Source organism: Pelodiscus sinensis, chromosome 7 (genome assembly GCF_049634645.1).
Source record: "Pelodiscus sinensis isolate JC-2024 chromosome 7, ASM4963464v1, whole genome shotgun sequence".
Taxonomy (NCBI): domain Eukaryota; kingdom Metazoa; phylum Chordata; order Testudines; family Trionychidae; genus Pelodiscus; species Pelodiscus sinensis.
Window position 1 is genome coordinate 61201988 of NC_134717.1, and position 110476 is coordinate 61312463.

At 48.5% G+C, this 110476-nt stretch overlaps 1 long non-coding RNA gene across 1 annotated transcript; it reads left to right on the top strand.

Moving 5' to 3' along the window:
- Positions 1–3255: 3255 nt before the first annotated feature.
- Positions 3256–97248, top strand: LOC112546470 (uncharacterized). Its single transcript, XR_003090166.2, has 3 exons — positions 3256–3552; positions 5640–5789; positions 95494–97248. It is a non-coding gene; the product is annotated as an uncharacterized LOC112546470 (long non-coding RNA).
- Positions 97249–110476: the final 13228 nt, after the last annotated feature.

Consider the following 110476-nt stretch of genomic DNA (forward strand, 5'->3'; position numbering starts at 1 on the left):
TTGAATTTGCGCAAGAACACTGACATTCTAATGTAAGAATTCAGGTGTGTAAGAATTCTTTGATGCTCCCACTCAGGGATAAGCCCTCTTGCGCAAGAATAGACAGGCACCTTAATTTTTTGTGCAAGAAAGCCCGATGGCTAAAATGGCCATCGGAGCTTTCTTGCGCAAAAGCGCATCTAGATTGGGCACGGATGCTTTTGCGCAAAAGCACTTTTTGTGCAAAAGCATCCGTGCCAATCTAGACGCTCTTTTGCAGAAATACTTTTCACAGAAAAGTTTTTCCGTTAAAAGTATTTCCGCAAAATCATGTCAGTCTAGACGCAGCCTAAGGGTGTGTCTAGACTACAGGGTTTTTTTCGAAAAAAGTGGCCTTTTTAAAAAAAAAACGTCCCCTGCATCTAGACTGCTGCCGCATTCTTTCGAAAGTAAATTGATAGAACGCGGCAGTTTTTTCGATCGTGGAAAACCTCATTTTACAAGGAATAACGCCTTTTTTTGAACGTGCTCTTTCAAAAACAGGCGCTATGTAACTGTGCTTTTTCAGAAGAGAGCATCCAGACCGCCTCTTTCGAAAAAGCACAGTTTGCATTACATAGTGCCTGTTTTCGAAAGAGCACTTTTGAAAAAAAGGCATTATTTCTCATAAAACAAGGTTTTCCGCAGTCGAAAAAACTGCCGCATTCTTTCAATTTACTTCCGAAAGTACTGGTTGCTTCTTTGGAAGTACTGGTTGTAGTCTAGATGCTCTTTTTCGAAAGAGGCTTGCAGTCTAGACGTAGCCTCAGAGTGAGGACCACCAAACCCGGTAAGCGGCTTCCTCTCATAACTTAAAGCACGGTCCGGAGTTGGTTGGGCCAGGAAAATAGGATGTGCCTGGAATGGGATTGTTTGTTCCTCATCAAACCATACAGAAAAGAGACAGGATCACCACGCAAATGAAAGAGGGTGGCTGGGGAGCGGGGGTCACCCCCCCCTCCGGCACTGCCCGAACCCTAAGACTCCCACTCCCCAGGTGCCCTTTAGGGAGGATGGAGGAAGCTGAAGCTGCCCCCCCCCCCCCGATTTGTACAGGGATGTTGCTGGTTGTTCCCCTTCATCAGGGAGCAGGAGGAAAGTGCCCAGTTTGCTGCATTCCTCACTCTGGCCTGGACCTGCCTGTGCCTGCTGGAGATACAGCAGCCATGGAGAGATGTTTCTTACCTGGCTCCATGCACCTGCGATGAGAGATAGCTGGGGTTGTCCTCTCACCTGGCAGCAGCCTACAGACCGCACCCCTCATCCCCAACGCCACCCCAGAGCAGTGGTTTAAATGAAGCCTGGACATTTTCATGTTAGTTTCCAAACAAACAAACCCAAATATGAATTAAGGACCTGAGTAATGCTGGGTAAATCTAGTCAAAAATAAATTCGAGGGACAACCAGCAGCTTCTCGGTCTTGGTCGCTGATCCAGGCACAGAATGCCACTCTGCAAAGAGAGCGGCTCTCCAGTTCTACATGGCTGCTAATGGGGCAGTGCTCCAGATCTCTTTGCCATGGCGAGGCTCCAAAAGGCAGTGTGTCGTCTGAACCAGCAGGGGTGGCTTTATCTCAATCCCGACATTCTTCCCATGCATAACCATCACAGAAAAATACGGAGCCAATTCACATGATGGCTGACTGTAGCTGAAATAAGTTACACTCTGGAGACGTCTTGGATGGACGGCCAACAGCTCTCAGAGGTTATGTCTATATTGTGCCCGTTTTGCGCAAGAAATATGCAAATGAGGCGAAGCATGGAATATCACCATGCCTCACTTGCATAATTAATGAGGCATGTTTTGGCGCAAGATGCTTTTGTGCAAAAGGAGCCGTCTACATGGCTTCTTTTTGCGCAAAACCCCCCGCTTGCACATAAGTTGTTCTTCCGCATTTTTTAAATTATGCAAATGAGGCATGGTGATAGTCCATGCTTTGCCTCATTTGCATATGTTTTTGTGCAAGAGGCTATAGTGTAGACGTAGTCTAAGGGTTTGCCTACGGGGGACAGCTGGGAAATTAACGAAAGGTATGAATTGGTGCATTCAGTCTTTGTGGGGATGCTGTTATTTAGAATTACAGCCACATTATTTTGGTTTCGTTTACTCACTTTGGAAGTGAATTAAGATAAAATGAATTCAAGTAACGATTAAGGGCAAGCTACCCTTGAAATGCTGATTGGAGAAGGAGAGCCATGGTAGTGCTTTAATGAAGACGCCCTGAGACTACAAAAGAGAGCTTCTCCTATTGTTTTAGTTAATCCACTCAGAGAGGCTGTGTACACCCCTGAGTGATGAAGTTATACCCAAACATTTTAGTAGTTTAGACCAGGGCTAATTTCGAATGTGGGTTGTTCACACAGAGATTGATTGCAGTTTAATGAATCCTCTTCAAATTCACATCTTCAGTTAATTTGGAGTAACTTCCTGGATGTCCCAATGTAAACAACCCTTAAAAAAGCCAATCGAATGGAACTTTAGCCCTACCCAGCACTGAAGGGAAACTATGTAGCTCGATGGCGCATCCTGTCAGTGTTGGTCCTTGAAGCAACAACCGGTTTGCATGCTCCTCATAGGAACCTTCTTCCTTCTGTGACAGATACTCTGTTCACAGTACATGTGACATAATAATTAATGTTCACTACAAAGATACATGTAACATCTCTCTGCCTTTATGTAACCGTCTCGGGTTCCCATGTGCAATACAACACAACAGTGCTTATATTCAGGTGCGTTGCATTCTGGCGACATAGATTGCTTTGTTGGGCTTTATGGATTTTGGAACTCTGGGTGCTATGGCTTTATGAGAATTGGTCCTTCTTGTTATCTACATTGCATTTCTTGGCAAGCTATTTGGTGCCTCGATATTACAGTGGTGGGCTCAAAAAAAATGGCTGTCAGCAAATATGTAGAGGACAACAAAATGTCAGACTAGCGTTCCCGTTACAATAGCAGCTGGAAGTTCCAACTAATATGAGAATTGCTGTGTTCTGGGCATTGTACAAACGCATGGAGGGGAACCCTCTCGTCCCTGGAACTGAAGAGGAAGTTTGCTTTGGCTTCCACAGGCCTGAGATTTCACCTGCAGTGTTTAGTCTAATCAAACAATGAGGAGAAACAGAGAAGTGACCCTCCCAGGAATCCAGAGCAAGTCAGTGCCAAAGCCAAGAATAGCCTTCCAGTCTTCTGAGTCATAGTCCTGTGCCCGGCTCATCCACTCGACCGTCTCACCTCTCACGCAGCTCCTTTTAAGTTACCAGCCTAGGCTGCCGGGGTATGGCTTGCCCTGTTCTGCGCCGCAGAGTGTTTGGGTTTTGAAACGTCCTCGGGGTCCATGTCAATATCTGCACGGAGGTGAATGTTCCGCATCTTCTCAAAGACACGTCGCGCAGTCAAGGAGTGAGGGAAAGGAAGTATGGACATTTAAAAACCAGTGGGCCAGCTGCACAGCTAAACCGGCCTCGCTCCGTTGATTATCGGCAGTGAATCTAACCCGTCCATCTCTGGGCCCGTTCCCAGGATGATCTTGATGAGGTAGGGGAATTGTTAGGCAGAACTTTGAGGAAAGTAACAGAGCTGGCATTGCAGGGCAGATCTCTAGGATTCAGGAACACACCAGTGATAGTTTACCGGATGAAATCTGTTGGGGGGGGGGATTTTTTTCCCCATATTGAGTTTGAATCTTATTTTTAATTGGTGTTTATTCCCAACTCTTTTTGTAGAGTGGTTAATAAAAAGCAGCCTCTCTCAAATAAATAAAATCAACGTAAAGTGATATCATCGCTGGCGAAGGAACATTTGAAGTTTTAAGAAAACAACATATGTAATTGCTTTTTGAATGGGAAGCGTGCTGGCATTTCCCTTGACCATGGATACAGTCAGGGGCAGATGGCCATTTTGCGGGGCCCCGGGCAGCATGCGCGGGAATTTCTGAAGCGCGGGGCCCGGGGCGGCCGCCCCATTCGCCCTGCCCTATATCCGCCCCTGGATGCAGTGTCCCTGGAGAATCACTGCAGCATTTTGAGGTTTGGGTGTATGGGTATTATTTTTAAAGCACTTTGGAGACTCCAGTTTTTAGGACCTTTGATAAAAGGATCAGAAGTGAGATTTCGGAGGTATTTATTTGTCCAGTTATGTTGCTTCAAAGAGTTCCTATCTGGGCTGATGTCCAAGAGGGCTTTTTGATATTTTTAATATCCATTGTTCCAGTCTTGGGCCTGGGACGTGGGAGTCTGCGGATAGCGGTGGGAGCAGCAGTCGGGCCTCGAGATTAAAACCGGAGTTGTCAGCCGAGATTCGGAGCCCACTGCCAGACGCAGGAATAAGAGCTCAGGGTCAGACCCGGATTGGCTGGAGTGAGGCCAGGTCTACAAGAAAGGAGCAAGTCGAATCAAGATACACAACTCCAGCGACATTAGTTACGTAGCTGGAGTCGACGTACCTTGATTCGAGTTTCCCCACTGTCCCCACACCGCGAGGCCCCACAGCGTACCAGCCACTGACGGGGGCACCCTTTGAGTTCGATTGAGCAGGTCTTTACTTTCCCTCCGTGGAGACGTTTGCCCTGACACAATACACAGGAATGAGAGGACTCCCTTGTACTGTGGTCCACTGGTTCTCCCGTGTCTATTTTTCTGTCATCAGATTATATGAGTTCTCATGGAATCTGCCTCTCAGAAGTAAGTTAAATCAGCTTGGATATGAGTATTGTCCTGTGTGCAGGGAGTTGGCCAAAGGCCTGTCATCCGAGGAGGACAATACGCGGTAAAACAGAGATTTGGGGCAGTCTCTAGTGATTTAGATCAGTGTTTCTCAACCTTTTTTATTAGGTACCCCTTTAAAAAAAAGTATAGGTACCCCCAGTACCCACAGTTTTCAGACACACACAATTTTTTTCCTACCGTTGCAACACATTTGTTTAAACAATTTAATCGTAGCCAGGCGGGCGATGAAATTTTGGGGTGTAAAAAGTACAAAAATAACCATCAGGGTGGTTATGCAACGGGGAGGGGGAGGAACAAGCCCTCTTCTTAATGATTCTTTGCAACATGCCTTCAGGCCTGAGCCCCTCCTTACCAGCGAGGTATTGACAAAGTAGAGGAATTCCAGAGAAAAGTAACAACAACGATTAGTGGGCTGGTGTGATTAAAGATTAAAAGTGATGCATGGATAGCGCAGCGAAGCCACACAGAGAAGAAGCTACAAGAGGTCAGGATTACAGGAGACACTAAACTGTAGTAATTCAGGCTCAGATTTTTAAAGATATTTAGGTACCTGATCTCCAATGGGAGGTAGGTCCGTAAATATCTTCAAAATTCTAGCTCTCGGTTCCTTCAGCCAAGGTTATATAACAGCAATAGAGGGACCTAGCATTAGGTTTTTCTTATTTCTTGGAATCAGGCCTCAATCATCTTTAGAGACACCAGGGCTGCATTCCTGTATTATTTTATTATTTCTATTACCATAGCATATACCTGATCGTGCAGGATTTGGCCCCCAGCGTGCTAAATGCTGTACAAATCCAGAAGGAAAAGTCCCTTTTACCCAAAGAGTAGCACATCCAGAATAGAATCTCATGCTGCAGAGGTATCATTCTTACGTGGATGTATTTCCTTCTGCAGGTCTCTTGACACGTGCATTTGAAATGGGTTGCTTTTATGGCGAACACAATGCCCAAGTGGAAAACAGCAAACAGCGCGTGAGAATTCAGGGCCTTATTCACAATCAGGAAGAAGATTTGGGAGCATCTACAAAGTTCTGGTATCCAAAAGGTATGTAAAGAGTATTTGTAGTTTCACGGATTCCTCATTATTCCTTCACTCCAGCGACATGGCTGAAGTTCTGATGAGTTGTGAAAGGGGGAAAATTATGGTTCCAACCGAATATGGTATCTTTGCTGGTAAATACAAATGCTAATAGAAAGCACATGAAAACCTATGGATTTATTGCTAACTTTGCCCTCCTCCGCAACAGAGTGCTCCCATGTGTGGCTTTATGAACCTCTTGGGAGCTATATTCACTTTCATTGAGTCCTGTTAAACTTGACCGTTTGGTCAAATGACTGAACTTTTCCTAACCTGTGTTTTTAATAGATACCACCTCTTTATGCAGCTGAGCAATTATTTCTCTAACCCGCCACCTTGCATGTGCAAAATATTTGGGCTCAGTTTTGAAATACAGATGCTCCACTCGTGTTTCCATGTATCACTGTGTCTTAGCTGTTACGGGGGGCAATAAGGAGGAACAGGGTCTATCGATCAGACACCAACTATAAACAATCTTTTCATATTTAACCAGGAAGTTCTATGGAGATATTTGTCATAGTTATAGGGAGTTCCAAGAGGGAATAACTAAGCAATCTGTATTTTGTTTTCCTACACAGATTTAATCTCTAGAAGGGCACATAAAACTGCAGGTTTGCTTTGCATTTCCTTAAATAGGCATGTGTAGTGCATAAAATTACTCCGTCATATTGGTTTGATCGCATTTACAGTGAGTTTCTTTGAAGACATACTAAGTGTCAGTAGCTTATTATCCAGTTAAACAGGCACATTTAACCATTTGATGTCAGGCTACAAAGAGAAGAATTCACAGTCTTAAAAACACAGAAGAATCACCAGCAAGGAGGAACCAAGAATTTGCTCCGAGTTTGCTGTGGGTCAGTATGGCCATGCTATTTTTTTTCATGGGTAAGCTCTTACTCATAGAAGACACTGAGCATCCGATCCTGATAAACCCCTTATGCCCATGCTTAATGTGGAGTTGCTTTGTCATCGTTTTACTTCAGGTCAAGCGCGTGTTTAAGGGCTCTGTCGGATCACAGCCAGAGTGTGAACGCTCTGAACTCTAACGATGCTACTTCGTGTGTGTTTTAAAAAAGGCAACAGAGTCTTTAATTAGTTACACACAGTCCCGTGAAAGGAGGAATGGAATAAAGCTTGCAAACAGCTGATTAAATAGACAAAGGTGCACAAGAAGCCAAAGTCTGTACTGAAATAATTCCACAGGCTCAAGAGCATTTGGCCTAATAACATCACGTTATACCCTTAAATTACACTCTCCATTAACATGCTCTGCTTCCCGTACTCCGCTACCTCATATCCCTGTAAAGTCCCCCAGATTGTGGTACTTTCAGTTGTCAAGCTGTTTGCATCCCCATTGAGAGTGGGCACAGAATGTCATATCGGAAAGGTCTCCATTTTTAAGGCACAGAATAATGCTGCTGCCTGATAGAAGGGATAAACATGTAGACCTTCTCACCTTTGTATCCCCACAGAACTGCTGGAGCTGGTTGAATTTTTTCTGTCAAAACTATTTTCCAACCAGAAAACCATTTTTTGACAAAAAAAATTTTCTTTCCTTGGAACAATGTGTTGTTTTGTTGAAAAACACCACATCCAAAAATGGAAATATTTGCTGGTGCCTCATAAGAGTTACTTCATGTCCCTCTTCCCGGATTTGTGGGGGGGACTTCCTAGCTCTCCCACATCTCCCATGATGCTCCACCTCCCTTCTCCGAGGGAATGGAGAAATGATCACCAGGAAGGTTCTAGGTCCTGTCAGGGGGCATCTACACTGCACCCATAGGTCGAAATAAGATACGCAATTTGAGCTACACAAATTGTGTATCTTATTTCAATCAAATTTCAAAATAGCTTATTTCAAAATAAATACTCAGCACTAAATTTAGAAATAAATTGCTATTCTGAAATGTACCTTAACCCTCATGGAAAGAGGGTTACAGGGATGTCGGAATAGTGAGCCTGTTATTTTGAAATAATGGGATGGTTCAAAGGATGCGGAATAGCTACCTTTGGTATCCGAAATAGCGCTGCAGTCTAGACGTACCTTTCACTGACCAGTCGTGTTGTGCTGGATGAGTCACTTTGCCTGTCTATCACCCTGTCTCTACAACGGGAACAGCGCTATGTACCCACTTGGGGGGGCTGTGAAAAAAAGGGTTGCCAAATCTCCAGGATGGTCCTGGAGTCTCCAGGAATTAAAGATTCCTCTTTAATTAAAGATGATGCCATGAAACCTCCGGGATGATGCCATGAAACCCTATGTGATAACCCTATGTGAAAATTAAGCCCTTTCTGTACAATGCTCGGAGCGCGGGATTGCTAAGTAGAACAGTTAGCACCCTGGGAGAAGACAGACCAAAGATGGAGGAACTGAGGTCCTGCTCCCAGTCTGCAGTGGTTCAGAGTGGGGAGCATGCAGAAGTCTAACTGGTGGAGTGCTTTCCTCCATGATAGGACAGTGACAGGAAACCTCTTGCCAACGATGTACAAAGAGACGGAGTTTGGCCCTTGGTCCCAGGTAGCTAAAAGGCGAGGATGTTGCATTTTTTTATCAGATGCTTTTTGCTAGGGGTGGACAGGTGATGGCCAACCCGTAATGAACAGCGCTGCAATGCAAACGGCCTGTTTACAGCTTCCAGGCCCGGTCTCCCTCTCCTCAGGTGGGTAGGTCCGAAGAACGGTGTGGACATGGGGCACTAGCCCTCTGCAGTAAGGCTTTCAAGAATAAGCTCTCGTACTGATCCAGAAGAAGCCTCAGCGAGGCTGGAAGGAAGTTCTACCTTCCTAAGCTAGGGTAGTGCTTGTGAGGAGACCCCGTGAAGGTGGGGTTATAGGCAGGGTAAGAGAAACATCACTGGCTGAGGACTATGAAATATGAAACCGGTGTCAACGGAAAATGTTCCAGATTCATTGCACTTGGGTTACATCTACATTACAGCGAAGATGGAAGCAGCCGATCTTCCAGGGTTCGAATGATTGGGTCTAGTGAAGACAGCGAGTGCAAACTGAGAGGGGCGCTGTGATCGATGCCGGCAGTCCTGCTTCCATGAGGAGGAAGGGAAGTGGAAGGGAGAATGTTCTCCCTTCGACCTGCCATGGGGACAGCGCCGAAAGCCGAGTTAAGCTACTTTGACTTCAGCTACACAATTACCGTCGCGGAAGTTGCGTAGCTTCATTCGACCTTGTCCCGAGGGGCAGGTGGACCCGAAGTGAGCTGCCATTATTTATGAGAGCATGGCTGAAATAGCAGGTGGAAAACAGCTTGGCCCCCTCTTTGGGCAGAATTCTTTTGAAATCTGTGACAAATATAAATGCTTTCTCTTCCTTATCAATTCGTTGTCATTCAGTGGGGCCCCAGTACAGAACAAGGCAGAGTTCACTTCAGCATGCTTTGAAAGACAGCATGTCAACCGGGTATCTTTTTTTGGCCGGGGGGGAGAGGGGGCAACCACTGTCATGTGCTAATAATGCCCTTGGACATATTACTTAACCTCCGGATGTCTGAGCGCCCCATTTCTAAAACAGGGATACGGCTGTTCCCTTGCTTCCACTTTTGGTCTGCCTTTTTCTGTCTAAGTTGCCAGATCTTCCCAGGTCAGGGAAGGTGCGTGTATGTACGCATACCCAGCCCTCGCCGCAAAGAGCCCTAATCACAACAGGGGATGGTAAAACAAATGGGAACTAAGAAGAGCAAAGCTCATGATGGCTTTAGATTTCAAAGCCAGTGGGGGGTTACAGCTAGGCATCCCGGTAGGCATGGCAGTGGGTGAAGGCCCAACTCGGGAAGGCAAGCCCCAACCCCGCCCCTTCCGCTTGAGGCTCCACCCGACCTCAGCCCAATCCTTCCTGGCTACCTGGAGGGCCTTTCCCTGCCGCTGGCTTCCCTTCCCTGCTGCCCATGCCTGTAGGCCATTCAAATTCACTCGCATGGCTCTCTCCACTATGCCCCACCGCCATGAATGTTTTTTTTTTATTACCCTCTCAGCAACAGCTCTGTAAAATGGGGAGCATGTGCCCCATTGTTCAAGTGGGAAAACGAAGAGTCCTGGTACTTTAAATGACTTCCCTTCTGTGAGTTGTGTGCCTGAGCCATCATCTGCCGAGTCCCAGGTCGCGGCTACGCTGTAGGCAGTCTAGGTGTCATAGCTCTACTGCTAGAGCACCACAACATAGACACTTTCCACTGCCACAGAAGGAGGGTTTCCATCAATACAGGAGGTCCACCTCCCCAAGTAGCTATGGTGAGCTAACTTTTATGGAGCCAGGCTGCAGTCCATCTCCCGGGCTAGACCACGGTGGGTTTGTCTCCAGGTTTGGATTCTAAAATCCCTTATCAGTGTGATACTCAGACCTGAGTTTTTGCTTTAGCTAGCAGGCAGAGAAAGGGATGTGTTAAAACATTCTTAGTGTCCTGCTTTTGGTACATACTGGCTACGTCTAGACTGGCATGATTTTCCAGAAATGCTTTTAACGGAAAAGTTTTCAGTTAAAAGCATTTTCAGAAAAGAGAATCTAGATTGGCATGGATGCTTTTCTGCAAAAGCACTTTTTGCAGAAAAGCGTCCGTGGCCAATCTAGATGCGCTTTTGTGCAAAAAAGCCCCGATCACCATTTTCGCAATTGGGGCTTTTTTGCACAAAACAAATCGGAGCTGTCTACACTGGCCCTTTTGCGCAAAAGTTTTGCGCAAAAGGGACTTTTGCCCGAACGGGAGCAGCATAGTATTTCCGCAAAAAGCACTGATTTCTTACAGTAGGAAGTCAGTGCTTTTGCGGAAATTCAAATGGCCAGTGTAGACAGCTGGAAAGCTTTTTCCAGAAAACGGCTGATTTTCCAGAAAAATTGGCCTGTCTAGACACAGCCACTCATTTTACTGCCCAGAGTTCAAGCCTGTTATAGGAAAGTCACTGAATCAAATTTCTTCCTCCCCCTCCTTTCATTTCCTTCAGTAGAGTTTTCTCTTCCCCGGGCTCAGGAAACTGGCAAAGGCAGCTCGTTGTCTTCTCACTCATGAACACTGTTAAGATGAATGGGGAGCAATACTGTGTTGAGACGAATTCCTTTCTCTCATTCTGTTCTCCATGTTCAATCTGTGCCCGCTCGGGTTGTTAACTGGCACTTGGGGTGGACTTTGGCCTCTCTCTTGGCCAGTGTATTCTTTGGCTGACACTGTCACCTGTAGACTGCGCCCTGTCCTGTTGACCTAACAGCTGAGGACAGTAAGTTCTGTTCCCAACCCCAGCAAGCTGCCAAAGTGAAACACTTTTCCAGTCCGGAAGTTAAAATTTAACCATGGGTGCCAGTCTGGAGAGGCCTCCAAGAAGCACTTTGGCAGCTCACCTGGTCACAGAGCAGCTGCTTGGATTTGTTTCCTCCTCCTCCTCCTCCTCCTCCTCCTCGTGCCCTTCTTCTTTTTCATGGAAAAGAAGCTGGGAGAGAAACTGGGGAAGGGCAGACTGTTTCACCTCCGGCTGTGCGGGAAGGAAGGTGGGAGGAGGGGTGTTTTTATAGCTATCGCGCTGCAGAAGGGGTGCTGAAATCCAAGCCTTTCTCCAAGCGAACCTCCAGCGGCCCAGGCGATCTGCTCTGACCCTCGCCTTGCCCATCCTCTCCACTGGTGTGGGTGTTTCTATGCTGGTCCAATCTGAATCTGATCCCCGCGGAGATGTACCGCCACGCTGAGCCACACAACGGGAATGGCACAAAGGGCTCACAGAGGATCTGAGAAATGGGGCCCTTTGTCTTTCACGTGTATTAATTAACCCCTGTTTAAAAACAGCCCGTAAAGGGGGGCAGGTGCCCATTATAGTCTGAACATATCCCAGAGCCTTCAGGTAAAGGCACAGACAGCTCTTATTTGGCACTCCTAGCTACACCAAGGCAACCCCACGCTGCCAGTTAGGACCTCTCTAAGATTAAAACATGCAGAGACCAAACTCCGGGGGAGTTGGGAAGGGGAAAGGGAACGTTCAGGTCTTCTCTACAAATCAAAAATGAGCAAGAAGGCAACCAAAACAGCCCACTTCCTCCACAGACTGCTGCCTTTCCCCTCCTCCCCCCTTTGAAAGCTACCTTTACATTCCCTCAGTGCAAAGCACATTTCCTCTGGTTCCGCAAAGGTCACTTTGCCGTATTTACGGAATTCTGTCTACCTTGGACTCACGCCAGAAAGCAGTTTAGAGGCTTGTGGTGATTTTAGGTCTGACTCTTTTTTCATGCTTTCTAGTGACTCATCTGTCTGATTCTTAACACTGCAGACACCCTTCCGACTTTCTGTACTCGCGGGCAGAGTTTTATTTTGACTGTTGTCATGCTGGTTTGTAAACCATACGGTCTCCATTCAGACTTCGGGCTTAGCTAGACTCATTCAGCATTTTTATTAAAAGAGTCTTTGGTTATCAATGGAAAAAAATTCAGAATGGGTGAGGAGTGGGAGGAGGGATTTCTCTTCTTCGCTGTGCCTCTGATTTTTAAGACTGGCCACACTGGCGGTCTAACTCCGCCTAGTGTAAATGATTCAATGTCAGTTGCACGTCCCACATCTGAAACTGGCCTGAAATGCAGGCAGTATGCAATTAGGTTTATAAATGGAACCCCTTGCGTGCAGAGCATGCTAAAGAGATTGCATTAACATAGGGCCTAGAAGAAGATCTCTTAAAGCCTGAGTCCTCGTACAGTTCAGCACTGTTAATGAAAGGCAAGTGGATGAATTGCATTTCGTCCTCCCTGCCCAGCTAGCTGCATGCCACTCTGAGTACCTGGGATGTTGCCTTTCACCTCTGGCTGGTGCAAATGCAAGAAATAAGGCCCATAATTTGCAGCATTGCTCCTTACCTGAGAATGCTGAGAGAGAAGCAGCCAAGAAGACTGTATAATAGATACGCTATTTGTCCTTGTAATATGTGTATCTCAGGGGTTCTTAGGCCAGGTCTACGCTACACCTGTAAGGTCAGGTTAAGGAACACAACTCTACGTAAAAAACACAGCTGGAGTTGGCTTACCTTAAGCCAAGGTAATGGAATGGGTTCCCTAGGGAGGGGGTGGAATCTCCATCCCTAGAGGTTTTTAAGTCTCAGCTTGACAAAGCCCTGGCTGGGTTGATTTAGTTGGGGTTGGTCCTGCTTTGGGCAGGGGGCTGGACTTGATGACTTCCTGAGGTCTCTTCCAGCTCTATGATTCTATGATTCTTAGGTGCCATTTTCACAGAGGGAGGCTGATGGGAGCAAACACTCCTGTCGGATTCTCTTACTCCTTGTGACTGCCAGGAATACTGGCTCCGGCTGGAGCCACCCTCCACATTCGATTTAGTGGGTCTTAACTAGACCCACTAAATCAAACACCAGAAGATTGATCTCCAGCGCAGTAAGTATAGACTTGGCCTCCGAGGGTTATCCATTGTGTTATGCCTGGTACAGACATGGAGTGAGAGGCAGCCTCTGCCCCTTAATGTTCGCGGTCTCTGTAGACATTCCAGGCATAGGAAAAGGGGGTGGACAGAGCATACAAGCAGAGGAAACAGGGCAATGGCAGGAAATGGCATGTGAGAGACCCGTTTTTTTGGGCGGGGTGTCGTTAGGAGGAGTTAACGGCGTGAAAAGACCTGTGAAAGGCGAGGAGACGTGGAAGGGAAAGGTGGAGGGGGGTAGGGCAGGGTGAGAGAGGCAAGGGAGGATGCAGGAGGGGTGGCGGGTGGAATGAGGCTGAGGGGAGCCAACAGAGGAAGGGAACGGAGCAAAGACCTCATCAGCACTGCGCACTCCGCCTTGCTCCGTGATCCCCACTCTCCCGTGCGACGTGGGGCAGCCCTTCATTGTCACTGCGACAGAGCGGGGGTGGAAAAGCGCATGGCCGCCAACGGTCTTGGGAGTGTCGTCCACCAGCGGCCTGCTGATTTGGCCCATCTCAGAACCAAGCAGGGGCAGCAGGGACAGCAATCAGCCCCAGCTACTCCCAAACCCAGGCCCCCTGCCAGCAGGGCTGGGGGACAAGCTGCAGTCAATGGCAGTGCTGTGCCATGGAGACAGCATTCGTGCTCCAGGCAGGGACGGTAATGTACCGACTCCACATGGTGCTTAGAGGGGGAGAAGGATGCTGATGGGTTCCCTGAGGGGCTTAGGACCCTCCACAACAAGGTGTACAAACCCCACACTAGCGAGGGGGACGATTGAGTCTGAGTTGGGGCCATGGTGCTGGCAAGGCCCAGAAGCACGGTCTCCTCTGAGTCCCCCGAGAAAACTGGCAGGGGTCCTGAGCGTTTGGGCTGGAGGGGTCATGCCCCACATGGAAGGAGAGTGTAAGCCGGAAGCAGGCAGGGTGGCAGACGAGGAGTTCTGCTGAACAGGACTCTGCCAGCGTGACTCCCCAGTAGGGCCATGGTTTGTGGGCTGAGAGCCGGCTTGGGACCCCCTACGATGCCTGGCTCAGAGCAAGGCCCTGAGGTGAAGCGAGACTTCCATGCCTTTGTCCTACTCCTAGATCAGGGACCAGGCATCCCTCCCCTCACTTTCCCTGGAAGATGAAAGCCAGGTGAGCTAACCACTATGTCTCCTAGCCCTCAAGGACTCCCCTCAAAAAAGATATTTTGGCCTTCGAAAGGGTTCAGAAAAGGGCAACTAAAATGATTAGGGGTTTGGAACAGGTCCCATATGAGGAGAGGTTAAAACGACTGGGGCTTTTCAGTTTAGAAAAGAGGATACTGAGGGGGGATATGATAGAGGTTTATAAAATCATGAGTGGCGTGGAGAGGGTGAATAAAGAAAAGTTATTTATTAGCTCCCATAATAGAAGAACTAGAGGACACCAAATGAAGTTAATGGGTAGCAGGTTTAAAACTAATAAAAGAAAGTTCTTCTTCACACAGCATGTAGTCAACCTGTGGAACTCCTTGCTAGAGGAGGCTGTGAAGGCTAGGACTATAACAGAGTTTAAAGAGAAGCTAGATAATTTTGTGGAGGTTAGGTCCGTAAAAGGCTATTAGCCAGGGGATAGAAATGGTGTCCCTAGCCTCTGTTTGTCAGAGGCTGGAGATGGATGGCAGGAGACAAATTGCTTGATCATTGTCTTCGGTCCACCCTCTCTGGGGCACCTGGTGCTGGCCACTGTCGATAGACAGGATACTGGGCTAGATGGACGTTTGGTCTGACCCAGTACGGCTGTTCTTATGTTCTTATTATACTTCCCTCCAAAAAAAATCAATGTTGAAGGATGCCCTGAGACACTGAAGACGGCTCTGGCTGTTCCGCTGGCCACCCCCCTCAGGCAGGAGGTAAATCGGCCGTGTCTGTTAAAGCTGGTGGTCACTATTTTTTACATCTTTCGGACCCCACAGCAATGTTACGAATCCACTTACCCAGTAAAACCGTCCCACCGAGCTAGTCATGCAGGTGACAATGGCCAGAGAGCAGACGGTGGTTTGGGGCCGATCCAGTACACAGACAACGCTTTGCAATGCCTGGCTAGGGCAGCCCGGTCGTCTGTTTCCCATTTCTGTGACTTAACCTGGCACGCTGGTGTATACAATGGGCATTTCTGTGCACAGGAGCACTGAAAGCAGGACTCTGGATGTAGTCTTAAGGCGGCGGTGTCTGAAAATTATGCAGTTTGAGCTCTGCAGAAATAACACAGCTGGCAAAAACAGCAAATGGGTTTTGCCCTTACCCACTGCTTATGGAGAGGAAAGTGGTTAAGGAGCCGGTCTGGAACGCAGGACTTAGTTCTTGGCCCTGCTACAGACTCCCTGTGAGCCTCAAGCACGCCAGTTAAGGTCTGATTTCAAAGTTGGTGCAATACCTTGCTGGGAGCCCAGTGGACTTTAAAACATGTCCTTAGTCTCTGTGGGTCTCTGCCCCCCACTCAGGTAATATCCCTTACCTCCCAGGAGCACTGTGGGAATGAATTCAGTCATACTGTGAGGAGATCAGAGTCTACAGTAATGAAGCCCCATAAATAGACAGCACACAGGAAAGTATGAGAGCAGCTGAGCAGTCAGTTAGAAAGCAGAAACCCCCAAGAGTGCCTTTCGGTTTTGGTTTGATGTGCTGCCTTTGGCCTCATCTATACTTAGGCAGAGATCAATCTTTCAGAGATCAATCTTCCAGGGTTTGATTTAGCGGGTCTAGTGAGGACCCTCTGAATCAACCACTGAAGGCACCCCGTTGATCCCAGTATTCCACGGGTGCTCCACAAGTTTCTCCCATCAACCTCCCACAGTGAGGACACCGTGGGAAGTTGAGCTTAGGAATATCGACTCCAACTAAGTCATTCACATAGCCGGAGTTGCATATCTTAGTTCGACTTTCTCCCCCAGCGTATACTTCCTAACTCAGAACTGAGGTCCCAGAGGTTGAGGTAATGGAGGGAAAGGGAATTCCACCCTAGAAGCCTTAAACAAAGCTATACAGAGGCTATTCATCCAAGGTGTAACTATATAGATTCCCGCTGAATTACAGCAGAATTGGGCCTCTTCAGTATCATTACCTCGGACACAGCTGGAGGAAAAGTGGTTCCTTGTACTGATGGATTCACAGGATTCCTTTGGGAGGGGATGGGAAGGGGGCTAATTTTATAAACAAATGGTTTGAGATAAATTACCACAGCAGCTTACACTGGCATTTCCCCCTCCTCCTGCTAAGCTGCATAATACATGTAAGCAGAAACAATTCACATGGTTACTAGGGGATACATGCCAAACACAGAGCATGACATAATTGGCTAAATGTGTGTTAAGTTGGCTATGGAGGGTCAGCATGGCGTTTTCTCGGTAGCTTTCTCTTCACAGTCATCTTTTCCCAGTAATTACAAGAAGCATTTATAAAAGATAAAAAGTTACCGAGCGTCAGGCCTCCACAATTCATATTCATGTTCTGTCTGGCAAAACAAAAAGTTTGTTTAATACGTTTAGTGTTGCCAGATACTTTCACAACATGTCAGGGAAAAAATGGGTTGCGCAAAAAACCCCCCAAAATAACAACAACAACAAACGGGGGCCAATACCGGACATCTGGCAACCCTAAATATGTTACAAAGGCAATGAACTATTTCTCCTTTTGTTATCAAATCTGAATACATTTCGATAGTAAATTGACTTCAAATGCCCGGTTCTTTTGTTAACAGGCGCTAAGGGCATGGCGAACCATATTCTTTACAGTAGGTTTCGTCTGCTCTGGTGTTCAACTAGTATCTGTTAGGCGAGTGCCTTAGTCATTCCTGTCTATCAACTTGTGCTTTAACAGGACTGTGGATAAGGGCAATCCAGCTGATAGAATGTACCTGGGTTATCAGAAAGCCTTTGGCAGGGTTCATCACCAAAAGCTCTTCAGGAACCTAAGCAGTCATGGGAAAACAGGGCCTGTCCTCTCATGGTTCCATAACTGGTTAAAAGACGGTAAACAAGGGATGGAATCATAGAATCTCAGAATTCTAGCACTGAAAGGGCCCTCGTCCAGTCCTGTCCCTTGCCCTCATGGCAGGACCCAACACTGTCTAGGTCCCACAACAGGCTGTAGGTCGAATAGAGAAAAGGGGAAGGACTTTTTACACAGCACTCATTTAACTGGTGGAACTCATTGCCACGGGATGGTCTGACGGCCACAATTTTACCTAGTTTAAAAAGGGAACTAGATAAATTCCAGCAATGGCAAGGTGCAAACCCATGCTTGTTGCACCCTAAACTGCGGACAGCCAGAAGCTGCACAGGGGACACCATGCTAAATTACTCCAGCTGCCCTATTCTGTACACTTTCCCTGAGGTTCATTCTGGCACAAGCCACGCCCAGAGAGAGAATACTGGGCTAGACAGACCATTGGTCTGACCCGGTGTGGGAGTGCTTACGTTCTTGCCCAAGGCCACAGCCTCAGTCAAATCAGCATAGTTCTATTGATTTCAACAGATCTGGGCTCACTTCTACCACGGCAAGATTGGTCCCGTTGTTCCACGACACGAATGGGGCAGATTTTTAAAAAAGACCAAAAATGTTAGGAGTTTCACCTTCACACCGACATCTTTACACACACACACACACACACACACACACACTCTCAGTTCGGCAAATATGTTTTGGATATTACATTTCTGCTTCACAAGTAGACACCATTTCCTGTTGAATCAGCCAGATCGATCATTGGATAATGATCCGAACGGCTGTGCTGTTTCTCTTTTGAGTGCCTCCGTGCATCCATGCCTGTCTTTGTAGACCAGGCCTGTCATTATGGGATTGCCATTCGCCTGTGACTCATTTTCTTTTCTGGCATGTAGCATGTCAAACAGTATTTCCATATCTTATCAGTCTGCATTGTAATTCATTTTCACAAAGCAGATGCGTCTCTGGGATGTCTTTTGACTTTCATCGTGGTATTAGCGAAATGCTCCCAAAGGGCTGAGGCTGTAAGTTTCCCATGAAATCTAACCTCCCATTGAGTTCCTTGGGAGTTTTACCTATATAAGGACTGTGTGGTGGATGCTGAGCGTCTGAGGCTGGGTTTCATTGGCTACACTGTCGGTTTGACGGCAGAGGTTTGCTAGACACTTCCAAGGTTTTCCAAACGACTGGGCATCACAATAATGCTTCGCACTGCCGAGCGCATGGAGACTTCAAAGTCCTTCACGCACATTGACCGACGACCCTTCAAAACGCTCTGGGGAGGTGAGTCAGGAAGGATCAAAGTCGTTATTTTGTGGATGAACACACTGAAGCAGGCCGTTCACGTCCCTGCGCGGCAACACATTTAAGCACAGGTGTTAGTCACATTGCTTAATGCGCTCCTGGAAGCAGAGCCACAAGCCTGTTTCGGATCCTAAATGTCAGGTGCCCTAGGGCTCAGGTTCTGTGGGGAGGAATCCCATAGGACACACTTAGGGGCGGAACTGCTTTGCTGAGTCTGGCCCTGAAGGACGTGTCTACAGCCACATGGGGTCAGACCCAAGAGCAGGACGCTGGAATTCTCGCTTGCTGGTTCCGCGATCAATCTAGACTGTGCTACATCTCCAGAGCACACCCCACCAGGGGCGACGCGGTGAGGGAGGGACACAGGGCGCCAACGGCCACATGACCTCTCCCTCCGCCCAGCCCCACCCCTGCCGTCTCCCCGCCTCTTCCCCATCCTTGCTCTGCTCCACCCCACCTCTTCCCCAAACCCCTCCCCTAAGCTATCTGGCCCTGGGGATAGGCACAGGAAGCAGCAGTCGGGATCCCTGAACTCCTCACCAACAGTAGTTCAGGTACTTCGCTTCCTGCCGGTGAGTGTGGGTGCAGTCCCCCCCACTCCCGTCCCGAGCGACGTGCTGGGAGAGTAGAGTGAACTGGGGCTGTGTTGCTCCTCTTCCTCCACCACTGCGGGTGAGAGTAGAGGGGCTGGTCTCCTGCTGCAGGCCCTAGGGACTCTGGCCATGCTGGGTGCTGGACGATCCCTTGCCCCTCCTGCCCTCAGCATTTGGGGCATGTGCCCCCTTGATCTCCCCACATATCACCCCTGTACTCCACCATATTGTCCCTAAGCTCCCAGGGTCACTGAGTTCCGAAGATTAACACTGCAGAAAATACACCGACAAGAACGGAGAAAGTTTCCCTTTGTCACGCCAGAGCAATGTTCTCCAGGGATGTGTCTAGACTACATGCCTCCGTCGACGGAGGCATGTAGATTAGCCAGATCGGCAGAGGGAAATGAAGCTGCGATTAAAATAATTGCAGCTTCATTTAAATTTAAATGGCTGCCCCGCTCTGCCGATCAGCTGTTTGTTGGCAGATCGGGGCAGTCTGGACGCGCCGCGCCGACAAAGAAGCCTTTCTTGATCGGCACAGGTATGCCTCGTGAAACCAGGTTTACCTGTGCCGATCAAGAAAGGCTTCTTTGTCGGTGTGGCACGTCCAGACTGCCCCGATCTGCCGACAAACAGCTGATCGGCAGAGCGGGGCAGCCATTTAAATTTAAATGAAGCCGCGATTATTTTAATCGCGGCTTCATTTCCCTCTGCCGATCTGGCTAATCTACATGCCTCCGTTGACGGTGGCATGTAGTCTAGACACACCCCAGGAGTGCACGAGGGAGTCCAATACTAACGTGGCCAGGGTCTGTCCTGTGTTTCCAAGGGACGCTTGCAATCAAGGAGCAAGCCTCAATACAAGTTTGTCAGTGGGAACCTCGTGTGACGGGGTGGCTCACACCCAGGCTAGCCTGAAGAGAGCCCGTGGGGGCAAACTCTGCCCACTAGACCTGTGATCAGTGTCCAACCTGGAGACAGGAATTAAAAGGGCTGAACATGGCCCAGGCGGGGCCTGACCAGGGAGAGAAACCGGGCAGGAGCCAGGCTGCTGACAGGGAGCGCCTCCCTGAAGGAACGTACGTCTGCGACAGGAAGCACAAAGCAGTTGGGAAGGAAAATAGCAGGAAGCTGGGGGTCTCGACACCGGCATTGCATTTGCCTACGGACCACAAGCCACTGCTCTGTAGACGCAATGTAATCCAGCCTACAGACCAATGTCAATCCCATTTTGCAGGCCTCTGTACTTGTGCCTCAAACAGCTGCAGAACTGTGCACTGCCGCAGCTTAATTGTACCTATTTTTGTTCTAAATTAAGCCAGCATAATCTATACAAGCAGAAAAACTGAACTCACTCAGGTAAAAAAAAACAAACAACCCCCCCCCCCCATAAATTCATGGTAGGCCCCACTCACGCCTCAGAAATGTCTACCCGAAACCCACTGGCCTTCCAATGGGGAGTTAATGGCTTTGCACTCTGACCCTTGCCACACAGGGACGGCAGATGCCAATGAAACGAATAAATAAATCCGAGGGCCAGCTCTGTCAATGAGTTACCCACCCAATGCCAAGTTCACCTCCCTGATATTTACCTTGGACTAAACTGTGCAAATGGGGACAGGAGTTGTTTGACGCACGTGTAGTGTCCTAAAATCCTTTCAGAGTTAACGGAAAGCAAGCAGACGGTGTCCTTTCCTTGTGGGCAGGAGACAGGCACTGATCCGCTGAATGGCTGACTGATACTGGCACCCGCTTAGGTCGCGCCACGCCAGTGGGGCAATGGAGCTGGAGGATCATGGGAAATGGAGCTGGAGGATCATGGGTAATGGAACTGGAGGATCATGCACCAAAAAAGCCATCTTGTAAAAACTTACCACTTTTCAGGGAACTGAGTCTTTTATTTTATTTCATTTTGTTTTATTTTATTGTTTTGTTTTGCTTTGCTGTTTGGTTAGTTTCTTTTAGCAATTTCTCCTTTTCTGGCTTTATTGTGCTTTCTCTCACCTTTTCCCGGGGGGGTTTAAAAAAAAATCAAGATGTAAATAGCCTCAAACACGCCAGCTTTTTTTGTTGGTCCAGGAAAAACTCAGCATTACAATCCCTGCTGTTTTTCTAAGTTTAAATAAGGCTATATTTTAAATAATAATCCTTTAAAAAAATCCAGGAACAAAGAACCTCATACACTTGGCTGAATAAATAATGGCTCTGATAACGCTGCTGATGGCCCGAATGAAAAATCCACGGTCTCTTTCATGTGGTAAATGTGGGCAAACCTACATGCTTTCCTCTTAGCAACCAATAATTTGACCTAATTCCACTGCAACTGCTTTGCTCTCTCGTGCATGCATGCGCGTGCCCTAACGATGAACTTGATTTGCAGCATGACTGCCAAGCACATTTCACTGGTAAGAAATGTGCTTTCCCAAGTAGATCACACCAGGGACTGAAATCTAGTGAGAACCTATCCAAATCCAAGTGCTGGCTAGCCGAGGGGTCTGGCTGCATGAGAATTAGCAAACTCTGTTGTTCTCTGCATCTTTTATTTCTGGAGTTAGTGACCCTGGAAAGTATCCCCGAAAGCCCGTCAAGATCCAGAAGTGCACTGTCTGTTAAAACCTACGGTGAGATTCTAGCTGGTGTAAACAGGTGCAGCTCAATAGGGGACAGTGGAGTGGCACCTATTTCCACTAGCGGACAAACTGATCCTGATTAGAGGCACAGCCCTCAGCAAGGAGAGCACCCAGGAGAAGCCCTGAAAGCTGTTATTCCTCAGAGATGGACTTCGAAGGCACTGTTCTCTCATTGCTTCCCCTCTGCTCCAGGGTGGGGGTGCCTGGCGGTGTGTTAGTAATTTTTGCCCCTTGCTTAGTTTATACTAGAAACAAATGTATTCTTCCTCACCACACCGGCTCATGTGCTGTGGAAAGAGCCCTGGGCAGACTTGTATTCCAGGTCCCCCTCTCACCTTAAAAAAACCCGATCCATTAGGGTTGTATAAAACACCACCAATATGGAAAGTGAATAAAGAGAAGTTATTTACTTATTCCCACAACTTAAGTACTAGGGGTCACCAAATGAATTAATTGGCAGCAGGTTTAAAACAAACAAAAGGGAGTTTTTCTTCACTCAGTCAACCCGTGGAACTCCTTGCCAGAGGATGTCGTGAAGACCAGGACTTTAACAGGATTCATGGAGATTAGGTCCATCATTGGCTATTAGCCAGGATGGGTAGGGATCGTGTCCATAGCCTCTGTTTGTCTGGAAGTGGATGACGGGAGAGATCACATAAGGATTACCTGTTGTGTTCCTTCCCTCCAGGGCACTGTGGGCAGACAGGACACTGGACTAGATGGACCTTTGGTCTGACCCAATATGGCTGCACTTACGTTCTTAAATGGGCCAACTTTGCCTTTTTTAAAAAACATTTTTGGGCCAATGAAATGAATTCTCATTTTTTCCAAATGGCGACTGTGGAAGCAAGTGCCTTAAGCAAAATGTACCATATTGCCAGAGACAGCTGTGCTCTATGCTGTCATGAAAGCCCTGACGGTATAGCGTTAAGCCGTAGCATGAAACAAAACCCTCTCTTGAATAATTATTGGAAGTCACCACACTGTGGTCCATTTGAGAAACTGGGTGCAATGTGGTAAAAATTCCACTTCTGGAACGTTCGTGTTTCTTTCAAAAGTTCCTGGAATTTGGGAGTCTTACTTTGAAATCTTGGGGAAGTTGAATCTAGGAGTTTCCCATTATTCAAGTTTCAGGCTAGGGCTGGTAATTTATTGCTAGTAGTTAACATCTGCGAGTTGAATCATTGATGTTCTAGGGTCCAGAATTCTGAACCCTAGAACAGTTAACAATGTAACTTCAGTTGGAGGATGGCAGGAAAGATTGTTGATTTGGTGTTTTGGACTCTTCAGATATGACCGACTTGCCCCATCTTGCACTGTGCGCTCCGTCTTCATGGTGCCTCTCCTCAGCACAGTCATACAAATCTGTAATGCTCTTGAAAAACAACTCTCCTATTTTGACTTGCAATGGGAGTCGGCTGTCTAATTGTCCTCTTTACTTTTGGATAATCTTCCCCTAAATTTCACATGCATGCCCACTTGAAATGTACTAAAAGAAAGTTGCTTTGGGGATAGCATTGAAATTTACAAAAATATGATCGAGGGGAACACACACACATACACAAGACATTTTCTTCAGCCAATCAGAAGAAGGATATGAAAATGAGTCATGCCTGATGTATGCAATGATACACAGCCTGTCGTAATGTAAAGCATTTGTTGTGGACATTGCTGCAACTGGTTTTATTATAAAGTGGAAATTTCAGATTTATTCCTTATGAAGCCTATCTGTTATGTTATCCTATTGAGTTACTTGGAAACCACAATCATTCCATTATTTTAGCAAGGGGACTAGAACGAAGCTGTCCTCTGTGATTTCAGGGCAGGCTTGACTTCGCAATCCAGGAAGATGATGTAACCAGGAAACAGCCCATGAATCTCATCCAAAGTCGTAAATTCCAAGGCATAATAAATCACATTTCAATGAGTTTCCATTGGACCCAAACTAAAGTAAAGAACTTTATGAGAAATATTTCATTTACAGTGTGTGTATGGGGAGGGGGAGGTTCTTTCTGCAGAACCACAGATTTACAATTCTGGTATAATTCTTGAAGCAGCTAGTTCTGTTCCAGCAGCAGAATTGCAGGTGACAGACTTTCTGGGGGGGCTGCATGTATATCCAATAGTCTGTACAACAGGTGCAGGATCTAATGGAAGGCAAAAAATGGCACTTCTAACGTATAAGCTAGACCACCCCGATGGGTGTGTGTCCCGGCTTGTTTATAAACACTTCCATTTATAGGGACTCCAATGACCCTGCTTGGAAGCTGATTCTAGAGGTCAACTATCCTGATAGAATTTTTTTCCTAATATCCAACCAAAACCTTCCATGCTGCGGATTAAGCCTGTAGCTTCTCCTACCTTCAGTGGGCCTGGAGAACCATAGATCATCATCCTCTTCATAAGAGCCCTTCACATATTGGAAGACTGTTATCAGGACTCCCTCCCATGTCTTGCATGCAACTCCTGTTGATATCCCATCCTCCCTGAATCATCTCAGTCTTTTTCACAGGAGCATCCCGTTAATGACTCATATTCCTACCACCCCGATCCTTTTCAGCAGCTCTACTACCTAGCCACCGATTCCCATTTGGTAGCCGTTCACCTGATTTTTCATTCTCTGTTGAAGAACTTTGCCCTTGTCTTTACTGAATTCCGTCTGGGTGATTTCAGGCCAGTTCTCCAATTTGTCAAGATCATTTTTGAATTTTCAACCAAAGTGCTTGCAACACCTCCCAACTTGATGTCCTCTGAAAATTATATAAGCACAAGAACAACACAAGAAGCGACAGGCTTAAACTGCAGCAGGGGAGGTTTATGTTGGACATTCGGAAAAACTTCCTAACTGTCAGGGGCATTAAACACTGGAATAAATTGCCTAGTGAGCTTGTGAAATCTCCATCTCTGGAGATATTGAAGAGCAGGTTAGATACACATCTATCAGGGATGAGCTAGACGCTGCTTGGTCCTGCCATGAGGGCAGGGTACTGGACTTGATGACCTCTCGAGGTCCCTTCCAGTTCTATGATTCTATGATTCTCCAGTCCATTATCCAAGCAATTAATGAAACTATTGAATAGGAGCAGACCCTGGACTGACCTTCTGGAACCCTATCAGGTACTCATTCCCAGGGAACCACTGACAATTCCTCTTTGAGCACTGTCTTTCAACCAATTGCGTATCCACCTTATCTTAATTGCATTCAGATTACATTTCACAAATTGACTGATGAGAAATTCAAAGGCCCGGCTACAATCAAGGCACATCACAGCACCTGCTTCCCCTCTCTCTAGTAGGCTAGCAAGCAATCTTGTCAAAGAAGGAAATTAAGTTAGTTTGGCCTGATTTGTTCTTGGCAAATCCATGTGGATTATCCTCCCCCGGGTGCTCACAATGTTTTTGTTTAATAGGGTGCTCCAGATATTGAAGTGAAGTGGACTGGGCTGTAATTCCCCGTTTCTTCCTGGTTCCACTTTTAAAAGATGGATAAGATGTTTGTCCTCTCCAGTCTCCTGCACTGATGATCTCATAGGCTGTTTCCAGAAGAATCATAGCATCATAGACTCAACACTGTTACTCCCCTGCATGATCAAGTCGGAGGAGCAGACAGGTTGTTAGGAGGAACACACCTGTTTAAATGCAAATACAGGTGAACGTCATTCTTTGCTCAAACCAAGCCTGGATGCGTTTCTGACAACATGCCGTAGGAATTGCCTCCCACACAGGACTTGCCAGGTGAAATTCAGTGGTCCTGAGTGGTGGAAAAGGTGGGATTAGATGAACGCAAAGGGTCTCTATTGGCCTTATAATCTCTGATTTTCTCCTTGCTCAAGCAAAATTCCCTTGAACTGAGCAAGAATTCAAGCTAGCAGGATTTGGCCTCCGTATCTTTGCCGCTAAGAGCAATAAGGAGGAGCATGCAAAACACATGGAAGGCAAATGGTTTTCTGATGACACATGACACAGTTTTATAGTTCTCTCCAGCATGGGGTTAGCACAGCCAAAAGACCACATCTACCGTCTGCCTTACCAGATGTTGGCGCGGAAACTAGTACCGTGAGCTTTTTAATTAAAGCCATGTCAGCAGGCATGTATTCCACTTCCATGCGTACTTGTAGGCCCTCGAAGGAACACAAAAGGTTTGCTGGTACGTGTATTTTTAGGCTAACCAGGATCAGATCTGAAAGCCGCTCTCTTGCACAGAACAGTTCCACTTCTGAGTCAGCAGATGAATGCTCCTGGGAGGTCTGGATTTCCATAGGAGGGAAATCCAGCTTCTTTCTAAGACCAGCTACATTAGAGACAATCCCCCCCCCCCCCCCCCCATGTTCCTTTGCTGACTCTCACAGTCATCACTGATAAGGAGCAGACAACCAGGGGACTGCAGAGTTTACCAATAAGCACCAGGGATAGACAAACTGATTCTGAACCTTAGGACTTTGACCCTTCCCTGGATTCTTTCTCTGGATTGTTCAGCACAGAGCCATACACTGCTCCCCCTTCCATAGCTCCCTTCTTAAACCTGCCGAAGGAGAAACCTGCTTCCCTTCCCAGCTGTCTGTCCCCAGTTGAAACCTGATGGGAATTGGAAGGTAGCGATGGAGGGGACCCCATGTCCCCGTATGTCTATAAGAACGGCTCATCTCCCGGGAGTGCACGGGGACGCTGTCCCTTCATTCCTATGAGGCCCTTTCTCCAAAGCTGGGAGGAAGCAACCTGGCACGATGACGTCTTGCAAGATCCGGCTGCACTAGGTGGCATAGAGCAAGGACTGGATGTGATTGAAGACGGAACGACCTTCTCATGCCAAAAGATGATTCTTGCAGGCTGGGGATGAGTCCCGGTGGTGGCAGGATAATGAAGAGAGGTTTGCACTGGCAGGGCTGCAGCTGATCTAAGCATTTCCGTCCCTAATGATAAAAACACAATCCCAACGATACATAGAAAAGGATGGGGGCTAACTTAGCTGTTACCACTCAAGTGGTCTACACTAGGATGTTATTTCAAAATAACCCTCCCCAAGGTCGAATTTATAAGTGGAGTGTCCACACTACCCGTTATTTCGAAATAATGGGCTGCTTAATTTGAAATCTGTACTCCTGCATTTTGTCAGGAATAACGCTACTTCCAAAAGAGTTATTTCAAAATAGCGTTAGTGTGCACACTCCGATGCTGCTATTTCATAAGAACGGCCAGACTGGGTCAGACCAACGGTCCATCCAGCCTAGTATCCTGTCTACCAACAGTGGCCAATACCAGATGCTGAACACAGCAGGTAATCCTCATATGATCCCTCCCCTTTCACCCACTTCCAGAGAAACAGAGGCTAGGGACACCATTCCTACCCATCCTGGCTAACAGTCATTGATGGACCTAACCTCCATGAATTTATCTAGCTCTTTTTTGAACCCTGTTAAAGTCCTAGTCTTCACCACATCCTCTGGCAAGGAGTTCCACAGGTTGACTGTGCACTGAGTGAAGAAATAATTCAGAGTATTTTGAACTAATTACTCCCCAGTGCTTCCTGGGGCTCTAAGTCTGAGGTAGTGATCCACATGAATGGAACCTGCCTTGGACGCATTTTGAGGCTTCTCCATAATGTGGACATGCTAGTTCAAATTTTTTAATTTGGGAGTTAAGTCGAATGTCGTAATTTTGAAATAGTTTCCTAGTGTGGACATGGCTTTAAAGGGTCCCATTCAAAACACAGAAGCGATGCCCTGCATCAAACAGCATTGATGTCAAATGCATCACTTCCACAGTCATTCACATGTTTTAGCCTATTAACAACACGGCCAGTGCTTTGTGAATTATACGAATGGGGGCGTGTCTTGGAATGTGTAATAGGTTTGCTATTTTTCCTACCCTCATCTGACCACTGCACCATTTACAGGCTCAGAAATGGGACCTGGATCCAAAACCCTTTTGGTATGGGTTTTGCTAAGGCAACCAAATAAAAACCGATGATGTTTGTACAACTGCTTTTGCCCGTCTCTAACTTGCTGCAAGTGTTTTCAATATAACGATGTTCTCATGCCCAGTGGGCTGGTCACCACGAGCTGATGGTTGTGGTTAAACTGAATTCCAAAGGGCTTATATTTTTGGTAATTTTGCAAACCAAGCTGGCTCTCCGAGATTGCCTCTCTCCGTGGGCAACTGAGATCAGACAGGTGCTTGGGCTTGGAACCCTTTTCATATAATAAGATGGGCTGTTGGCTTGGTTTTCTGCCAGGACCTCAGCTGTGGAACTCACTTCGCTTCCTTGGTACAAAATAGCCCGAGTTCAGGACACACGGGAAAGCTCAGTTTTTTTCTGCAAGGCATTTGGAAATGCATGTGTGGAATCAGTAGTGGAATTGCCCCTGTAGCAGTGGGAAATTGCTTGAGAGGGTTTTGAGATTGTATCACTTTGGTATATATGGTTGTGCCGATTTTCTTCCACAATTTGATCTGAGGAAGTGGGTCTGGCCCACGAAAGCTCATCACCTAATAAACCATCTTGTTAGTCTTTAAAGTGCTACATAGTTCTGTCTTTTGTTTGAGTTTATAGGTTATTGATGGTGGTTTGTCTTAACTGTCTGCACTATGGATATGTGTTTCTTAGGCCTGGTTGAAAAGATGCTGTCCAAACTATTTTTAGATGGAAAGTAATTAGGTTTTCAATTATAGGCTGTCCTTGCTGTAAGTCTTGGATACCTTCCAAAAAACTTAAAAGGGGAAGAAGGGGGATGTTTTTCCTGTGGCCGACTTCCATTTGTGCAAATTGATTTTTTTTTTTTCCCGACTTAAGAGCGGGGAATGGGAGGACATATAACGCATCAGTTCCTACAAGCGTCAACAACTTTAGTGCGGAAAGGATGTATACCAGGGTGACTTATAGTGGGGACGCCCTGTAAATAAACACTTTTGCAGAAAGTGTCTGCCTTGCTAAAATTCTTCCTTCCTTCCTTCCTCCCTCCCTCCCTCCCTCACTCACTCACTCACTCACTCACTCACTTGTTGGGTGGGTGTTTTGATTTAAAAAATTTTTTTTTACATTTTTGGCCAAAAAAAAAAAAAAATCACAGGATTTTGACTTTTCAATAAAAGTTAAAATTTTCCACCACAACCTACATTGACTAGCTTTAATTTTATGCCAAAAGTATAAACACCAGATGGATAGTTAGCATTTTTAGCTAGTCTGTAAATGAAAATAAATAATACTCGACAGAGCATTTGTTTTTTGTATATGTTTGTATCCCAGTCCTACTAATTTATTTAATTATAATAGCAAATCTTGGTTCGGACCATATGTAAAGCTGTAGCATGCTGGGTTTGTTCATTTGTTTTTCAAAATATCTCTTTTCCCTTAGTAATAAATTACGCCATTAGCATTTACCCGGGAAAACCGTGCCAATGAAAACCCTTGTAAAACAGAATCTTACACAGCCAGCCTGCAGGCAGAACTTTAGCGAAATGACTCATCCAAATCTGCAAGTCTGTGCGCTTCCATCCCACAAGGGGCAAATCAATGCAAAGTGAGGGTATGTCTACACTACAGAGTTAGTTCGAACTCTTTATTTCCACTGAGACCCCCGACCCTGAGCCCTGAGCTTACAATGGCCGTCCTGGCCAAAGGTCCATCTAGCCCAGTAGCCTGTCTGCCGACAGCGGCCAACCCTAGGAACCTTGGAGGGGATGGACCGAAGACAGTGACCAAGCCATTTGTCTCGTGCCATCCCTCTCCAGCCTTCCACAAACCTTGGGCAGGGACACCACTCCTACCCCCTGGCTAATAGCACTCCATGGACCCAACCTCCATGACTTGATCTCACGTCCCTTTAAACTCTGTTCCAGTTCTAGCCTTCACAGCCTCCTGCAGCAAGGAGTTCCACAGGTTGACTCTTTGCTTTGTGAAGAACAACTTTCTGTTACTACTTTGAAGCCTGCTACCCATTCCTTTCCTTTGGGGTCCTCTAGTCCTTCTTTATGGGAACTAATGAAGAACTTTTCTGTATGCCCCCTCTCCACCCAACTCCTGCTTTTAGAGACCTCTATCCTGTCCCCCCTCCGTCTCCTCTTTTCTAAGCTGAAAAATCCTAGTCTCTTTAGCCTCTCTTCATATGGGACCTGTTCCCAACCCCTGATCATTGTAGTTGCCCTCCCCTCTCCCAGCCTCTCTCTTCCCCTCTCCCACCTCCTTTTCCCAGTCTCCCCCAGTTTTGTTCAATAAAGATAGATTCCATTTTGGAAGACACATTATCTTTATTTTGTACATCAAGAAGAGGGGCTAGGGAAGGGTAAGTGGAAGGAGGTGAGGGAGGAATGGGGTACGAGCCCCCGATGGGGAGGACTGGGCTGGCTCTGCGGGCTTCTGGGGGTGGAAGCTCTCCTGCAGCCCCCCAATTGCCTCCTCTCCCCAGATGGCAGCCTGTGGCAAGTGCAGCCGGTCTGATGGCCGAGTGCTGTGATGTGCCCAGTGTGGGCACTCCGGGCACTCCAAGCCAGGACTGCTTTGCAAGCAGGGCACCCCTGAGAACTGTGTGTCCGGGGTGGGGGTCGGGTCCCTTTAAGCACAGCCCTCAGCTAGCCTGAGACAGCATCTCCACGCTCTAAGTCCTTCTCTGATGCCCTGCTGGCACTGCTTCCAGCCATCCTTAAGCCCGGTTCAGGGTCCACTTAATGTGGGCATGCTAGTTCGAATTAGCAAAATGCTAATTCGAACTAGTTTTTAGTTCTAGACGCGTTAGTTCGAATTAGCTTAGTTCGAATTAGCGCTGTAGTGTAGACGTACCCTGAGTGACTAAGATTTCACAATTTGGCGGGGGAAAGGATGAAATTAGCTCTGTTTACTCTTGGAAAGACGCAGGGCAAAACTGTGACAAGCCTCTGGAAATGTCAGAATTGTTCATGAGCGTGGATTGCTCCCTTCACGAGTCAACCCAGATACAGACACGGCACTGAACCCTGCTAGACCCAAGAGCACAAAGAGGGCCAATGAAGCCGGCGGCAGATTGGTACGTCTCTGGCAATGCAAAGAGAAATGAAATATGGCGTATTCAGAAAGAGAGATTTCTGTGGAACTTGCGTGTAAAACGCCCTTCGATCTTTTTATGAAGTCCTGCCTAAAGACTGAAGAACGTTGGATGTGCCCCTGAACTCTGAGGGTGGTTCTTAGACCATGAACGGAACGGAGCCCATATCTCCACTCTGACGGGAATACCATCGAAACTTGGAGTGTTCGGGGGCTGCACCTAGACCTTTCTGTGTGCATCCTGTCTCCAGTTATGAAATGAGGCCTTGACCCAGCAAAATATTGGAATTCTTGTGCAATTACACTGGCGCGGTGCAAGAGAGCTTTTCCTTTGATGTGATACTATGTATTTCTCCAGTGAACACCCAGCCCTGTATATTCCTGCCCAAATGACTTGGACGGCAGATGTTCGACTCCAGTTTGGGGCTGATTCTGTGGTTCTGGGCTGGTCTGAGCTCTGCCAAGTAAGCAGTTTTGTCATGTGTGCAGAGACGGTGCTGCAGAGATGCAGCCAGACACATGGTATACCGTCTCCCCAAAGGCTGTCCACGCAAAACTGCTTCCCAACAAACCCCTTCTCCAAGGCTCTGGCTTTCACCGCTGCTCCCCAGGGTCTCCCCAGGCAGTCCCCAGCTACCACACAGCAGCTCACTGGCATCAGCGGGGAGTGTGAGCTGATGGATCCTACGTCACCGGAGGACCCACCCCCAAAACTCCTGCGTGGAGATATCCAGCCTCTCCGACTGGTTCAGACTCACTATTTAAGCCAGAAGGAGGCTCAGGAAGCTGCATAAGTAGATGAGTTTCTTGCTGTCTGCTATAGGGTTGCCAGATGTCTGGTATTGACCCGGACCGTCCGGTATTTTCGCCTCCTGTCCAGTAACAAATTTCAGAAAATACCGGACACCTAAAATGTCCACTATTTTCTTTTTTTTTTCCCTGCCAGGAGGTGAAAATACTGAACACCTGGTAACCCTATGACACACTTGGCAACTGGTCCTAGCCCCTGGCCTTCCTCCCTCCTCCCAGGCTCCTGACACCCCCTGCCCTCAGCCCCCCACCCCCGGGTCCCCTGCTTACCTGGTTCCTCAGGGAAACTGCATTCTGGCTTGATCAAGAAAACAAAATGGCCGCCGGCAAAAAGCCTAAAGACCAAGGGTCTTAGTGCCCAACCGCTCCCCTGTTCCTATCCCTATTCTAACTCTGCACGCACTGAAAGGGGCCATGCTGTTTTAATGCTGGGTTTTTTTTCTCAACAACTTTGGTATCCCCCTTTCTCCCCCCCCCCCCAACAGAATTTTTTCCCCGGTATTTTTGTGTGTGGGGGTGGTAGGGGGGGTTGGTATATTTGGTTAAACCGTCTGGCAACCCTAGTCTGCTATCTAGGACCCTGCCCTCCTGCATTATTCCAGATTCCTGCCTCTGCACCCCACCCCTGGCTGCCAAATCCAGTTCTGACCCTCAACTTGACTCCTGATTCTGACTCCTGGCTCCCAACTCCTTCCCTAACCACTAGGCCCTGACTACCACTGCTCTGAGTGCCTACATCCCCGTCCATGACATCCCCTGCAGACACTTGTCTCCTCTGAGAGCACTTCAAACAGCACGTTGCATAAAAATAGCAGAGATGAGCCTTAACCAAGCCCCCCCCCCCCAAACTCCTGGCCCAGGTCCCCAGATCCAAATAGCCTTCAGCGTGGGAGAAATCCAATCCCAACCCCAACTTGTGGCTGGGATTATTCTCTGACACACACCAAAATACCGAAGGAAGAAGCAATTTCCATATTTCAGCTGGCAGAAGCCTTGTGGAGTGCTAACCATGGTAAGATTTCTGCCGTGGTATCCATCCGCCCAGACTGCAGAGAGCAAGAGCTGCTCCCCGGAGTGAGAGAGACGGGATCCCCCGGTGTTATCACAGCCTCGCAGGGCAGCTGTGCTCCCTGGGGGGTGAGCGAGTCAGGGTGACAGTGCTGTAGATATCACAGCAGAGCAGACAAACAATCTGAGTGGTTACAGACAAACAGTAATTACACTCCAGAGTTCCAAAACAGGAAGAAGAAAACCATCGGCCAAAGGGATTTCATTAAGAAAACCAACCAACCGAAAATCTTGCCAAGGACGAGGGAACACAATACAGTGGGAGTGACACACCAGCTGTGATGCTGGCCGTTGTCTGGCAATTAATGGCTTTTAGACTGCACATCACTGTGCAAGACGTTAGATCTGCTGACCCCCCATTTGAGGAAAGGATAGTGGGACGCAGATCAAACGTGCGGATGGCGGTTATTCTGTGTTTAGAAATGTGTGAGATGGCAAAGAGGTGGCTCTGGAGCTTCATACGTCTCTGAGACAGACAAAAATTTCAGGACTATCCACATCATTGGTACCGCTGAAAAAGCGTTGCCATTGCTGGGGCAGCAGCAGCTTGGGGTAGCCTTTTGAGCTCAGCCCTAGTTGTACACATTTGGAGCAACTCCACTGACGGTGCTAGGACTTACCAATGGTGCAACTGGGACAAAAATTTAGCCTCTAGCCCATCATGTTAACTGTAAAATGTAAGGACTACAGACAGCCCTCTTAAGTGCACTCACTCTTCCGGGGGCATTCAGCAGGAAGTATCCGGCATCAGAGATGGCTAAGGCAGAACTCGACACAGAAGCGACACTGAATATTCTGGACCTGGTCCTCAGCTGATAGAGATGGATGAAGCTCCTTTGATTCTCACTGAACTACACTGTCTCAGGGCCTCTCGTTTGGCAGTGCAATGGTGCCCTGGGGATACATACTGGAATTATTGATGGTGACGTTGTGGCATACTCAGAACTATGGTCCTGGGGCACATGATACTCAAGTCAGAGGGCCCTTTCTGTTGTTTTCAGTAAGTTATGCATCAGGCTTCGGGTCCCTTGACGGGGCATTCACTTTGCCGAAATTGCCCCTCACTCTTTACAATGCATGGAGATGATGTGATATTTGAGGTCTATTTCACACTACATGGAGTTTCTCTGCAAGTATAGGCCTTTGGCAAATGGGGAAACCTTCCTGGAAGCCATCTGAGAGTTCTTCCCATGGAGGAGGTGTAGGAGATGCACCCTGGTATCTAGATGAATAACGGAGGGGAGAACATTCAAATTGTCCCTGTACAGATCTATGGATTGTTCATTTTTTTCCACTTCCCCATTCAGGTCAGATTCTCAGTGTGACACAGAGGCCCCCTGGTGGTTTGCTACCCTGTATTAGCAACTCCAAACTGGCCTGATGGCATGCTACAGACCCCAAGATGCCATGCAGTAAATCAGCCATCAACTAATAACTCTCTGCTCACTGATACTCTTGCACGATGCATGTATATGGTGTGAACAAAGAGCTATGGAAATGTGCGAGAATCAGACATTTAAGATGTGCTTTTGGCAAGTTATGCACAAGCACCATCTCCCTTAACAACAGAGTGTGTATTTGTTTGTCTGACCTGCCTGGTGATTGGGCAGGGAGAATGAAGGCCCATGAACATAAGTAAAAAACAACGAAAAGTCTACCAGCACCTTAAAAATGAACAAAACATGTAGCGGGTCTCATGAGCTTTCGTGGCATAGATCACATTAGTGGATGTGTAGTTAAACGAGCCCCTGATGTAGTGGCTGACAGAGTCGTTGACTTGAGTCCCACAACTTGAACTCGAGTCCAACTTAAGTCGCCTAGGTGACTCGACTTGAGACTTGACTTGGGTTCATTGATTGTGACTTGAGACTCGACTTGAGACTTGCTAATTTTGTTATATCGACTTGGTGAAAAAATTGTCCGAAAATGCCGATATTGATGGCTTGTACACAAGTGACTTGACATGTTTTAAATTAAGACTTGAGACTTGAGTTGGGACTTGATTCGAAAGTGACTTTAGGGACTCGAGATTCAACTTGAGACTTGAACTGTAGTGACTTGAGACTCGACTTGGACTTGACAATGACGACTTGAAGACAACACTGGTGGCTAATGTGGTTGGGTCCAGTGATGAAAGCACTTGTGTAGAAGTGTGGACAGAGTTGGCACCGGGGCTGATTTCAGGGCTGGGTTCCTGGGTTCCACACCTGCATCATAATCACCCACCTTCCCTTATTTATTCTTCCCTTATTTATACTTTTAACACTCCAGTCATCTGAAGACGTGGGTTGTACCCACGAAAGCTCATGAGACCATCTCCATGTTTTGTCTGTCTTTGAGGTGCTGCTAGACTATTCCTTGGTTTTTTTTAAGTTTTTCCAGTTACAGACTAACTCAGCTACCCCTCTGAAGCATAAGAAGTAAACAAAGCCATCAAACTAGCAAGGGGAGGGGAGAGGAGAGATAATCTCTTATCTATAAAGTCATGGGGTGAGCGCCTCATACAATAAGTAGCTGAATCAGCTGATGATAACAAAAGTATTGTATTACCAAAGTGTATTGGGGAACATCTTTTATGAACACCTGGTGATTCAGTGTGAAATGTATATATTAGCACTATCTGAGAAATTAAGGATACTCAATGATATTGTGGTTTAAAGTCTGTGACCAAACAAAAGGAGAAACAGGCTTTCTCCCAGACAGGTGGAAAGGCAGCTATCTGTCCATATCCAAGGTAAATTAAGCAGTATGGAATCAAAACAATGGCAGCCCCATTTATATATGAGTCAGCAGGGGGACAGGAAGTCCACAGAAAGGTAAGAACTGCAGGAAATCTTCCTGGTTCTTGCAACAGAGACAATGAATTTTGGTAGAGATGTAGCCGTGTTAGTCTGGTGTAGCTGAAACAAAATACAGGACTATGTAGCACTTTAAAGACTAACAAGATGGTTTATTAGATGATGAGCTTTCGTGGGCCAGACCCACTTCCTCAGATCAAATAATGGAAGAAAATAGTCACAACCATATATACCAAAGGATACAATTTTAAAAAAATGAACACACATGAAAAGGACAAATCACATTACAGAACAGAAGGAGGATGGGGGGGGGGGGGGAAGGAAGGTGAATGCCAGTGAGTTAATGATATTAGAGGTGGGGAAGGGGAAATGTCTGTGAGTTAATAGTATTAGAGGTGATAATTGGGGAAGCTATCTTTGTAATGTGTAAGATAGTTGGGGTCTTTGTTAAGTCCGGTGCGGAGAGTGTCGAATTTTAGCATGAATGCCAGTTCAGAGGATTCCCTTTCAAGTGGGGTTTTATAAGTGTGATTCAGAGAAGATCAGAGCTCTTGAAATCACAGAACATTGGCTCATTCAACTAAGGCAAATGAAGTCTCTGGAAACTAAATGTAGATAAGAAACCTACGTAAGCAAGAATGTAACTTGTTGAAGCTAAATTTAATTTTAGAAGTATATTTTTACTTATTTGCTTGAAACCCTTCTATCTGTATCTGTTACATATTTTGAACAGTTTGTTTGTTTGTAGATTCATTTGTGCAAAATAAAGTCCCACTTCACGATTACCTACAGATGCCAAATTTTGCCTGAACAATCCTGCCACTTAAATTAACTGAATGCACAGCTTGTTATACCAGAATATGCTGGGTGAAAGGTTTAAATAATTATTTTTAGTTTTCATTGGAAAAATAGGCATGACTACTATTATGATTAGAATTCATAAAAAAATAGTTGCTAACAAAATTCAAATCGAGTCTCCTATTCAACTGTCATTTTAGGGAAAAGAAAATTTTTGTTACAATCACAAAATAATTCAAATTAGTTATGGAAAGAGTAATGGAAGCGATACGCTTTTCAGATTCAAATTTACAAGGTATGGTAATTATTCAATAAAATAAATGTTTGAAGTTGAAATCTTACAGATTTAAAATTGTTCTTTTACTTCCCTTTTGCGAACACATTAATAAAAAATTCCATGATGTAGATTTAATTTCTTGAACTTTCCTATATGTATAATCTATGCAACATGACTTTGCCCGGTCAGTGACACCTGCTAGCTCCTTATATTTGGTATCACATCATTGTACGTTAGCCAGGTGAATGATGGGATTGAAATCAGAGTGGTTGTCAAATCCCAGTTAAATTGACAAGTGGCAGTGTATTATTTCAAAGGAACTACTACCCGAGGGTATGTCCAGGCTACATGCCTCTGTCAACAGAGGCATATAAATTAGACATACCGACATAGTCAATGAAGCGGGGATTTAAATATCCCCTGCTTCATTAGAATAAAAATGGCCACCATGTTGTGCCGGCTCAGCTGTTTGTCAGCACAAAGCGGCAGTCAAGATGGGGATCGGTCGGCAAGGAAAGCCTTTACCAACCGATCCCTTATGCCTCGTGCAAAGACATCTCTGGGGAACTAGAGCCATGAAGTGGCAGAGCCAGGAAGGAAGAGCCAGGAAGCCTTTGCTGGCCATGCGGACAAGCTGGTGTGTGAGGAAGTTGTCACGAAGTAAAACGGTAGCCAAATTCCCATTGGCTCAGAAGAGGTGACACAAGAGCTAACCGCTCTGGGAACCCCAGCAGAGTGTCACATGTTTCCAGGGGAATTCAGAACCGGAGGGCTTTGCACACTGGGCAGCAAAGGCCAAGGTGTGGGCAGCGGAGGCCAAGGTGTGACCTGCATGCTTGTAAGTCTGGAGTTTGGGGTCAGGGCCATGAGCAACTGCAGTATAGCATTTCAGGCATCCATAACCCCTCCCCTTGTACCAGACAAGAATGCAAACCTTTGTTCTCTCATGTGCGGGTTTCTCTATGGAACTGGAAGTCATTGGAAATAGGAAGATACATCTCAGAGCTTCTCAAACATCAGCAGGCCACCATACGTGTCCCCAAAAGCTGTGTGTGGTACAAGTGCCACCCCGGGTGGCTGTGATGGGAAGACTTAGAGATGATGCACACAGGAAGCTCATGGCAAGCAGAATACTCCGGATCTTTCCATGGAGAGGGAAAGACATGACGAGAGGGGAGCAGGGTGCTGGCAACCACAAGACACTGCCCAAAGGGAGATGTTTCAGGAAAGCATGACTCAGAGGAGAGTCAAAATAACTCACCTGGCCAACTGGCCAAGAGAACAAGAAGGGAATCTAAGAACGACCGGACAAGACAGCAAACTAACTGCCCTGCACAGCCTCCGACCCTCTTGCTTCATTCCTGAACATTTGTTTCCAAAAGTCTTCCCAAGTTTCACAGCTGGTTGGCGGGTGCTTTTGGCCTAAGTCCTCTTGGAGGAGAGATTTTACCGGGACCATCCTTGGGTGATGAAATCAAAACCGCACACGGAACACAATGGACTGGCCCCGTTCTAGTGGAGGTAATGACATTCTGCCGACCTATCATTCCTCCCTGGAACCTCCACTGCAGCCGCTGTCTTCATTCCCTCTCCTAAGCGACAGATGTACAGCAGTTAGGCCCATCAATGGCTATTAGCCAGGATGGGCAGGAATGGTGTCCCTAGCCTCTGTCAGGGGCTAGGAATGGGCAACAGGGGAGGGATCACTTGATGATTCTCTCTGGGGCACCTGGTATTGGCTACTGTCAGCAGACAAGATACTGGGCTGGATGGGCCTTTGGTCTGATCCAGTATGGCCGTTCTTATGTTAGGAGCATAGGCATTGACAAGCTGGCTCAGACCAAGTGTTCAACTAGTCCGTTATCCCCTTTCTAATCATGGCAAGTACTATTGATTCTGAGGAAGATGCAAGAAACCCTCTGCAGAAGCCAGTTATGGGCCACATTGACTGCACTGGGCTGAGTACTCGCCTAGTGCTGTATCTGTTAGAGAAAATGCCTTTTGAGGAGCAAACAGGACACACTGTGCCTGGCTCAAGCCATGTGACTACATGGCAGATTTAAAATCCAGCACCCAGTATGCCAGATTCCTCCAGAACACCACACCTTGGAGAAGGTTGACGTCAATCCACTCATTGCGTACTGCTATCTGTGGTGTGGTGTTTGTAGCCCTCCTCCCCCTCGGAAGCCTTTGTTTACAACCTCAGCAATTGCTGTTTTCTTTTCACACGGCTCGGGTATCAGATTCTCTGTCCCCGGCAGCGGTTATCTCCGTGTCTGTACGTACCAGGCATTGCTCAGATTCCAGCCCGATGTACTTCAGCAATGAATCTGGTGCAAATGAAACAATCCCCAGAAAAGTCCCAGAATTGCAGACCCGTTGTGTAGAGAGAAAAAAAAAGCAACATGAAGGAGAGCGAAAGCATTGGGAGCAGAACCAGACTTTGGGGACTGGAGACTGTGAAAAAGGAGGAAAAGCAGAAAGGTTCATCTAGTCCATTCGTCAAATGAACATCTGTAAATTCAGCGCTCTTTTCTACAGCTGTGGCCTGGGTGGTCATGGGAGATTACAGTGATGTTAGTGGGAAATACCTGGTGTTAGTCATTTATTTTATGTGAGAGCTTGTCCACAACTTGCCTCTAGTGTTAATGGGCATTACCCACACGATCCCGTCACTCGGTTGAGGGAGGCTAACCCCTAAGAAGTTGTAGGACCCGAGTATGTGCGATATGCAGGCCTGCTGCACACACACACACAGGTCAAAACAGGGTCTGCACACACACAGGTCAACACAGCGGTGGTGGCAGCTGCATGTGTGGGTGTGTGGTGGGGCAGGAGCTCCCTGCCATTTTGAACCCCCGCCCGGGTCCGTGGAGCAGCAGGTCAGGGGGAGGAAGGCAGCATGAGAGAAGAGCCAGGCTGGGAACGGAAGGTGAGGGATCCAAGCTGGGAGGCGAGGGAGGGAGCCGAGCTCTGGGGGGAGATCTGGACATGGAACTGCAGGGAGCGAGGGCCAAGGGGGGCAGAGGAACCTGGTTGGGAAGGCAAAAGAGCGGGGGGAGCAGGCAGGGGTAGTTGGGAGAAAGGAGCTGGGGGGCACAGGAGTGCGGGGGGCAGCATTGGCCTGGGGGCTCAAAGAGGGGAAGGCAGGTGGGAGGGGCATCTCCAGGCAGGTGGGGGATGGGGCAGCGACCCACCAGAGGGGTGGCTCTCGGGGTTTCTCTGGGTGAGGAGGGGGAGACTGGTGGCCTCCTCTGTGGGAAGGGGGAAGGGGGCCAACTGATATATTGTCCTGGGGCCCCGGCTTCCTGTTGGCCGGCTTGGCTCCAGTTCCAGCCACAAAGTCTATCGCTAGCAGCGTGGTCGCACGCAGCAGCCCAGTAGTCCAGCGGCAAGCTGATGTGCTAGCACCCAGAAGCATTCCCCAGACGATCAAAGCCTGGCCGAGCTACAGGCCCAGCTCCCCGAGTTGTTTTTATTGTCCCTGTGAGCTTGGAGATCTAATGTGATGGGGGGGATGGATTCCTGAAGAGGCCAGAAATCAGCAAAGCGCTCGATGGCCACGCGCAACGCGGCTGCGAGCAAATTGAAACCCCAGAATCTGCTAATGAAAAGATATGGAGGAAGGTGTAGCCGGCGGGGGCAATTCTGCTCCGTGGTCATTCTGGAATGTCAATAAGATCTGCTGTGGCCAGCAGCCCGGCTGCTTGCTCCCACGGAACTCCAGGTGAAAGATGGGAATGCTGGCGGTGTGGCTCCCCGTGCATGAACAGCGCCAGCGGGTACAGCTCGGACCAATGATAAGCCACCGTTGTAACAGGAGACATTGGAGTCCGTGTGGATGCTGCCCCCTGCCATGGATCATTACGGTAGCACCCGAAGGCACCAGCTGGGATTACAGCCTTGCTGTGCTAGGCGTCGTGCGGAGATCCGACGATGGGGATAAAAGCTATTGTAACCTGCAGCCACATCTTGGAAATTGGTCCCATTGATGTCAGTGGGCATTGGGTCATAGAGTCATCGAACACGAGAACTGGAAGGGACCTTGAGAGCTCATCGAGTCCAGTCCCCTGCCCTCATGGCAGGACTCAGTACCATCTAGAATAGATCATCCCTGATAAGATGTTTATCTAATCTGCTCTTGAATATCTCCAGCGATGGCAATTCCACAACCTCCCATGGCAACTTATTCCAGTGTTTAACCCCCCTGACAGGTGGGAAGTTTTTCCTAATGTCCAACCTAACCCTCCCTTGCTGCAGTTTAAACCCATTGCTTCTTGTCCTTTCATCAAAGGCCAAAGAGAGCAATTTTTCTCCCTCCTCCTTGTAACCTAACCCTTTTAGGTACTTGAAAACCGCTCTCATGTTCCCTCTCAGTCTTCTCCTTTCCAAATGAAACAAACCCAATTCTTTCAGTCTTCCCTCACAGCTCATGTTTTCTAGACCTTTAATCATTTTTGTTGCTCTTCCCTGGACCTTCTCCAATTTCTCCACCTCTTTCCTGAAATGTGGTGCCCAGAACTGGACACAATACTCCAACGGAGGACTAATCAATGCAGAGTAGAGTGGAAGAACGACTTCTCGTGTCTTGCTCACAACACTCCTGTTAATGCATCTCAGCTGCACAAGGAGCAGTCCCTTACTGCCCTTCCTGCGTGTCACACCTCTGTTACAGTTCAATGCTTTTTCTAGGCACAAAAGCCAGCCTGCCCATTGTTGGTGTGAAGAGGATGTTGGTAGCCAAGCAGTGGTGCAGAGGTATACACCATATGCTTTCCTTTCTGCACAGGCACTGTGGCCATGTTCCCCACTAATCCAGACAATGTGTCCTTATGCATTTTAGCAGACGCTTTCTGTTGTGACTTGGAAAAATTGCTTCTTCCCCATGATGACACATGCACTGAGCATAAACATTTGATGGTATGAAATGCGCTACCATCCTATAAACCAGAATACGTTCTCATCCCCATGCCCTGGCCAGAAAAACAGATTAAGTTCCGTGACCCATGGCCACCTGGCTCCATTTGACTCCTGAGTGTGGTACCAAACCCTACAGTGTTTCACAGCAAAATGAAAACCCAAACGTCTCTCTCGGAAGGCAGATACTCGCCCTTTCTGCTGAATCTGAGTTATGAACTGTTACAGCTCTTTCCCAACGCAGGCTTTCAAAGCCTTCGGCCTATCAGATAAACATGGACATGCATTTCTGCTGGGATTGCAAAATATCTGTCTCCCATGCCTTGGAGATACAAGCGGAACCTAGAACAACAGAGAGGCAGGGCAAGAGCTGTTGGTGATACGTGTCTGATGTGTTTCCTGATGGTCGTAGACAAAACACACATCATGCTGAGAGAGGTTCCCCCCCCCCCCTTCTGTTTCATTGGAAATCAATGCCGACACAGCACAACTCTCCCTCCTGGGAGATGTGATACAGCCTCCGGAAATGCATCTCAAGCTAGGGTTATAATACAAAAACAAGGAGCTCTGAAGTTCTCAGGCCTCCCCCTCCTGGCCCCAAGGGAGTGTAGATGTGAGTGCGGGAGGAATCAAAGCAGGAAATTCTTTACAGAAGAAAAACGGCCACTGTGGTTGGGAAAAGGGTGGGTGTGGGGTGAATATGCTCTCTCAAAACCGTGGGGAAAGGAAAATGAGCCCTTTGCTGCAAAACCATCTGAAGATATGTCTCTGCCAGAGACCGAGACCAACGTTTCCTTCTGCAGCTCCTCCGCTGGCCTGAGAGAAGGACATCACCATGCCGTTACGTTCCCGTCCGTGCCTGGAACATGCTATAGGGGAAAGGATGCTCCGAGCTCCAAGGGCATGAATTGATTTACTGTCTGCAAAAGGCCTGTTCGTCATGTTGGTCTGGATCTCACAGGAAAAGATCCATTTGAATTGGGGTATTGTTTATCAGTCTGTCTGCGCTCCAGAGGGCCACATTCCCCTTTGTGTCTGTACAACGCCCTGGGTATCTTCCGGGGGCTCTGGGAGTAACGTATCATCTTATGAACACGTCTGGTCAGCTCCATAATTCCCATAAAAGCACTGCCACCCTGGCAGAACGTACGTCCTCACCTCTGACTGAAACGCGAGTGTGCATCGAAAGCCCCCTTCTTTCAGGGAGCTTTTCGTCTGTGTGGCACATGCCCCATTTGAACATCAGTTGGCAAGCACACAGGACACATGCCCAATTCTCCTCCCAAAAAATTGGGCATCTGGGACAAGACTTAAAAAGAGGTGCTGTCGGATCACCCAAGATGGCCGCCTCCAGGGACTGAAGTAGAGACCTCCAGAGGCAAAACAACGAGATGCTACCGTTTGAGGTACCGAGCCAAAGGTTTGAAGTTAATGGCTGCAACAGCTCATATTCTCAGCAGATCAGCCCACAATGGTGATGGGGGGAGGCTGTATCGCGTTCATGAGTGGTCCCACTCATTTTTGGCACCTGATCAGGGTAGAAAATATTAAAAGCCACAAGCACAAAATCTACAAGACCACATCACATAAAACCGCTGTGGGCTTGCGGGAGTATTGCTCCTTTCTCTTGGTTTTCTGATGCCTCTTCTACCTGTTCAACCTGAGCAACATCTTTCAAAAGGACAAAAGCTTCATGTTTGCGTTCCTGAAAAATGTGGAATCTTTTTCACGTAAAACATTCACAAATTTTCAACCACCTCTGATTGCAATGGCCATCTAATACCTTACTCGTGTGAATAAGTTCAGTTCTGGGCCCCCCACTACCAAAAGGATGTGGATGCATTGGAGAGGGTCCAGCAGAGGGCAATGAAAATGGTTAGGGGGCTGGAGCATATGACCTATGAGTAGAGGCTGAGGGAGTTGGGTCTGTTTAGTCTGCAGAAGAGAAGAGTGAGGGGGGATTTGATAGCAGCCTTCAATTTCCTGAAGGGAGGTTCCAAAGAGGATGGAGAAAGGCTGTTCTCATATATTTTTGTTAGTCTCTAAGGTGCTGCAGGACTTTTCATTGTTTCACATGTGTACATGCTGCAGAGTCTGGTCCTTACGTTGTAAGTGCCTCAAGGCAAATACCTTTCTTCTCTTCTGTAATGGGCTGGTACTAATGCATAACAAAGTCTAGGGAGAAGTTGGTTCTCCAGATAAGGGATCCAATTCTGCAAACATTTATCTCCAAATACATGATTAGTCCAACTGACATCACAAAGTCATAGAACTGGAGAGCTGGAAGGCACTTCAAGAGGCTGTCTAGTCCAGCCCCCTGCGCTAAGATGGGACCCAGTAAATCTGGGACTGGCCCTGACACCTTTGCTTAAAAGTCCCCTCTGGAAGCCTGTTCAAAATCTTAACTACTTTTACAGCGAGCAGGTTTTTCTTAAATATTTAACCAAAATCTCCCTTACTACAGACTAAGCCCATTTCTTCTTGTCCTACCTTCTGTGGACACGGGGAACTTCATGTTGCGAGTGTGTAAAACTCTCTTATAGAAAATCTACTAGGCTGCTAGAGAAATGTAGGCTGAACTCTGAATTTAATGGGAGTTTTACCGCTCATGTCAATCGGCCTGGATTTCATATTTTAACTCCAATTCAGCAGAACAGGCACACACGTAAATCTACTCAGGAACGTAGAATATTAAAAACAATACTAATGCATCGATCAACATTTGTGCTAAGTGTGACTAGAATCCGTGATCTGTAATGTGGGCAGTTTGTTCACCTTGGACTTTGTTTTAAGGATTAATTAGCGAGTATCCGACGGGAGATTTTTAAAAGAGAGAGCACGAATTAAAGATTTGGAATTAGCCGAAGCTCTGATTTCTCTTAGCCGTCGTAGGAAAAAAGAAGGAATATAAAAAACTCCTCCAAATCTGGGCTTTTTCTGCAGCATTCTTCTAACCGAGCCTGTTGGGAAACGGAGTTCAAGTGAAGTTGACAGAGGCTCGCTGTCAATGGCCCATAAAACACAGAGGAGTGGAATGAATGAGGAGAAACAAGCTACTTGTGACAGTGCTTGGTAGGGATGTGCAATCGCAGTGTGTGAAGCAGGAAACAGATGGAGTCAATGCAGTAACCTACTGTGGTTTGGGGCGGGGGTGGTGAGAAGGGAGTGCTAGCTGAGGTCAAGCCTACTTTTAACTGTACGGGCTTATTAACTTTAACAGCAATAATCCCAGCACGCGTACGACCACTCCTCACTTATTATAATGCCTTCTCTGGGAGGCCTCAAAGTGCTTTAGAAACATGAACCCTGCCAGTGGCCCTGGGAGGTGGACGCTGTAGCCTCCATTTCACAGAGGGGGGGCCCTAAGGAATAGACATTAAGAGCAAAGGCCAGTACTTTCAAATGCTGGGGGCCCCGGGGTATAGGGATTTGCATCCAGATCCTGTTGCTATGGTGGTCTCCTGGGACTCGGGAGATCCAAATTCAGTTCTCTGGTCTGACATAGACGTCTCGTGGGACCTCGGGAAAGGCCGGATCCTATTGCTGTGCTGGGCGACCCTTTCAGCGTAGGCGGAATTTCCACTGGCAGAAAGAGCCCTTTGGCTGGTCGAGCTAATACCGCAGGACTTGTTTTGCCGGGATAGCCAGCACTAAGGTTTTTGCCAGCAAAGCTATGTCAGCAACAATCACACTCCTACTCCATAGAGCTACGCCGGCAATACTTTTAATCAGGCCTTAGTGCAGGGGTGGCCAACCAGCAGCTCTCCAAAGAAAAAATTGTGGCTCCCACACCCTCAACCTGCGTCTCGCAGCTTTGAAAGGGGCAACATGTTTCTGTCTGCACACTTTTTTGCTCAACCAAACGGAAGTTGGTTTTTTTTGCTCAACAACTTTTTTCCCTCAGCTCTTTGCGTTGTATCCACCACTATTTTGGCTCTTCGTCTATAACGGGTTGGCCACCCCTGCCTTCGTGTCTCTGTACCTCAATTCCCCATCTGTAAAATGGGGATTAATAGCACTGCTCTAGCTCACAGAGATGTTATGGGAACAGGCCTGAGGCAGCAGCTAGAATCCTGGTCCCTTTAAATCGCTGCTGGAGCACCAGGACTCATGCGCCAGGTCAGCTTCCCTACCCATTCTGCCCTCAGTTCCAGGCCCAGATTAGCCATTAGGATTACAACCCCCCCCTCCCCACACACACACAGCTCCAGGGCCCCACTTGGAGCCTGGAATAGTCTTGCCCACGGGAAAGATAAAAGTAGCCCCTCCCTTTTTGGGGAGCTCAGCTGGCAGCCTGCTCCTTCTATTCCCGCCATCTGCCAGTGCCAGGTATCCTCCGATTAACCGTCATGGGGTGACCCAGTCAGACACTAAAAATCCAGTTACTATGACCCGTGACAGCTGCTTTATCCCCCACCCCTCCAGCTTTCCCCACCCCCGATTTCTCCAGTGCTCTGCTACTGAACTGCACTAAAAATCAAAGAGATCCATTTTCGTCTTTGATGCATTTTTCTGAATTGGGATGCCACCGAGTTCTGTCCGTATGCTCAGCCAAGTTCCTCAGGCCAGCGCATCTTTGTTTTTAAGGGGTCGGAAAAGCACTGGTGGCAGGTTCATTGAATTCACACCACTCTCGGGTAGAGAGAGGACAGACGAGGAAAGCTCTTATCTGTTTGGATGTACCGTGTTATCTCTGAATCCAGTGTGACAGCATGTTTCCCAAATGTTGAAACTCCATGACGGCTGAATTTGTCACTGATGGTTACTAACCGTAGCTAGAACGCTCCTGCTGTCTGGTAACAAGGGTCAAAATTGCCCTCTGATCCCCCATGACTCAAGAATGCCTCCGTGCTTTGTCCCTCGTGAGCCTCGGGAATGAAATAATCAGGTCCTTGAATTACGGTGGCTTACTTCATGATTTTGCAACCGCTAAAGCTAGGAAGACAAAATGGCTTGCTTGAGGAGCTGAGTAGAATAAATGTTAGTCTGAGGTAAATATGAGGGCTTCTTAATTTTTCTGTGCAATACGTAATTCATACGTAGGCCCTTCCCTCCCATTAGCCTTTGGTCCCTCATAACCTTCATTGGGCCTTGTTCCGCCCAGCCCATTCCGGGAGTGCGGAGCTGGTTCCCCCACACCTAGCCCAGATGCCCAGATGCCCGTCGGAGCTGTCGGCTCCGCTGTGTGGGAATAAATACATTGGATTGTGAGGAGTGTAAATGCTCCGGTCATGGGGCCATATGAATGCCTTAGACTTAGACAGATGTGGGTAGCCAGCTAGAACGTTATCCATGTCAGCAAACTGTCAGTGAGATACGCCCTCTAGAGGCTTCTCCATCCTTCGATGTATGTAACTTACTCACAGCCCTGCCAATGGTGGGGAGCAAAGGGAGCAGTTGCCCCAGGGCTCAGAAATTCAAAAACGGTGATCGCTGGAGGCCCAGGCCCTTTAAATCGGTGCTGGAGCACTGCACGGCACAGTCTGGGCGGCTCTGAGATCTGGCTGGGGGAGGACACGACACATTGCGTTCCAGGCATCGCTCAGGGCTGGCTGACTCTAGCCCTGCCCCTTTTGCCCAAGGCTCCGCCCTTTCCAGGACCAGGAAGTGCCCCCCCCCTTTGTCTAGAGACCTGGCAATTCTGTTGCCCCCCACCACTATTTATCAGAGTTCAGTGAGTCAATCCTATGTGCATAATGACTAGAATACCCGCCTCTGGGTTGTACGCACAATTCTACAAACCAGGAAAGCATTAATAGTGCTGGAGACTGGAAAATCCCCCAATTAAATTAGACTTGTCTCCATCTGAGTGGCATGAGCTGCAGGGTATTTGCACAGCCAAGTCCTGCTCTACGTCGGTAGCTAAGAAGTAGCTCAGGCCTTGCACCATGAGACCAGATAAGGAAGGGGAGGGCGCTGACTGCTGTTCCTTATTCCCACAAATGGATCGGATGGATGCGGGCACTGCTAATTGATGGCCTGATTTACACTTAATCATGTGCGTAATTTTAATGAACCGATGGGCTTTGAGATGTAAGAACATAAGGATGTCCATCCTGGGCCAGACCAAAGACGACACTGGGGCTGCAAGTTACATCCGTCCTTACATATTGTGGTAAAGCCATTTGGACTTGTCTCCGCTCCTGATATTTCTTATCATTCCCTGATGGATTGGACCTCATTGCAGCCCACGATAACCTCTTGACCAGCCTCGCGTCTGAGTGCACCCCACTCTGCAACCACTGTGCCTGTTGTGTAGATGACTTGATTTGCTTGTTAATACCCATTGAAACGAAGTTATTGAGGTTATCCTTCAGAGGAAACTTGGCTTTCCAAACACTGGAACTGGACTAGGTGGGATCATAATGATTGATAATATTCAGCTGCTAAATTGAGCTGAATCAGTGAAAGTTTTACCTTGGGCCTTGATTTCCTTTCAGTTTCTAAAGTGAAAAAGCACACAAGAACATGCCCCAATCCTTGTTTCTTCAGAGGTATCCTCCAACCACCAGATAGGGGAAGTCCAAACCCAGCTGGGGGTTGTTTCGTGTCCTCGGCCCATGTGTTGTAAGAGGAGATTAAGAAAGCAAGACAACCTATTGGTCTATAAACATGTTTTGTTTCACAGTGGCAAGTCGGAATGCTTGATTGTAATGTATGGAAGCGGAAACAGATGCATTCAGTACAGTAGTCATCTGTGGTTTGGGAAAGGAGGATGAAAGGGAATTGTGGGAGGTTCCTCTGCTAGTACGCTGGAGCTGAAGGTCAATTTCAGGATGAAGGGTGACTGCTCTTGCAGTGCCTTGTGTGTTACTAGGGGGATGAAATCCGGACATCAGTTGATCTGCACAATTTGCTAGGCCAACAATCCAAAATGAATAATACCCGGGGGAAAATTGATCGTCAGAGTAGAATTGATTTTCCCCAAGCCTGCCCACTCTGCCCCACCCTATTACCAGAAGGAGAAAGGCTCCAACCCACAAGGTGAGGGAGGTTTCTTGCCACCAAAAGAAGAAGAACACGAAAGAGCTCCCAGGAAGACCTGCCAGCCTGAATACAAATCTGCAGGAGGATTTGAAACGTTTGCGGGGAGGTTTTGGAGCGATTAGAAAAACAGAAAAATGTCCACCCTTCCCCCTTCAAATTAAGCCTGTGTTCAGGGCACCGACAGACTTTCCACGCTCCTGGGCCAGGGGACATCTCTGTGTCTCTGGAAGGGGTGGGGCTGTGCTGCCCAGAGCACACTGTACCATGCACCCCTAGCAGCTGCCAGAGCCACCAGGAACTCAGCCCATGGCACTTTGGTGGAGATTTAAAGGGCCCAGGGCTCCAGCTGCTGCCCCAGGCCCTTTGAATTGTCGGGCGTTTGAATTGTTGTTGCCCTCTTTACCCCTCCTACCTTAGAGCATCGCCAGGAGCTGCCGGTGAACCTGCCTGCGTTGACAGCTTTGTTGCGCAGCAGGACTGCCAACTGTGGTTGGATGACTTCCTGGAGATTCCATCACATGACAAACTCTTTCACTAAAGGCAAATCTTCAATTCCTGGAGACTCCAAGACACTCCTGAAGGGTTGGCCACCCTACTGGCGAGTGGCTACTTGGTGTGTGAATTTAAAATCCTCGCTACGCGCCAGAATTAAAACAGAGAGAGGCTGTATCTTTTTTCCCGTACAGTAGACCTGCATATTGTGGGAACCAACTCTTCGGTAAAGCTTTCTTGCCTGTTCCTAGTTGTCCAGTGACATTTAAGGTGTTGAATGCTGGTTTTATTTGACGTTCGACAAGGCCCGCCGCCGTGCATGAACAGATGATCTTGTTGATGTTCTGCCAAGACAGGTGCCCATTGGCCTGTTCCTCTACAGTCAAAAAGCCACAGTCTGTCATCTCAGCCTACAGCTGGTTCACTATTAATGAGCATTAACTGTGCTTGTTTGCTAACCGAATGGGCATCCTATTGGGGTGAGCCCTTTATGTGGGATGGTCCAGCGCAGTCGGAGCACCTCATAGGAATCATTCTTTGTAAACTGAATAGCCCCTCACAGCCTCACTACCCAACTTGCTCCACCAGGCCGTAATTTCCTAAACCCATGTTCCAGGAGGTAGCCAATCTTCTAACCATGGCCTGGCCAGCGTAGGCAGGCAGGGCTCTCCAGCACTCTGATTTTCTCGGGGGGGGGGGGGGAGATAGGGTATGCCACTCCTGCCTTTCCCCATTGCCCTGCATGGCCATAGCAGGGCACAGCCACGCCCTGTAGAAATGAAACTCTCACCACATAAGTTGCCTCAAAGAGGGGGGTAGAAGAGAGGAAGTCCCTCCACCCCCATCTCCTTTGCCTTGACTTGAGCCAGCTGAGAACAGCTGGAGCCTTTCCATGGGGCGAGGGCTGGATTAAGACATGCCGAGGCCCTAAGCTATGTCACTCTTAAGAGGCCCCAGAGCATTGCCAAAAGATATGTGGTGTTCTAACAGAACGGAAAATGGAAATAGAAACAATAAAGTTTTATATTTGCATCTGCACCAGTAGATAGGTGAGGATGCAACGAAAGTGAGCAATTTTTTTTTTTTTTTGCATTTAGACTCACAATCTGAGTCACTAAAATGTAGTTTAGTGATCTTGTGCATAAATCCGGCACTGTGTGGGGCAGGCTGTTCATTCCCCCAGAGGGGTTAAAGGAATGGGGAGTGGAGCCCAGCTACCCTTACATAGACACCATAGGGAGAGTTCTCTCTGGCTGGCTCAGAAAGCTTCACCTCTTGTTTCATTTGACTTTACCTGCTGCTAAAGTCTGGGCTTTCTGAGGCCAGGTCTACACTAGACCCGGCAGCTCGGCCTAAGGGATGCAACTCCAGCTACGCAGAACACGTAGCAAATGCTGCCGTTGGCTTCTTTTACTCCTCACAAAAGGAGCTGTATCCCATCCCAGCCGGGGCACCGTCTGAGTTCGATTTAGCGAGTCTTAACTAGACTCGCTAAATCGAACTCCGGAAGATGGATCACGACAGTGTCGATCTTCTGTCTAGTGTAGACGATCCCTGAGGCTCTTCCCCTCTCCAATTTCCCTAGCAGGAGTGCTCAAGGCGGGTCTACGTGACCCAGTTTAGCCTCTATCCTCTCAGGCCCTGGAGCTGACAGTCTTTCAAGGATCTTTTGACTAGCTTTCAAGCTAAGGAACTGTATCATACATCAAGTTCCCAGCCTATATCGATTCTCACTTGTTCAAATCTGCCTGGAGGACAGCAATGGTGATTAGCCACACACCTCAAAAGCCTGATGCTACTTCAGTGCATTTCCTTTGATTTACCCTGGCAGAGGATCTGTCCTCGTATTTGTGTCTGTCATTCATTACTCTTACTTGACCCAGAAAATAAATGTGCGCGGTTTCTCCCCTGTTCCCCCCAAGAAGACGAGTCAGGTTTTAAAAACACATGACTCAATCCTGCCTCTTGCATATTTGTCAACAGTACTTAACATCAGATCTCATCTATTACCCCCTCGATAGTTATGCAGCACCACTTACTTCCTGTATCCAAAAGCATGCTCATAACCCTAGCCCCACGGGTCTCAGGGAATGCCATGTTATTTTTAAAAGTAATGTTTTGAAAGAATTACTGTTGGTGTCTCAGCTGGAGCTTTATAATTTGAACCATTGCACTTCAGCACTGAAATCATCTGTGCTAAGTGGCTAAGGGAGACTGGCTTGGGGGAAAAAAAAGTCCAGCTGGTAAAAAACTTGGCTTGGAGACTGTGCATGAGATCAGCCCCATCCATTGGCCTGGGAGATTGAACAAATCTAGACAGCCTAGAGTAACAGTGAGTGTTAGTTAAGGTCCTGATCATCAGATGTATCAAATTATGAAATAGTGGAATAATTCATTCTCTTTCGATCACACCCTCCTGTGCCACAAACAGCTTCTGTCTTGGGGCTGCTCAGCGCTATTGTGCATGACCATTTGAACAAACAAATAGACGTTAAAAAGGAGAATAGCTCTTCGTGTTATGCTGGGAGGTAATGAAGTGATGATTAGAAAGTAGGTCAGAGTCAGCACTTCAGTTGCTAAGTATCCTGCCAATTCCAAAACATTGTAGATGGAGGACAGGTCAAATTATCCATCAGCAGGCCTGACTTAATGGTCCACAGGATCTCCTGCACATATCACCAGTCTGCTTGTACCCTTGATAAGTTCATGATCACTAGGCTGAAGTTAGTTCCTGCTTCAGCTGAGAAGAAGGAGATTGAGGGAAGAGCTGGGTGAAATTTTTTGGATGATACTTTTGGGTTTTTTTAAAAGCATTTTTGACAACACCAAAATATTTTGCACGTTCATGTCAATTTCACCAAATGATTCATTCTTCATGTGAAAACTTCTGAAAGAGGCCAAACAGTTTTTGACTTTTTTTTACACAAAAGGTTTTCATTTTTCAGTGTGAGACAATGTTGGTTTTGGAATCGCCTTCAAAAGGATTTAAAAAATGTACAAACCCTCTGAATTGAGATGTTTGGTTTCAGGCAAGATGCGATGTTTCGTTTGACTCAAAACACATTTTTTTTTGACATGTTGAGTTGCTGAACATTTTTTACAATGGTTTTTGGTTCAATTCACACCAGTTTTTAGTGGCTGTATTTTTCAGAATGGCCAGAGAATAAAAAAAATATCAATTAGTCGCAGGGCTGGCCTTACCATGAGGCGAACTGAGGTGGCCACCTCAGGTGCCAGACTATGGGGCGGGAGGGGGAGGGGCGCCACTAGTTCACACTTTTTGAATAAGGCATTTTAAGTTGTTAGTTCTCTTTTATTGGGGTAGGTAGCAGAGCAGTACCATGAGAGGAGCAGAACAGGAAGAAGGCAGAATTGATACCTTTCAAATTTTTGGCCCAAGCAAGGGGGCGTCATTTGAGCTCCCCGCCTCAGGTGCCAAAATGTTGTGGGCCGGCCCTGATTAGTCACACGGCTCTGATGGGGGGACTTGGATGGGTGTGGTCCTGGATTTGCAAGCACTGTAAGAGGGCTCTGTCTTTCTCTCTTATAATACTAGATTGTTTTCCATATCAAATCTTTGTTCTTCAGTGCTTTCTCCACTTTGGAGCTGCCACTTCCCCAGGGAGATGATTCTTGCGGCTACAGGACCGTAGGGAAATTGTATTGATATTCAGCGATACACTTTATTTGATCTCAGTACTCCTAGTTAACACCATCACGCAACAGCTGTCTCAAAGAGCTGTGAGAAATTGCTGAGGGCTGAAAAGAAAGCAAGACGTCACGGAGGGTATGTCTAGTTATTTTGAAAGATCTGATTTCGAAATAACGCGTCCACACACAAAAGGCATTTCCAAAAAGCTTTTTGCTATTTCGAAATAGCGCGCCCACACTGATTGGACGCTGAATCACATTTAAGGCCAGACGGAACTGGTTCCAGCAGGGCATCAGGTCAGAAGTTACCTTGTGGCCAGGGCGGCCAGCAGGGCACCCAGGAAAGGGCTGGAGGCCCCCTATTTCGAAATAAGTGTCTACACAGCGCTTATTTCAAAATAGCAATTTCGAAATTGGCGCTATTCCTCATGGATAAGGTTTACCAATTTCAAAATAAGCCCTCGCTGTTTTGAATTCATTTCAAAATAGTAGTTGGCTTGTGTAGACGCTAGGAAAGTTATTTCAGAATAACTTTGCTGTGTAGACACACCCGGATTCTGTCTTTAGAGAACATGACCTATGAAGCCAGGCTTCATGAACTGGGCTTGTTGAGTTTGGAAAAAAGAAGATTAAGGGGGGACATGATAGCGGTTTTCAAATATCTAAAAGGGTGTCACAAGGAGGAAGGAGAAAATTTGTTCCTCTTGGTTTCTGAGGACACGACAAGGAGTAATGGGCTTAAAGTGCAGCAGGGGAGGTTTAGATTGGACATTAGGAAAAAATTCCTAACTGTCAGGGTGGTCAAATATTGGAATAAATTGCCATGGGAGGTGGTGGAATCTCCCTCTCTGGAGATATTTAAGAACAGGTTAGATAGACATCTGTCAGGGATGGTGTAGACGGAGCTTGGCCTGCCTTGAGGGCAGGGGCTGGACTCGATGACCTCTTGAGGTCCCTTCCAGTCCTATTATTCTATGATTCTATGATTGATTCTATGATTTCTTCTTACCTTTGTGTAAAATACTATTTTTATTTTAAAAGCACAACAGGAGGAAATCAGAGTTGTGGCATAAAATTAAGCTGCTAGCTAAACAAGCAGGCAGGCCTCCTACAGATCCAGTTTTATATCTGGGTATGTCTACACAGCACAGTTATTTTGAAATAACAGCCGTTATTTTGAAATAACTTTCCTAGCATCTACGCAAGCCAACTGCTATTTCAAAATTAATTCAAAATAGCGGAGGGCTTATTTTGAAATTGGTAAACCTCATTCCATGAGGAGTAGTGCCAATTTTGAAACTGCTATTTCGAAATAAGCGCTGTGTGGATGCTTATTTTGAAATAGGGGGCCTCTGGCCCTTCCCAGGGTGCCCTGCTGGCTGCCCTGGCCACAAGGTAACTTCTGACCTGATGCCCTGCCGGAACCAGTTCCAGCTGGCCTTAAGTGTGATTCAGCGTCCAATCAGTGTGGACGCACTTTTTCGAAATAGCAAAAAGGTATTTCGAAATGCATTTTGTGTGTAGACGCGTTATTTCGAAATAACACTGTAGTGTAGACATACCCAAAGTCCCTAAAGGGCCACAAGACTCCTCATTGTTAATTGTCCGAGTTGCTTACACCATGCAGTGCTGAATGCAGCCTTGCAACACTCCCTTTGGTCTCCCTCTGTTTACGAAAAGAGCCTTGGCCATCCAGAACCCAGCATACCCCCAGGTTGTGAACTTGACCTACAAATGGCAGGCAAAACACAGAAAAGTTGTGGTAGGGACTTTAGTCTAGACCGGGGTGGGCAAATACCCGCTGCTATATTTACATTCATGGCCACAAGAACGGCCACTCGCAGCTCCTGTTGGCCGTGGATCACCGTTCACGGCCAATGGGGAGCTGCAGGGAGTGGTGTTCCGGTCCACACTGCTTCCCACTGGTCCCGTTGGCTGGGAACAGCGATCTGCAGCCAATAGGAGTGGCGATCGCCTGCCCCTGTGGCCGACCAGGTAAATGTAGCATCAGTGACCCCTGATGAGCCACTGCCGTGTTATCACCCACCCCTGGCCAAGACTCCTTCCCTAGCCACTAGGTTCTTCTGCTCCTGCTGGCTGTGTGAATTCTGGTTTGACCGGACCTGAAGGCCGACTCTTGTGCTAACCTGAGGCCTTGTCTCCACGGACCGGAAGATCAAGGCTGAGGGTGCAGGAGCAGTACGGGGGTGGGGCTGGGAAGGTGACAGGGGTTGGAGGCACCCCGCTCTCCCACTTTGACTGCTCCCATTGACCGGAATTCCTGGCCAATGGGAGCGACGGGGGTGAGCCCATTCCAGCGGAGAGCCACTTCCTCCTCCTGTGAGGCAGAGCCTGCAAGCCAGATGCGCCGGCGGCTTGCCCTGACTCCGGCCCGTGTGGCTTTTAAAACCAGCCCTGCAGCCCCCGCGACGTTCCCTCTCCGCTGATTAAGCCTCGTGTGGCGCCTCAGGGCTGCAGCGAGACGAGAGGCCTCTCCCCAGCCCTGGAGTTGCCGAGGGCAACGGCGAGATGCCTGGCCCTGCTGGGGGCAGCTGTGTGTGGCAGGGAGGCACCGCTCCCAGCTGGCCCCAGCATGTAGCAGCTCTGTGCTGGGGCTGGCGGGGAAGCAGCCGGCGCAGTAGGTTTGGCTCTTAGGTGGGGGTGGGGCAGCCTGCCTTAGTGCCACTTCCCAGGAAAGCCAAGCTCTAACCCTGCCCCTGCCATACTCAGAGCCCCCTCACAAAACCCGGGGCCACTCTCTGCACCCCAAACTCCTCATCCCTGGCCCCACCTCAAAGCCCACACCCTCAGCCCAGACTTGTGTATGAATAAAGCCCATGCAGCTCCTTCCTGGTGGATCTAGTTGTCTCTAGACGTAGAACCAGCTCTTACATGGCGAGGATGTGTCCATAAGTCCCTTGGTGTCCAGTGGCGGCAGGAGGAGACATGAACTGGCCTGTTAGGTCATGTCGTCCTCTCCTGTGGACCAAAACGTCCTGTGATATTTTCCAGGGCTTTGCCCAAACCATCATACTATGACTCAGGCTTTGGGCCTCTTCCTTTGGGAGTCCACAGTCTGGCAGATCGCACAAGCAGGACTCTGTTTTGTGTTCAGGCAACATTTGCTTCAATTGCACTGTTCCCGGTGAGACGTTCCATTTGCTCACCCTCCAAGAGAATAACAAATGAGTGTTTAAAGTTGGGAGCCTAAATCCACATGTAGGCACCTAAGGAAGTGCCTGTATTTTTAAAAGGACCAAGCCCTGTTGAAATTAGGCTGTGTTTTCAGACTCCTAAACACAGCTTTAGAAGGGGATGTCATGTTTTGAAAGTCTTCACCAGAGCATATGACCGTAAAAGACCTCAGCACATGCCTATGATATTCGTGTATGGTACCAGGGTTAGTCAAGGCTAGGAGATTCATTCCTCTGGACATCAAAAGAACGTAAGAACGGCCATACTGGGTCAGACCAATGATCCATCCAGTCCAGTATCCTGTTTGCCAACAGTGGCCAATATCAGATTACCTCCCAGAGGGAGGTAATCCTCACGCAATCCCTCCCGTCACCCACCTCCAGAGAAACAGAAGCTAGGGACACCATTCCTACCCATCCTGGCTAATAGCCATTGATAGACCTAACCTCTATGAATCTATCTAACTCTTTTTTGAATCCTGTTAAAGTCCTTCACCACATCCTCTGGCGTGGAGTTCCACAAGTTGACTGTATGACTCATCTTACTTCAGTTCCATGTCAGGAATTCATGAACCTAGAGTTTCTACTTCAGGTCAGATTCCTTCAGCAGACAGCAATGTGAGGACAACTTTCTAAGGAGGCTTTTCATTTAGCCCTTTCTGTATTTGCAGGCACATCATTTTACATGTGCAAAAAAACCCAAAACCCAATGACACTTGCTCGGGCAGTTATTAGCACTAACAGCTGTGCCTGCCAATGCTGCTGGTGCAGCCGAGGAGACCGGCTGAAAGTCAGCTCCAGGTTGTGTTACTCATCTGCAGGTTGGATGGCAGTCACAGCCCTTGTTGCGTGTCCAGAGGCATTGGATTCTATGAATTCTATGGTCTTTGGCAGGTTCTTCTCTTCAACCAGGTTCTGAGCAAACATTGGACACTGAACAAGCCCCCTTTTATGTATTACAGTCAATAGGTCGCTGACGTGGGACGCACTGGCCTGCCGGACGAGCGTGGGCAAGCCGAGTCCACTCTGGACCACAATAACATGGGGACAGCGAGACTGACCTTTCTCACGCACTCCGAAGTCTCAACGTTGGTGTTGTACAGGGGTGGGCCCCGGGAGAACCCTTTAGAGTCTTCAGTAGATCTAATGTAATGACTGTCATTTTCGTATGGATGGAAAGCGCCTCGTCATTCTTTTCTGCTGGGGCCAAATCCTATTCCCATTCGAGTCAAGGGGACTTTTGCCATTGATTTCCATGGAATTAAGACCTGGCACCCGATGAACGAATATCTGCCATATGTATTTGGTTTCATTATGTTGTCATGAGCTTTGTCCGAGAAGAAAATTAGTCCGCTCTCCTTTGAATTAGTGCCTCTTCCAGGTCCCCTAGAGGCCACAGGGAACCCTTGCGGTCTTACAAATCCACTTTAATTTCCTTCAAATTGCATGTTATACCCTTTACCACCAAACAAAAGCTTTTTGTATTACAGAAGCAAAAATAGCAAGGGAGATGAGGATGAGGGACATTGAACATATTACACTGAGTCTGAGGAACTCTCTGTAAATTGTACATTGACTTTTCCAGATTCCCCCAAAAGGTTTGTATCTTGGGCATAGAAAACTCTCCAGAGTTTACAATAACTTCTTCAGTGATAGATACTCAGTGCATACTTGCCTGTAGGAGGAAATGGAATATTTAAAATACTCTCCTTTAGAAGGGATACCATCTTTTGGATCACTTTTTAATGTAAGCATGTTGGACTTCTGGATTGAAGGAAAAGTTTGGGGAGGAATGTAGGGGAAGAAAGGGAGGGAACAGCAATCTATTAGGCACAACAGAGTAAATCCAGCTCTCTTGACTTCAGTCAGTTACAGTCAGGATGGAAGAGGGATGAATGTAGCCCCATGGGTCAAGGTTTCCAGAACCTCAACCCAGGTTGCAGTTTTGCACTTGCAGTTTGGTGAGCAAATGTTTGCTAGCCGTAGGCTTGATTTGAACCTGGGTCTAGATTTCTTCCAGTGTTTGTGGCTGTTCAGATCTCGGGGGATTGGTTCAGTCCTTTTCAGGGCTTGGGGGCCAGCTGCAAAGCTACAGTGTGAAACTCAACACCTTTGAAAGCTGTGGGGTTTTCAGACACAGCATTTGGGCCATCTCTAATACAGGTTGAACCTCTTTAGTCTGGCATTCTCAGGACCTGACCGGTGCCGAACCAGACAATTTGCCGAACCACAGGATCTCATATTGTCTAGAGCGTTACTAACACTTCCACTGCTTGCTGGGCTGTGAGAAGACATTTAGGGGTAAATTAGAGATAAATAACAGCTCAGAACACTGAGAGCCAGGACTGTAAACAAACTTTATGGGACCGTGGGAAACTTGGTGTCAGGGCAAGCCCCCCCCCCCCCCCGTGCCTCAGTGCCCCCTGACTGTCCTCATCTAGCCCCTCTCAGGGCAAGTTACAGTCTGTATGGGTTGCTCATCATTGGCATTGTTTGTCTCAACTGCCCGGCTTACCGAGCCAGCATCATGATCCAGCTACAAATCCGGGGTCTTGTCTCTGGTCCCTCTCCAGGGGGAGTCTTGGCTGGCCCTCTCCAGCCCTTGTTGGCTATCTCCCGTCTCTCCCTCCTAGGAGCTCCGGCTTCTTCAGCATCCAGCCCTCCACTGGCTCTCCCCCCAAGCAAACTGTGCTCCTCCCTTTATAGCTGACAGCTGGGCTCTCCTAGCCACCCGGGCTTCTCTGAATATCTGTTAGCTGGGCTCTCATTAGCCTAACAGCTTCAGCTGGGTTCTTCAAGCCACCCTAAGGCTCAGTGCCTGAGCCCTGGGCTTAAAGGCCCCGTGCAGGGCAGGTGCCCTGTCACACTTGGCCACACCCATGATAAGTGAACATCCGGCTCACTAAAATCATGCCGGACCCCAGATGTTGCCAGACCCGAGTGTGCCAGCCTAGAAAAGTTCAACCTGAATTTATTTAGGCAGAAAGCTTTGTGTGTGTGCATAATTCCCATTTGAACTTGCGTAATCAGGCTGTGGAATGCGTGCTTATTAGTGTGTATAAAAGTGCGAGCCAGTGTTAGAAGCCACTTTTAAACTTGGCTCAGTACATCCAGTAGAAGGAACCATTCGTATCCCTTCAGCGCTTATTCTCCTAAGAAACAGTGACCGCTACGTTGCATATATCAAATTGCCGTTGTGTCTAGTGTTTTAGCAACTTCTGCAGAGCAATATTTCTAACTGGTGGCCTCAGGCTACTCTGTTCGTTTTAGCCCTGATTCGCCCACAGGCACCAGCTTAACGTTGCGTCGTTTTATCGAGCAGTCAATGGGAAACCTTGCATGTTTGACGTTCAGACCGGGTCTGAATTGGAGGCCTGGCTTACCACAGACACAACCGATGATAGCCGAGAAGGATTCCCACTTTTACAGGCCTGGAAAGAACAATCTGGTGTTTCACTCTGGCAATGAAAAAGGACCCTGAGCATTCGGTAGTAATAAGTATTTTTTCAACTTTCAGCAGAGGGAAATTCCTTGCTGCTGATGTTGCTTTTTAAGGCAAACCACAGAGTCTAAGAGCTTGACTCCAGCCAGCTTTTTCGCTCAGGATACACAACAGCTGTTCCATTCGGTTAGATTTCAGAACGGGCTTGAAGGCATCACCCGTAAGTCAGTGGCTGGTGAGTAACTGGTGAGTAAGTGTCCTCGGATGTCTGTGCAAACAGGCGCATCCTCCGAGCAGACTGAAACAGCTCCCGAGGGATCCGAAGAATGCACGGGCTTCCGCGAACCTGTCTGAGCAGACGCTGTGCAGAGATTGGCACCAGCATGCTGGATCCAAGCCCACCGCGAACTTCAGGGAAGTTCGATTCGTGCTTGGGGCCCAGCTCTGTAGCTGTAAAACACTCACAGGGTAGGCAGGTCAGCATGTCCATGAATGGAAAAGAATTTGGTCAGTGTCTCTTTGTTCTATAACATTTACTGGCCACACTGCTAATAGGTAACTGATCTCTGCTTTAAAAAAGTCTTAGTTCCCAGCAACTCAGTAGGTTGCTTACTGCCATCTGCAGCAAAGTTCTCAGTATGGGCCATGCTTGTATCATCTTTTTCATTTATTAACCAGCTGCAAACGCTTCTGTACTGTCAAAGGGTGCCCCATAGGCCGTATCATGCTGCATAGGAAGATTAAAAACCATGTATCTTGCCTCCACTGAGCCTACAATCCAAAAGCCAGCGGTCTTATAGCCCCCGAGAGCCTGATTTAGCTGCCGTTACAGCCTGCTCTTAGGAGTAGCTACACCCGTGTACAGCTCTCATGGAGGTGTGGTGCACTCCTCTTAGAGCGAGGTGGGCGCCGGAACTTCCATTCCAGGGGAAAGGTTGCATTGCAGAGAGCGATTCTGGCTCCGCATTGCAACCCAACGGTCAAGGTGTGAACTGTTTCACAGGAGGGACCCCTCCAAAACCTCCCATTTTGGAAGGACCCAAATAGGAACTTGATAACATCTCCCAAGCCCCCAGACCCTGCTAGCTGGGCTCCTGTGGAGCCTGGAGAGACAGGAGGGTGAGCTGGCAAGGAAGCAGGCAGTTCAGCTGGCATTCCTGCCTGTCCAGGGTTTAGAAGTTTCCATGGAACATTTTGGGTGCCTCAGAATGGCTCTTTGCAGCAACGGCTCCGTCGGGAAGGTGGGCCGGGCACAAGCTGGGGGTGGCCCAGTGAGTTTGCAGGGGGTGCTGGGCCCCCAGAGTAGATCACCCATGTGTGAAGGTACCTGCAAGCTTCCTGCTGACTGCAGTGAGATCTGGACCAGGCCATAAGGGAAGTGGTCGGAGCAATGCATCAAGGGGTTTGGTGGATCCTCCGTTACGGACGCCTCCTGCATCAAGGGATTCTAGAAGCTCCACCAATCAGGCCATCTCTGCTAAAATCAGCTGTGCCCTTGGCGTGTTGCTAGGAGTGTGACCCTGGCACCAGCTGGCTTCTTGGCACCCCAGGCTCCTTCCTGAACACTGTGTCCATAGTTTCACGGATGGATCATTGGAAGATACCGACTGGCCTGCACGCTAATGCACAGACTTGTTGCAAGCTCACGTTGCAGCTAAATATATCGTTTTAGATCCTGAGCCAATCCAGATTGGGCCAAATCCCCCCTTCCTCCCAGTACAAACTTTTGATTTCTTTTTTTTCATGTTGTTACTTTGGAAAAGGGTTCCCCCCCCGCCCTTCTGCTAGAAGTCTGAGCTGTATAAGAATCACACACACTAGCCCCCTCGACCTGCCAAAAGTGCACCCTCTAATCTGGTGTGCAAATGAATCTCTGCTAGTTGGCCCCACTGGGATTCTACAGACAACACCAGGAAAACAAAATGCGCATGTACTTTGTGTGACACTCACGTGATGGCTTGCAATAACAATGTGAGGTTCTCCATAATGACTACCAGTTGCATCTGCACTTCAAATGTATTCCTTAAATCAAAATTCCTTCTTCGACAGCAATGTGCATGGAGTTTGGCCTTTACTTTTTAAAAGAAATGAATTGTTTTTTGTCCTGAAAGAGAAATTGTCTGTTTTGAGGCCAGTCTAAAGGATTTGGCTTTGTGCTGGGGATCTGAGCAGCAGAAGAGAGATGATCATGCAAGCACAGATATGGAGACGCGTTCTCTGAGATACACCTATCTCGTTTCACGAGGGTTCTTCTCACCTTCGGGGGGTGGAAGGAAAGAAGAGTCCATAAGACAGTTGTACCTTGTGTTGGTGCACATGACTGGGGCCTGGAAAGTGACCTTTCACCTTCTGCTCAGATAGGTCATTACCACTGAATCATAGCTTGTATAAAACAAGCTATTGGTCACAGATCAGCTTGTACTGAATGGGTGACCTCTGTTTACTATATTATAATTAGTCTCATGAGCCATGTCTACACTATGCTGAAGATCGACGCTACCGTGGTTGATCTTCTGGGGTTTGATTTAGTGGGTCTAGTGAAGATCGACTAAATCAAACTCAGAGGGAGCCCCCATTGGTGCTGATACTCCTGTTCCTCTTGAGGAGTAAGGGAAGCCGATGGGAGTGTTTGCTCCCATCAACTTCTCACTGTGTGGACGGCACTTTAAGATATATCGATTTCAGCTACGTAATTTTAAGCCAACCTTCCGCTCTAATGTAGATGAGGCCACTGTGACCTGATGGTTCCTTCTGTTTTCCCCCATGTGTGTGCTCTCATCCTTGGTGTTCTGGAGAGCCTCTGCTCCATGCATGATCTGTGCACACAGGGGAACTGGCCAAAAATCCTTTTTTAGATCCTTTTTTAGCAAAAGAGAAACTTTCCCGGGGAAATTCCAATTTGCTGCTAAATTGGATGGGGGAGGCTAAGGCAAAGAAGCAAAAATGTTTTGGGGGAAACCAAAAATGAGCTTTCTTTGGCTACTCAAATGCTGGGAAAAAAGGCGATTGAAGCGGGCCATTTCCTGCAAAGCTGAAACATTGCGGGACTTTTTTATTTCACACAGAAAAGAAGACACATTTTCCAGGACACCCAGTGCCACAGAATCACTGGTGTTGGCCTGGAACGTCTGCGTGCTACCACCACACAAGGAAGAGCGCTTGTGAAACCTGCTCGTGACTGGCCCTGGAGACAGAACAAACCTCCTGCCCCTAGGAACATTCCCTTCAGACGGGCCCGGCTGGCAGCCTTCTCTGTGGGGAGGTGCAGAGCAGGTAGTAAACAGGGAGATGAACGTTCCAGAGTTGTGACTCTTCTCTGCCCAGAAGCAGAGGGACGGCCCACTCCAAACCGGAGTCCTATGAAGGGGGGAGGGTTGGAAGAAACTTTTTCCTTCATTTGGAACGCTTGACGCGTTCCCATCGGGAGGAGGGGAAATGGCTTCAGCAGCTTTGTTTGCCCTCCATGTGCTTCAGATTGTGTGAAATCCTAGCCAGCTCTTTTCCAGCAATGTCTTGAGCCTCGCTTGAGAGACCATGACATAACCTGACTTGGGAGGGTGCCAGGAACCTCTTGGCTGCTGCCCAACACAGCTACCACAGACAGCCCCGCGCCCCCGGCACTACGCCGCCTTCATGTTTGTACATGGCAAACCTGTCGGCAAAGCTGGGAGGAAGGAGGAACCAGTCACTCTGGGAGTCACACCAAAGGGGCCTCTTGGAAGCATTGTCCCCATGAAGGATGGAAATGACCTGGAAACGCCACCAGTTTTACCTGGAGAAGATTAGCTGGGCTTAAATTGCAGCAAGGGAGGTTTAGGTTGGATATTAGGAAAAACTTCCTAATTCTCGGGGTGGTTAAGCACTGGAATAAATTGCCTAGGGGGTTTGTGGAATCCCCATCACTGGAGATATTTAAGAGCAGGTTGGACAGACATCTGGATGGTGCTTGGTCCTGCCATGAGGGCGGGGGATTGGATGAGGGCAGGAGACTGGACTTGATGATGAGTCTATGAGATCAGTGGGGTTACAAACCAGGTCTAGAAAGTACAGCAGCTCTCTGGGGAGCAATCATGGACCGTACAAGTTAGGGCCAATCTTCTGTTACCTGTTGGGTCCTGTGCTCGCTCCGCTCATCCCAGCCCGAGGGCAAGACTCCAGTGCTTATCCGACCTGCTAATGGAAGCGTTCTGTCTGCCCGTCCGCGAGAACCGGTGTGAGATTCCTTCCTGGTCTGGGTGTGTTATTCCCCCGCGGGCAGGCAGCCATTTGCACGGTGGCCCTCGGCCGGAGCACATGCTGCGTTGGCACCGCGGCCAAGGAAAAGGAAACTCGTGCAGGAAGCCCCCGGCATGCAGGGAAGGAAACCCCATGCTGCAGGGGGCTGTTTCTGGGAGCTGGCGGCGATCTCACAGGCCTGGCTGCGCGCTTTCTCCCACCCGCTTAGCCATGGAAATGTGCCTCCCCATGGGGATTTGCAGCTCCTGTCGGGGGCGAGGGGCAGCTTCCGTCCTGGGGCTGGGAGGGGGAAGGTGTTTGGAATGTGAGCACCACAGAAACAAATCTGGGAATAATTACTGCCTGGCAGCGCCGAGGAGCAGCCCTGCATTCCAGCATGAGCCCTTCCGACATCTCCTTATAAAGCCAGCGCTCAGGCAGCTCGGCCTCCCCTGGCTGCGTGTCTGCGGCCAGCAAGCCAGAGTCCGATAACACACACTCATCTCCTTCCTTACGCTTGCGGTCTCCTGAGTCAGCACTTTGAAGCTCATACACGAGCCCAGTTTCTGCCTCTAGACATGCCCCTGGGTTCCCTCCCTGCCAGGGCTGAGCTGGACCGGTTCTAGTCCCCTCCAGCGCCACAACGTACCCCCGTGGACAAGAGTTGAATCAGAGCAGCCAGGGGCACTGGCTCCACTGCTGTTCTGTCCGGCCGTCTGAAAGGAGGAATTGCCTGGCACGTCGTCTGCAGCCAGGCCCACTTCCCCAATGTCGCCTGGCCTGCAGCGCCAGTGGCCATGACACAGAGAACTCTCTGTCATCGCTGTCACAGGCTGCCTGAGGGCTGGCCAGAGCGGGGCAGGAGAAGTACGATCTCACGTGTATTCTTTGGCGCAGAGACGGTCCGGTTTGACCGGCCCACACGGCATTGCTGGCTTGGCTCACGCTAGCCGACATGCAGGTGGTTGAGCCCCTGATGGTGTGGCTGGTCTGGTTAGGTCCTCTAATGTTGTCGCTTGCCTAGATTTGTGGGCAGAGTTGGCAAGGGGGTTTGTGGCAGAGGGACGTTCCTGGGAGGGTGTCTGCAGGGCGTGATGGGTGGCTGCTGGGGAGGATTTGCTTCAGGCTGGGGGCAGTCTGCAGAGGAGTGGCCTGTCTCCCAGGGTCCGTGAGAGGGAGGGACCGTTTCCTAGGAGAGGTTGTAGCCTGTCAAGGGGGTTGAGCAGAGGGCTGTCAGTGAGCAGAGTGGTGTCCTGTTGTTTTCCTCAGTGGACCTGTCCTGCAACAGGCTACCCCCGAGACCAGTAGCACTGACAATCTCTACAGTGTTGACAGGTGGGAAAGACAGCCTGTTGAAAGGTAGCCTGAACCTCTCAGGGCCAGGCAGCTCTGTTCAGTCAGCCCCCGCCTGCTACCCCTGCACGTGGCCTTCAGAGGAGGAACGCCGAGGAGCGGAGGCCGACGCGGCCGGAGAGCCGACAACGGCTCCAACGGTGGGTGGGCGAGAAGCCCGGTTCAGGGCCAGGAGCTGCCCGAGGCCTGGGCTGGCCGGCAGCCTTTGTAGGAAAGTGGCCCTGCCCTGCCTTGTGGGGCTGACCAAAGCCCAGGCAGCTACACCTGAAAGGAAGGGGTCTGGGTGCTGAGCCCAGCTGGGCCGGCAACTCCTTTGCCTGGTGCTGACATGGCCCGGTGTCTGTGGGGCTCTGTTATCCTGGAAGGGGCTGAGCTCTGCAAAGTGGCTTGGCCCGTGAGTCCCAGGAGTAGCCTGAAGAGCAGGGTGGGGACACTGAGGCAGAGTGGCTGCAATGCCGCCTTGTGCCACAAGGGGGCACTGTGGGGTGAGGCGGCTCACACAGCCCTTCTCTGGTTTTGGGTCCTTTGGGCTGACGCAGGGCTGTGTGCATGCATGTACCTAGCGCAGGGGCAAGCGGGGGCAGAGCATAGGTCCCATGGAAACCAGGCTGTGTTCAGAGGCAGCCAGTTATACGGGCCCATGGGGCCCGGGCACCAGGAATATTCCTGGCTTGGGGCCGGGCTCCACCAAAGTTCAGGGGTGGGGAGAGCATGCAGGCGTTGCAAGCCTCCAGCCACATAAGCCATAGGCTGTCCTCAGCCTCCCCTCAAGGACTCAGCTCTCTGAATCCCCGCAACGGGGGGCAGCCCGCAGCAGGGGTCTCACCTCAGCTCATGAAGGTCAAAAGGGTGTCCTCTGGTCCCATAGCCCCTCCCAAGTCCCCTGTGTCTTACCTGCGTGGACCATTCCTTCTGTTTCCTTTTAACCCCGCGGGAAACCGGCGGCCAGTTGCAATGAACTAACGACTTTCTCCGAGTCAGGTTCTAAGCCCGTCCCTGCTGATCCCATGGAGGCTCAGAAATGCTGCAGGGAAGGTGGAAAAACTCCTTGGCATGCTGCTTAGCAGCCCACCGGAGACACAATTCCTGGCTCAGTTCCGGCTCGGGCCGGGTCCAGGAGCTAAGGCACCCTCTCCCCTGCCCCCAGGCAGGGGCTGCTGCTACCCCACACTGCTGCCTCTGTATCAGAGGCAGCCACATGTGATGACAGGCAGCCGGTCTGTGAGGGGAGCTGGTTTTTAAACTGTCTCCCTTGCGGACCAGCTCCTGCCTGGCACCCCGCGCTGCTGCCTCTGATATGTCTTGTGTCGCCCTGGCTGCCGGCCCCACCCCCGAGGCCTATAGACCAGTGGTCCCCAACGTGGTGCCCGCAGGCGCCATGGCGCCCGCCAGGCCATTTCTGTGCACTCACCGAGTGATTGGAGCCAGCCCTGCCCCCGAGCGAGCGGCACGGGGGTGGTGCCAGCCCCGGGCGCGCAGCACATGGGCGGCCCTGCCCCTGGGCCTGTGGCATAGGATCGGCGCCAGACCCGGGTGTGCGGTGTATGGGCATCCCCACCCCTGGGCACACGGCACAGGAGTGGTGCTGGACTTGGGCGTGTGGCGTATGGGCAGCCCCACCCCTGGACATGCAGCACAGGAGAGGCACCGGCCCCGGGAGTGTGGAGCATGGGTTGCTCCAGCACCGGGCACTCGGCATATGAGTGGCCTCGCCCCCCATGGGTGGCCCCGCCCCTGGGTGCCCGGTGCGTGAGTGGCCCCGCCCCCGGGCACCCAGCAGCCCCAAAAGGTTGGGGACCACTGCTATAGACTAATTGACTAACCAATAAGAATTCATGAGGTTACTCGACTATTCAATTAACCGATATTGAACATCCCTAGCCAGAACTCAATGCAGCATTGTCCTGGCCAGTGATAAAGTTTGGCACTTCCAGAGTAGGCAGATTACATTGTTAAGCTGTGGCTACCGAGTGCTGCTCCAGGCTAAATCTGCCGTAAAACATTTTAGACTTGGTTCCTAATGTCCTGAGATGAGTGTCAAAATGACATCGGCAGAGGCTGGAGGCAGGGGAAGGAAGCGATTCGGTACTGTCGTTTCGTGCTGTCACGGTGAAACCACTCATGATTTGTCAGCTCGTTCACTTTTTTTTTGGAAGATCTGACCCCTTGGGAAGCATTGCTGGGGACGGTGGAGATGTGGCCTGTTGTAAGTGCCCCGGTTTTCCGAGATGCGGCTCATCGGCAACTGTTCTTCCATTGGAGGAAGTGAGGCCTTATCGCTCTTGAGAACCCGGGCCAGGTTTTAAGGCCCTGATCTTGTGGTATTGGGAACCTTGCCACGGAATTCAGTGAGCAGAGGCTGACGCCCTCTGTGCAAATCTTTAAATATAAATGGTGCTCCTGCCAATATATGTACCGCACCAGACCAGAGCCGTTACAGAGAAACAACTCTGTTTAAAAAACCGTCCATCAAAATCAAGGCGTTGATGACGAACATGAGCTCATTGTTACTTACGTCCCTGGCCAAATCTGAGCTCATTTCTTTTGCGAAAGGGAATGCAGACGGCCAGCCCTTCTGAACATCTTGCTCACGCTGCAGGTTCCTTAGCTCCTTTCTACCACCGGGATGAAAGGGGTTTGGGTCTCACTTTATCAACTTTGCATCCGTGCAATTTTCAAGGGTGACTGCGTGATTTTAGAAATGGCTTACTCAATTATTCCAGGGGGTGATAGACTCCAGTAGGGGGACAATATGTTGCTGATTGCTTCTCCCCATCGGTAACACATGCTGAAACATCTAGTAATCATGAGTTAACCCTTTAGAACAGAGGTGGGCAATAATTTTTGGTGGGGGGGGCCACTCCAAGATTTTGGTAAGTATTTAAGGGCCACACTTTTCTTTGGAGGGGGTGCAGGGGCTAGGGTGGAGGTTGGGTGCAGAAGGGTGCATGGGGTAAGGGACTGGGCTGCAGGAGATGGCATGAGATCTCAGAGGGTGTTTGGGTGGAGGAGGGGGTTGTGACCTGGGTAAGGGGTCAGGGAGGGGGTGTAGGTGCAGGAGAGGATTCTGGCTTGGGGGACGGGTGGAGGAGGGGGTACAGGGTCTGGGAGGGAGTTGTCACTTGGGACAGGGCTTGCAGACGGTTTGGATGGTGATCTGGGGAAGGGAGCTGGAGTGTAGGAGGGGATGTGGTGCCAGAGGCAGGCGCTGGCTGGGAGAAGTTTACGTGAGTGTCTCCTAGCCAGCAGCCCTGCAGCACCCTCAAGGCAGGCTGGGCTCCCTGCCTGCTGCCGCTGCAGCCCGCTTGAAAATACAGGCTGCTCCCTCCACATGGCTCTCAACTCTGGCTGCCTCAGTCATGCAGGCCAATCTCTCAGCTCCGATTGGCTGGCTGTTTCCAGCCAATAAGAGCTGATCGATTGGCAGAGGCCAGTTCTTATTAGCTGGTTGTTTCTGGCCAATCACAGCTGAGGATTGAGCGGGGGGCGGGGAGATCGCCTGAAGCCCTCTCCTCCCAGCAGAGCAGAGAAACGCAGGGTCTGTGTTAAATGCGGCAGCTGTGTGCGCCTGAGGGTGCCGGATCTGGCCCCTGGGCTGTATTTCCCCAGCCCTGCTTTAGAAACAACCTGTTTTACCCTGCGTCATTCGGGTCCTTACCTCAATCCATTTTTGGTTTTTCCTGGAAAGTAACATGAACATGCACCTGGCTAAAGAGCTGCTGCAGACCTGCTCAATTACTCACCTGCATTCCAGCTAACATGGGGCCAAGAGCACAACACCCTTTGCCCAGCATCCGACACCTCTGCCCGGTGGCTGCCCCCAAGGTCTCTCCATGCAGCCCTGGTGTTGGACCGGAACGGGGCAGTGGGTGCGCGCTGGCTCAGGTCAGTTTTCTCCCGGACTCGGGAAAGCACCAGCTATGGGTAACAGACAATTGTACAGCCCAAGGGATAGTCTCACATAACAAGAAGGCTCAACCACAAATGAATGTACTGAATCATCTGGCGGAGTAACATCGCTGTGGCCGAATGCACTGCTTGTGCGGCCTGGCTACTGGCTTTATTTGCCATCCAAAATAAATACTTCCTCTATCTCTGACGTCACTCGGACATTCACCAATGTTTGATTCCTTCTATGGAATAAATTGTACCTACCCTAGTAAGATTTCTTCATGCGGGTGCCCAGCCCAAATATGACTGCTTTGACATCCGCCAGACAGGCAGCTTTTTGGCTGGTATCTTCCCTCTGGATTTATAGTCCTGGTCCAAGGTCATTTGTGGTGGAGGATACAACAAGAGCCAGTGATTGGAGCAGCTGAATTTCTACATCTAGAAAATGCTGCTGCGAATAACTCTGAAAATGCAGGAAAGACATTGTTTATGTCTTGTGTCTAACATGCTGAAAACACCTCTTGACTTTCCTTTTTGCAAGGACTGTTATTCAGAGAACATTGCCTGTTGATCATTCTCATAGCCCTGGTCTTTATGAGGGAGGTATCATATATATAGTAGCCCAGTGTCTGTGAGTCTGTAACGCCAAAATGCTGGCTGTTCCCTCTGGGGGGCGCTGTTGCCTGAAATGCTGACTGTTCCCTCTGGGTGGCCTGTGCTGCATGGGAAGTGCGGGGCCCAAACGGCCGCTTGCTCCCCCGCGGCGGGCTGGCAGAGCGGCGCAGAAGTCAGCCGAGCACCACGGCGGGAGGCGAAGGGGGGCAGGGCAGTGATGTGCAGCATGACAGTGGCTCCAGGCCCTGCCCCCTGGCTGTGAACGTCACCGCCCCACCCCTCTTCACCTCCCACTGTGGCGCTCGGCTGACTTCTGCGCTGCTCAGCCAGGCCGCCGTGTGGGAGCAAGCGGCGCAAGCGACCATTTGGGCTCCGCACCCCTCATGCAGCACGGGGAGTGCGGTGCCCAAACAGCCATTTGGGCTCTGCGGTCCCCCAGGTGAGAGGCAGGAGGGGGAGGAGAAGAGAAAGAGAGAGACAGAGAGAGAGGCAGGAGGTGGAGGAGAGCTGAGGGATAGAGGGGGGGAAGCAGTAGGAGGAGGAGAGAGAGAGAGAGAGACAAAGCGAGAGCGAGAGACCGGAGGCTCAGGAGAGAAGACCGACATGGAGGAGAGACCTGAAAATCCCGTCTTATGACGGGCTAATTGGCTAGTTTCATAAGAGCGGCCATACTGGGTCAGACCAAAGTGCAACCAGCCCAGTATCCTGTCTGCCGACAGTGGCCAATACCAGGTGTCCCAGACGGAGTGAATCGAACAGGTAATGATCAAGCGATCTCTCTCCTGCCATCCAGCTCCACCATCTGACACACAGAGACAAACACCCCCTGTATTTCGAACTAATAAGCAAAGCGTCCACACTACCAAACTTGTTATTTCGAAATAACGGGCTGGTTATTTTAAAATCTGTACTCCTGTTTTCCTCAGGGAATAATGCTTATTTTGAAATAATCAGGGCTTGCCAGCTGCGCGGTTTCGTGCGGTTCTGCGTTCTGCGCTGGCTCTTCCGGGTTGTAATCTACTCGCCACGGGCAAGTAGATTACATTATTTGTCGAGCCCTGGAAATAATTATTTCAAAATAGCACTGGTGTGGATGCTCCACTGTGCTATTTCGAAATAACTGCTCTCCAGAGTCATTCAAAGTAATTACTCCCCAGTGCTTCCTGGGGCTCTAAGTCGAGGTAGCCTGTCCACATTAAGGGAGCCTGCCTCAGAGTAATTTCGAGGCCTACCCATACTGTGGATGTGCTATTTCGATTTTGTTATTTCAGGAGTTATTTCAAAAGTTGTTATTTTGAAATAATTTCCTAGTGCAGACATGCCTATAGGTAGGAGATCTGAAGGGTATTTTCATAAGACACCTCAGCTACAATTGGCCAAATTTTCAGGCCGCTCCCCCTTATATACACATTGAATTCATACACATACTAACCGAACTGTTCCTGTGCAGAATGGGTATTTGTATGCCCAGATTGGATGCGCTTTCCAATTAAGGAGTCATGAGGAACACTTGGCTGTTTAAATCATTCAACACCACACAGAACAACACAGGGCAAATTATTAACCACTTAATTTTAAGAGAACTGGTAGCTCTGCCATAAACCCATTAGCTCAGTCACGTACCCTTCTGGGGTTCACTTTGATGACACAAGCAGACACATTTGAAGGACATCCCAAGATGAATATCACAGCGGTGCAGGCTCTGGCTTGCTAGACACTTGAGTAAAAGGGAGCTCCCAAAGTGAAACTGTATCTGCACTTCACTCCGCGTGATGAGGTATGTCGGTAAGAGGCAAGCAATGGTAACCTGCCATCTAGAGCCACTGCGCATGAATTCCCTCCGCAACGTGCGGGCAGAGGCCTATCCGACGTCATCATGTACAAGGCCTAATACAAAGCAGGGGAACGTGCAAAATAAGAGTTGATTTGACGGAAATCCTGTGTGTTGGGAACATACTTGCACCCTCCCCACTGGACAACCCACTCCTGTTACAGCATGAGAGCCGGTCCCAAACTGACCCAAAAGCTTCTCAGATCAAATAGCCTCTCTCCGCACAAAATAATTGCATGAGGTGGCTTCGTTCTCATTCCTTCCAGAGCAGGAGAAAAATCAGGGCCGTGTGTTACGGAGGGCACCAGATCAACACAATAAGCTTTTAGCTCTGGCTAAAGAACAATATGAGGAAGTAACTTTGAATGACATTCTCCCCTCCCCCCCACACACACACCTGTTCTCTCACTCTCCCTAAGCCTTGGCCCATCAAAATAAGGGATTTTTGTAGAGGAAAGTGAGGAGAGCTTTTAGGTTACTCTGAGGAACAAGTTCTGGTGGCAAAACCTTTTCTTAATGCTGATTGAAGGAGCCTGACTTCACTCCTCCCCCACCCCCCACTTTAACTTTTGGGGGGTATCAGATCCCCTGTTCATTAGAGCAAGGAAAGAGGCAGCTGTCATGTGGGGAGGCTACTCGGAGTGGTCGTTCTGTGACCTATACAAACGAGACAAACATGATGAGGGTCTGGAGCATGATTTATGAGGGATTTGGGCTTATTTAGTCTGCAGAAGAGAAGAGTGAGGGGGGAGTTGATAGCAGCCTGCAGCTACCGGAAGGGGGGTTCCAAAGAGGATGGAGAGAGGCTGATCTCAGTAGTGACAAATGGCAGAACAAGGAGCAATGGACTCAAATTACAGTGGAGGAGATCTAGGTTGGATATTAGGAAAAACTATTTCCCTAGGCAGGCGGTGAAGCCCTGGAATTGGTTACCTAGGGAGGGGGTGTTTAAGTCTCAGCTTGACAAAGCCCTGGCTGCGATGATGGAGTTGGGGTTGGTCCTGCTTTGGGCAGGGGGCTGGACTCGATGACTCCTGAGATCTCTTCCAACCCTGTGAGTCTATGAATCTATGGGAGTATGGCTCCAGGTAGGGGGCTGCATTGTGCTAGCTGTTGTACGCAAGGATAGTGAAGTAAAATTCAACCCAACCATAACGATGGAGCTGCTCCTGTGTGTCTGCCCCAGGTCTGAAGAGCTTGGTCTTGATGCAGGTGGTTTTGCAATGCCACATGGGTACAAACTTGAACTTCAGTTTGAAATGAATGTAGAATCTAAAGGCTCATCTATGCAGAAACCACCTATGTTTCCCCCTGGTTTCCTATCAAAACCATTAATTATGTGTGATTTCTCCATTCAAAACCTACAGATCAGTCCCAGTTTGCTAAAAAATGATTGTTCAAGTGTGGCCAAAACTAGAGCCAGGTTCACTGAAAAGCTCTCTGAAACTTTTCAGAGCTCTTCTTGAACGTCGTCTGATTTTCCTCACTTGTAACCAGACTCAAACCCAGGCCAATTTTGTTCAGTCTCGTGTTTCATCATGAACATTTTTTTCACAGCTCTAGATTTGAGGGCTATCAGAGATGGGCAAAGCACAAACTCCCATAATGGGACTTACTTCTTTGTGTCTCATCCTCTCTGTATGAGGCTGAAATTGTACTCCACGGTACCCAGTATCGGGGTCGAGTGAATTAGTAACAACGTGGGAGAAAAGGGGAGGAGGGGTACATTTGATTCACTACAACCCTTGCACCATTTTGTTCTCTAGCTAGACATTTCAAATTAGCTCACAGAGGTCTATCTCAGGCTGTTGTAAAATGAGTGGAGAGGCAGAGACTTTGGCTAGAAACCCACAGTGTAATGCATGGAGTGAGGCGTGCCAAAAATACTGAGCTAGACAATGCTCTGATGGTATTTCCTCACACAAGCTCAGCCAGGTGGTGCTTTATGTCAAGCAGCGTGAGTCAATCCTCCGCGGAGGTCGCCCAAATGGAAAACAGATGGCAGGCGCGCCCGCCACGGCAGGTTCAGTCCCTTGAAGTGAAAAGCGGAGAAGGGGGAGGAGGCCTGAGCCGTGGTAACAAACGATGTGAGGGAGGAGCGTCCATCGTCGGGGAATCTCGGCGTGGCCCCGGACGACAGCCGCGCTCTGTGCGCTGGTCACGTTAAGACCGCGTCCGCCACACTCGGGTTAATCCTTTGGGCCGACGCTGAGTAGTTTAGGAGTTGACTTGGTGACAGTTTTCTTCATAGAACTTCAGCTAGCATGAAGCTGACGAGCCCTTTACACTCTCCTCCCCTTGGCCTGGCCACAGTTTCTCCACCATAGCACAGTTTTCGGGGCGTGAGCTAATGAAATCCAGACTCGACAGTGAAGAAAGGACCAGGCCTTCAGCGCCTTCCTGAAGGCAGACTTTCCCTTTTTAAAATGCCGACACTAGTAGCAGGCAACAAAACCTGTTCCTGTCGGCCAATGTTGCTCAGTCACTGATGTGTAGAGATGCTAGGTTCACTGGTATTTAAGATTTAGTTGACTTAAATGCCAACAGAGCTTAACACCCTGTAATCAAGGGCTACTCACCTTTGGAAGCCCCGGAGGCCACAGCACATGCCGAGGGCCGCAACTTAGGCTCTGGCTACACTGACGGGGGGGGGAGGGGGTTGCGGAAGAAGATATGCAAATTGCGCTCTCATTTGCATATCGTCTTCCGATTCTTTTTGCGGAGGAGGTTTTGCCGCTAAAAAGCCCCATGTAGGGGTTTTGTCCAGGGCCATTTGTCAGGGAAAAAAACCTTTTTCGCAAGATCCCTTATTCCTCAAAAATCGAGGTTTTGCGAAAAAGGAGGGCTTTCGGACAAATGGCCCCGTCTGCAAGGGGCTTTTTAGTGGCAAAACCATTTCCACAAAAAGAATCGGAAGATGATATGCAAATGAGCACGATTTGCATATCCTCTTCCGCAAAAAAAACCCAGCAGTGTAGCCGGAGCCTTAAGTGTGGTTGCACATATATGCAAATATATGCAAATAGCTTCTTTCAACCTGAATACAAAGATTAAGGGAAGACTACAGAGCATGGAGGCCCCATTTAAGTTAGTTCTGCTGCTATTAATAAAACGCAATATTTACCTGATTTCCACCCATATGACACCGCTTTCAAGAAGCAATGACAGTCTAGGAATTTAACTACTAAAACATCTCAACAGAAGACCGTTATATTGACTACTTTTTTGTTTTGGCTTCACAACAGTCCAGGAATTTAACTACTAAAATACATATCAACCCAAACTGCACTATAAACCCAAACCACACCGTGGGCTGCAAACAAACGGATCATGTGTTGAATAGCCCTGCTGAAAGAGGTTCCCATTCAGTTTAAGCTGCACCAAAAAGCCTACTTTGACACTGAAATAAGAACGTCCACACACCGCTTTGAACCACTTTAATAATATCTGTTTAAATTTACAACTTAAGGGATTGATCCAGGTAGATAAAGGCCGAAAGACACTCTCAGGTCCTAGGGCTGGAGTCTGTATCCTCTCTAGAAAAGAAGGCTGTGACGGACCAGGCCGTGTCTGGCCACAACTGAGGGCGTCCACTCAGGGCGAATTGTTCCAATCCGGGGCTCCTTACAGCCCCCAGACTGGTGACCTCTCCAAACAGGCCACAAACCAGTCCCACAGAGCGCTTCCGGAACCTGCCTGAAGCCTCCCGAGCAAAACCCCTCCGACACTCCAGCAATATCCGTGCCTCAGATGGCCCCAGGCCTATACACAGGTGGGAGGGTCCTAGTACCCAATCCCACCTACCCCGAACAAGTTCTGTCCGGTTCCAATTAACCAGCCACAGATCCTTGGTCAATTTACCCTCTGGATCTTACCCACAAATCACGCTGGGCCAATCCTTTAGAATCTATATCTAAAGGTTTATTATTACAATAAAGAAAAGCATGAGAGTAAGGTTGTTAAAGATTAGTACGTAACATGCACCGAATCTCCCAGTACTCGATGCAGGCTCTAGCAGAGATGTTACAGCTGCTGGTTTAAAAGTTCTTGTTGCACATCCTATCATCAGGATGGGTTCACAGGTCTTCCGGGCTCTTCGATCCCTGCAATGCTGTCTCTGGGATGAAGTGCTGAGCTGAGAACAAAATGGCATCGATCACATGGCCTCTTTATACCTCCTTCCTGGCCTCTTCTTGTATGCAGCAGGTCACCTGGTCAGAGGCCAATCTCTGTGTTTCCTGCTGGCTGCTCTCAGGTGACAGCCCCCATTCTTTGGGTGTGTCTTTGGCCCATCAAGTGCCATTGTCCCACAGGGCCTGGCTAATCAGCCTGTCCATAGCAATGCTTAACCACATTCAGAGAAATATTCAGCTTCCACACAGATTACAGATTCCTACCTTCACACACAGACATTATACACTCACATAAATAGCGTACATAAGATCAGCAAACAATAAGCTCCCATTCAATACCCCACATGGCTCCCTTTTATACCAATTTCTGGGGCCAACACCCCCACCTAGGGGTGCAGTAGCGATCTGGCTGCTTCCCTCCAATTCGGTAATGTGACAAAGGCATATTTTTTACAAGACGTAAAATCTTAGTGCAGACAGGCAAGTCATTGCTTTTACCTCAAGGAGGCATGGCCAGAAGAAAATGGGTGTGGCCAGGATTCCTCTGTGCTAGGCAGTCGTTTCAGATGCTCATTACAGCCAGATGCAAGGGATACTAGGGTGCATAAACCTAACCAACCGCACCATGGCTATGTCTACACTGGCCCCTTCTCCGGAATAGCCATGCTAATTTCAAACTTTGGAATAGGGAAATCCACGGGGGATTTAAATATCCCCCGCGGGATTTAAATAAACATGGCCGCCGCTTTTTTTCCGGCTTGGGGAAAAGCCGGAAAAAAGCATTTAGACTGGAGCGATCCTCCAGAATAAAGCCCTTTTCCGGAGGATCTCTTATTCCTACTTTCAGGTAGGAATAAGAGATTCTCCGGAAAAGGGCTTTATTCCCGAGGATCGCGCCAGTCTAGACGCTTTTTTCCGGCTTTTCCCCAAGCCGGAAAAAAAGCGGCGGCCATGTTTATTTAAATCCCGCGGGGGATATTTAAATCCCCCGCGGATTTCCCTATTCCAAAGTTTGAAATTAGCATGCCTCTTCCGGAGAAGGGGCCAGTGTAGACGTAGCCCATGAGTGATAAAGGCCCAGAAATTCAAAGGTATATGTGACGTTGGTGCTTTACAATAGACCTCTAATTTGCATGTCCTAGGCTAGTTGAATGCTCTTCACGTTTATTATGAGCATTTATAATTTATCAATTTTTATCGCAGTTGCACTATAGAGCTCCAGTTATCGACAAGCAACCCACCTCTTATGCTAGGCCCGCTACAAACACAGGTGCACAGGCAGTCCCTGGCGGAAAAAGCTATAGAAGTTGTACGAACTCCAAGAACAGATGGTCCCAAGGCTGTGCTGACCAGAAAGCTGAACTTCACCCTGGTCTCTGCTGGCATTGACACCAAACCCAATTTTTGCCACAGCCACCCGTGATGTTGGGTGCTGCGCTCCAAGACACCCTCAACGTCTCTCTTTAAGGCAATCCTAGATGGGCACTGGAAAACGGAGTTGCTCAAACACATCGGTCCTTCATGAAAATCTTGGCTTACACCTACACACTCATCTCTTTTGTGGGGAGTTCTCCAAGGACTGTTGAAGGAACAGCTCATTTTGGGAATAGCCCAGGATGATTGCATGTTGAAGCTATTGCCATTCCCAGCTATCCGCTGGGCATTATAAGTCAGTGTTCAAAATCAATTAGGAAGGATCACATCCTGCTGCAGAAGTGTAAGACGATGTCATTCATCATGAACAACAATGCTAGTTATGAGCTTCTTCACGATGGGTCAGGAATAGCTTCGGGTGAATAGTTCATAGTCAGATTATGCATGCATCAGATTTCCACTCCTTTTTTCCCTGGTTGCAAATTATCTGCTTTGTTCTCAGCTCAGTGTGTCATTCAGAGTTCTTTGCCAAACAATTTTCAGTGCATCGGTCACATGAGAGGCGTTCCCTGCGGGGGTTGGATAGTGGAACTGTTTCGATGTCAGTAATAACCACCTTGCTCTGACAGAGCTCTTCTCTCCAGTCCAGTGGAAAGGGCTTTTCAAAGGAGGTCAGTTGCATATCCCCATTTTACAGCAGGCAAAACTGAGGCACAGTGAGGAGCGGCAGGCCAAGCTGGGGAGAGAAGCCAGCTCTCCTGACTCACTAGCCCGGGTCACTTAGGTTACATTCATACATGGCAAGATTTGCATATCGCAATGGCTTCCCGATGCGTGTCTGGGATCAGTACGTGTCATGACAGCGTTTGGGGTTACGGGCAAGACTGTCTCCAAAAGGCCCATTGAGAAACCAGGCAGCTGGCAATCCATGCAGGGTCGGGCACGGCTAACACCTTCGGGCTCGCCGTGTCACACTTCTCCACAGCTCAGGCTTCAAGGCCTTTGGCATTAGAAGGAAACTTGTCGTTGATTTCCAAAGGCTTTGGCTCAGGCCCCAGGCAGAGGTGGAAGGAAGCCGGTGTGCCCTGGTGTGCTGCTCCCGCAGGGGTGCTGTGCTGCAGGAGAAGGCACCTGCATTCCTCTCCCCCTGGCTGGGGCCGAGGGGGGAGTGACCCCTCTCTGTGAGCTTCCCTCTCACCCCCTGAGAGCAACTAAGGGGAACAGCCAGCAGCCTCCTGGTACGAATCTGAGGGGGGGACGGGACTTTAGTCCCCTTCCCTCGCCAAGTAGCACCCTGGCCCTCCTGCACTCGCCCCCTCCACACACAGCCCCCAGCCCCCTGTCTTGAGCTCCTCCTCACCCCTCAACTCTGACTCCTGAAACCCCCTTCCCTGACCCATGTACCCCCACCCGCAGCCCCCAGCCCTGAGCTCCTCCTCACCCCTCAACTCTGACTCCCGCAACCCCCTTCCCTGAGCCCATGTACCCCCAACCTCAACCCCCTGCCCTGAGCTCCTCCTCACACCCTTGCCTTGATTCCTGCACACCCCATGCACACCCCCACCCCCTTCCCTGAGCCCATGTACCCCCCACCCTCAGCCCCCTGCCCTGAGCCAACCCACCTCCAAGCCCCTGACTTGACTCCTGCACCCCACTGCCCTGAGGCCCCCCACACTCCACCCATGCTTAATTTCTTCCAGGTACATCCTGTTGCAATCCCTGCCCTGAGGCCCCCGCCCCCTCCGAGGTGTGTGATACAACAGTCCCTGTAAGAAGGCGAAGTGACTCTCACCTCACGGTCACAGGCTCGGCACCTCAGGCCAAGCCCGTGGAAGTCCGAATTCATGTCGGTGGGGGAAACCCCGTGGGGTGTCTTCAGCCCTTTGAGGTGACGTCCCGGCTGTGCCAACCCAGAGGCGAGGATGAGCTGGGGGGAGCCCCCGTCTCTGTCCCCTAGCAGATGTGGCCAGGAAGGCCAGGAGAGACACGAGGCAGAGCCCACGCACGTGGGTGGCAGGTTATGGGGCTCCCTTCACAACAAAAGTCCCTCTCTCCAGCCGGGAAATACCTGCTTGGAGCTGGAGATGGTAAAGCAATGCTCCCCTCACCAGCCCGTGTAACGATGTCTTCGGCTGGGTAACCAACGCCTCTATGCCCGTGGTCCTGAAGCCAGACTGGAGCAGAGGAAGCGGACAGGAGAACGTGCCTCGTGGGGACACACCAGGCCAAGACTGAAAGGAGTAATGTGGACAGGGTCTCCATTGGGAGTAAAGGCCAGCTCCTCTGTGGGAGTAAATCCCTTTCGCTCTGGTGGTGGGGACGGGGCAGGTAGAAACCCAGCCCTGGGATGCGGGAGCCCCCTCTGCCAGCCTCCAGCTGAGGACTGAATTCATTGTATTCGCCATCCAACCTGGCAATAGAAATACCACACAAGCAGCGTTCGCTGTCACAGGTCTGAGCAGTGCCGGCCTATGTTTACATCCAAGATTGGCCAGTGAGCCGCAGTCGCTAATGTGCTGAAAAGCTTCACTTTTCAGTAGGACACCAAGCAAATTAGCCTGGTGCCCTGAGAATGCCCAATCTCAGAGAGTCATCAGAGCACAGATATCCTGGAGATGCACCAGTGTAATTAGACTGGATGGATGGTAGAAGCACCCCGGCCAATCAGCTTTTCAAGGCCCACCTGTGCTTTCTCCAAGGCAATGTGCTTGCTTTTGTGTAGAGTGTGATGCATCTGGAAGCTACCAGATCTCGAAGTGCACAGTGTGGTCTGCGGAGCATCACCGTTCTGCATGATATAAATCATTACCCCGCTGACGCATTTCAGAATCGTTGTGAGGTGCTCCTTGGCTCCTTCCTCCTCTCAACAGGGTTTTCCCATTTCTTCCCTTTGCTCAAACAAGCTAAGCAAAGAGGACGTTTCAAAACCACTTGTGTTTCGAACATCTATCGAGAAGAACAAAGTTGTAAAATCTCGTCATTTTTGTACCGGAAACATTTCATTGTGAAAAACAATTCAACCTAAAATCTTTCCTCGGAGCAGATGGTAAATTAACAATCTAGCCCACTGGAAGAGCTGCAGGTTACTGATATTTTGCTGTGTGCCTACGTGTGTTCTCTCGCCTATGTAATCTAAGTATAAACGTAACCCGGGAGGTGCTTTCGGAAACCTTAAAATTCTGTCTGCGCAAGCCAGAAACAAGTTGCAACATTGGATGATGTTCCCCAAGTCCCTGTGTACACTGTGTAGCTTCAATCCAGCCTTCAGTGCCTAGACAAATCACAACTACTACACCCACAAGAGAGGTCTTCTCATCCAGAGAGGTCTGTAGTTCTACTGATTCAATTGCCCGGTGAGAGTTTATTTGGGTTTCCACTGGGGTATGAGCTATTTCATGCCTGTAAAGTATTTTTAAGATGAAAAAGGCCAAGTAACGGAAGTATTACTGTTACCGTTATTGTTTTGGCTTTTTATGAGGCATTCGTCTTACTCATCTCCCAGTTGCCTTTTGGGGCTAACTATGCTCATAAAAACTTATTTTTTCCCTTGAAAGATCTCTCTTTGGACCATGAGATCACTATGATTATTATTTCCGTATTAGCACATCTGGGATCTGTTGGCTGTAGTATTCCTTAGTACAGGTCACGAGGACTGTACTTAAAGCATGACCTGTAGTTTGGGATTTTGAGCATACAGAAGGGTAACGGCCTGGCTTTCCTGAGGTGAGTAGACCAGAACACGAGTAAGGCCCAAGTTTCTGCGTGGGAATATCAGTGTTGCTAACTCTCAGCATTTTATTCCATGTCTTGCAACATTTCATGCGCCAAGTGACGCAAGATGGGATGAAGATGGACAGCCCGTGGTGGGTAAAGAACAGGTTAGGAACTATTTAGAAAAGCTAAACGTACACAAATCCATGGGTCCGGACTTAGTGCATCCGAGGGTACTGAGGGAGTTGGCAAATGTCATTGTGGAGCCCTTGGCTATTATCTTTGAAAAGTCGTGGAGATCGGGAGAAATCCCGGATGACTGGAAAAAGGCAAATGTAGTGCCCATCTTCAAAAAAGGGAAGAAGGATGATCCAGGGAACTACAGGCCGGTCAGTCTTACCTCGGTTCCTGGAAAAATCATGGAAGGGATCCTTAAGGAATCCATATTGAGGCACTTGGATGAGAGGAAAGTGATTAGGAATAGTCAGCATGGATTCACAAAGGGCAAGTCGTGCCTGACCAATCTGATTAGCTTCTATGATGAGGTAACTGGCTCGGTGGACATGGGGAAGTCAGTGGATGTTATATACCTTGACTTTAGAAAGGCTTTTGATCCGGTCTCCCACAATATTCTTGCCAGCAAATTAAGGGATTGTGGATTGGATAAATGGATGGTAAAATGGATAGAAAGATGGCTAGAAGGCCGGGCCCAGCGGGTAGTGATCAATGGCTCGATGTCAGGATGGCGGTTGGTTTCTAGCAGAGTGCCCCAAGGTTCGGTTCTAGGACCAGTTTTGTCCGATATCTTTATTAATGATCTGGAGGAGGGGATGGATTGCACCCTCAGCAAGTTTGCGGATGACTCTAAGCTGGGGGGAGAGGTAGATACGCTTAAGGGCAGAGATAGGGTACAGAATGACTTAGACAAATTGGAGGATTGGGCCACAAGAAATCTGATGAGGTTCAACAAGGATAAGTGTAGAGTCCTGCACTTGGGACGGAAGAATCCCAAGGATAGTTACAAGCTGGGGACCAACTGGTTAAGTAGTAGTTCTGCAGAAAAGGACCTGGGGGTTACAGTGGATGAGAAGCTGGATATGAGTCAACAGTGTGCCCTTGTAGCCAAGAAGGCTAATGGCATATTAGGTTGCATTAAGAGGAGCATTGCTAGCAGATCCAGAGATGTCATCATTCCCCTTTATTCGGCTTTGGTGAGGCCGCATCTGGAGTACTGTGTCCAGTTCTGGGCCCCCCACTACAAAAAGGATGTGGACGCTTTGGAGAGGGTCCAGCGGAGGGCAACCAAAATGATTAGGGGGCTGGAGCATATGACTTATGAGAAGAGGCTGAGGGACTTGGGTCTGTTTAGTCTGCAGAAGCGAAGAGTGAGGGGGGACTTGATAGCAGCCTTCAACTTCCTGAAGGGAGGTTCCAAAGAGGATGGAGAGAGGCTGTTCTCAGTAGTGACAGATGGCAGAACAAGGAGCAATGGTCTCAAGTTGTGGTGGGAGAGGTCCAGGTTGGATATTAGGAAAAACTGTTTCACTAGGAGGGTGGTGAAGCACTGGAATGGGTTACCTAGGGAAGTAGTGGAGTCTCCATCCCTAGAGGTGTTTAAGTCTCGGCTTGACAAAGCCCTGGCCGGGTTGATTTAGTTGGAATTGGTCCTGCCTAGAGCAGGGGGCTGGACTTGATGACCTTCTGAGGTCTCTTCCAGTTCTATGATTCTATGATTCTATGTTTTGTCTTCAACCCTCAGCTCATGGAGTTGTGTGATTACACGAGAATCTGGTTTCATATTCAATTAAAAAGTTTCTAGTCCCAGAGAAAATCTTCAAAAGAATCTAAAAGCAATCATAATAATAATAATAATCCTGACTTTTTTATGATCTGATTTTTGAAAGCTTAGAGCTGGCAATAATGAGTCTTTCTTAATTAAGCTCCATTCTCTAAGGGTTTATTCACTAGTCATAAATATTGGCTGGGCTATTCACATAAATTAAATGTCCACTCCTAATCTGCTGGCTCTATTTATTACAGATTTGATATTTTTTTCAGACATGCGGAGCACTCAAAGCTCCAGCAGAAGTCAGTCATAGGGGCTACGCTCCTCTCCGAGCCAGGTGATGTGTGATTTGAGATTTTCCTCACACCTTTTTGTTTCTGCTCCCCAATTCGATGCCAGAAGCATCTTGAACAAAGACCAGCATTGGCTGAACATGCTTCTGCACACATGGAATATGGGCCTTCAAATGAGGAAAAACCATTTCCCAAACACTAAGCTCTTCAAACGAACATTCACAAATAGTGAATGGGGCATGGACATGGTCAAAACGAAAAGCCTGTTGGGATCTGAACCAATCGTCATGTTTTGTTTTCATTATTTGACCAGAGAATTTCCTGAGGGATCAGGTTTCTAAAGTTTCCCAAAGCACCCCCATTGTTAAGAGCCAAGAAATTGCAGCTGATAGTGTAAAGTCGTTGTGTGCATTACGGGATGTGCTGTTCAGTAGGCAAGTCAATTTTCTGGTGGGGTTGGGTTTTATTTTATCAAAAGTTTTCCAGTAATCGAGGCACATGCTAGTTCCCCAGGTCCTGGGTTTTTTCTTTATCGTTATCTGCTTAGAATCATAGAATACGAGAACTGGAAGGGACCTTGGGAGGTCATCAAGTCCAGACCCCTGCCCTCATGGCAGGACTAAGCACCATCTAGATCATCCCTGACAGGTGTCTGTCTAACTTGCTCTTAAATATCTCCAGGGATGGAGATTCCACAACCCCCCTGGGCAATTTCTTCCAGTGTTTAAACATCCTGATAGTTAGGAAGGTTTTCCTGATGTCCAACCTAAACCTCCCTTGCTGCAGTTTAAATCCATTGTTTCTTGTCCTATCATCCGAGGCCAAGGAGAAAAATTGTTCTCAATAGCTTTGAGTTCAGCATTGTTCTCTTAGAAAGAGCATTTAAACAAGGAGTGATCTGCAGGAACATATTTTCCACTTTGTCTTGGATCTGCAACATTGCAGTGCAATAGGCTTCCCAGAAGCTATTTGGAAGCATCTATGAGAAACAGAAGAAGCCAGAACCTCAGGTAGCATAAATGGATGATGATTAGGGTTAATTCTGGCTGCAGAGCTGGCCCCAACTAACTCCAAATAATGGCGGATCTAGCCCAATCTGGCTTTGTGCCATTGGGAGAAGTCCTGATATTTTCTTATGTTCAGTGGTGGTGTTACTGTATTGGACTGGGACATTAGAGCGACAATTAGGGTGAGGTAATATCTTTTATTGGACCAATGTCTGTGGTGACAGACAAGCTTTTGAGCTGCATGAAGCTCTTCTTGCCATATCCTCACTCGTCTCCTCTCTCGAATACCTCTTACACTAGGGTGCATCTGGACTGGCAAGATTTTGCACAAAAGCAACTGCTTTTGCGCAAAAACTTACCAGCTGTCTACACTGGCCACTTGAATTTGCGCAAGAGCACTGATGTTCTAATGTAAGAATTCAGTGCTTCTTGCACAAATACTTTGACGCTCCCGCTCAGGGATAAGCCCTCTTGCACGAGAATACTTGCGCAAGAGGGCCAATGTAGACAGGCACCTTAATTTTTTGCGCAAGAAAGCCCAATGGCTAAAATGGCCATCGGAGCTTTCTTGCGCAAAAGCGCGTCTATACTGGGCACAGATGCTTTTGCGCAAAAGCACTTTTTGCACACAAGCATCCGTGCCAATCTAGACGCTCTTTTGCGGAAATACTTTTAACTGAAAAACGTTTCCATTAAAAGTATTTCTGCAAAATCATGCCAGTCTAGACGCAGCCTCGGTGTTCCACACAGAGACAAGAAGAGAATGAGCATGGCAAACGCAATCTCATTTATCGGTCTCAAAATTCCACACCTGACTCAAAATGTTTTCTGTCGACTAGTGTGGTAAGCCCCAGGCATGCAGAAAGCACAGCTGACCATCCTGCTGTCCGTTCTTATCTCATTGTTCCCTTGAACTTCCCCCTCTGTGTCAAGCAGTCTGCTGTTCTATACTCAGATGTTTGAGGATCAGTCTCTCTTTGGTCTCTGTGTACAGCGCCTTGCACAACGGGGTCTTGGGCCATGACAGGGCTCCTAGAATCTACAGTAATACAGATAATAATTCCTTATTTATTACTATTATTTATCGGACACCTTCATGCTTATTTCGGCTCTAACTGTTCAGAAAGACAGGAACTGAGACCTTTCTGAAACTTTAGTCTCAGTTTAGCAAGACATACCCACGAGCCATCCCATCTCGGTGAGGAGCCGAATGCAGGGTTTCCTGGTAATTAATTCAGACCTTGGGGGAGCTGTTTGACCTTTAATCGGTGTTTTGTTTTATTACGTTTAGTAATGGTAATATCATTGTCAGCTATGAATAGACAGGAGTCCCTCATCCTAATAGTAAGTAATAAGTTCATAAACATGAACAACCCTCCGACATAAATTGATAAAATGAACCTTCCACATAGCTAACATTTAAAATGCACATTAGACCAAAGGTTTTACTGGCATTAAGCATTTGTATTAGAGTGGCACCAAGAGGCCTCCACGGACATCAGGGCCCCATTGCATGGCATGTCCTACATACACATAGTGAGAGACAGCCAGAGCCTGTGCTAAGAAACGCATCTCAGAAAGACGCAAGACAAGACAAGGAAATCACTTGCGCTTATTGATGAGAAACTGAAGCACAGACTGATCAAATGTCCAACCTCTCCTATTTTGGGCAGTAATTTATCAATTTCTTTTGTTGTCAAAATACAAAATGGATCTTAGTTAAAAAGCGATCGCACGTCTGGTTGATGCTATAACGTTAGGAAGCTTCAGAGGGGGAGCTGAGTTAGTCTGTAACTGGAAAAAACTTAAAAAACAATGAATAGTCTAGCAGCACCGTAGAGACTAACAGAATATGGAGATGGCATCATGAGCTTTCATGGGCACAGCCCACTTCTTCAGCTGACTGGAGTTATTAATGGTCCAGTTTCTAAATAAATAGGAGATGGGGAGGAGAGAAGAAAAAAGAAGGAAAAGAAAGAAAAAAGGGGGCAAGAAATAGTCAATTAGAGTGTCCATGCTACATGAAGCTGATAGAGACAGCACTAATTGTTCTTAAGTTTGGTTTTTTATGTCATTAGGCTGTGGAATGTAGAGGGTCATCCAGCCAATGTCTTTGTTCATACCTCTGTGATAGGAATCAAACTTGTAAATGAAGCTAAGTTCTAAGGCTTCCCTGTTCAGTTGGCTTGTGGAATTGGCCTGAAACAATACAGTGACGTTGAGATCCATTAACGAATGCCCAGGCAAGTTAAAATGTTCCCCAACAGGCTTCTGGGGGTGGCCTATTCGGATATCGGGTAGGTAGATGCAAAGCAGCTTACAATGACCTAACCGTGGAAGTGTCTACACTTCCATTTCACTCCTTCCCCCACAACGTCCCTGCTCCGCTGACTTCATACATCCACCTCCACAAGCAGCGTGGAGTCCAGGCTGATGTAGTCAGGTTTATCCTTGTGGCCATGACCAGATTTGGATTTCCTGGGGCCCCGTTCCAGACTCTGCATAGTCAGCATGCAGCTGGAGGTCTCCAGCCAGTCAATTTTCACTTTGTCATCTCGCATCACAAGCCAGCCTCAACAGTGTCTCTTTGCTGGAAAAAACCCCCCACCCAATCCCAGTTCCACCCACTCGGCAGCTTTTCTCAGCAGGCTGTTACTGGGCTGCACATCAGCTCCTAACCAGCAGCACTTTCCCTCTGTCCCTCCTATTTTAGCCTGTCTCGGCTGGATTCATCAGGGCCAGGTGTGCCGTGAGTCAGACAAATCTGCTCCATGCCTCCAGGGGAAAACCCTGCCCATAGCCTCCCCTCTGTCCTCAGCCTTTTGTAGCTACCGACCCAATGCTCTTGTGACATGAACGGCTCAGCACATCTCCCCCCGGGTTCTCTTCCTAACAGCAGTGCTGAGAGACATGCCCGGACGGAGCATTCTTATGTCTGCGTCTAGGGAGATCGCCAATGGAATTTATTACACACACTCAAAGAATTGGCAGGGGCGGTCAAAATAAGACGGGGCCGAGGTCATCCAGCTCCCACAGTTGTGTGAGCAGCATTTTATTTGGATAGAGGTAAAGGTCTTGGAAATAAGGGAAGGGATGCTGGATTGGAAAGCAGCCCCGCGCCTTCCCAGCGATCGTTGTGGTCAAGAGCCGTCACATGACATTTGTAAGCCATCGTATAATACTTTCCCGTGTTTTCCCGGTGCTAAGCCATGAGCCTTTGCCTTGTGGTCTAAGGCAGGGCTACTTAACATGTGGCCTGCGGCCCATTTGTTTGTGGCCCGCAGTGCAGTTTGGGTTTACGCAGGGCTCAACATGTGGCCTGCAGATGGGATCCTTTGAACGTGGACTCCACTGGGAACACGCTCCACAATGGCGAGGCATCTCCCAGGTGGGGTGAGATTGAAAGTTGCAAGCGGACGGGCTGGAACAGGCATGTACAGGGTGTCGGTGTTTCTAGCCTCCCAGGGAGGAGGTGCTGGGAGCTCTGGAGCATTGTGGGAAGTGCTTTGTATTCATGCCCGTCAGTGTGAAAGAAGCTATTTGCATATATATTTGCATGTAAATGCAACCACACTTAAGTTGTGGCCCTTGGCATGTGCCGTGAGTATCACTGTGGCTTCCGAAGTTGAGTAGCCCTGGTCTAAGGTCACAAAACGAGCAGCATGAAGTTGGCGTCAATCCTTCTTTCCTGAGCAATGCCAGAGAATAGTGCCACGAGCAGAGAGGCTGCCAGGCCTGCCAGTGGGAAGCAACTGTCCGGAGAGCAGCTGGCTGGAGCTGAATCTAGGAATGACAGACGTGGTGGTGAGTAAAAGGGGAAAGTTCAGCGAGGAGCTAACTCAACTCCTGGCATGGCCTCCACAGGAAACATCTGCCCTTGGGGCTTTGCTGCGTTCAGTTCCTCGTTAACCAGGTGGCAACAATAAGAAACGTTATCTTCCCACTACACATTGCCCCGAGGCCTGATCTCAGGGCCGCCTCAGATTCTTCCTCATTCTGGCCGGCCCTGGCTCGGCTCTGGACATACCGCCATGTAAAGCGCAAGACGGTTGCTATGATTGCCATAGTACTTTGCTGCTGCAGGGGGTCCATGTTTACCTTGCTATGGCATCTGCACAGATAATCAGGGGGGAAAGGGTGCAAAAAGATGGTTTGCCATTTCTTTCAAGCAAGGGAGGAGGAAGGAGACAAATGCATTATGAAATGCTGACGACATGTACCCAGAACCACCCGCTGCACAGTTTTGGTCCCAGAATGCAAAGGGACGACAGGAACTGTGCAGGGATGGCCCTAGACTAGCTGCCAGCAACTGGTGCCCTAGGTGAACCATGCAATCGGCACCCCTACCTCCAAACCCCTCAATGATATTGTGCCACCATTTGGCGCCCAATTTAACTTGGTGCCCTAACTGACCGCCTAATTCACCTATATGGATGGGCTGCCCCTGGAACTGTGGGATAGCTACCCACAATACATTGCCATGAAAGTCAACGGTAGCCACCCTGCTGGAACCCACAACGACCATGCTCCACACAGAAACGATCAGCGCAGAGGGTAATAAAAGAACCGGAGTCAAAACTTCCTCTGGGCCGGAATGTGGCAACGAAAGGGCTCAGGATGAATCTGATCAGCTCCCCACCTCCGTGCAAGTGCCATATGTTACTGCAGAAGGTGCCCAGAGGAACCGGTCCTCTAGAGAACACACCACCAAGTAATCAGGGTTTGAGCAAAGGAGCCACAGGGCAGCAAAAGCACCGTCCAGAGAGGGATCATTGGAAATAAGTCATTGGGCTAAAGGGAAGATGTGTGACGAGAGTGAGGACTGGTTCAGCGTGGGAAGCGGTGTGTAGAGTGGGGAGCCGGTTAACCGGTTAACCAATTAAGGGGGATCCCAGGGTGGGGAATGCTCTAGCCCGGGTGACACAGCCTTCAGCTCCTGGGGAGTTGCCACCACCTGAACCCCCGCGGGGCTGCTGGCTCCCACACTGGCTCATCAGGGCCAGAGCAACCCTGCACCTGCAGCAGGCTCTGGGTGGGGTTCAGCTGCCAGACACTTGTTAACCACTACCCGGTAAGCATCACCCGTAAAGGCTGCTCCAGCGTGCCAGTTAACCAGTTACCCCTTCACAGCCCTAGTGGGGAGAATGCTAAACGGTGACTGGGAGTGGAAGAGGGTGTTGATGGGTGAGGAGGGAAGGATGAAGCACGACACTGCGTAAGGCGCTGTCTGCGGGGACTTGTCAGACTCGCGAGCAACATATGTACAGCTCAGTGCTGCCTGGCAGACGGATCCCTTTCAATCTCTCCGGCAGAGGGGCCGATTCCGAAACTGACCGTGAGCTTGAACAGGCCTTGCCTGCTCACTAGCGTATTCAAACGCGGAGCGAATTACTTTATCTCAACGCCCCTTGTGGCCTGTAGACTGTTACACCGGCTCAGTTATTGTCATGATCTCCTTCCCAGTTATTTTTCCGTGCACTCGGAATGTGTTTAACAGGTAAGAGCAAGAGTTGGCAGGAGTCACAAAACAAAACAAAAAATCTCTCTGTGCTCTGCTCATCACATTCAAGTCAGACTCCTGGCTCCTTTGATTCAGCGCTCCCTAGGGGCTTTGGCAGCCCGTGAATGCTCACTTGAGCTGCCTCCCCTTCTGAGGAGCAAAGAGTTAAGGTTGGCTCTCTGTGTAGGAAAGGGCCTTGAAAGTGTGTTGGTGAATTATTTACAGCCTGGGGGGTGTCAGCCCCATGGAATACTGGCAAAGCCCCCCACAGAAAACCTCTGAGCATTGAATGTACCTTAAGGGGATCTTCTAGTGCCATGGCAGGGGTCTCTCATTGGAAGATATGGAGCTTCCTTGAAATAAAGGCACAGCTCTATCCCAGGAGAGCAACAGGCCTTGGGGTTAGATTGTGACCTGAAGCCCAGTCAGCCCTGAGCAAGAGGCCTCTCTGAGGCACGATCCCTCCCTTGCTGTCTGCTTGCTACAGGACAATAGTACGTGGAGGTAACGCACTGGTCAGTGTATGTTACATGCCACACTCTGTGCCCGACCCCCAGAGGACAAAAGTCTGTTCGCTCAAGCTGTAGAGACTCATTGCATATAGTTCGGGAGGTTCAACCTCTGGCGTCAGCCAAAATGGCTGCCGTCACCTGTCATCCCCTCATGCCTAATGAGTGTAGGAGGGAAGCCAAGGCTTGACACATCCCCCATCCTCCTTCACAAGAGGGAGAAAGAGGGCACACAGCTGTGCATGCCTGGCCACCCACGCTGGGTGGCCTGCACGGGGCATGAAGGGGAATTTACTCCCTCGGGGTACGTCTACACTACAACGTTAATTCGAACTAACTTAGTTCGAATTAGTTAATTCGAATTAAGCTAATTCGAACTAATGGATCCAGACAAAAAACTAGTTCGAATTAGCGTTTTGCTAATTCGAACTAGCATGTCCACATTAAGTGGACCCTGAACCGGGCTTAAGGATGGCTGGAAGCAGTGCCGGCAGAGCATCAGAGGAGGATTAGAGCGTGGAGATGCTGTCTCAGGCTAGCCGAGGGCTGTGCTTAAAGGGTCCCGACCCCTACCCTGGACAGACAGTTCTCAGGGGTGCCCCGCTTGCAAAGCAGTCCTGGCTTGGATTGCCCGGACTACCCACACTGGGCACATCACAGCACTCGGCCATCAGCCCGGCTGCACTTGCCGCGGGCTGCCATCTGGGGAGAAGGGGTAATTGGAGGGCTGCAGGAGAGCGTTCACCCCCAGAAGCCCGCAGAGCCAGCCCAGTCCTCCCCATCGGGGGCTCGTGCCCCATTCCTCCCTCACCTCCTTCCACTTACCCTTCCCTAGCCCCTCTTCTTGATGTACAAAATAAAGATAATGTGTCTTCCAAAATGGAATCTATCTTTATTGAACAAAACTGGGGGAGACTGGGAAAAGGAGGTGGGAGAGGGGAAGAGAGAGGCTGAGAGAGGGGAGGGCAACTACAATGATCAGGGGTTGGGAGCAGGTCCCATATGAAGAGAGGCTAAAGAAACTGGGACTTTTCAGCTTAGAAAAGAGGAGACGGAGGGGGGACAGGATAGAGGTCTCTAAAAGCAGGAGTTGGGTGCAGAGGGTGCATACAGAAAAGTTCTTCATTAGTTCCCATAAAGAAGGACTAGAGGACACCAAAGGAAAGGAATGGGTAGCAGGCTTCAAAGTAGTAACAGAAAGTTGTTCTTCACAAAGCAAATAGTCAACCTGTGGAACTCCTTGCTGCAGGAGGCTGTGAAGGCTAGAACTAGAACAGAGTTTAAAGGGAAGTGAGATCAAGTCACTCGTGGAATGAGGAGTAACTAGGAAGCCTAGTCCGAACTACCTAGTTCGTGCCGCATGTAGTCATGCGGCACGGGGTTCGAATGAGCAGGGATTTAAAAATGGCGGCGCCCAGTTTATGCAAATGAAGCCCGGGAAATTCAAATCCCGGGCTTCATTTGCAAGTGCGGTATGCCTACATTACCCCGCTAGTTCGAACTAGCGGGGTAGTGTAGACATACTCTTATTTCGGCTTTAGCTCTGCTGTGTAGACGTGCCCTCATTGAAGTCAAAGGGAGTTAGGTGCCTAAATCCCTTTGGACAATCTGGGCTATAGTGTCTGAAGCTTTGTCCCCCAATCTGCATCATATGGCTAATAGAACTCCAATATCTCCTAGGAATGCTGGGAGGACAAAGTGAAAGAATGTGGCCCCAAAAGTAGTGGCATATGTGTGCCCCCCAAAGCTGGCTTTGTCTTTTGCGGAGGTGGGTTTTCACATTTAGGTAAAGCCTATGGCACCAACCCTGAAAAAGAAAGTCATGAAGTTAAAGGGCCCGGCTGCTTTGGCGAGAACCAGCCTAGAAAGTAGTCCCATTTACACAAGTGCGCTCGTGACTGTAATATATACAAGGAGGAGACTAGGCAGAGGTCAATATTTACCATTGGCTTTACCATCTGGATAAGCAGGATTTTATCAAGGGACCAATGCGACAAACAAAAGGGTAGGTTCTAAATGCCAGTGGTGAAGGGAAACTCGGGGCGGCTGTATGTTTAGCAGTGGAGTAACTGTTTGTTCTGTGATAGCTGTTGGTGGAATCTGGCTGCCAGATTCCTAGAGTGGCCAGGCAAGGCAGAGCTGGTCAAAAGGTTACAGGAAGAGCTGGGTTAGGTAACACAACCTGAACTCAAACTGACCCCAAACCAAAGCTTTTCTTAGGGGCTCTGAAAGTTTAAGGGTAATTCAAGATGCACACCTCCAGCTACGAGAATTGCATAGTTGGAGTCGACGTACCGTGCACTGATTTTCTGGAGCAGCCCCACAACAGGAGGTCAAAACTCTCCTTCCCTTACTCCTCGAGACAGTGAGGAGTACCGTGATTGATAGGGGCACTCTCAGCATTCAATTTAGTGGGTCTTTACTAGACCTGCTAAATCAAACCCTGAAAGATTGATCACTGGAGCATCGATCCAAGACATTGCCTTAGTTAAGTGCAGTCTAAACCTTTGGTTCAGCTCTACTGAAGTCAATGGAACCACCCCTGAAGATCTTTCTTTCTATAAATTGACATAGATCCATCAATTTCTATATACTTATGTCCATTTAGGTCAGCTGAGAATCCAGCCCCATATTCCCTTTCTTTTGTGGTTTTATAGCTCCATAGCAAAACCAACATACAGTATGTCTGCAAGACAACTTCTAGGAAAAGTTCTAATTCTCATCTGTGCTAGTGATATTAGGTCTTTCTCTAACGTCTTACAGGAAAGATACAAAGAAAAGCAAAAACAAAGGTTATAGATAAATACTTGGCCCTCTTAATGACTGCCGTGATCCCTCAAGCTTCACATAAAAAAAAAACCCAGGGTTCTGCAGAAAGTGGTGTGACAATTCATCAGATAGCCACCTTTCCCTCTGAGTCTGCATTATAAACAAAAGCAGCCAGCATGATATAAGGGAACACCGTTGTGTTGGAGGTACCCTCTTTCAGAGGACATGAAAACCACACTTCCAGCCAACTATAGCCCTGAAAGAGTCCAAGGAACTGCTTGTACACCATGGGAGGGCTAGGTAGAGTCAGACCGTTGAGTGCTGTTTGCAAAATTAAGGAATGGAAATGAATTTGTCGGAGGGAAACTGTGTTTTCGCAGTCTTGCTGATTATGCGCTTAGTTCAAAAGTCGAAGCCAGAAGAGAGCGAGATGAGCAGTCCTCTCTTAGCAACACCAATATTTTGTTTCCCCTATACACAGCAATCACTTCATGTTTATTTTGCTGTAATTACATTTTGCAGACAATGATGTCATTTGTAATGGAATCAGAGCAGAAGACAGACAAGAGAAAATGAGTCTTAAGCATTGTAGGGCTTGCAAGGCACCCTGTATCGCTCTCTCAAGGCAAGGCAATTACCGCCTGATCCGAAGAGATGGCCATCGATGTCACTGGGCTTTGTGTCAGGTCTTTAGTTCTCTTTGGAGATAAAATTGGAGTCCAACCCTGCATGCTACTCTGAGTACCAAGATCTGGTTGAAGGCTGAATGAATCATGATGGGTTTAGTCCTGGGGATGGACTGACGTGGAGGGGTGGATAGGAAGGATCTGGAGGCTTATTTTAGGACACCTATGTGTTCTGGCATGAAAATCGCCGGCAAAAACAACTCACGCAGGATGACAGACTCACAACGTTCCAGACTCAAAGCGGTTTGGGATGGAGATGGCTGGAAAGGAACAGCTGAGATTTCCTTTTAAAATCTTGCCCCTTTTCCTGGTTTCTGTCAAGCAGAATGTCAGAGGCCAAGTTTGTTGCTTGACAGACATAAATAGGTGTGATCCCAAATTCTGGGAAGCCTGACGCAGCTTCACTGCATCATGAAACCTCATCTCTTTTGGGACTACTTCCCCCAGCACTATCACCATCAAATAACATACATGCTGGCAAATACAGGGCATCTCCCAAGCCAACAACGCAACCTCTCCAGCCTGCCGGCCCTCCTCACATCAGCTTCCTTCTGGCAGTCCTCAGGGTGCTCTGTCACAAAGGCCTCCATGGGGCAGAATGGCCTGGGGGTGCAGGAGTGGTTACGATGATGGCGAGAGTGGGGAACCTTGAAGTGATCACGTCACGGCACCAGTGAGTTCCCGAAGGTGGGAGTGAGAGGCGGTCGTGGCCAGAGGTGGGTGCCCAAATAACCTGCCCTCCCCCCCCCCCCAGGGAAAGCAGAGTTCACCTCAGCTGAAGGCATCCTGTCCTGCTTCTACCCATCCTGCACGTCAGCCCCACAGATCTGTTCCCTGCCAGGTCTCGCCTTATTCTGCCAATTCCCCCTGCAGTTATTCAGGGAGAAGGTCGGGATTTACTGCCGAGGTGTCCTCACAGGTCTCTGGCTCCATCAATGATGAGAACCAGAAGGCTCAGTGTACTCAGTGATGTGGGCTGTGTCGACTTGTGCACTTAGTCTCCACAGCAGACCCCAAGAGAGCCCCCAAAGACCACAACCCAGATAAGGATCGAAGGTGCCAGGCCAGGTTTATTGATAAGCAAAGTACAGGAATAGTTGTCAGTAGACTCTAGTGAACCACTACACATATCATAGAATCATAGAATACTAGGACTGGAAGGGACCTCAAGAGGTCATCGAGTCCAGTCCCCTGCCCTCATGGCAGGACCCAGAACTGTCTAGACCATGTACGTACCGCATAGCAATGGAATGACTCAATCAATGGAAATTTCCACTGCCCCCTAGGTCATCCAAAGACTGTCCCCCCAAGACATCACTTTATATACAGGTACAAACAACTCACACCTCACTGCTGATGTATCAGGTTGCCACCGTCTGACGTTGTCAGGTTAGCACCCTCTGACGCTACTTAGATACCACCCATCACCCTGTACCTCGTGGTTTGATTAGATCATCTTCATCCATCATGCTGTCATTTCAGACCCGTTCCTGAACCTGGATCTGTATCTGTGAGGAACGGGTACCAAGGTCTTTTTTAAAGAGCTAGTGGTATCATGTGATTTCAACGTATCACCAGTACCAATTACTGTTCTGCAGTCGGTACCTAGCACCAATTAGTGTTTTTCACTCTCAGCCCTGTTTGTGCCGAGTTCTGTCCGCAGGGGCCTGCTTCGTGTTCACTGCTTGGCTTTGCTCTATGTTAGCCATGTTTTGTCCGTTGTTAGCTAGGCCTCAGACCAGGCCTATGCTGCTTGGGCTTATGTTTTAGGCCCTCATCTTACTACACCTCCGCCCAGCTCACATGATGCACAGCAGAAATGGGCAAGACCACGGGGATAACGCACGTCAGAGCCTGGATCCCCAGAGACCACAAGCAACCACCGGGCAGACGGAAAACGTGCTAGACCAATCCCACGACAAAACTCAGGGTGTGGTGTAGACTTGCATTCGTGGCAGGACAGAGGACAAGCCAGCAAAGGGCGCATAGTTTATGAACCTGTAATCCTTCAGGGGAGGGGGTCTCCCGCCTTATCTGCCCCAATTTCCCTCCACCCTTCCATTCTCCTTATGAGTCTCTCATCTCCATAGGCTACCAGTGATCCCAAAAGAAACCATTGCTGTCCTCTGGGGGCCAGTTTTCCAAGCCCCACAAGTGCTACCCTAAAGAGTTAAGTGTGGGTTAAGCGTGGCTGTTATCGAAGGGTGAGCAAAGGCTGTGTCGTTAATTCAAAGCCCTACGTTGAAGGGCCTGGTGGCTACATTTGCTCTTCAGGTCAGGTGAGGTGGGATAATATTCAGTGATCATCCAGAGCTCTGCTTTATTCTGTGCCTGGTTCCAATGGGCTGTGCAGAACAAGAGAGGGTGGCTGGTGCGAAGGTCTGAACTGGCCATCAGAAATTGTGCCGACTCAGCGCTCTCTGCCCCACACGGAGTTGGAGGATGCGGCTTTAAAGGCGCTAACCCAAGGCATTAACACTGGTGAGCTCGGGATCTGGTGAGAACTGAATTCAAGTCACGTTCGTCCGTCACACATTGACTGGACCTTTCCTGTGTGGTAGATCTTAACAAACAACTCAGGTCAAGCCTTTGGCCTATTTTTAAAATTAAAGCAATGCACAGTGGTCATTAAAAAAAAATTAACAGCAGCGTTTTTTTTCCCATAGCTGAGGTGTCCCAAGTGACTGACAGCATCAGAGAAGACCGGGAGAAATTATTTCCACTTCTGCTGGCTTATCTCCAGTGCCATGATGCCTACAAAACATGACCGGCGAGGCAGAAGGCCAGTTGTGAGTCATGACTATGCTCCGTGGTCAACGATACGCATATTTCACTGATGTCACCACCTTCTCCTCCTTTGCCTTCGCTGCTAGGGTGTGTCGTCCACTTCTTTGTAGCCTAGGCCAGCTGCACAAAGCTGCGGGGGCTTCACCACAAGAACTGTCTTTTTGGTATGTGCTGTACAAACAAATCCATATCACAGTGAGGCTCTGATCCCTGAATGGGACCCATAGGTTCTGCCTTAACACAAGCAATGTGCTGGGAAAGTAGATAATCCACTCCAAATCCCTTCCCCTGATAACTGATTCATTTCCCTGGGTACAGGTTTGTCCTTCCGAATCTGAGGCCAGGTCTACACTGGCAGAGAATATACGCAGTTCCAGCTACGTGAATTGCATAGCTGAAGTCGACATACCTTGAGCAATTTTCTGGGGCAGCCCCTCAGCAGGAGGTCTATGGGAGCAATGCTCCTATCAACTTCCGTTACTCCTCTCAAGGAGTAGGAGTACCGGTGACAAGGGGGGCACACTCAGCATTCAATTTAGCAGGTCTTTACTAGACCTACTAAATCAAATCCTGAAAGATCGATCGCCAGAGAGTCGATCTTCCAGGAAGTGAAGATGTGGCCTGAGTCTGGAGGGCCAGGAGAATAGCAGAGCTTGAAACAAGGATTAAACCAAAAAGGCTTCCAATATGAGGAGGAAGTTAAAAGTTGAGGCTGGATTGGCACTTGAGACATCAACTGCCATTTGAGCTAAAAGATAAATAGAGCAAGGGCTGAGAGCGTTAAATTCCTGCCTAGACACCTGGAATCAACTTGCAAAGCAAATACACGATCAAACAAACTGGATGGATATTTTGAAGCAGAGGAAAACTATAATACATACCCTGTTTTTGAATTGCGTACGGTCATAATTAGCTATGCCGCGCTCAAGGCGGTCTCCTCAGCTGGATACCAAGAAGCTAAGGTCAGGGGATCCAAGGATCAAGAGGTGAAATGTCTCGGACACAAAAGGAGATGGGAGATGTTTAAGCTGTTTTTATTGTTTTCCCACAATGGTGAAGAAGTCATTAGCTTCCAGAGGTTCGGTTTTCCTTCTAGTCATACCGACATCAGTGCATGGATAATGGATAGGAGCAGTGAGGGGGCGTTCAAAGGGTAAATTCCACTGGCTATAATATATTTTCATTGGCTGAATAAGATGCATGATCGGCAGGTCTCAAAGATGATTTGGAGAGGATATCTCTATGCAGAAAAAACCCGGTAAACAAGAAAATATTGTTTTGCATTATTTGTTTTTGTTTTTCCCTTTGTTTGGCTGCCAGCAAACGAGATACTGACCCCCCACTAAAACCATTGTTATAGCTAATGGAAAATCATGGAAATTCACAGAAACCCAAGTCCTAGTTATTTGAACTTGCGAGGAATTTTTCAGGAAAACACCTTTTCTTATTGTTTGAAAATGCCAATTTGTCAGTACAAAACCTTTTCACAGGAAAAGGTCAGCCTGAAAATGTTTTGAAATTGTCACATTTCATTTAAAAAGTTTCTACTTTCAAAAGCACCGTTGGAAATTTAAACTAATAATAGTAATAATTAATAATAATAATAATGAAAAAATCAAAACAAAATGTTTTAACTGACCCAAAATTGTTCTGGTATTTTGGATTGTGAATATTTTTCCTGGCTAAGGATGGGAGGTTTTTGTTTTTTTGGTGTAGGTTTTTTTTTTTTTTTTTGGTGGGATCGAAAAACTAGTTTTCTGTGTATATTGCTCTATGCCATATTCTATGTAAATATGCATATTGCATTCTTCGTTTGCCATAATGTAACTAGAATGGCCAGCTTATACTAACTCCTTTATAACTGAGCCCCTTTTGTGTTTTAAAGACCTTCCTTGGAATTATTTCATGCAAAGTTTAGGGTATGAAGCAAAAATTAACACTCATAGACATAACAAATGTATACATAAAACACATCCAAATGAATTCATTTTCAGCATTCATTCTCACATACACGATCAGCAGAATTGGCCAGCATGAAACAACATAGCTATTTATGACACTAAATTTTACAGGTCCCAGTCTTAGCTGGTGTAAATTGCTGCAGTTCATGGAGCCATGTTTACTTACAGCAGCTGAAGATCTGATCCTTATACTTGCCACACCATATGGTGAAAGTTTTTGTGCAAAAATCCCAACCCTCTAGTTCTGTTTATACACCTTCTCTGGTGCGCAATCATTTCACAGAATTCAGACAATTACGTTCTAACTTACAGGACACAGGTAGGACATAGTAGGGATAAATAGTGCAGAAATCTGGCTATTCAACAGCTGAAGAGAGGAAACTAAACAGCGTTCAGGGTCAAAAGTTGGGGTGTATCCTCAACACACATTGATTTATATCACAAAGGAAGAGATACTTCATCCCGGCAAGTTGCAGTTTTGTGAACAAAAGAGCCGCAGTGGTGGGGTCGTGTGCAAACTGCAGAAGAAGTTACACGTTCCCAGAAGAGTCACAAGGAAGGTCCAAGGAAGTAGAGCACAAGGCTGATCGTGAACGAGGCTGGAAGATGCCATTTTGAAGGATCTGAGCTGCCTTAAACCCTCCCATGCTGACCCTTGCTGAAAGCAAATGACCAGCAAGGAGTTGTTCGAAAGAAAGATGCATTCTAAGCGCCCCCATGACTAGGGTTGCCAGGTGTCTGGTATTGACCCGGACAGTCCGGTACTTTTGCCTCCTGTCCGGTAAAAAAATTAATAAAATATCGGACACCTGAAATGGCTGGTATTTTCTGGTTTCATTCCCTGCCAGGAGGAGAAAATACCGGATACTTGGCAACCCTAAGATACACTCGGCAGCTGGGCCCAGCCCCTGTCCCATGCCCTCCCTTGGGCCCGTCCCCCCATCCCCGGGCCCTCTGCTTACCTGCAGGGAACTCGATCAAGAAAACAAGATGGCCACCCTCAAAAAAGACCTGAAGCAAGAGGAAGCAAGAGGAAGCAAAGGGAAGCAATGCCTTCCCTGGGTCTTAGTGCTCAACCTCTCCTGTCTCGCACTTGAAGGGGTCATGCTTTTTTATTGTGGTTTTTTTTTTTTTTTTTTGCTTAATAACTTTCGGGGTCCTTTTATTTTTTGCTCAACAACATTGGTCTTCCCCCCTTTTTTCCAGCTCAACAGAATTTTTTCCCTGATGTTTTTTTCGGGGAGGGGGAGGTGTTCAGTATTTTTGGTTAAACCATCTGGCAACACTACCCATGACTTTCCCGTAGCCATGGGAGCCTGCTGCTGTTGGGAGTGGGACCATGGGTGGAGCATCATCATCTCTTTGAATCTTCAGGCCATACGCCCCTTCCTAGGCATAGCCTATTTCTTTCTTACCTGGCCATGCATGTGGGACGAGACCCATGGCATGGAGCTGGCACCCCCTCCTGCTTGGAAAGGGGAAGATGATTAGGTCCAAACCAGAGGATCTGCCTTTAATCTACTCTGATGTTCCCTGGTACCTTGCCCAGAAGGATCTCCTAGAGGGTGGGTGTGGTTTCATGTTGGAATCTTAACGAAATGTCCAGCTTTTAGAAGTCCCCCTCCCCTACAATATACTAAGGGAAATGTATGTTTCATCCCAAATCTGGGCAGGCTAAAGGTTCATGCCTGCGCCCATTTAAAGCAATAGCAAAAGTATCATTAACACCAGTGATTCCAAGCTCCACTCTCCACCGGTAGCCCTGTCAGCAGATGCTATTACTGTGCTCTGACTAGTCCCCTAAAATCTAGGCCATAAACTCTTGCATGTGGTATTTTGCACCGAGCGCTGCAGACACTGGAAACAAAACCCACTGTGGGACACAGGAGGGTTAATCCGATGCTGCAGATGGTTAAAATGTAACCAGGAGACGCACCGCACATGTAAATTCCATGGAAGCCCACAGGCTGCTACATGTGTTTCCCGTTACAGTCCGCTAGGCAGCCGTGCTAGGTTTCCCCAACGAAACGTCCTTTTCTACATTCTGAATGATTTGCAGTAACGACAAACATGTGCCTCGGTTTTTGTTACATTTGAGTCCATTGTTTGCATGAGTGATTTAGTGCATTTCTCCCTCCTTTCCCACCCGAGCAATCTGGTTTGGGGTTTTTTTCCTCTTGCCTACACTGCTGTGGTTTTCTGATAGGCCAAATCCCGCCCCTTCTCCATTCCCTACCACATTTCTTTTTGCACAGTGCCCTACTTTTTATAGAGGGATCCACGCTGGAGGAGGGGAAGGGAAATGCTCCCATGCACAAGCCTGAAGAGATGTTCAATTTCTGTGACTGCACATCCCACGTGAATTCAGAGACATGTTGGGGAATGGTTCCCAGAGCCACTCAGCAAAATGCCAGCTCGCTGGGCCCAAGTGGCTCACTCTCTCCATTTCAGCACAGTTCCGATTAGCCCAGGGTCCTAGAGAGGGCTGATCAGATGCAAATCGCCGTGTTCTTTACAAAACACACAAATACATTTCTAGTCCTCATGACTGTGGAGAAAAAGATTTAAAATGTGACCCAAAGGCTCAGGAATGAAAAAATGCCAGCAGTTTCTGAAGTCTCATGACGTTGATTCAGACCCAGCTGGGGGACTGACTGCTGATTTCTGAATGCTTGGGGTTGTCGGGACCGTCTTCGGGGGGATGTGCACCGGGGGGTAGCGATAATCTGGCGATACAGCTGTGCTTGCATTGGGTAGAGAATCAGAGAGCATGTGATTTCTCTCTCCAAAGTAAGACCAAAGTGATTTGGGAGCTGCTGAGTAGAAACACGGGGTCAGGGGGGTGACGATATTGTGATACAACAGGTGATAGTACCATTTATTTTTGGCCTAAGGTGTTAAGACAGGGCTGGCAAATGCAAAAGATCAGAGATTGCAGCTGGGCTGAGGTGGTCTACATTGTGAGTTATGGTAGCACAGCAACAGACACGCACCGTAGCAATAGCTGCATCCGAGTGGAACAGCTGTGTGCCAAAGCAAGGAGAAAACCACCCCCAGGAACAACGTTCCCTCTCAACTTTTCCATTAATGTGCGGATGTTTTCCATCCAGGTGCAGAATAAATTTTGTTGTGTGCACCGAGACATGTGCGAATGTGCACCCTCAGGATAAACACAACACCTATAAAACCATGGTACGCCCACATCTTGAATACTGTGTACAGAGGTGGTCTCCTCATCTCAAAAAAGATATCTTGGCATTGGAAAAGGTTCTAAAAAAAGCAATTAAAATGATTAGGGGTTTGGAACGGCTCCCATATGAGGAGAGATTAAAGAGAGTAGGACTTTTCAACTTGGAAAAGAGGAGACTAAGGGGGGAATATGACAGAGGTCTATAAAATCATGAGTGGTGTAGAGAAAGTGAATAAGGAAAAGTTATTTACTTGTTCCCATAATATAAGAACTAGGGGCCACCAAATGAAATTAAGGGGCAGCAGGTTTAAAACAAATAAAAGGAAGTTCTTCTTCACACAGCGCACAGTCAATCTGTGGAACTCCTTGCTAGAGGAGGTTGTGAAGGCTAGGACTATAACAGAGAGCTAGATAAATTCATGGAGGTTAAGTCCATTAATGGCTATTAGCCAGGATGGGTAAGGAATGGAGTCCCTAGCCTCAGTCAGAGGGTGAAGATGAATGGCAGGAGAGAGATCGCTTGATCATTACCTGTTCTGTTCACTCCCTCTGGGGCACCTGGCACTATCCACTGTGGGAAGACAGGACACTGGGCTGGATGGACCTTTGGTCTGACCCAGTCTGGCCGCTCTTATGTTCTTATGCCCATTCTAAGGTCATTCTACAGGCAATGAGTCACGGTGCTTTGCTGCCAACACGGTTCTCTCTCTCATCCGCACGCTTTGTTGCTTTGTCCTGTAAAGCCCTCTCGCTCATTTCAAGTTCTTTTCCTGAGAAATAGAAGATGCATTAGCCTCATTAGCGCTGTCGTAACACTCCCCTCTCTCGATGTATAAATATATCCACCTCCTCGGATTCTTTCACTTCACGCATCTGACCAAGTGACCTACTGCCCTAATAAATATGTTAGGGTATGTCTACACTACCACCCTAGTTCGAACTAGGGTGGTAATGTAGGCAACCGGAGTTGCAAATGAAGCCCGGGATTTGAATTTCCCGGGCTTCATTTGCATCTTGCCGGGCGCCACCATTTTTAAATGTCCGCTACACGCGGCACGGACTAGGTAGTTCGGACTAGGCTTCCTATTCCGAACTACCGTTACTCCTCATGTAGCCGCGCGGCACGGAGTCCGCACTGGCGGACATTTAAAAATGGCGGCACCCGGCGTGGCCCGCCCCAGGCTACACGTCAGCAGCAGTGGTCGGGCCAGGCTTTGGCAACGCATGCACTGTGCGCCCCGGGGGCCGGCCTGTGTACCTTAGGGGGGCGGACCCGTACACCTTAGGGGGGGCGGGCCCACACATGCGCCATGCACCCGGGGGTGGTGCCGCACGCCCGGGCCTGGGGCACCAAAATGATTCAGGCTGGCCCTGCTCACGGATATACCTATCTAGTTTGACAAACTGCTGCTGTCTGTGGAAAGTAATGGGAGGTTGGCTCCGAGTACAGCAGCTTCCGGAAGCCTCGGTGCAGATGGGCTCGGCTCTGTGCAAATAGCTGCACGCGCAGAGAGGTCTCCCTAAGGGGGGAGGGTCAGGTGTGTAGGAAAGCTTTCGGAGCAGCGATCCGTGGCAGAAGAAAAGAACGGCGCGCAAACATTCGGCAAGAGGGAGCCTTGACAACATCTCCCCAGGATTGCCGTAGAGCAACCAGTGCGCTTGCTGTGAGTGTCTGAAGCGTAAAGCAAAGGCTAACGAATCAAGAGAGATTGCCGCACGGTGTGTGCTTGTAGCAGGAAAAACCCACTGTGTTGCTTCATGTGGCATGCTGGGCCGCTTCGATACTGTCATTGCCACCCACACTCAGGGCTCGGGCAAGGGGATGGGCATAGGAGAGGATACAGACTGTGGGGTCTGGAAGGACATTAGGGAGAGGGGGGATTCGGGGTTGGGGTGCAGGAGGGGGTTTCCAGCCAATGGGGAGCTGTGGAATCAGTGTTCGGAGCAGGGATAGCGCATAGAGACCTCATGCCTTCCCCACCGAAGGGCCACAGGGATGTGCCACCCACTTCCAGGAGTAGCCCGGGGCCAGGGCAGGCAGGGAACCCGCCTGAAATCTGCTGCACCACCAGACTTTTAGTGGTTTAAAACCTCCTGGACAGGGCACAGGAGCCCCCAGGAGAGAGCGCCTGATTCCAGGAGACTCCCAGTGAAAGCAAGCGGGTCGGCAATGCGACTGGCAATCTGCACGCTCCCTCCTGCGTGTGAACTTTTGTGCTGTGGGAGTAGGCTCGGGACGGGGATCTGATGCACCAGGCAACAAGACTCTGCTAATCAGCACGCAGATCCACGGCCTGCAGCTGCCTTTTCTCAGAGAGGATCTGCGACACATCAGAGAGAGTTTCGATAAGCGCCTGGTCGAGGAGCAGTGGCGTGTGTGACCCAGTTCAGAACCCCTGCTCTGCGGAAGCCTCTCCAGCCGGAATATTTTACAGCTGCCTGAAGCGGACAGCTGAGACGCTTGCTCGCGCAGCTTGCTGAGTAATGCTGTCCTTGCCGTGGGCTTTTGCAAGACAAAACGTCAAGATACAGCATCAAGGAATGAGGAGGCTTTTGCCTGTCTCTAATGGAATACAGGTGGAACTCTCTAATCCGGCACTCTCTGGTCCGGCAACACCCGTGGTCCCATAACATTTGTTTACAGCTCTCAGTGTTCTGTGCCGTGATGTAGCTTGAATTTACCCCAAATGTCTTCTAACCGCCCAGTAAGCAGTGGAAGTGTTGGTGATGCTGCTAGACAATATTGATCTCCTTTGGTTCAATACATTCTCTGCTTTGGCACCAGTTGGATCCCAAAGGTGCTGGACTAGAGAGGTTCAACCTGTGATATTCGTTACACTGGAGAACTTTTAGACATATTAATTTCTAATGATCTCTGTCAAAAAGGAATCAAATGCAATTTCAACTGAAAACAATTCCCCCCGCCCCTTTTACGGGGATGTTGGCTATGTTCTCAGAGGACCTTGTAAATATATTTGCTTATGTCCCCCACCGTAGATCACAAGAGACTTCAGTGTTGTGTAGGCCTCATGCTGGTAAATTTCACTCGGCCAGTTCAGCGTGTCTTTGAACAAGACGAAGTAGGAGAGTCAGTTAGAAGGATTTCTTATAACTATCATAGTGAACTCTGCAATACTCTGAGGCACCTGGATTGCCAACACGGTAAGTCTGTGCAATGCCTAGCACCGCAGGGCCCTGATCCCAGTGCCCACAAAGAGCAATTCATGCCAAATTTCATACACAGGGCTCTGTGTTGCCGTTTAAAACACTCTGACCAATCTAATTTGAGGCATGAGCAAGGCAACCATGTGTTTGCTCTCCTTCTCCCGAAGCACTGGTTCTGCGGAAGCATCTAGCACTGTGCTGTCGGGGTTGTTTGCTTAGAATGGATCCCACTCTCTCTTTTCTTTGAGCCCCGGCCGCAGCCGTGAAAACCCCAGCTGCAGGGGCATCGAGCTCAGTACCAGCACCTCTATCATTTGGCCGCAGAATGCACGTGAACACACATGGGAGGGGCTGGCTAGTGGGGCTAGCTGTGCGCCCCAGTGGGGGTATATGTTGGCAGGGTGAACATGGGTACAGTCGGCTCCCTCCACTCCTCACCTCTCCCCCAGGGAGGTTTGTTCAGGTTTCAATTGGTCCAGAAAACAGGATCCAGCAAACAGCCGCGTATCTAAGAGAATTGAGACAGATTTTGGCAATTGAGGGTCAGCCCCTGACGGAGCTGCCACTGCACCCGGGCAAAACCCACAAGTGGAAAACCCACAAGTAGGCAAAACCCACAAAGTCGTGATTTGCACTGGAGGGAGCTTGTCTGCCCTCATTAAAATGGACTGGGATTGGGGCAAAGTCCCCATGCTGGCACATGCTCCATGCTCACAGGTATCCAGAGCAACACATAAATCCAATTTAGTTGTCATGCAAAGTCCTCAGACCCAAGGAAAAGCTCATGCAAGTCACAGGTCAGCTTGACTTGAGCCAAGTGTGACAACTGAATGGTTTCCTTAGCTCTGCTGCAGACAAACACAGTAACAAAGCAAAGGGAGGGCAAGAAATCAAGAGCTAACGAGAGGTGGCTTTTCCTTAGCAGGCATTATTTCGGGTGTGTAAGTCTGAGGAGTTGGGCGACTAACTTCTAATAAGCCCTGTTGTAAAAAACAAAACTCACTCCTACTGGGCGTAACATCGGCCTCTGAGCTCCACAGAGTTGCACCCACTAAACCAAGGTCATCGTTGATTCTGCAGGCTCACTCACTCTTGGAAAGATAGGGCGTTCGCGTCTTTGCGTTTGTGCATGCAACTTTTACTAACCCTCCCCCCATCCCATGACTGATGTTTGGCTCTTCTGCAAACTGTGTGTGTGTTTGTGTGTGAAGAACAGGATGCTCGGAACGGAGCCGGCACCACAATGACAAACATTCATTCTGGGCAGGCGATCTCCTTTAGAAATTCAGACAGACAGTAAATATTTAACCAGGGGAGAGGAAAACAGGGTATAGTCTGAAGAACCAGGCAGCCACTGCAGGTGGCATTGTGAATCATGGGCAAATTATTTAGTAGCTTCCTCTTCCTGCAGTCCATTTGGCCCAAAGGGTCTTGAAAGGGGAACGGTTTTCGGTAAATTCAGCGGCAGGCAAATAACTAGGTTTTGATCTGATCTCAACTGTTGCCATCACTAACATTGACATCAACAATTAGGAGGCAATTGCTTGAAGAGCTGGTAAACTAGTCATCGGACACCGAATGGCCAGGCACGTAAAATACCTGAGATCATCCTTTAATTCTATTCCTTCTTATTAGACCCATTAAGAAGGTGGCCTGCTCCAGGTTCGCTGCTCTCCTGGTTATTTACCATACCCACATGGGTAAAGTGCCCATTCCCAGAGGATCTGTCCCATCTCCTCCACCGCCCTCGGCATGGCTCAGTGCGCCGGTGGGGAGTTGAAAGTCCTGGAGCTTCGGTCGCTGTTGGAGCCCTGGGCCCCTTTGAATCTTCGGGCCGCACGGCAGTAACTCCCTTTGCCCCCATCATGGGCATGCCTGGTCAAGTATCTCCCTGCACGCCAACCTGAACATAATTTAGGCGAGCGAGCAGCTGGGCATTAGAACATGGACCTGCTATTATTTAGAGATAGGTGAGAGGTGGGTGCCAAACCACAGAATGAAAAGGGCCCAATTGTAGGAAGTATTGAGCATTTAATCTCTTTGGGTATGTCTACACTTGCACCCTCTTTCGAGAGAGGGATGCAAATGAAGACATTTGAAATTGCAAATGAAGCCAGGATTTAAATATCCCATGGTTCATTTGCATATTCGTGTTGTGGCGCTATTTCGAAATAACAGATGCTGTTAAGATGCGGTTATTTCGAGAGAAAACCCTTCTCTCAAAATAACCCTTATTCCTCATGCAATGAGGTTTGCCAGTTATTTCAAGACAAGAGTTTGCTCTCGAAATAACTGTGTCTTAAAAGCATCTGTTATTTCGAAATAGAGCTATTTTGAGATAGCGCCATAACGTGAATATGAAAATGAAGCGTGGGATATTTAAATCCCAGCTTCATTTACCATTTCGAATGTCTTCATTTGCATCCTTCTCTCGAAAGAGGGTGCAAGTGTAAACATACCCTTCTTTATTACTGTACAACATAATCACAGCTCAGAGGCAATGGGGTTTCTGCGCCGGTTGGTTGGCTGAGCACTGTCTACACTTCAGACACAGCCAGGACGGGATATATCTGAGCTCTTTTCAAGTTATCAAGTCATGAAAGACAGTGCCCAATGGTAACAGAGAAGTCCTAAAACGTGAAACATTTTGCCACTTTCAGAAGCAGGAGTCTGGATTTGGGAGCACTCCCTGTACCTGCTGCGTCTTACCAACAATTTGGAGTAGCGGGCAGCTGTATAGCGAAGACAAAAAGATACACAGGCGCTGTGGGTGGCCGTGTGGTGTGCTGCCCTCCAAGAGACGGGAACCCTGAAGGCCACAACCAGGAATTACAGTGTGGTTCATCATCCAGAGCCATGCAGTTCTTGACCTCTTTGCAGAGCACGAAACATTATCACTGGGCTCATTTTGCTGGAGTCTCCAAGGAGCCTTCGGCGAGTAACAACGTTTACTCCATGCCAGTTTTAATGGGACTCAAACCGTTGATCTAAAAGTGAAAGCCGCTTGGTCCCTCGTTCACTTTTCTTTTGGAAATGCAACACCTGCAGCTCCCACAGCAACTGTACTGGTGGGTGAAATTTCCACAAACGAACAGGAATTTTCCATGCCTCCACTTCTGCATGGGGACCAATCACTCAACTGAGCCCAGGTCTGCACTAGGGAGGAAAGTGGAACTCAGATATGCAACGGCAGCTCAGTGAATACCTTTGCTCGACTTACTGGGGTGTCCCCAATGAAGGAGAAACTTTCCCATTGACTTCCCTTGCTCCTCGTAACCCGCTGGAGAACCCAAGCTGATGAGACCGTAATCAGTGGTCCATTTAGCACGTCCTTACTCGACCCATTAAATCGACCCTTGGGAGATCGATCTCCACAGCGTTGATCTCCCATGAGGTCAAGACAAGGCCTAAGAATTAAAGTGCTGAGTTTATGGCGAATCCATTGGCTGTAATCTCTCTGGACAACTAACCGAGCGAGCAACTACTAGTAATGCACATCCAGGAATGGCTATTAGCCTCCCACTATATATATGAAAGATTTGAATGATTTCTAATTGAATTTGGAGCAATGATTCAAATTAGGAGTCAGCATTCCCATAAGGAAAGAAGTCACAATGGCCATTGCTCGCCAATTTCATCTCCCCCAACCGCCAGCCATGGCAACACACCTTGCGGGATTCCCCAGAGCTTGCAGTCTCAGTGGCCTGAAAGCATCTGTCTGGAGGTTGCCTAGTAATTGCAGACTCGGTGTCTATGGACCTGGATGGAAGATGTCCTCCCTTTGACAGCTCACCCGTGTACGGCTGCTCTGATTGCTCGGAATCTGGGCTCCTCTCAGCTTGTTTCAAGCGATCCCGTGTTAGCATGGCAGCAAGGACTCTCGCTGCACAAATTTGTGTCACCCCGTCCAGCTCCAAAGCTGAACAGCAAAGGGATTGCTGAGAAATGGGGTCTGGAGACAAGAGGAAACAATTGGGTAATCAAACGGTTTAGCTGGGCCTCGCTCTTGCTCTGTACAGATCTCGATCTCGCAAAACCACACAAGGCCTGTGTCATTCACAAAATCCAGCGCAAGCCTCACCCCGGACTGACTCCTCACCACACATGAGCATGTAGACAGGAAGCTCCTTCATTGCGATCGGCTTCAGACTGCGCTGGAATGGGATGCCTTCCTCTCCTGGGGCCGCACACTACGTACTGTCTGCTTTGTGTGTGTGTGTCTGTCTGTCTCCCAAGCTGGTCACAAGAGGCTGCCGGGTTCTCTCTCTCCCCTATTTGCATAGAGGTCTGATGGGAAAACCAGAGCCACTGTACTTCCATTTTGCACAAGTCAGGTGCTGAGTTGGAGAGTACAGGGACTAAATTCTCTCTTGATTTGGAAGCAAGGAGGAGGAGAAATGCATCCGGAACGCTCAAGCAATTCCCCCCAGAACAGCAGGCTCGGCACGTCTGCTGCTCGGAATCCGATATGCCCGAGATAAAAGAAGCTCATGGTGGGAGCTGAACCATTATTTTGATCCGTGGCTTTCTAATACCGCCCCAGGTACTGGTGTGTTTCTCTCCGCCGTCGGTTTTGCTTTTTCTCACAGCTGATCAGCAACGTTTGGGGCTGGTGCCAACTGGCCTGGTAGCTCTTGGCTGCTGTCATGAGGACACGGCTGCTGCCTGTCTGGTTTGGCGGCTTCATTTAAATTTAAATGTCTGCCGCGCTGAGCCGACAAACAGCTGATCAGCTGTTTGTCAGCTCAGCGCGCTAGTCTGGACCTGTGCCGTGCCGACCTGAAAGCCCTTTATCGACCTCCCCATTATTCCTTATAGGATGAGGTTTACCGGGGAGGTCGATAAAGGGCTTGCAGGTCGGCGCGGGAGCGTCCAGACTAGCGCGCTGAGCTGACAAACAGCTGATCAGCTGTTTGTCGGCTCAGCGCGGCAGACATTTAAATTTAAATGAATCCACGATTATTTAAATCGCTGCTTCATTTCCCTTTGCCGAACAAACAAATCCACATGGCTCCGTCGACGGAGCCATGTAGTCTAGACGTACCCCTTAAGAACCCATTCAAGCTCTTTGTCCTCAAAGAACACCTAGAACAATAGATGCACCTTGATTGGTTTTGTGAGAATCCATAAATTCCAGGTCTCTCAGACCAAGAGCAGGAGTGGAGGGTTTGAGATGGAGAAAAGTTAGCTGGCCGAGACACAGTCCAGAGAAGCCTGTGGAAGTGCCAAAAAGCAATCCCAAGAAAAGGCAGACATTATAGCGGCAAACGGCAGACATTATAGCAGCTTCCTGGATGGATGGGTTTGCCTGCCATTTGTAGGTCAAGTTCGCAACCTGGGGGTATGCTGGGTTCTGGATTGCCAAGGCTCTTTTCGTAAACAGAGGGAGACCAAAGGGAGTGTTGCAAGGCTGCATTCAGCATTGCATGGTGTAGGCAACTTGGATAATTAACAATGAGGAGTCTTGTGGCACTTTAGGGACTCTGGGTATGTCTACACTACAGTGTTATTTCGAAATATCTTATTTTGAAATAACACGTCTACACACAAAATGCATTTCAAAATAGCTTTTTGCTATTTTGAAATAGTGCATCTACACTGATTGGATGCTGAATTGCATTTAAGGCCAGCCGGAACTGGTTCAAGCAGGGCATGAGGTCAGAAGTTACCTTGTGGCCAGGGCGGCCAGCAGGGCACCCTGCGAAGGGCAGGAGGCCCCCTATTTCGAAATAAGCATCTACACAGCGCTTATTTCGAAATAGCAATTTCTAAACTAGCGCTATTCCTTGCAGAATGAAGTTTACCAATTTCAAAATAAGCCCTCCGCTATTTGGAATTAATTTCGAAATAGCAGTTGGCTTGTGTAGATGCTAGGAAAGTTATTTCGAAATAACTTTGCTGTGTAGACATACCCTAACAGATTTATTAGGGCATAAGTTTTTGTGGGCAAAAAACCACATCACCAGATGAAGTGGGTTTTGCCCATGAAAGCTCAGGCCATGTCTTTGCTAGGCGGTAGGTCAACGCTGCCACAATCGATTTTCCAGAGTTTGATTTAGCGGGTCTAGTAAAGACCCGCTAAATCAAACTCAAAGGATGTCCATTTGCCATTGACTTGAATGGGTTGAGGATTTCAGCCACTGTCTTTTATATTGCTAAGACCCAACCCAGTGGAAGTCATTAACATAGAAATTAGACAGTATCCCTAGAGCCTAGTGCATAAATGGTGGTAAATCATTTAATCAGCTAATTTATTCCGCACCCCCTTTATGAATTATCCAATACCATGTTGATTTTTCGAACTGGATTTATTATCCCCAGTTGTTTAGTGTACACCTTCCAGGAAAAGATTTCATCCTGTTCTCCAATAGAACATTTTAGTTCTATTCCTGCTGTTTGATTGAGCATCTGAATCCATTTACTTTAACAGCATCTGGGATAGGCATCTTTTTATTTTAAATCCAAATAAGTCAGCTCCTTTGGTTACGGCTCTTTCAAAGACTGGAGAAAGGCCATTAACTTGCAGTCTGGCTGCTGCTGTGCTGT